The sequence below is a fragment of the Eubalaena glacialis genome, chromosome 13 (assembly GCF_028564815.1).
Source record: "Eubalaena glacialis isolate mEubGla1 chromosome 13, mEubGla1.1.hap2.+ XY, whole genome shotgun sequence".
NCBI classification, from domain to species: domain Eukaryota; kingdom Metazoa; phylum Chordata; class Mammalia; order Artiodactyla; family Balaenidae; genus Eubalaena; species Eubalaena glacialis.
In genome coordinates this window covers 90,191,352-90,313,247 of record NC_083728.1, presented here as the reverse complement: position 1 = coordinate 90,313,247, position 121,896 = coordinate 90,191,352, and the positions used below count along the sequence as shown (strand labels likewise).

General features: G+C 45.3%; 4 protein-coding genes and 1 pseudogene across 8 annotated transcripts; 4 read left to right on the top strand and 1 right to left on the bottom strand.

Moving 5' to 3' along the window:
• The first annotated feature begins 723 nt into the window (after positions 1-723).
• Positions 724-1,194, top strand: LOC133104025 (DNA-directed RNA polymerases I and III subunit RPAC2-like; annotated as a pseudogene).
• A 1,690-nt stretch (positions 1,195-2,884) lies between these two features.
• On the top strand, positions 2,885-35,401 carry DAGLB (diacylglycerol lipase beta). Of its 4 annotated transcripts, none has more exons than XM_061209004.1 (15): positions 2,885-3,057; positions 4,471-4,622; positions 11,606-11,777; positions 12,725-12,983; positions 14,446-14,568; positions 15,557-15,684; positions 16,676-16,802; positions 18,404-18,487; positions 20,340-20,417; positions 23,290-23,370; positions 23,460-23,551; positions 30,628-30,696; positions 30,780-30,852; positions 31,890-32,131; positions 32,213-35,401. In XM_061209004.1, exons 1-15 carry the CDS (start codon positions 2,963-2,965, stop codon positions 32,409-32,411), a joined length of 1,974 nt encoding a protein of 657 aa, XP_061064987.1. In that variant the 5' UTR covers positions 2,885-2,962; the 3' UTR covers positions 32,412-35,401. The 4 variants fall into 4 exon arrangements, with proteins under 4 accessions (XP_061064987.1, XP_061064986.1, XP_061064988.1 ...); XM_061209003.1 differs by having other exon boundaries at positions 23,460-23,587; XM_061209005.1 differs by lacking the exons at positions 31,890-32,131; positions 32,213-35,401 and adding an exon at positions 30,944-31,132 and having other exon boundaries at positions 23,460-23,587.
• Positions 35,402-35,828: 427 nt separating this feature from the next.
• RAC1 (Rac family small GTPase 1) lies at positions 35,829-56,063 on the bottom strand. Its single transcript, XM_061209888.1, has 7 exons — positions 55,985-56,063; positions 55,613-55,877; positions 46,728-46,799; positions 44,159-44,276; positions 38,564-38,626; positions 37,651-37,810; positions 35,829-37,454 (listed from the first exon to the last, which is right to left on the bottom strand). The coding sequence occupies exons 1-7, from the start codon at positions 56,061-56,063 to the stop codon at positions 37,324-37,326; spliced, it is 888 nt and encodes a 295-aa protein (XP_061065871.1). The 3' UTR covers positions 35,829-37,323.
• Positions 56,064-83,830: 27,767 nt separating this feature from the next.
• On the top strand, positions 83,831-99,980 carry LOC133103018 (small integral membrane protein 10-like protein 2A). Of its 2 annotated transcripts, none has more exons than XM_061208220.1 (2): positions 83,831-84,214; positions 91,640-91,935. In XM_061208220.1, exons 1-2 carry the CDS (start codon positions 84,029-84,031, stop codon positions 91,676-91,678), a joined length of 225 nt encoding a protein of 74 aa, XP_061064203.1. In that variant the 5' UTR covers positions 83,831-84,028; the 3' UTR covers positions 91,679-91,935. The 2 variants fall into 2 exon arrangements, with proteins under 2 accessions (XP_061064203.1, XP_061064202.1); XM_061208219.1 differs by lacking the exon at positions 91,640-91,935 and adding an exon at positions 99,896-99,980 and having other exon boundaries at positions 83,951-84,214.
• FAM220A (family with sequence similarity 220 member A) lies at positions 99,976-101,732 on the top strand. Its single transcript, XM_061208218.1, has one exon. The coding sequence runs from the start codon at positions 99,976-99,978 to the stop codon at positions 100,774-100,776; it is 801 nt and encodes a 266-aa protein (XP_061064201.1). The 3' UTR covers positions 100,777-101,732.
• The last annotated feature ends 20,164 nt before the right edge of the window (positions 101,733-121,896 follow it).

Genomic DNA, 121,896 nt, shown 5'->3' with positions numbered 1-121,896 from the left:
GGGGACACAGGTTCAAGCCCTGGTCTGGGAAAATAATTAATTTAAAAAAGAGTAAACAAATTTTTCTAAGGTAAATGTATTTTTTGTTTTTTTAATTTATTTTTGGCTGCGTTGGGTCTTCGTTGCTGTGCGTGGGCTTTCTTCAGTTGCGGCAAGCGGGGGCTACTCTTCGTTGCGGTGCATGGGCTTCTCATTGCAGTGGCTTCTCTTGTGGCAGAGCACGGGCTCTAGGCTTGTGGGCTTCAGTAGTTGTGGCACACGGGCTCAGTAGTTGTGGCACATGGCCTCAGTAGTTGTGGCTCATGGGCTCTAGAGAGCAGGCTCAGTAGTTGTGGCACATGGGCTTAGTTGCTCTGCAGCATGTGGGATCTTCCCAGCCCAGGACTCGAACCCGTGTTCCCTACATTGGCGGGCGGATTCTTAACCACTGGGCCACCAGGGAAGCCTTGTTTACCATCTTTTTGAAGTTATATAGTTTCATGGTTTGTTAACATTTGTAACATTAAGTTCACAGTATCTTCTTTACCTTTACTAACAAAAGTTTATGTGGAAGCATCTTATTGCTAAACCTTACAAATCCTGTCTTCAAAAGGAAACTGTTACATTTAAGAAAATATGTGTCAGTCCTTCCTTCCTTCCTGCTGCGCCTGCACGCTTAAGAGGCATGTGGCAGAAACTCTGGCCCTCCAGCACCACCTGAGGATCCCAGAACCCGCCCCCGCCATGGAAGAGGACCAGGAGCTGTAGAGAAAAATATCTGGATTGAAGACCCCAATGGCTGAAGACGAGAGGAAGACAGCCCTGGAAATGGTCCAGGCACCTGGGACAGATAGACACTGTGTGACATCTGTATTGCACGAGGAGGACCATACCCTGGGAAATTCTCTTCGTTACCTGATCATGAAGAACCCGGAAGTGGAATTTTGTGGTTACACTACAACCCATCCTTCAGAGAGCAAAATTAGTTTGCACATACAGACTCGAGGTGCCCTTCCAGCTGCTGAGCCCTTTCGGAGAGGCCTGACTGAGCTCATGACAGACATCTGCCAACATGTGCTTGACACGTTTGAAGCCAGCATAAAGGAATATAAGGATCAAAAAGCCAGCAGAAATGAAGCCACATTCAAGTGCCTTATGCACTATACAGGGAGGACTGACCTCTAAGATATCCTATTCATGTTCTTGCAAAACCCAGAAGTAAACGTTTGTGGTTACAACATGACCTGTCCTGCAGAAAGGCTTCCTTCTAGCTCTTAACCCATTTCTGCTGTTGGAGTCCCTGCAAGAAACTGTATTCTTCTAATAAATTTCCTCTTTTATTTAAACTGGAAAAAAAAAAAAGAATGTATGTGATCACAGGCACAACGTTCTAACTTCTGAATCACCCTTTTTCACCTTAATTGCTACTCTTCCTCCAGATCTCATTTTAATATCTTCTTCAGGGAAGTCTTCCCTGACCTCTCTGATTAAGTCACTTCTGGCCACACCAAGTGCCCCATAAATATTTATTTTATGAATGATTGGATGATTCTCTTTTTCTATAAAAATCTCATGACTTCCTTGTTCACAATTCCCTGTATCATTTTCACAACCGTCAATACAGTTTCATTATTATTTTTAACTATGAAATTCTGCCCTTTAGAAGACCCCTGAAGGTTCTTCAGACTTGGAAAAATTTGACATTTAATGTTTGTTTGTTCATTAATGAAGTATTTAATAAGTGCATTTAATGTGCTCTATTATGTGCATTGCAGTGAACAAGATGGACAAGGTTTCCAAGCTCAGGCAACTTACACACTCAAGGTGGGAGGAGAGAGGTAACACATGTGATACAATGTCAGGGAGTGATTAAGTGCTGTGAAGGAAACTAAAGCTGGGCAAAGGAACGGGAACCGATGGGTGGGCTGTTTTAGATAAAGTGGCCAGGGAAGGCTCTTGAGGCAGTGACACTCGAGCTGAGGGCTGAATGAAGTGAGAGAGTGACAGGGAAATACCTGCAGGAGGAGCGTCCCTGGCAGAGGACACGGAGACTTTGAAAACCTTGGGGCAAGAAAAAGCTTGATGTATTTCAGGGGAAAAAAAGGTGGCAGGCAGTGGAGTGAAGGAGGGAGAAAGTAGTAACCCTAACCCGGGAAGGCAGATAATCACGCATTTACAGACTTGCGCTGTGTGACTACCAGGGAAAAGCTTCTCTAAGGGTTTGGAGTGCAGCCTTGCAAGATCCTAAGCTGATGGGCCTGGTTTGACGGTTCAACAAGGTCACCCCAGCTGCTGTAGGGAGAATGCACCGTAGGTGGGGTGGCAGAGTCGGGGAGAGCAGTGGGAAGACCGGGTTAGGTACATGATGAAGAGGGCTTGGGCGAGGGTGGAGGGGAGTGGTGGGCCTGAGAAGTGGTCAGAACCTATGACCTGCTCGGGAGGAAGGAGGGCAGATCAGGCTATTCCCCACTCCCCAGCACAAAGCTGCCGTGTGGCTTCAGGCCCTGAACCAGGGAATGGTCCTAAAGAAGCACTCCTGACCCCAGGATCGGGCGGGGCTGGTGGCAACTTCGTCACAGGCTTGTAGCCCCACAGACCTGGGTATGAACTCCAGATCCGCCACTGACTGCTGGGGGTCTCTGGGCTAGCTAACCCTTCGGGTCAGGAAGAGTCCTTATCTACAAAAAGAAAATAGCAGAACAGACTTCACACCTGCGAAGACCCTAGGAAGCCCACCTGTGTCTTCCGGGTCAGCGCATCTGCGCAGGCGCAGAGGCCCAGCGGCCGCTGCGTGGGGCCCAGTGCGCGTGCGCCGGTCTCGGCCTCTCGCTCTCTCTCCCCACCCCCGCCCCCCCACCACACCCGCCCCCGCGTGCGCCTGCGCGGAGTCGCGGTTCGGCGGTGGAGACCGGAGGGCGCTGGGCTCCGAGAGGCAGCTCGCTCGCGGCGAGCCGGCCCGAGCCCGGGCGGCGGGTTCTTCGCCATGCCGGGGATGGTGCTGTTCGGCCGGCGCTGGGCCATCGCCAGCGACGACTTGGTCTTCCCGGGGGTCTTCGAGCTGTTCGTGCGAGTGCTGTGGTGAGGGCGGGCTCTGCGGGCAGCGGGCGGCCGGGGCGGAGGAGGGAGCGGGGCCGAGGCGGCCGAGGGCAGGGACGGTGTCGCCTGCCCTGCGTTCTCGTACCTGGTCCTCTCCGCCGCCCGAGGAGGTGGGTGCCGCTGCTCTCCGCATTTACAGACGGCACACGGCGGTCCAGAGCGGGTGCGCCGTGCCCGGCGTCATGGGGTGGGCCCGCCGGCGGGACGTCGGCGCTGCAGGGCACGGGCACCCTTCCGGGGCGCCGAGACCCGGGCCTGGGAGCCGCCGGGACTGCGCTGCCGCCCAACGCCGTGGCCTCGGGACCTCCTGCCTCGAGCCGGGAACAGCCATCAGCATCACTCCAGCGTTCTGCATGGAAATGCACTGCATCTTGTCTGCCAAACGCAGGAATGGCAACAATACCGTTCGTGCCGTTCCTGAGCCGGTTGTGGCTGAATCCCCTGACTAGCACACACGACTGGCATTTTCTCTCTAGTCTTTCAAAATGTGGAATCCGTGGGAAGTGGAATTGGGTGCCTGAAAGTCAGTCCCAGAAGGTCTGAGCGAAGAGTAATATCATCGTTATTAAAAAGTAGATTCTTAAGAGGAGAGGAATTTAAGAACATGAAATTATGAGCTGCTTCTTAGTTGTTTCATAGTTTTTAGGGCCAGTCTTTCTGAGATCATTTCACGTTATTATTTCTAGACAAGAATTTAATATCACAAAACTGATAAAAGCATAAAAAGTTATCTAGTCCAGTTCCTCTTCTGGCCTTGTATCTCTAATACCGCGTTCTTGCCAAATGGTTCCCTGCCGGATTTTGAAATAACTCTAGTGAAGAATCACTATCACGTTGCATTGTTTGGTGCTGCCTTTCATTTTTGTGTCCTGAATTACAAAATATACTTATGAGTCCGCAAACCTTGTCCTTTCAAGTTGATCAGTGTTCACCACAGAACATCTTTCCATAGCTTGCTTTCCATCCCCTTGTTTTTGTACTACACCCAGCAGATTACGATGTGTGTTTGTCAGTTTCTTGTTAATCCACAGAAGCAAAAATTCTCTTGCTGATGAGTGAACAAGCATATACTTTGTTTACCAGGTGCATATCTTGGAGTCATGATGGGGCTGCTTTCCAGCAGTTCACATTATATTTGCTTGCTTATGGCTTTAAATGTATTACAACAGGCACAGAATAAAAACGATGTAAGCATAGAAAGTATAAAACTCATTAAAAATAAAAAAGAAAGCCATACTCTTTAGTTGACTTAGTAAATATTTTATTGAGGAAGATTCAGTTCCAAAGTGAACCTTGCCTTGTTTTGGAAAGTATTAACTCCATTTACTTCCTTCCATTGTGTTTTTCAAAGCGGCTCCTTGGATTCCATTTCTGACGCTACCTGTGTCTCGGCAGGTGGATCGGCATCCTGACGCTGTACCTCATGCACAGAGGGAAGCTGGACTGTCCTGGTGGCGTCCTGCTCAGCAGTTACCTGATCGTGCTCATCATTCTCCTGGCAGTTATCATAGGCACCGTGTCAGCCATCGTGTGTGTCAGCATGAAAGGTAAACACTAGTCTTTTCTGTTTGACACCTCTTCTTCTTCTTCTTCTTCTTTTTGGCTGCGCAGCCTGCAGGATCTTAGTTCCCAGACCAGGGATGGAACCCGGGCCCCCTGCAGTGGGGGAGTCCTAATCACTGGACCACCAGGGAATTCCCAACACCTCTTCTTTTTTAATAGCTTTTTTGAGATATAATTCACGTACCATACTATTCATCCATTTAAGTGTACAATTCAGTGATTTTTCGTATATTCAGAGAGTCGTGCAACCCTCCCCGCAATCAATTTCAGAACATTTCATCACCCCAAAAAGAATTCCTGTACCCACTAGCAATTACTCCTCATTTCTCCCCAACTCCCTCAGCCCTAGGTATCCACTACTCTACTTCCTGTCTGTAGATTTGCCTGTTCTGGACGTCATATAGGTGGACTCATCCACGATGTGGCCTTTCGGTCTGGCTTCTTAAACTTGGGGTAACGTTTTCAAGGTTCATCCGTGTTAGAGCATGTATCAGAACTTCATTCCTTTTTATGACTGAATAGTATTGCACTGAACGTATATACCACAGTTTACTTATCCATTCGTCAGTTGGTGGACATTTGGGTTGTTTCCACTTTTTGGCTGTTACAGATAATGCTGCTTTCAACATTTGCATACATGTTTTACATACCCTTATTATTATTTTTTTTTAATTAATAGCTACTTTATTTATTTATTTATTTTTAGCTGTGTTGGGTCTTCGTTTTGTGCGAGGGCTTTCTCCAATTGCGGCAAGCGGGGGCCACTCTTCATCGCGGTGTGCGGGCCTCTCACTATCGCGGCCCCTCCCGTTGCGGGGCACAGGCTCCAGACGCGCAGGCTCAGCAGTTGTGGCTCACGGGCCCAGTTGCTCCGCGGCATGTGGGATCCTCCCAGACCAGGGCTCGAACCCGTGTCTCCTGCATTAGCAGGCAGACTCTCAACCACTGCACCACCAGGGAAGCCCCTACCCTTATGTTTTTATTTCTCTTGGATATGTACCTAGGGGTGGTAGTGCTAGATCACCTGGTAAATCTGTTTAACTTCCTGAGGAACTGCCAGACTATTTTCCAAGCAGTTGCACCATTTTTCTTTCCCACCAGCACTTTATAAGGGTTCCAGTTTCTCCACATCCTCGCCAACATTTATTATCTGACTTTTTGATCATAGCCATCCTGGTAGATATGAAATGCTATCTCATTGTGGTTTTGATATGCATTTTCTTGATGACTAATGATATTGAGCATCTTTTCATATGCTCAGTGGCCATTTTTATATTATTTTTAAAGAAATGTCTATTCAGATTCTTTGCCCAATTTTAAATTGGGTTCTTTGTCGTTTATTAATGAGTTGTAAGAGTTATATCTCTTCTTGATAATTTTTTTCTATATGTTACCATTTTCTGCAGACAGTCGCTTAGCTGAGAATGTCTGAAAATGTTGGAAACCTTCCCTGTCGATTACTGTGGTTTGTAGGTTGAGCTGAGCACTCTTGTGGCTGATAAAGAAATGCATCAGTAAATGAAAACTCATCTGTCAAAGGCAGGGCTGCATGGCACGCTACCATCCAACGTGTTTTATCACTGCTTGAATCGGTGTAGGAGGGAGGCTTACAGATTGTAGATGATGATGATAAAACTGGGAGAGAGTAAGTAGCTGATACCCTGGGTGATGGAATCAAGATCTCGACAGGGTGGAACAATAGACTGAAACTTAATAGATGGTAGTTCGTGGGGAGAAATACAGAGAGAAATGTTAGTGGCAAAGTGTTTCATGAGAAAAAGACCTTAGGATTTGGATGACCAAGAAGCATGGCACATGCCCACGTACTGCAGTAACGTAGTACATAGAGCTCTGGATATTTTAGTTTACCTCTGAAAACATGAATGCATGGGGTCTGGATCAAAGACGGTCCCAATTCTGTGGTCTTTGTCGGACCCCAAGTCTGGATTGTCATTGGTGCTGATGCTGAAGGAAAGGAAGGAGCTGAAATGTGTACGATGAGCATTTAGCACTGTGAGATTCTTATTGAGCTCAGATTTTCTGAAAGATGGTGTCATTTCAGGTACAGGGTATCTAATTTAGTTTCCCTGTCTGTTCACATCACATTCTGTTTAGCACACCAGGTTTACAACTGTAATAGTGGGTTAAGTATAAGCCTTTTTTTCCTTAAATGTTTTTCTTCAGATATTTTTGGTGGTGTCAGGGCACAGTCACACCCCTGCGGTGGATGGATGGCCGCATGCCTCAGGCTTCTCCTCGCAGGCACCGTCACACGTCAGAGTTCGGCAAACATCTCTCGGTTTTGAGGGGTGTTCTGGGTGGGTTGCTTATGCAGCAGCCTCCTCCAGACAGGACTTCCCCCGACCCCTCACATAGCAAGTGGATGTGTCAGAAACCGGCCCTCTGCCCGGCGCAGGATGGGTGGTTGGTTCAGGCCTGGACATGTGCCCTGATTCGGGCCAGTGAAATTCAGGGAGTTTCCTGGGAAGTTCCAGGGAAGTCCTTCCCTGCTCCTCTGGGAAAGATCCAGAAGCAGCATATGGTTTTCCTTCTGGATGGCACTGTGCATGAGTGAGCTGCTGAATTCCTGCTGAGTCTCCTCCACTCACAGCCCAGGAGGAGCTGAATACAGAGGAGGGCAGGGCTGAGAAGCAGAGGACACCCTGGTGCCAGTCCTGGCCCTGCATTTCCAGTCCCTTGAGTCAAGACAGATCCTGCTTGTTTTTATTTTTTTTAATTTATTTATTTTATTTACTTATTTTTGGCTGTGTTGGGTCTTCGTTGCTGCGTGCGGGCTTTCTCTAGTTGTGGCGAGCGGGGGCTACTCTTGGCTTCTCATTGTTGTGGCTTCTCTTGTTGCAGAGCACAGGCTCTAGGCACATGGGCTTCAGTAGTTGTGGCACATGGGCTCAGTAGTTGTGGCTGGCAGGCTCTGGAGCGCAGGCTCAGTAGTTGTGGCGCACGGGCTTAGTTGCTCCGCGGCATGTGGGATCTTCCTGGACCAGGGCTCGAACCCGTGTCCCCTGCATTGGCAGGCGGATTCTTAACCACTGCACCACCAGGGAAGCACCCTGTTTGTTTTTAAACCAGTTTGAGTTTGAGAAAGATACCACAACTGAAGACAGTATTTTATAAAAACATGTTAGTTTAATTGCCAATTTGTTACAAATCAATAACATCATATGCTTTATTTTAAATATTATGTAAATTTCAGTGAAGAATACCATAAAGTTAAAAAAAAAAGACAGATGATGGTTAGGGTCAAATAAGAAGAGGAATAACCATCAAGCCAACAGTAGATGATGACTGAAGATTATCAGTTAAGTAATACCTTTGGATGAAGTCAGAATTTCTCTTTTAACAACCTAGGGGTATAATTTCAAAGCAGTACTGGGGATACAGCTCATTACCTTAGTAGAAGCCATAAGGTTGTTTTCATTTTCTTCTGATGAAAATTAACCTCTACTACTAAAATAAATAATAGAATCTATAATAAATGTCGGAATTGGCATATTGGTGGATTTAATCCACATTTTAGCAGTAATTGATCCTTGCTTAACAGTGTCGCATTTGTGCATCAATTCAGGTTTGAAATGAAACTGCTGTTACAACCAGCCTTTGCTGTAGCATGCATACCACTGAACCTGTTTGAAATAAAGTTTTTCTCTTATTTTTTCAAAGAAAAAAAAGGCAAATGGGAAAAAATATTGTAACAGATGAGACTTAGAGCCAATCTCCTTAATATAGAAGGGCTCTACGATAAATAAGAAAAAGACCAATAGGCAGCGCAAAAATGGGCAAATATGGTGAACAATAAAATAAGTAAAAGAGATTTTTACGTATATAAAAAAAATTCAGCCTCAATCACAATAAGGAAAATTCATCAAGATGATACATTGGGTTGGTGAATCTGTGCAGTTGTGAGACGGTTGCTTCTGGGTCTTTCCTGGAGCAGGGAACGCCTTCCCCAGAACCTCCCTTCTGCTCAGGCAGCTCATTTTGTTGGTGGGCATGTAGATTTGTTGAATCTCTTGGAAGCCTAATTTGGCTGTGTGTGTTGTGTACATATGGGTATCAGTCGGTTTTTTCTCTATATATTTGCATGTGTGCAAAATACTTGAAGTTTGCCACAGTGTTGCTTGTAGGCATGAAAGATTGGAACAAACTCGGTGCCTGTCAATAGGCCGCCAGTTTAAGTGTCGCTCGTTCATATGATGGTCTCCTGTGCACCTGTTAAAAAGAATGTGAAATGCTTTGTGAATGGACAAGGAGTGATTTCCAATATGCTAAGGTACAGGACACTGTATCTAGTTTGTTACTTTTTTGTGAAGGGATAAACCTACCTGTTTGGTTTATGTGTGGAGTCTCTGGGGGGGTACACGAGTGACTAGTTTACTTTGAGGGAAGGTGGCCGAGGGCTGGGATTCAGCGGTGGGAGGGAGGCTTAATATTTACTTTACACCTACTTGAGTGCTTTGAACTTTTCACCCTTTACCTGCATTGCCTGCACAGAATCAGAGTTTTTTACAAGTTATAAACTTTAGGTACATCTTTTAATAACCATGAACCCCTTGGTAAACTTTATTACTGATACATGGATAACTCCCATCACCCCTTCTGTTTCGTAAGTCATCTCGATAATTAATCTGTCATTTGAACGGAAAGGCCCTGTTTATGGAGCTTTTGGCTGATACACCTCTAAACAAAACAGCACACATTGTAAGGGTGCATTTGGAACAAAGAGAATTCAGTCATCTTTATCCAGAAAACTGATGCTTGTGTATTTACCTCTTTTTTGGTCTTCACTGTAGAATCTTGATACCGTGGTAGTTTCTAGTTTTGATTTGAGAACCTCCCTGATGAAATCCTACTGTTTTGACCATGTGGGAGGTTTAATTAGGGAAGATCCACCCTCGTGACTATTGTGTTTTGAGAGAACGCCTTCAACTTCCAGGGTCTGCCCTTCGCTGTGTTTGGTTGGATTCTGGGACATCTTGCATCGCCTCGGCGTTTGTGTCTCAAGAGCTCCTCTCGTGCCGGAGAAAGTCACTGCAGTGGCTAGAGGTGTCAAGTCCCAAGATTCTGTGACACAGGCCTTCCTTGTGTGGCTCTCCTGTCAGTGGCTCAGCCAAGTGAAGGGCAACAGGGTTACTTCCTGAGACAGCGTCAGGGATATTACGGTCGGGGACGTAGCCATGCTCATTCATTCTGGGGCGTCAGCTTTGTGATGCTCGCTGCACCTCTTTACCTCGAGGAGAAAATAAAGGTCTGAGTAAAATAAAAACGCTTTTCTAGGCAAGCATAAGCATAAAAAGGAGACTTTTTCAGTATCTCATGTCTTTTCTGGACCCTTCACCAGAACTCCGTCTCCTGCTTCCTTGCTTCTGAATTTGTTTCATCCGGGCAGTGTCCCGGGCTGGAGCCTCCCTGCTGCAGCAGCATCTTGTTTGGAATCCTAGCCCTCCAGGAGGTAGGGGTGAGCAGGTGCTGTTTCCTGTTTCTCTCTGCTGGTTGCCTGTTGTTATATAATAATACACTCCAGATACAGGACTGATTTTTACATACCTGCACTCGTCCCTCGGAGAGAGAGAGAGTGCTGTTTCAGTTATCGTAGACCATTTTGTATTTGTGCCAAAAATAAGGCCTGATAGTGTCTAATATTTTAAAATGTGACTCTAAGTAATTCATTCTAATGGAAGGTAGCTTTTGGAATTTAAAAGCTATTTCCTTATCAAATTATTTTTTAGATCTTAGATTTTTTTTCAGTCACTGTTTTTGTTTTAATCATGTGGCATTTTTATGTTGCTTAAATTGGTGTTTATCACAACTTTTTCCCAAAGGGAGAGAGTTGATTTACATCCAGAATTAAAGTACACAGGCCTCTAATGATACTTGGATTTGTTTTACAGTTTTATTTATTTATTTATTTTTATAAATTTATTTGTTTGTTTTTATTTTTGGCTGCGTTGTGTCTTCGTTGCTGCGCGCGGGCTTTCTCTAGTTGCGGCGAGCGGGGGCTACTCTTCGTTGCGGTGCTTAGGCTTCTCATTGCGGTGGCTTCTCTTGTTGCAGAGCACGGGCTCTAGGTGCGTGGGCTTCAGTAGGTGTGGCATGCGGGCTTCAGTAGTTGTGGCACGTGGGCTCAGTAGTTGTGGTTCTCAGGCTCTAGAGCGCAGGCTCAGTAGTTGTACTGCACGGGCTTAGTTGCTCCGCGGCATGTGGGATCTTCCCGGGCCAGGGCTCGAACCCGTGTCCCCTGTATTGGCAGGCGGATTCTTAACCACTGCGTCACTAGGGAAGCCCCAAACTCAGTTTTAAATGTTGTGTCTAAATGGTGGGCTTCCGCAAGTGGTCTCACACATCAGAATTGTTCGCTTCCCAAAAGTGAGGACCACGGAGCATTGGTGAGGCAGAGAGCCTGCAGCATGCGAATCTGGATTATGGTTTGGAAAGTGGTTACTAAGCTCTCTGAGCCTCAGCTGCCTCATTTGTAAAATGGGGTGATGACTGTGTCACAGTCACTGGGAGGATTGAAGAAGAATGGGCCCGTGCTGCTTCAGGTGGTGCCTGGATTTTCCTGGCTGTGAGAACCCGGGTGACTGTTTGCTTGTGACAGTTCTGTTTTATGTTGGTTGTCCCAGCATTATTAATAGAGCCTCCCTTTGCTCTCAGAAGTATCCCAATTTGGACAATGATTTTATTGTCACTCTAGTTAGAACCCAGAAGTGTTTTTAAACGCTGGTAAGTCTAAGAAATGAATCTGAGGCTTTTTGTCATGTTTCCCATCCCTTGCTTTGTCTGTTGCTCTCAAACTTAGGCATTGATGCCCAATTACAGGCAGAAAAGTCAGATGGCGGCTGTGCCTATGGGACACGTACGTGTGCTGTGACAGCTGTTTTTTTGTGGAAGGGCAACTACTCATCTCTGAGGGGGCAAGTGACCAGTTTGAACATTTTCTGTGTTTCAGGGACCATTTGTAATCCTGGACCACGGAAATCCATGTCTAAGCTGCTCTACGTGCGCCTGGCACTCTTTCTGCCAGAGATGGTCTGGGCGTCCCTGGGGGCCGCCTGGATAGAGGACGGTGTTCAGTGTGACAGGACGGTGGGGAATGGCATCATTGCGACTGTCGCGGTCAGGTGAGGTCTCCAGTCTTCTGCAATTTCTTGTCCAAAATGCACTCGAGATGGAGGTAAACAAATACCTTCTGAGTAACTGAGGTGGCCCAGTGTCATGCAGGCTTCCTAATATAGTTAGAAAGGGATCTTTTTGAGTAAACCATAAAAATGCAGAGGGACTTGTTCATACATGAGGAATAGTTCATCTCCCATTATGCATTTATTGATGTAGTTTCCTTTCTTACCGGTTCTCATTTTTCTGCATTCCCTCCCTTCCCTTACAAGAAGGAAGAGACCTGAAGACCAAAATAGGGCAAAAACTAAAAGTAGGACGTGAAGAAATATAGTGTCTGGAATGGCTGCAGGAAATAATCTGCTGGAATAAGGTTTATGCCCTTTCCAGACTAAAAATCTTACAGATGATCTAGTCACATCCCCTCATGCTGTAAATAAGGGGATGGAGACTCCCGCCGCCCTGCTGAGCCTCTCGGTAGAGGCCGTGGCGGCCCTTCCTGGGCCACCTTCCAGGAGCACACGTGCTCACGGACCCAGGGCGCCTTGAGCATGGTGGACAACCTAGCAATATTGAAACGTGTGAATGAAAGACCTGTGAGGGTCTCCCGTGGCACAGGAAGCCTCCTTTGGTTTTACTGAGGGGAACCCCGAGACCCTGGGGAGTAGGCCTGGGTCAAGGTCAGGGACTTCCGTGCCCAGGCCGAGGCTCTGCCCACCAGACAGTTCCCTTTTCCTTTTGTGGCTTTTGGGGCTCTGATCTTTGCCGGGCCTGGGTTGGCCATGGGCTCATAAGGAACTTTCTAGAAGAAACAAGTTGCCCGCCTCTGCCAGGTTCTGGGAGATCCCCATCTTCCCTAGTAACAAGGGGCACAAGTTGTACAGATGCAGAGAGTGACCCCATGGGTCACTTCAGGACTGCAGCCCCCAAGCCTTTTCCTCTCTCTGTGTCGCAGCTGGATCATCATCGCCTCCACCGTGGTCATCATTGTCATCGTCTTTGACCCGCTGGGGGGGAAGATGGCTCCGTATCCCCCTGCAGGCCCCCATCACCTGGATAGTCATGAGTCCAGCCAGTTACTTAATGGCCTCAAGACGGCAGCTACAAGCGTGTGGGAAACGAGAATCAAGTTCCTGTGTTGCTGCATCGGCAAAGACGACCATACTCGAGTTGCTTTTTCGAGTACGGCAGAGCTTTTCTCAACCTACTTTTCAGTAAGCCGACGGGGTCTGCTCTGGTCTCTTTCTTCTGTTTAAGTAAACACTTCTTTTGGGAAGATGAGTTCTCTGCATTTTGAACCTGTCTCCCTGTTGACATAAAACACCTCCTGAGAGTGAGTCCTCTGTGGGTGCGGCGGGTGGAGGTGTGCCCTGGGGTGAGCGCCCGAGAGCTCCAGGGAGCAGGGACCCGGGGCCCTGTGCTCACATCGTGCTCACAGACCCCACGCCCTGGTCGGCACATCCTTGTGTTGACACCCATCTGTTACACAGTTAAGATTTTGAAATAGTTCTTAAGGAACTAAGTAGTGGAACCTGTACATTTTGAGAATCATTTACCAGTCTTTTCCTCCATTCTTTGTCCAGCTGGTTCTCAGCAGATGGCAGGTCCCGGCAGTGTCATGCCTCCGAGGTAGTATCAGACCCTGGTTTCTTACAACTTTATGGCATGATAGAAATGATAGATGATTCTCTTTTTAAAGACAGTTGCAATGCAGAAGGGTGTCACAGTTCTAGAGCAGTTTCTTCAGTGATTTGGAAACATTTGTTTTTCTTTCACATCCAATTTCTCTTATAATCTCTGATAAACTGGCATTATGTTCAGTACTGCAACCAAGTAAGAGAGAGGAGTTCTCTTGACGTCGTGCACGCCTGCCAGTCTTTTTCTCACCTCTCTGTGGTGTCCAGGCCTGCCCTGTTCAAGGCTGGCTCCGTAACCAGCAGCCTCCACATAGGGATGAGAGAAGTGTGTCCCCCTAAATAATTTCAAAGGAGCACTTCAGCCTGGTCTTAAGATTGTTGAAAGAAGGAGGAAGAGAATCTGGCTATTCTTAGAGGACGTCTTAACTGCATCGTGGGCAGAACCGATGGCTCAAGTGGCCGAGTGGCCAGTACCTGGTTTCTTGTGGACTCCCATCTGCTCCGTGTCCCTCGTGAAGGAGAGGGTCAGGTCAGGCTCTGGACACTCACTCTGTTGCTTTCCTAGTTTGAGGGTCTTTCTGAGGCTCGTTCAGCCCAGTGAGTGTAAGTCCAGTCTCATACATCTCTGCCATGGACTCTTTCAACAAAACCTTCTCAGCATCTCGAGCAGTGAGAGTGTAAACCTGGGCCAAAATCAGACGTTACTCCAAAGAGGGCGAATTTACCCATTTACTCACCCACTTTACAGGCGACGTGAAGTAGATGAAAAATAGCTGACTCACTTGACGTGAAATCTGAGAACAGAGATCAGTAAAATATTTATGTTCTCGAGCAGGTTTGTGTGAGGGCAGGATAGTAAGAGACACGAAGCTCACATGCAGGAGTCCTGAAAGGAAAATATTTTTAAAAACACCTTTTCACACGTAACTGTATGTGTATGTGCATGTGTGTGCATGTGAACTGCGTAGAACTGGACCCTCGGGAGCTCGTGGGCTGTTCCCGCTAGGTTTATGATAAGCTGCTGTGGTTTCCCACCCAGGACACGGACCTGGTGCCCAGCGACATTGCAGCAGGGCTCGCTCTTCTCCGTCAGCAACAGGACAACATCAGGAACAACCAGGAGCCTGACCAGGTGGTCAGCCATTCCCCAGGGCCCTCCCAGGTAAGCCCACGTCTGTGTTGGGTTGTACAGTTTTGACATTCACACCTACTTGTAAATTAAAAAAAAAAAAAAAAGCAACAGTTTCAGGAGCAGTTGATTGGAATCTGATTTGTGGCTTTTGCTAGTTGTGGTTTGTCACCTGTCAGGTGAGGCATCTCCTCATCACCTGGAGTCCAGGTAGAGGGAGCCCATTCCTGGCCCGTTCACCAGCCATTGTATTTTTTTTTTTTTTTTTTTCCCTGAGATTCTCTTTTAGAAAGTTGGCTGTTGTCTGCATATCGAAAATTCCCTCTGGGGTGGGACCTGGCTCTCCCAGAGTGTGTTTGCTCTCTTCTCTGGGTCTGGGGAACAGATACAGTTCAACTTTGCTTGATGATTGCTTTCCTGCCACAACTTCTGTGCTTTTGAAAGAGAAAATTGCATGTAGATTGTGTGTCTATCTCTGCACCTAGTTCCCAGCAGCCCATTTGTTGCAGTGGCGTCTGCACCTGCATCCAGCAGGAAGTCACGGGCTTATTTCACCAGGAGTCAGAAAAGTCATTAGGGATTTTTGCTGCTAACTTCTGCATTCTCCTAAAATGAGGGGTTCATCTGTCTGTATTTAAGGACCAGTTTTCCCAGTGGAAGTCCTCCGAGAGGTCTATTCCCTGAAGAAAGAAAGGGAAGAATCAGGAATTTGAGTTCAGGTTTAAGATCATAGTGTGTTCTACTATTTATCAAATAGATAATCCACAAGGACCTACTTTGTAGCACAGGGAACTCAATGTCTTGTAATAACCTATATGGGAAAAGAATCTGAAAAGGAATAGATACAGGTATATGTATAACTGAATCACTTTGCTGTACACCTGAAACTAACACAACATTGTAAACCAACTATACGCCAACATAAAATGAAAATTAAGTTAAAAAAAAAAAAGATCATAGTGTGTTGATCCTCTCCTTAATGGGTTCCCCTAAACAAAAAGCTTTTTTTCTTCTCTTACAGGAAGCTGATTTGGATGCAGAATTAGAAAACTGCCATCACTACATGCAGTTTGCAGCAGCTGCCTATGGGTGGCCTCTCTATATTTACAGAAACCCTTTTACGGGGCTGTGCAGGATTGGTGGCGACTGGTAGGTCGGCATCGTCTGAGGCCTCCATCCTCATTCCACTCCAGATGTTGCTTGCTATGGTGTCCGTACTTTATTTTTTAAAAATAATCACATTTCCCTGCTTAAAAAAACCTCCTATTTTGAAATAGTTCAAAAACCGCAAGAGCAGCGCTAAGAACGCCCATGTCCTTTATCTAGAATGACCAGTTGTGACTCAAGTTTTGTCACATGTGCTGTATCGCTCTCTCCGTAAATACGTGTTTTTCCCCCCAGAGCCATTGGAGATACAGTTGCAGGCATCATGCCCCTTTACCTCTAAGTACTTCAGCTTGTATTTCTTAAGAACAAGGGCTTTCTTTGCCATAAATTACAGTACAGTTATAAAATTCAGGAAGTTTCTCATTAATCATTAGCTATTCAGATTTTTCCAGTTGTTCCAGTAATACCCCTTGTAGCACATTTTCTTCCAGTCAGGAGCGTGGATTGCATTTAGCTGTCAGGTCTCCTTAGTCTCCTCCAGTTTGGAACAGTTCCTCAGTCATTTTTTTTTTTTTTTTTTTTTTTAAATCTTTCACGATATTGACATTTTGAAAAGGACAGTCTGGGTATTTTGTAGGCTGGCCCTCACTTTGCATTTGTCTGGTGACTTCTTCACGATTAGGTTCAAGTACACATCTTTGGCAGGAATGCTCCATGCGGAGCGTGCATCCTTCTTAGTACGTCGTATCAGGAGATACCTGATGCCGGCTTGTCCCATTCCTGGTGATTTTAGGGTCTCTCCCATCCTTGTTGGTTTATTTTTTGAATATGTAGAGCATTAATAAAGAAGTCAGACTGTAGTAAGGCGTGTACACAGAAGTGTCATTTAAAGGCCACTGTAGGTTCGCCAGACCGAGCTGGGCAGACTGTCAGTGGGCGCCCTCAGGTTTGCTGGGAAACGGGACGGCAGGGTGGGGTCTTCCTCGGTACGTGGCTCTGGTTGGCGCGGATAACGCCTCTGCCCCCGTTTTAGTTGCAGAAGCCGGACAACCGATTATGACTTGGTTGGAGGTGACCAGCTCACCTGTCACTTCGGCTCCATCCTGCAGACGACGGGGCTGCAGTACCGGGACTTCATTCACGTCAGCTTTCACGACAAGGTAGAGTGAGCAGCGCGTCCTGACTGCTTCTGGGCCTTGGAGTCCTTCGAGATTCTGGTGGAAGTTATAAACTACTCCCCCGGGAGAATGTGCGGAGACACGTACACAGACACATACTCACCCCAAGTTTAGCGCACTATCTCGGGGTTCACAAACGCCCTTGAAGCCCCCCCCCCGGTTTAATATAAGATGGGGCAGAAAGTCTTCGTCAGAGAGACTATGCTGTGTTTCACCTGAGCCCGTTTTTAGTGAAGAACAATGAGGTGCACTTGCCGTTAATCCCACACCGGCGTCCGGGGTTGATCAATCCTAGTCTCTGGGTCTGAGCTCTGTCCTGTTAGTGCAGTGCAGTGGGTCTCACACTTGGGAGGGTCCCAGAATCGCAGGGCTGGTCAGTGAACCTGCAGAAGCCAGTCTGTCTGGCGTCAGGGACCCGTCCTGCATTGCTTCGTGGCTCCCCACATGGTCCTCATCAGGCACCGGAAGCCCAGAACCTGCAGCCAAGCACAGCGGCTCTCACATCTGCTGTCTACTGGGATCTCCTGGGGAGCTTTTACAACTCAGAAGCCCAGGCCAGACCCCAGATGAATGAAGTCAGAATCTGTGGCGATGGGACCCCAGCTCAGGAGCCCCCCACGATTCCAGCACACAGACGATTCAGGGAACCACTGGTGTCCTGTTCTTGAGCCCCCTGGCTCCCAAACTCCTGCATTTTAGACTCACCTGGGAGGTGTAAAAGTCACACCCCATCCCACTGAGATCAGAACGTCCAGGATCTTGTTTTCATGTCTGCAGTGAATCTGGTGCCCAGCAAAGCGCAGGAGCCCGTGAGCCCTGTGCTGCCCTGTCACTGAGTGGTGGTGACGGAAAGAGCGGATGGGGTTTAAAGGAGGTGATTTTCCACAGAAGGCTCGTGACTGCTCTGTGGGCTCTTTCAAGGAGCCCCCCACAAGGTCATCAGTAGAAGTCCCTCTCCTGCGGAAACCAGGGTGGTGAAGTCGGCAGTCTGTCCTCTCCTGCTGGCTCCAAATGCACGACCGTTCACCACGCACAGGTGGCCGTCCCCGTGGTGTCACACCAGCCGGAGGACAGCACGCCATGCTGTCCTCCTTAAAGATGAGGAGATGGGGTCGAAGAGAACTTCAGACATTGGCTTGGGGTCCCACGGCAGGAATGGGGCGGAGCAGAGTTCCTGAGGCAGGTCTGCCTAAGCCAGACCCCCTTGCTGCTCCTTCAGGGGCTTCTGCAGGTGCGAAGGCAGGAGCCTAGGGTTACTGCTGGACCTGCGGTCGGTTCTGAGGCAAGTGGGTGCTTACAGGGCCCAGAGCCTGTCACCCGCTGCTTGCACTGGCCCAGAGTGGAGGCTCTGGTCTTGCCCACTGAGATGGCTCTATCCCCTGCCCCCGAGGGTAAAAGGGTCTTGGGTTTAGAGAGCCTTTCATCACTGAGAATCAGAAGTCACACTGTCTACTGAGGACGAGCAGAGGTGGGGATCAGCGCACCGCTCCGCGCTGGGCTCGGAAGCGCCGTTTGTCAGCCGCTCTGGGCTGGCCCAGCCGTGTCCGCAGGCACCTGTGCTAATGCTCGTTCCTCTCTCCCAGGTGTACGAGCTCCCCTTCTTAGTGGCTCTGGACCACAGAAAGGAGTCGGTGGTGGTGGCTGTGAGGGGAACCATGTCTCTCCAGGTACGGAGCCTGGCGCGCTGGCCCAGGGGACCAGGGGTGGGCGGTCAGCAGCTCAGACGCCAGGAGACCCAGCTTTCCTGGAACTGAGGGGAAACCTTCGTAAGTGACAGCATCAGACACAGGGAAACACCGGGCGTGGAAAACAGGGAGGCGAGTCCAGGGCTGTCAAATATTCCCTTTGAAAAAGCAGATAAAGCCATTTCCTTTTAACCAAGAAATGTTGGAAACTTAGACGCTGGCAGGGCTGGGCTCCCCTACTCCCGGGTGGGTGCCCGCTTGATTCCCTGGGCCCCCAACCCGGGTGACCCTCCCCTTGAAGTTTCTGCACCCAAAGCCAGAAAGAACAGTAGGTTAAGTCATGCAGTCCAAAGTCAGCCCACTCTTAGGTACGCCCCCACCCCCCTCCCCAGTTCCCGTTCGGGGTCTCAGCCGGCCCCACGTGCCTGCCCCCCGCTCCCCCAGTGCCGTGGGAGCCAGCACTGTCCAGCCCCACCCAGCGGTCCCCTCCCATCCTGCTCGGTCTCTGCCCCACGAAGACACCTGGCGACTTTCTTCTCTCCTGTGTTGTGCTTTTTGGTCTCTTCTTGGCTGTTCCTCAGTCTCATTTCCTAGTTCTCTCTTTTCTCCTGACCCAGGAAATGAAACGAGACTCCACCCTCTTCTGCTTCCCCCCCCCCCCCCGCCCCGACCTTGCACGGGCAGCCTTGCCCCTGCCTCGCCAGGAGCCATCTGGGTCTGCCCAGGCCCGCGCTCCCGGGTCTGCTCTCCCGTCAGGGCACTGCCCACCCCAGTAACCATGCGGCGCCCCCTTGCCCACCAAGAAGCCGCAGAGCTGAAGTTGTCTCCGGCTCTCTCCTCGCTTCCTGCCCAGTCTGTTGCGCGTGGTGTCGCGCGTGGTCCTGCCCGGCCCCTCTCTGGCCCGTCTCCTCCAGTCCCAGCACCGCAGCCCTGGTTCTGGTCCCAGGCCTCTCTTTCCTGGACCAGCGACAGGTTCCCTTGGTCCCTGTCTCTTGTGTCACATCTTCCCAGTCTGTCCTTTGTACCATCCAGAGGACTCTTTCTAGAACACGGTCAGACCTGCCACTGCTCGCAAACCTCCGGCAGTTCCCGCTGCGTTTTATACACGGTTCCTGGTTCTTGTTGAGGCTCTGTCGGCACTGGGGGGCACAGTTCCCAGCCCTGGCAGCGCCAGAGCCACTTCGGGGCCCCTCCCCCCCGCAGGTGGGCCTCCCCGGGTCCCGGGGACACACCAGCCTCCCAGGCTCTGCCCGCAGCCCCTCGATGCATCCAGAGTTGAGTGCCCGTGAGCCCAGCCCACCGCCCGCTTCCCGTGCTCAGATGCCTCTGCCCTGGGTCCTGCTGCTCCCCTGGGTGGGGATGCCAGCCTCTGTTCTCTCCTCTGCTTCCTGAAAACCAGCTTTTCCATGAGGCTCTGGCTCAGGCCACCTCCTCCAGGAAGCCCCCCGTGCCCTGCAGCACTCACCCCTCCTCTGCTCTGTGTGATGTGTCTCTTACCCTCCCTTAGGTTTCAACCAGCCGTTGACTGGGCCCCTGGAGGACGGGAACCATGCTTTGCTCAACACCCTGGCCCAGGGCTCTGTGCTTCGTGGGTGCTTAGATGCTGTGTGCAGGGAGTGGGGGCAGAGGGTGCGTCTTAGACGTGTCCCCTCCCCAGTCTTCATGTCTGATTGCGCCGTGGGTCCCTCAGGAGCTTCCTGGCCACCTGGCATCTCTCCCGAGTTCAGGCACCTGGGGTCCAATTCTCAACAGCCTGACCCGGGGGACTGTCCCACGCAGCCACCCTCAGCTAGCCCAGCCCAGCTGACGGCCTCTTCCCACGCACTGTTTCCAGGACATCCTTACGGACCTGTCAGCAGAGAGCGAGCCGCTCGACCTCGAGTGTGAGGTGCAGGACTGCTGGGCACACAAGGTAGGAGCCGAGGCTGTGTGGTCTGGAATGTTCTGTCAAGGGGAACCTCGAAGGCGCTGGAGTATTTTCAGCTCGGGGTCTCCCGCGTTAACGCTGCTGTGCGCCAGGTGCTGTCCAGCACGACTTCTCACCACAGCCCTGAGAGGTTACTTCTGTTTTTAAGAGAAAGAAGCAGGTTCATAGCGATTGCGCCACTTGCCAGTAGCTACACGGTTACTGGAACAAGTGTCAGAGTCGGCACTTGAACGCTTTTCTTCCCGTGTAATTAAAGTAGTGCTTTCCCATGGTGCAAAAAAGCTTCAGTGCAACACAGTGCAGGCAGACCCTCCCTGAGATGCAGACGCTCAGCACTTTGCTGCATGTCGTTGCATTCTCTGCATATGTCACAACACCGAGTTCCTGTTTCACTGTTACTGTGCTGGGAGGGGGCACGGGGTGCATAAGCTCCTCCCGAAGGGATGATGGGAGGAGCACGGCCTGCTCAGAGCAGAGTTATTTCCCTCGGCCAGCCTCCGGGAACCACCGTTTTACTGTCTGTGAATTTGCTTATTTTACGTTCCTCATATAAGTGGAATTATACAGTATTTGTCCTTTCATTACTGGCTGATTTCACTGAGCATATGTCCTCAGGCTTCATCCATGTTGCAGCGTGTGTCAGAACTTCCTTTGGCTGCTGTAAAATTGCCATGAGCATGGGTGTGCAGGTAACTGCTGGAGTCCCTGCTTTCAGTTCTGGGGGGAATATACCCAGACATGGGATTGCTGGGTCTTCTGTTATTTCTCTGTTTAACTTTTTGAGGAACCAGCAAACTGTTTTCCAACACAGCTGCACCATTTTACGTTCCCACCAGCAAAGAACGCGGGTTTCCATTCCTCCGCATCCTCATCACTTTTCTTTCTTTTTTTTTTTTTTTTTTGAATATAGCCATTCTAGTGGCTGTGAAGTGGGAATCTCACTGTGGTTTTGATTTGCAATTTCCTGATGACTAACGAGGTTGTAGAGCTGAGCGTTTTAACACTTGAGGGAAAGTCTGGAATGATTCCTTCCCTAAAGGTTACAGCGGCTGCTTCTGGGGAGAAGGATGTCGGGGGTGGAGGGCAGTGGCCTTCCACTGTTTTTATACACTTCGTGTGGTTTTTAACCAAAACATGTATTACTTCTGTAGTAATAGTTTTTTAAATAGAATGCTTAATTTTTATAAAAGCACGTGTTATTGCCAGAGTGCGGTGCTGGTAATTGAACCCCAGTGTCCTGTCTGGACAACTTTTTTTCCTTCCAGGTTTTTTTGTTACTGTTGTTTTTTGGGTTTTTGTTTTTTTCTGTGCCTGGACACTTCAGGGAAGAGCCAGAGTGGAAGCTTTTGGCTTTTGTTCTGCCACCAGTTAAGAGCTTGACAGTCCTGGGCATGTGAACTTTTTTCCTTTATCCCTTAGCTGTCTTTTCATACCTCAATTCACTGACAAGTCCAGTTTAACTATTACTGGGTGTGCATGAAGAAAAACAAATAAGAAATTTAAAACTTATTATAGAGACGCATCAACTAGCCAAGCACAGAATACCCTCAGAGCCCTGTGGGCTCAGCTGTGGCTCTGGTCTTAGAAGAATTTGGGCCGCAGACCGAGGCTTTGTGCCTCCACAAGCTGCGACCCTGCAGGCCTGGCCGGCTCTCAGCGGAGGCCTCCTCCAGCACCGTTTCGTTCAGTGACAGCTCTTGCCCTCCCGCCGGGAAGACAGCTGCTCAGGGCCTAAGGGCACGAACTGTTCTCTGCTCTTGGCCTTGGTACCGAGTTTTGGCTCTGATGCTGTCCACGATGGTTGGAGTTCAAAGCTGTGCAGCTGAAAACGGTCTTGGCATTTCACCTGTAACACTTGTGCCAGGGAGACTCACAACCGGCCGAGTTGTGGTCCAAATGCCGAGTGGCTCTGGCTGTCCAGAACCAGACACGCGGTAGGCGCCTAATAAATGTTGGCGGAAGTCGACAGCATCGCGTGGTAGGAGGGGGAGGAAAGGGAGATCTGGTGGTTTGTCCAGAAGTGCCGTCAGACTGTGCACAGCATGTTAACCCTTCAGACCTCGTGGTTTCTCATATACGAGGCCAGGTTCCGCAGTCTGCTCCCTGGGTTATAGAGCTATTGAATCAGGAATTTGCAGCAGCTTTAGAGAGGAGCAAAACAGTCTCCCATCTTATGTGGAATTTCTCCCACTTCATCCTGTTGGAGGTTAGGCTGCAGGGGCCGGTGGCCAGGCCTGTCCTGTGTTGTCCTGCAGGAAGCACTCCGAAAATGTTTTTGGTTGACAGGGTTGTCTCTCCTTGATGGGAACTACTTAATTTTCAAGAAGTCTGTCTCGTGAGATAGCTGTATTTGTTAGGAAGTTTTACATTCTGTTTTTTGAAATTAAACCAAAGCCTGGCCTCCCTAGAACTCACTTCCGATGGTTTTAGTTCTGCTTTTGCAGGAACAGTGGCTACTTAGTCACTGTCACTGATTCAGAACTTTACATTTTAACATACTTGTAAAAGGTCAGCCATTTATAATCTAAATGTGACGGACCATGGGGACTTGGCTAAAGTAAATTGTGGGACGTCCATGCAGCAAAATACTCTGTAGCTACAGAAGAAGCCTTAGAAATATCCATTGACGTGGAAGGATGTTCCTGACGTCACCTATTCGCTCATGGAAATATTTTTTGAGCCCCTGCTTCGTGCCAAGCTCTGTGCCAGGTGCCAGGAACACAGCAGTGAGCGGTAGATGTGCTCGCTGATCCCAGGATGCCTTCCCTGTCTGGGGGGACAGAGTCACCACTAGGAGACCCCGTGTAGGCCTGGCCTGTCTGACAGTCACCAGCCACCTCTGTGTCTGCACTTTCAGGGGATTTCTCAAGCTGCCAGATACGTTTACCAACGACTCATCAACGACGGGATTTTGAGCCAGGCGTTCAGCATTGCACCTGTGAGATTTTAATTCTTCTTTTCTTTCGTTTTCTCTGCCATTAGCTATTTGTTTTCTTAACCTTTACTCATTCTGCATTTGCCCCCTAGGAATACCGGCTGGTCATCGTGGGGCACAGCCTGGGGGCAGGCGCCGCGGCCCTGTTGACCATCATGCTCAGAAACCCATACCCACGAGTCAGGTGTTACGCCTTTTCCCCGCCCAGGGGGCTGCTGAGGTACTTCTTTGTTTTCTTTCCTGTAAGGAGGTGCTACTCACAAGTCATATGGTCAAAACTGGTCTCTTACCTGCAAGTTAGTTAACAATTTCTCATCCTCAGGAGAAGTTTGTTTCAAGGCCCTGTTTGGTTGAAAAAAGACTGGATAGCTTTTCATAGGTCTCTCTAACCATAGCTTTGATTTGATTTGATTTTTTTAAACTGAGGTATAATTATATTAGTTTCAGATGTACAGCATAACGATTCGATATTTGTATATGCTGTGAAATGATCACAATAAGTCTAGTTAACAGATAGTTACAGAATCATTTTTCCTTGTGAGGAGAACTTTTTTTTTTTTAAATGAAAGCTTCTTCATTTATTTATTTATTTATTTATTTTTGGCTGTGTTGGGTCTTCGTTTCTGTGCGAGGGCTTTCTCTAGTTGCGGCGAGTGGGGGCCACTCTTCATTGCGGTGCGCGGGCCTCTCACTGTCGCGGCCTCTCTTGTTGCGGAGCACAGGCTCCAGACGCGCAGGCTCAGTAGCTGTGGCTCACGGGCCTAGTTGCTCCACGGCATTTGGGATCTTCCCAGACCAGGGCTCGAACCCGTGTCCCCTGCATTGGCAGGCAGACTCTCAACCGCTGCGCCACCAGGGAAGCCCAGGAGAACTTTTAAGATTTACTTTCTTAGCAGCTTTCACATACGCAGCACAGCATTATTAACTGCAGTCGCCATGCTGTACATTACATCCCAATAACTTATTTATTTTATAACTGGAAGCTTGTACCTTTCGACTCCTTTCACCCATTTCACTGCCTCCCCTCCCACCCCCCGCCTCTGGCAGCCCCCAGTCTGTTCTCTGTATCTGTGAGCTTGGTTTGTTTTTTCAGTTTCCACATGTAAGTGAGATCACGTGGTATTTGCCTTTCTCTCTGTTCTCTCACTTAGCGTCATGCGCTTAAGGTGCGTCCAGGCTGTTGTCCATCCACAAACGGCAAGATTTCGTTACCTCTTATGGCTGAATAATATTCCATTACACACACACACACACACACACACACACACACACACACGTCTTTATCCATTCATCCGTTAGTGGACACTTAGGTTTTTTCCATGTCTTGGCTATTGTAAATAATGCTGCAGTGAACATGGGGGTGCAGGTATCTTTCAAGTCAGTGTCTTCGTTTTCTTTGGATAAATACCTAGAAGTGGAATTGCTGGATCATATGGTAGTTCTATTTTTAATTTTTTGAGGAACCTCCATACTGTTTTTTTGTACTGGCTGCACCAGTTTACATCCCCACCAACAATGCACAAGCATTCCCTTTCCTCCACATCTGGCCAGTGCTTGTTATTTCATGTTTATCTTTTTTGGATAATAGCCATTCTGACAGGTGCGAGGTGCCATCTCGAGCTTTGCATTTTCATTTGATTTGCATTTCCCTGATGATTAGTGATGTCGAGCATCTTTTCACGTACCTGTTGGCCATCTGTATGTCTTCTTTGGAAAAATGTCTATTTAGATCGTCTGCCTTTTTCTTTTGGACACGCGGCATGTGGGATCCTAGTTCCCGGACCAGGGATTGAACCCTGCAGGGGTGACGACCCCTGCAGTGGAAGCTCGGCGTTTCAACCACTGGACCGCCAGGGAAGTCCCCGTCTGCCCATTTTTTAATCAGATTGTCTTACTGCTATTGAGTTGTATGAATTCTTTATGTATTTTGGTTCTAACCTCTTATCAGGTATATGATTTGCAAATACCTTCTTCCATTCAGTAAGTTGCCTTTTCATTTTGTCAGTGGTTTCCTTTGCTGTGCAAAAAGCTTTTTAGTTGGATGTAGTCCCATTTGATTAGGCTTTTGTTGCCTTTGTTCTTGGTGTCAAATCCAAAAAATCATCACCAAGACCAATGTCAAGGAGCTTACTGCCTATGTCTTCTTCTAGGGGTATTCTGATTTCAGGTCTTATATTCAAGTCTTTAACCCATTTTGAATTAACTTTTGTGTATGATGAGATAGTGGTCCAGTTTTCCCAACATCATTTATTGAAGCGACTGTCTTCTCCCCACTGTGTATTCTCAGCTCCCTTCTTAATTAATTCACTGTAAGTGCATGGGCTTATTTCTGGGCTCTCTGTTCTGTTCCATTGATCTATGTGTCTGTATTTATACTAATCATCATACTGTTCTGATTACTCTAGCTTTGCATTATATTATGAAATCAAGGATCACGATATCTCCAGCTTTGTTTTTCTTTCTCAAGATTGCTTAGGGCTATTTGGGGTCTTTTGTGCTTCCATATGAATTTTAGTGTTGTTTGTTCTATTTCTGTGAAAAATGCCATTGGAATTTTGATTAGGATTACATTGAATCTGTAGATTTCTTTGGGTAATATGGACATTTTAGTAATAATTCTTTTAATTCATGAGCACAGAATACCTTTCCGTTTATTTGTGTCTTCTTCAGTTTCTTTCTTCAGTGGCTTCTAGTTTTCACTGTGCAGGTCTTTCACCTCCTTGGTTAAATTTATTCCTAGGTACTTTATTCTTTTTTTTTTTTCAATATTTATTTGTTTGCATCGGGTCTGAGTTGTGGCACACGGCATCTTCGTTGTGACGCGTGGGCTTCTCTCTAGTTGTGGTGCATGGGCTCTAGAGCGCATGGGCTCAGTAGTTGCAGCGCAGGCTTAGTCGCCCCGCGGCATGTGGGATCTTAGTTCCCTGACCAGGGATCGACTCGCGTCCCCTGCATTGGAAAGCGGATTCTTAACCACTGGACCACCAAGGAAGTCCTATTCTTTTTGATGTAATTATAAATGGGATTGTTTTCTTAATTTCTTTTTCTGATAGTTCATTATTAGTATATAGAAATGCAAGTTTCTGTATATTAATTTTGTATCCTGCAACTTTACTGAATTTGGTTACTAATTCATTTTTTGAGTTTGAAAATTACATTTTTCTTTTCTGATTCAACATACTTAATCCTGTATAATCTTTGGCCTGATGATAGAAGAAATCTGTACGACCATTAAAAAAAAAGAAATAAAAAATGAAAGGGGTAAAAATTAAATTTGTATCCATCATAGAATTTTTGAAAAATATAAATAAGTGAAGAGATCAAGATCTACCCAGAAATCATCATTGTAACTATTTAGGTTTGCTTTCTTCCAGCTTTTTGTGTGTGTGTATGTGTGGATATGTGTTTTTCTAATACTCTATATACATTATATCCTTAACTATTGAGAACATGTTTTTTTTTTTTTTTTTTTTTTAAACATCTTTATTGAAGTATAATTGCTTTACAATGGTGTGCTAGCTTCTGCTTTACAACAAAGTGAATCAGTTACACATATACATATGTTGCCATATCTCTTCCCTCTTGCATCTCCCTCCCTCCCACCCTCCCTATCCCACCCCTCTAGGTGGTCACAAAGCACCGAGCTGATCTCCCTGTGCTATGCGGCTGCTTCCCACTAGTTATCTATTTTACATTTGGTAGTGTATATATGTCCATGACACTCTCTCACCCTGTCACATCTCACTCCTCCCCCTCCCCATATCCTCAAGTCCATTCTCTAGTAGGTCTGTGTCTTTATTCCCGTCTTGCCACTAGGTTCTTCATGACCTCTTTTTTTTTTTTTTTTTTTTTTTCCCTTAGATTCCATATATATGTGTTAGCATACTGTATTTTTCTCTTTCTGACTTACTTCACTCTGTATGACAGACTCTAACTCCATCCACCTCATTACAAACACCTCCATTTCATTTCTTTTTATGGCTGAGTAATATTCCATTGTATATATGTGCCACATCTTCTTTATCCATTCATCCGATGATGGACACCTAGGTTGCTTCCATGTCCTGGCTATTGTAAACAGAGCTGCAATGAATATTTTGGTACATGACTCTTTCTGAATTATGGTTTTCTCAGGGTATATGCCCAGTAGTGGGATTGCTGGGTCATATGGTAGTTCTATTTTTAGTTTTTTAAGGAACCTCCATACTGTTCTCCATAGTGGCTGTATCAATTTACATTCCCACCAACAGTGCAAGAGTGTTCCCTTTTCTCCACACCCTCTCCAGCATTTATTGTTTCTAGATTTTTTGATGATGGCCATTCTGACCGGTGTGAGATGATACCTCATTGTAGTTTTGATTTGCATTTCTCTAATGATTAATGATGTTGAGCATTCTTTCACGTGTCTGTTGGCAATCTGTATCTCTTCTTTGGAGAAATGTCTATTTAGGTCTTCTGCCCATTTTTGGATTGGGTTGTTTGTTTTTTTGTTATTGAGCTGCATGAGCTGCTTGTAAATCTTTGAGAACATGTTTTTAAATTAACTACTTAGTTTTCTATCTTCTGGTTACACCACTTTTATTTATTTCCATACTGATATTTACATTCTTTTCATTTTTTCATTATTATAAATCTATCAATATCTTTATACATAAATGTTTGTGTACCTTTAAAATTTTTAAAAGCTTTTAATATTAAAACATATTTATACATATAAGACACGAAAGTGACTTTTTAAAATAACTGATTGTTTTTATTCAGTGAAACAAAGATAAAACATGTTTTTGAGAGTAATAAGCAAACATCCATACAACTTGGATGCGTTTTGCTGTGTGAAAGAAACCTGACACAAGAGACCTTACTGTGTGATTTCACTTATATGACATTTAAAAAAAAAAATTTTTTTTAATGAATTTATTTATTTTTGGCTGCATTGGGTCTTCGTTGCTGTGTGCGGGCTTTCTCTAGTTGCGGTGTACGGGCTTCTCATTGCGGTGGCTTCTCTTGTTGCGGAGCGTGGCCTCTAGGTGCGTGGACTCAGTAGTTGTGGCTCGCGGGCTCTAGAGCGCAGGCTCAGTAGTTGTGGCGCACGGGCTTAGTTGCTCTGTGGCATGTGGGATCTTCCCGGACCAGGGCTTGAACCTGTGTCCTCTGCATTGGCAGGCGGATTCTTAACCACTGCACCACCAGGGAAGTCCCTATATGACATTTTAGAAAAAACAAAACTATAACAACAGAAAGCAGATCAGTGGTTGCCTGGGGTTGGGGGTGGGATATTGCAGAAGGACACAGGGAGCCCGGGGGGTGATGGAAATGCTCTACGTCTTGATTGAGGTGGTTGCTAAACAATTACATACATTTGTCAAGAGTCGTCAAATTGTACACTTACAATGGGTGTGATTTTACTGTTGTAAATTACACCTCAATAAAGCTGATTTAAAAATAGTCACATACCTCTGCACCCACCCAAGTGGAGAAATGAATGTTGCCAGTGCCTTAGAGAGTCCCTGTGTGTCCTCTCCTTTCCTGTTCACAGGGAATCACTGTCCTGATCTTTGTGAAAATTCTTCCCTTGCTTTTTTTTTTTTTTTAATTAAAAAAAAAAATTGTTTTTTAACTTTTGGCCACACCACGCGGCCTGCAGGATCTTAGTTCCCCAACCAGGGATCGAGCCCATGCCCCCTGCAGTGGAAGCTTGGAGTGTTAACCACTGGACCGCCAGGGAAGTCCCTTCCCTTGCTTTAAAAACGAGTTTTACCACCTGTTTACATGTCTCTACATAGTTTGGATTTGCATGATTTTGAAATTTAGAGGAAGGGAATTATACTTTTTTTGTTATTTTTTTTTTTCCCCACATCGTTTGAGGTCTGAAATGTTATTGTGTAAATTCTCATTATGTTTCGTCACGTATCACAAATTACCTGTTCTGCTGGTGACGGACATCGGGCTGTCACAGACGTGCTGGGTCGTGGAGTGTGCACGTGCTCGCGCGTCGCGTGTTGTGGCTGCACCCACTCACACCTCACCGGCAGCGTGCACACCTCTCCACATTCTAACACTTAATAGCGTCCAATTTGAACATTTTTGCCAATCTGATGGGTGCGCAGTGATGTTTCATTGTTTAATTTGCATTTCCATGATGAAGTTGAGTCTCTTCATATTTTTATTGAGTTTCCACTCATGAAGTTCCTTTTGCCCATTTTTGTATTGTCTTGTCTATTTTTTTTCTCACTGGTTTGTACATATATTCAGTACATCAGTTCTTTGTTGGTTCTAAGTATGTGTTGTAAATATACTCACTCCTTGATGTGTCTTTTTACTTTCTTCGAGTCAAGTCTTTATCAGTTCTTAATTTTAACATTGACTAATTTGTCATTATCTTTGGCTGCGTTGGGTCTTCGTTGCCGCGTGCAGGCTTTCTCTAGTTGCAGTGAGCGGGGGCTACTCTTCATTGCGGTGCGTGGGCTTCTCACTGCAGTGGCTTCTCTTGTTGTGGAGCACAGGCTTCAGTAGTTGTGGCACGCGGGCTCAGCAGTTGTGGCTCGCGAGCCCTAGAGCACAGGCTCAGTAGTTGTGGCACACAGGCTTAGTTGCTCCGTGGCATGTGGGATCTTCCCAGACCAGGATCGAACCCGTGTCCCCTGCATTGGCAGGTGGATTCTTAACCACTGCACTACCAGGGAAGTCCCAGGTCTTCGTTTTAAGAAATCTTTCTCTGTCCCAAGGACGTGGAGCTAGTCTCCTATTTTATCTTTTAAAAGCCTTTTCGTCTGACCTGTCACCTTTACCTAGGTCTTTAATCTATGTTTAATTCGGGGTTTTTTTTGTGTACAGCATGAGGTAGAGATTCAGTTTCATCTTCCCGCTCACACCTTGAGTGCTTTATCTTAGCACTGTTTATTAAAAGCCCATCCTTCCCCTACTGCTGACCTGCAGTACCACTCCTGCCCTGTGGGAGGCATCCATGCTCACTCTTCCCCTGGCTTTGTCCGACTCTGCTGATGCCACACTGGGTTAAGTACCTTAGTGGCCTACCCAGTGCTGACATCTAGTAATGTAAATCCCCCTGCCTTTTACTTTTTCAGGAGAATCTGGCCAGTGAGTTGCTCCACCTGGAATCTCTTATTTCTCTTCCCCTTTAGAGGGTGGAGAATAGAGTGGAGTTCTGTGAACACTGACCTCTTCCTAACTTGGTACAGTTACTTGCTTTCTCTTGGAAGCCTTCTGTGGGCAATGTAATCACCTTTTTTTTTATTTCAGCAAATCCCTTTGTGAATACTCTAAGACCTTCATCGTGTCACTTGTTCTGGGCAAGGATGTGATTCCCAGGTGAGTCTGCTGGCTGCCCCGTCTGGGCTTGGGCTGGCGGGAAAGGCGAGTGCTGAGCCTCAGTCTGGTCTTTTGCTCCACAGGTTAAGTGTGACCAACTTGGAGGATTTGAAGAGGAGAATCTTGCGAGTGATTGCTCACTGCAACAAGCCCAAGGTAACTCGGGGGGCCCCGGAAGAGGACCTGCAGGGGTTAGGGCCTCCCCACCAGGCTGTTTGTGGCCTCAAGAGGACGTTTCTAAATTCAGAGCCTCATAGCGCAGGGCACTGATGCTGCTAGAAGCTCTTCCACCCCCGGCACAGACTGCTGGCGGCTGTTCTGCAGAGGACGCCTGAGAAGCAAACGGCTAAACCAAGCGCGGGGAAGCTGCAACTAGAACATGCTATACTGGAGCCATCCCTGTTTGGTTAGGCGATTTGTTTTTTGTCATACTTCTTAGTCCTGTCGTGACTCACAGCGTTCTGATGGTTTTGGTCACAAGGCTGCCAGACACAGAGTTTAGGAGGCGCTGGTATTGCTGGGCTGTGGAACATTACAGTCGTTACAAATATAAATGCATTTGTATTTACCGGTAGAGAAAAATATCCATGATGTTTTGAAGAGTTTTTTTAAAAACGGCAGGATTAAAAATGCTTCTTAGAATATAATCCAAGGCAGGGGTAGGTGACGAGGTATATATAGCTTTCACCAAAAAAATACACCAAAATGTGGTTTTATTTAGATAATGGGATTAGAGATGATTTTTCACTTAACATCTTTGTTTTGTGACATTTTTTGTGTTTTTGTTGCTAATTAGAAAACAATTTTTAATTTAAAAATAGACTTCCTCCTTATCAGCTCCACTCCCCCCAAATTAAAAAAAAAATAAAATTTCGTATCTAATGTCTTTAAGGGTAAAGGGTAAAACTGGTTTACAGAATTGCCTAAAAAGAATTAAGGGTAATTTTTCCTCAAAATCTGCCTGAATTTGGTTTTTAAATATTGCTTCAAGTACAATGGCGTCACTGCCCCCAGAGAAACCTGAGTTTGGGCCCCTGACCTCCACACTCCTAAGATCCACGTTGAAAAACAAAGTAGCCAGGCTTCTGTGCTGTGGGGTTGCCGCCGCCAGCTCACGGGTCCCAGGAGGTCTCCGGGGACCGTGAAAGCCTCCCGGAGTCACACGCGCGCCGCCTTCTCGGTCTCGCCCTCAGTACAAGATCCTGCTGCGCGGGTGCTGGTACGAGCTCTTCGGAGGGCACCCCGAGGAGCTGCCGACGGAGCTGGATGGGGGCGACCTGACGCAGCCTCTCCTCGGGGAGCGGAGCCTGCTGGCGCACGGGTCCCCGGCCTACAGCTTCTCCAGCGACTCCCCGCTCGAGTCCCCCAGCAAGTACCCCCCTCTCTACCCCCCCGGCAGGATCATCCACCTGGAGGAAGTGGGCACTTCAGGGAGGTGAGTGGTCAGTCACCCGCCAGCGGCGAAGGGAGACTCACGGGGGTGAGGCTTGGAGATGCTCGGCTTTTCCTCTTTCAGGTGTTCCTGCTGTCCTGCTGCTCGGTATAGCGTGAAATGGTCACACGAGTCGGAGTTCAGCAAAATACTCATTGGCCCAAAGATGCTAACAGACCACATGCCAGACATCCTGATGAGAGCCCTGGACAGCGTGGTGTCCGACAGGGCCGCCTGTGTTTCCTGTCCGACCCAGGGAGGCTCCAGTGTGGACGTGGCGTAACCAGGGCAACTGGGAGCTGCTCGGGCCGTGGACACCGCTCTTGTTCCGACAGTGACTTAACATCGGAGTGAGTCCCACGATGCCCATACCTGGATGTCCATCGATCGGATTTCAGTGGTCTCCTAAATGACTGATTTGAGAAATACCTCTGACCACGATATTCACACAATCAGGAGCCAGGAGAGCACTGAGGTGACGGCCCCCCCGAGACTGAGCGGGCGTGACGCCCTTTCCTGTAGGCCTGCTGATTCCCGGGAGTCCCACAGCCAGGTTTAAGGCCCTAACGGATCTGTAGGCACCCGCCCCTCAGGCCACCTTTCCAGTGACAGGGTCCTGCCTTCCGAGTTGGCACACAGGTGTGCACTGTATTCTGCAAACTGGACTTTCCTGCCTGCACAAACTCCGTGTCAGTTGCGAGGGTGCAGGCTGGGGTTCTGTCCCGGGTGGCGCCAAGCGAGGGTCAGCCCTGGGCTCCGACTGGGGGTCAGACGAAACCAGGTCGGGGAAGCAAGCAGACTGCTGCGCCTGCCCTCCGAGTGCCCCGCTGCCTGTTCACACTGCTTGTTTCACCAGCCTCAGGGTGCTGGCCCGGTTCTCGTGGGAGATTCGCGGAGGTCGGCCAGTGGATGCAGAGCGAGTTAAAAAAAAAAAAAAAAAGCACTTACATATCGTGAGTGCCTGCACAGCCATGAACTCTTCCAGTGGGTGTTTCTGGGCAGGTCTATTTTACTGGGTAGTTTTACAACAGTCCTGTTTTAAACATCTTTTTTCTGTCCACTGTAAACAACAAAATGGAATCTTAAGTTTTCCTGGCGCTCTGGCTAAAGACTGAAGGTTGCCCAGGCGTCTGACTGCACTCCACCCCCGATCCAAACCCTGTAAAATGACAGTGATGGGATTCCTTTAGAAAGCATAAACCCACAAGGACGGGGGGAAGAAGAGACAGGAACAGGGAGATGGCCAGAGGTAAGCGGACTCCTGGGTGAAGTGGGGAAGGAAAGACAAGAATAAATCCGGTCTACAAACCAGATGGCCAGAGGTAAGCGGACTCCTGGGTGAAGTGGGGAAGGAAAGACAAGAATAAATCCGGTCTACAAACCAGATGCCCAGGCACCTCGGACCTGGGCGTGAAGCAGACAGCGGGGGACCGGCCAGAGTGACGGCTGGAAGAAATCTGGCTCCTCGCTTGCTTCAGGGTAGAGGGGGCGCTGGGCACCAGCGCAGTAGAACAACTCCTCCCACTTGGCTCCCAGAACCTTCAAGAAGATGCTCCAAGGAAATCAGACCTCTAGGGATACCTGCCCCCTCAGGGCCTAGTAGCTGTCACAGCCATACCACCTCAGCTTTTGAAAACCTGCAAAGCTCTCTGACTGAAATGCCGCGGTAACATCCAACTGCTACAAGTTTCGTTTCTAAACATAATTCCTGTACGTTCCTAGCAGCAGAAAGGAAAGCGATCTCCAGCACGTTGAACCACACTGCCCTGGCGTGACCCACCTACGTGCTCAGTGTCCGGTCTGCTTTTTAGTTTTCGGTGTTCAAGCACGAGCCAGGGATCGCCAGACACTTGGGGAACAAAGGACCAAAAGAAACAGACACGGGAGAAGCTTCAAACCCTCCCAGCTACATACAGCTTGGGAACAGAAAGAGTGCTGCAACCACAAAACTGATCCACAAGGCTGAAAAATAGTATTTAGGGAATAAAGAACTCCTGGACATGAAAAGTATAAAAAACGAAATCAAAAGCAGCTGGGAAAGGGATACCTGAATAATGGGAGACAAGCTTCCAGACAGAACAAGCCCACCAAGCACAGGGTATGGGAGACAAAGATCCACCCAGGACATGAAGACACAGGGCAGACCCCACAAGACGTGGAGATAAACGTACCGCCCCCTGCAGTGCAAACGGCCAAGACGACGGGAGAGCTGCCTTCAAGAAGCCGAACAGAAGTTATTTCCAGCCTGGAATTTCAGACCCAGCCAAAAAGCGTCAGGTTAGAATGAAGTTATTTTCAAAGATACAAGTGCTCAAAAACATAGCTCACCCACATACTCCTCAGGAAGCTCTTGGAGAATCTGTCCATCAAGGTGAGAAAGTAAATTAGAAAACAAGGAGTTAAGATGTAGAAAATAAAAGATCAACACGTAAGAGAAGTGGTGGTCAGAGGGCTCTGTGCCTTTAGGGAAATGAAAACTGATGAAACACATGATACGTCCGAATGTCCTGAGAGATTTAGACAACAGATGGAAAAGTCACAGTTAAGTTAATCAAGTACACAGAGAACAAATAAACTAGTACTCCAAAAGAAACCAAAGTTGTGCAGGAAAGGCAGATTCTGTTACTACATGGCTCAGCCCTGAGCGTTTACGTGGCAGTGGTAATGCAGACACTGAATATCAGCGCCAACCCAAACGACTGTACTGAAGGGGTGGGAAAGGTGTGTTGAGGCTGGGGTTACGGCTGGTTAAGAGCTACTGCATCCCCACCGGGGAGGGGACGTCGTCGGTGGTGGCTGGAACTGAAAATCCAACGGAGCACACAGCTTAGCCTGAGCCCCGGGGAGGGGAGGGGCTGACAGCTCAATCAGTCACCAATGGCCAGTGACTGAACTGAAGCCTCCAGAAAATTCGAAGGGACCTGGTTTGGAGAGCTTCCGGGTTGGTGAACATGTGGAGATGTGGGGAGAGCCGTGCACCCAGGGAAGCGCCCAGCCCTTCCTCCATACCTTGCCCTCTACATCTCTTCCGTCTGGCTGTTCCTGAGTTACATCCTTTTATGATAAACCAGTGATCTGGTAAGTAAAAGAGAAAAAAGCAAGCATATGCTTTAGACATGTGAAGACAAGTATGAAGAATTACCTAAGAGAACTCAAAATAGGTGCCTCTAGGGAGGGTGCGAAGGGGGAAGACTGCTGTTTTTGTAGCAAACCTTTAGATTTGGTCTTTAAACTGCATTATTTATCTTTGGTTAAAAAAAAAAAAAACTCTTCCAAGCAATAAAAAAGAAAATTTTTAAAACTGCTTCTAACATGAACTGTTGATAGTATAAGTTTAGGCTCCAGAAAGGATCTTAAAGTCATATCGTCAGTCTCCACCTTACCAGGCTGCCAGCTCGGGTTCCAACATCTGCATCTTCAGCCCAGAGCTCTGGCCCGAGATGCTGACACACGTCCCTGCGTGGACATCACGTGAGTCTCGCCAACATTCGCCAGGTCTCAAACCGAACGTCACTCAATGCCCCCTCTGTTTGCTGGCTCCTCCATCTTCTCCCCGTAGAGGGACCGCTCCCTGTCCCCCCCACCACGAAAACATGCGTTGGAAATGAACATCCAACGACCCAGGGTTTTACAGGGAGGCAAACAAACGCATACCCCAGCAGGTGGTTCCCCAAGCTCTCAAGAAGTCCAGTATTACCAATCATGATTCAAGGATTTATTAAGTCATACATGCAAAACATACTGCTAATCGCATTAGCAAAAGATCAATGTAAAAACACTCCACAATTCTGCAACTGTCAATTTAAAAAATTTTGTTCTAGTGGTTGAAAGGTCCAAGCTCGTATTCTTGCCAGTGGGTAAGTTGTACAGAACTTCGTTAGCACGAGCACGGGATTGACAGAACCTCACAGACCCCAAGGGACATCGTTAGGGCAAGGACAGGAAGCGTGTGCACGCTGTGAGGCAAGAGGGGGCAGTGTTGTTAGTCCAGGTGCAGTGTCGGTGATCCGCCAGGGTTTACAGTTTAAGAATATCTAAGTATTTTAGAAACTGTAAAGCTGCAACATAGGATTTTTACACCTAGTTACTAGAAAACCAAGGAAAGCACTTACTAGCTTTGGATAAGGTAACATGAAAACAGGAATGCACTTTTACTAATCTACAAAAAAATTTTTCTAATGCATATTCAGAACAATTTTATAATACAAGGAGGCATATTGCTCATTAAGAAGGGGTTCTATAAGAAAAGCACTTACTAAGTTAGCAACTATGAGAATGATGAGGTCAAAGATGGATTAAATGCCCACTTTCAGGAGGGATGGGCACGTGTAAGGAAAAGGAAAAGCTTAAGAAAACACTTACTGATAATACCGACCTTTCTTCATCATCTACTGCATTTGACAGAAATTAACCTTTTAAAACATTTACCCGTGACACTTTTAATAGTTTAATTATTACGTATACAATGTAGTGTAAATTAATCTCCATATTTTGTTAAAATACTGTCTTCATCCTCTGATCACAAGTGTTCCACACACGCCACCCAGCGCACCTGCGGCCAGAGCAGAACGCTTCATGGGAGGGAGCACGGGAGGAAGAGCTCTGTTCCAAATCTCACAAAAGCTAATACACTAATTTGTTTTAAAAATCTCACTACGAAATCAAAAAGACTGATCCAAAGAGCTGAGCTGTTACACTCGTTCGTTATGATGTACAGTGTTAGGTAGTGAACGTGGGCTGGCCAATCAGGATGCATTAAATGGCAGCGTTTCAGGAAGGAGGCTGTACTGCTCGTCGTCTGAACCTCATTAGCGAGCGTCTGCATCTCCTGCCTCAGAAGCTACAGTCTCTTCCAAAGGTCTTTGAACAGTTTAGTGCTTAGTGTTCTTAGCCCAACAATGCAACTTAGTTCACACGGTATTTTGGCAACTCTTAATCTGAGCAAGAATAGGGGCTTTGAAAAATAAGGCTTTAAGGAAGCTTGTCATTTTAGGGCTAAACTTTAATAGAATGTGAAAGTTTGAACTCTTACACTTTAAACAAACAAAACCTAGAAATTACTGATTGGTTCAAAACGGTTTTATGGAAAAACTAATCTGTAACAAAAACTTGGCATTGAGTGCGAAGGCTCCACCGTTTGAGCAAAGCGTACAAAGGGTCCTGGGGGACGGGACAGGCGGGAGGGGCCCGGACGTTCACAACAGCAGGCATTTTCTCTTCCTCTTCTTGACGGGGGGTGGGCAGAGAACCGCCCGGATAGCTTCATCAAACACCGTCTTGAGACCTCGCTGCGTGAGCGCCGAGCACTCCAGGTATTTGACGGCACCTGTGGGAAACACAGCCTCACCCTCAGATCAGCACGGGGGCGCCCCCCCCCACCCTGACATGGCACCGAGGGCCCTGCTCTGCAGGGTCCCAAAAGGCAAGCCAGACCCCGAGTCCACTTCCCCAGGCGGGACTGCAGCCTCCATCATGAAAATAAAAACGTGGGCAAAGCAGACATGACAATGGGGGTTCCATACCGATCTCCTTGGCCATGGCCAAGCCCTGCGGGTAGGTGATGGGTGTCAGCTTCTTCTCCTTCAGTTTCTCAATCGTGTCTTTATCATCCCTCAGATCAAGTTTCGTCCCCACCAGGATGATAGGAGTGTTGGGACAGTGGTGTCGCACTTCAGGGTACCACTAGGCACCAGCAGAGGAGGCAGTCAGCCTCTCCTTGGGAACCGCCCTCGCCTGAACTGTATCCACACAGGTGCCCAACTGCGTCAACCACCCACTTGGTCTCCGCGTCCCCTCGCCTAGCTCACACCCTCCAGAACCACCGACCGGCTGCGGGGTGTGCCCAGCCCGCCTGGAGCCCAGGACTCACGCCCCTACTGACAGCTCCACTTGTCCGGGAGAGAGGAGAGAGGAGAGAGGAGGGACGACCCCCACCCTCCCGCCCCCCGCAAACTACTTTGTTTTTGGCAAAACAGGCCAGGTTCTTAGGTCATCTCAAAATCCCTTACGTATTCAAGGATGAGAATAAAACTATCTGGACCCAGGTCTCAGCTCTACCGCCATTACCCCCACCAGACACGTCCCCGATCCCAACTGAAGGGCCTCTCACCCGTCATTTTCACTACGTTCATGAAAGATGCCAGAGTAGAAAGTATGGTCATTATTTTTATTAGACCGACTCCGAAGTGCTTCATTATTTTAACCAGGAACACGGCACTTCTGAATCAGACCTTGAGACTTTAGAACTCTGCATACTCAAGTCATGTACCTAAAAAAACTGATTACTTATGTAAAAAAATTACCTAAGTAGTAGAATTACTAAAATCAACTTAAATAACTGAAAGTTTCTATCAGTAAATGGTATTTTATTTTTTAATGCTTCTTCCTGAGAGTGATATTATATAACAAAATATTTTCCTAAAAAATCCCACTTACCTTTGCACGAACATTTTCAAATGATGCAGGACTCACAAGAGAAAAGCAAATCAAGAATACATCCTATAAAAAGAAAACACAGGGAGGTGTTCAGAAAATGGTCTTACAGTGAGGAATGCACTTTGCTTCCTGAGTGCTGCTGGGAGGGAAGCATGGGACCAGGGCATACGCTGCGCACCAGCAACCGTGGCGCAAGCCTTCTCCCCGACACCCCTGCAGTGTGGTCAGACGCTCCCAGACCAGAACCAGCACGTGAAGCACCAGTTACCAGTGAGAAGGGGAGTGGAGGACAAAATATGCTAGAAGTTACTCGAGGCTACAGAGAGACATCAAATTTAGACCCCTGGGAGGCCTCTTTTCCATCCTTCCCAACTCCCACTGGGAACTAACTTAATGCTCTGTTACTACACGGGGACGAGAACGAGTGTCAGGTCCTACGGCAATATTTCTATAAAACTTGGTTTCCGTCCATCAAAAGCAGATTCAAATTAAAAACTGTTATCCTCAAATGGTATGCTTTTCATTACGCTCCCATCAGAATCTTAAGTACAAACATTTTTAGATGGTCACTGGGTTCCAATTAAACTGCTTCTTAAAGAACTGCCGTCAGAGTCCCAGGCACAAAGCCAGGTCTCAAGAATTCACTAAACAGGCACGTCCCTCTGGGAGGGAGGACGATCTGGTATGTAAGTGGCGTCTTGCCAGCTGTCAGAGCTTCTCAGACCCAAGCAGGGCCTCCGGAAAACTTGCACCATATTGTGTAAAAAGTGAAATTTGGGACTTCCCTGGCAGTCCAATGGTTAGGACTCCACGCTTCCACTGCAGGGTGGGAAAAGTCTGATCCCTGGTCCAGGGAACGAAGATCCCGCATGCCACGAGGCGTGGCCAAAAAAGAAAAAGGGAAACTTAAATATTTACCCATATTAAAAAATGCCTAAGAGTTTCTAAAATGCTAGATTTATGAAACACTTTCCTGGAAAAAGGCAATTAGGCTACTCTGAAATGCACACAATTCCCAAGTTAACACTTTCGATCATCCAGCTGATATCTTGTACCTGAAAGGGAAGAAACATCCCACACAATAGCTTTTCGTAAATGACACTGAAAATGCTAGCACATGCACAAGCTTGTCCAAGAATCACCACAGCATCTCGGCACCTGGGCTGATCACAACATCTCAAAGCAGGGGTGGGTCAGCTCACCAGCGCCGTGCAGCCTCGCCCGACAGGCCCTGCACCGGACACCAAAGCGGGAGGAAGGAGGGCCCGCAGCGTGGTTAGTCCCGCTCCCGCCAAGCACTCGGGCCACGTGAGCTGCAAGGTAGAGCCTCCGCACTCCTTCCCCAACCAGCCTGGACAGGGGCCCTTTCACGACAGCCGCTCCTGTCCCCTGGGAGGGGGAGGAAAGCAGTTCACACACTGCTCCGATTCAGGCCAGTAGGCAAACTGTCAGGCAAAACCCCAACCTTGAGTGCGTTGAATATAAAAACACTCAAGGAACGTGAGGCTCAACAGGAAATCCTAGGAAAACTAAGTGAAATGAGAGAACAGATAAAGCTTGAAACTGAAGTCGACTGAAAGTTTTACATACGGCAATCGGCTTGTCTTTGCCCCTGGAGGGTATATCCTTACCATACGTTTCTCCAACCTAGTAATGCATGAGAACTTTGTTTGAGTTTAGTAAAAGGCGAGAAGAAAAATCAATATAACCAGTTACCTATTCTTCATCTGAATTTTGTCTCAACCCTCCCAAGGGATCTAAAAGCAGATGATGATCTAGCGGGTCTATAACGCCAGGCGCTGCTGAATCACTCCGTCACCCTGTGAAGGTCAGAGACGGTGGAGACCGAGGCGCGCCTTCAACCTGTGGTGGCACAGGAAGGTTCCTTCCCCAGCATGAAGCCCGTGGCTTCCGCTCAGCAAGGACGTGCCAGAGGCGTGTCCCACCCTCAGCGAGGGCGTCCATCAGCAACGACACACCTCTCAAAGCTCTCCGGCCAAGTTCTCAGACAGTAGCCCAGCTGGAGCCAACAGGAGACGCGGCCATCTGCACAGCAGGCCTCTCGGCCGAGACGCTGTCCAGGAAGGCGGCCGGGTGTGAGGGCTGTGACCTCACGGAAGCGCGGCTCAAATTCAGGGACCCGCTCTACTGAAAGGACAGCGCTGCTCCCGCCCCCCGTGTGCATGCAGGGGCCGCCCAGAAGTGACCACACTTCCAGCGTGTATCACTGTGCTTTCAATTCACTCCTCTGTTCCAATAAGAACTGAAGACTTGCTCTTCAGCAATAGAGAACCTGGAATTCTAGAATCAAGAGAAAGACAGGCGAGACAACTATTTTAATTTCATCTCACTCAAGCTTCTCCGATTTACAATTTAAAGCGAATGTTGAAGTTTCTCTAACTATCCTGATTTAATCTATGGGCTATTTTTGAAGCCTGGTCCTCCCAAGACCTTGAAGTGATGCCAAAGCTTCGTTGTGATACAGGGACTCATGGGGATCGGCCACAAAAACTCAGCTTCAAAATAGCCTTTAACCACATCTGTTCTACCCTTTTCCATCTTTCAGAACATCTTTCTGATGGAGAAGAAACATGCTTTCCGTCCTACGTTAACGTGACACCGTCCGCCTGTTCCTTCCTCTTCCTTCTGCCCCAGCCCAAACGCGGCTTGAAGAAAACGCCTCTAGCGCTTCTGACGACTAACGTCAAGCGTCCAGTCCCTCCCACCTCTGCTCTCCGACCTGACGCCCCACACGGCGTTCGCGCTGTCCTTCCGCCCTCAGCCCTCCTCACAGGGTCACTCCCGTGTCCTGGAGCGGCGTCATTCCTCCTGAGCTGCTGTCTTGGGTCTCAGGCCCATCTCCCCTTGGGTTTGAAGGCTACTCTCCCTCCGTGGCGGCCTGTCCTCCCCACACCAGACGCCCCTGGGTCTCCACCGACCTCGACTCCCGTGCCGCAGCCCGATCTCCCTCACAGGCCCCAAAATGACAGCAGCCCTTGGCGCTCCGGCCGGCCCGCCCGCCCGCCTGCCAGTGGAGCCATCTGCAAACGGACCAGCCTCTCCCAGGAGAATGAGGGGGCTGGACCTCACCGCTCCGAATGATGACCCCGTGCCCACCACCTTTTGGAGAACCAAGTGGAAACTACTGGTTTAAACAGTTTTAACTCAGCTACACAGAGGATGCCAGGATTAAATGACCACAGGAAACACATGTCTCTTTGTAGGTCACGAAGACCTGGAGAGTGGGGAGATCTTGGTATGAAATCATCCAGCTGGCCCTTCAGGAGTGGGTCAGGGCAGAGTCATGGATGAGCCACAGAAACAGGCCTGCGAACCAGAGACCGGGTTTCATTTAGTACAAAGTTCAGAGGTTTCTCTTTGCCAAGAAGAAATCCAGGTGCCAGCCTGTCACTTCCAGGGTCTGCTCCTCCTGGCAGGACAGCATGGCCCAAGGAAGGAGACCCTCCAGGCCCCAGCATCTCAGCACTTGGGGCGGCCCTCAGTAGCCAAGATAACCCTCTCGTCTCCAAAGGAGTCCAAGCAGGCACAGCTTTAACTGCTAGTTGGGTGCCCGCCCCTCTCTGCTCCTAAGCTGGCGAGGGGTGGGTTACACACTGCGGTGCAGGTCCACTGCCTTCCCCAGATGGGATGTGAAAAGTTCAAGTCCTGGCCCCGAAAGGACAACACCCACTTGAATTTCAGGCCTCACACACTACAGCCTGATTCAGTGTGTCACTTATCTAGGTGTTCTTCAGCATGCAAAGTGCAGATCCTGCCAAGTCACCTTGGACTTACTGCGACTGGCCGCCTCAGAGGAAGAAGCCGCACCCTGCCCTGGACCCCGCCCCCCCCGAGTCACAGCAGATGGTTCTCATTTCTCAGTAGTGACACACCGCCCTCCCAGATGTATCCAGTTGACTGGGGACTCCTACTCTACCACTCAATGCAGATGCCTTTGAAACCTGGACTCAGCAAGCACCCACTGGGGATAGAACAGTTTCCTAAACTATTCTACTGAAAAATACTGAAGAATTCAAACCATTTGGTGACTATGGGCTGATTTTTAATACGTAATCACAGTTAACTTTTACCTGGAGATTAACTGAGAAGCCAGCCAATTCAAGCCTCCCATTTTATGGTTTTGGTCTTTGTTTAGCACTCTTCCCAGAATTCAGCTAAAGGACAATCAGCAAAAATCCACAGCTCAAAGAAACTGTGCTTGGACTTCCCTGGTAGTCCAGTGGTTAAGACTCCACACGTGCAATGCAGGGGGTGCGGGTTCAACCCCTGGTCGGGGAACTAAGATCCCGCATGCCGCAGACCAAAAAAAGAAAGAAAGAAAGAAACTTGGCAATTCCTCTAGCAGAAAGCAAATGGAAAAGACAGTAAGTTTTGCCTGGAAAAAGCCGTATTTCAAAAACAAAAAACAAGATTTGGGTAGACTAGGACTAATTAACTCTTCACTCACACTCCCCCCCAGACCAAAGTGATAATTAAATCAGTGCAAGGGCAGAGGCCTGCCTTCTCTGGGATGTTTCCCTGACCCCAACCCCTCTGGCTGTCCGGCTTGCTGAGAGCAGGTCCGGCATCTTCCTCTCCTCTGGATGCAGCTCGGAACCGAGGGCCTCCCCACATCTACCAGCACAGCTACACAAACACGAGGAGGAGTCCCAACAGCAGCGACACGCCCAGGGCTGTTCTGCGTGCTCTACGCTCTACATCCATCCTCATCCAGCCCTGCGAGGAAACGGGGCAGGACTAGAGGTGAAGAAACCTGCCCGGTCACACGGTGAGGAAGGGGAGGGCGGAATTTGAACCCAAGGAATTCGCTCAACTGCCTCTGTGCAAACTGCCCTGGCCACTTAGTCACTAACTCTCCAGAGCTGTTTTAAAAAGCACTTTTAAAACAAAGAACAGACATGTTACAAGAAGCAAATGATACAAGTAAGACAACTGCTTATTGAGAGAAAAGTGGCTTCTGACCATGTCTCCACCAGCTACAGCTCCACATAATGAGCTCTGGTAACGAGACGAGCTACTAGCAGATACGCAAGCAAACCCAATCTAACAGTTTTCTGACTGGACACAGTGGACACGTGTTTATAAAGCTAAAACCTCAATCTACATTGAGAAGATTTAGGTACTAAAGCTGCAAAAAACGAACATGTATTTTATAGAAAAACAGTATTAAACCTGTAAGATTAGTTACTAACTTGATCTGAAGAAACCTTAATCTTCACTGCTTAATTTGATTCTGTGGTACAAAACTGTCACAAAGCAAACTAATCTGGAAACTAATTGCTCTTAAAACTATTTAGCCAAAACAAAACAGTACCTATTTCACACGGCTGTCCTAAAACTACACAGAACAATGTAAAACGCACAGCGCCATAGTTAATAACTGGTAATGCTCAAAAAATAAAAACAAACAAAACCCTGGTTTGCATCTAGGCAGATATTCACTATTGAACTAATTTAACATTATTACTCGATATACCCAGAAGACGGCAATATAAGCAAATCCAGAGGTGATATGAATTAATTAAATAATCAGGAATTGCGAAGGACAAACTACACATCAGTCGTGCTCCTTACCGTCTGCGGATAGGAGAGGGGGCGCAATCGGTCATAGTCTTCTTGTCCAGCCGTATCCCACAAGCCCAGATTCACCGGTTTTCCATCCACCATAACATTGGCAGAATAGTTGTCAAAGCTGTGGAACAGAGTGAAAATGGTTAGCCTCCAGCCGTGCAGCACAAGGCACAGACCTGGGAGCTGAGTGGCGCCCAGGCTGGGGTCGCAGGGGCAGAGAGCCGAGGAGGCCGAGGCAGGCCCAGAGGCGGCCAGGCCAGCAGATGCCCAGCCCCGCCTGCAGGTGCGCGGCGAGGCCTCCCGAGAGCTGAGAAGCAGAGGGAAAACGGGAACTGGAGTGTAAGGGAAACAAAGGCAGCACTTGAGAAAAACACCCGAGAAACAGGAACAAGCTACTAAATTTAACCAAAACAAGTCGCTGTCAGCAATTAAAACCTGCTTTCCTTTAATGAAGAAAACATTAAGGTTTTTCTCCCCAGGAAGAAATAAAGTATAAAAATAATCCCTCTTTCAAACCCCACGTGTTGACTTTTCCATGTACACGTGTGAGTCATTCTCAGGGGGCACGCCAGGACGGCTGCACTGGCACTGTTTCCAGAACACCCCCCCACACAAGCTGAGCCTTGGTCATCCACCCTGCGACCAAAGTGCAGGGTAACACAAAGCAAACTGGATCTGAGAAGCTATTGTGTAATAACGTTTTCAAAGTGAGTTCACACAGGTATTTAAATTAATTTGAGGCTGCTACACACAAATTAGTTTAACTATAAGAGGAGGAAGCCTAGAAGGCCTACAGGCTGACAGGGGGAAAATAAGGTTGACATTAAAAAATTACGGCGAGTACCATGGAGTAGCTCATTAAAATCTGGCATCACAAGGTAAACCAGGGCAAGTGCCAAGCAGAATACAACATATCAGCCTTTAAAATAGAATTCCAGAATTAATTTTTGCATACTTAAGACTAAAACTTAGGATCTTACTACACTGTGACAGCTAAGTCATGGTCTGAGTAAGTTCCACTGTGATTTATAAAAGTTAATGACCAAACCAGCTTTCATAAAGAAAAGGTCTCATATGCTGTATTTCTGCTTCAGCGGGAAGATGATAGATTATTCAATAAACGGTACTGGGACTTTTTTTTTTTCAACCTGTGAAGAAGAATCAGGCTCCTGCCTCATACCATACCAAAAAATAAACTCTAAATGAATGAAAAATAAAAACTTCAGCTACAAAAATCCTACAGAACATTTTTAATAAGACATTAAACTCAGGGAAAAGGCAGAATGGCATGTTTACATAAAAAAGCAGAGGACACCATAACAAAGTTCAAAGACAAGTGAGAGACAGAGGGATAAATATTTCTCATACACACAAGTTCCATCAGTAAGAATTTTCAGTGGAAAAACAAGCAAGGGATTTCAAAAGGCAATTCACAGAAGACTATTATACACGGACAGTAAACATTCAAAAGATTTTAACCTCACCGGTGACCAGAAATGCAAATGATGAGGTCACTTTTTTCAACTCATGTTAACCACAGTATGTGTGAAGGGGGTGTTTCCGTCACAGCTGCTCAAAGTGACAGCCTTTGGAACAGCAACTGTGTAGCATCTATCACAGTGTCAAGTGTCCGTTCCTTCGCTTTGCCACAGTTCCTCTAATTATCTATCACATGTGCACAAAGACACGTGCAATGACGTTGAGCCAGCCCTGTTTGCAATGCCAAGTGACCAGTGGTTAAGTCCGCTACAGCACTTCAGTCAGTAACAGCTGTTAATGATTTAGCTCTAGCTACATGTGGAGATTAAGAAAGTCCCCACCATAAATTCAGGACAGTGTGATCCCACTTATATCAAAACACACACAGGACACCGAGATGTGCCTGTTGTGTCTGAGGGGGTGAGCACAGTGGGAAGTGAGGCGTTTCCTCTCCACCAGCACCGCAGCCATGAGGACAGAGCTCCCGGCCACAGGGCGGTGCGTGATGAGGCTCCCTGGTAACCCCATCATCAGAAAAGCACTTTTCCACCCCCGCCCAATTCTGCTGCCAACAGGGAATTAGCAGCTCAGTAGCTGATTCCGTCCTCCCATCCGTCCCCCCACTCTACACCCCACCATGCACATACACCCTGGTTTCAATTCCAAAGCCCAATAACTCAACAGTGACATGTAACCGTCGGATTACTCGCCAGAAAAGGCCAATTAAAACATAATGGAGTATTTTGTTCCAGTTCCTTGACCCTTCACACAAAGAGCCCAGAAAGCCAAACTTATCCGAAACTCTTATATTATCCAGTCTCTGTACTTCACAGTTGGTTTAACCTTCACTTCCTGAATATCTAAAAACCAATTAGGAAAGCTGTGTGCTTCATCACTGTGCAGAAACTTTACGTGAGATTAAGTATTTTTTAAAAGTCCAAATACCTTATAATGAGACCTCAGTGATTGAGAGGAAAATTAATCACATCTGTTTGCATAAGGATTAAGAAAGGCAGAGCAGAACAAAGGTCAATAGAATCCAAAGCAACATATCACAGACAAGTTGATTTCCAGTTTAACTCAGGATACTTACACAGTGGGGATATACTCTCCAGGAAAGGCATTGGTCGTATAACTGATCAGGAGGCAAGTTTTACCTACAGCTCTAAAGAGAGAAAAAAATGGTGTAAGTTGCTTAGTCAACATGAATGCAGTCTTAGATTTCATTATTTGGTGAAAATAACTTACAGAAAAATCAAGAAGTATACATTGAGTACTTAGCCCTAAACAGTGTCTATAACCTTTTATTTAACACTACACATAGTTTTATCCTGAAATTTAAAGTAAACAAACTAGAACTACTCAGAAAGGCAGAGTCCAGAGGCTTCACGCACTGTTTTGGCTTTAGGTATTAGCCCTAGTCAAGAAATACTTGTTAATAAGCACAAGGTGGAACAGGAACAGTATTTTAAATTGATTGACTGATGGCTGTGTTGGGTCTTCGTTGCTGCGCACAGGCTTTCTCTAGTTGCGGCGAGTGGGGGCTACTCTTCGTTGCAGTGCACGAGCATTTTGGTGACTTCTCTTGTTGCGGAGCACGGGCTCCAGGCGTGTGGGCTTCAGTAGTTGTGGCATACAGGCTCAGTAGCTGTGGCGCACGGGCTTAGTTGCTCCGCAGCATGTGGGATCTTCCCGGACCAGGGATCGAACCCGTGTCCCCTGCATTGGCAGGCGGATTCTTAACCACTGCACCACGAGGGATGTCCCCGGGAAAAGTATTTTTAAACTGAAAGTCTCTTCTGTGAAGATCCCTAGAAGGCTTTCATCCAAGAATCTGCAAATCTATCCTCAAATTATTTTGATGAATACTAATATGCAAACATAGCTTTCCTCTCCAGCTTCCATTTTGTTGCTAAGTAATATATTTTGCTTCCTCCGAGTGGCAGCTCAAATCCCACCACCTTCCTAAAGCCTTCCCTCTGGCCATCAGTGACAACTGTTCTCTAAAGAGAGTGCTTAGTCACCAACCACCACACACAACTGCTCTCACTTTAATTCATCTGCATTCACGTGCCACCTTGCCACATCCTCACATCCCCCATAAACTTTTAGAGCAGCTAACACATTACGTTCCAGACATATTAATTAATGGCTCAGGGACGCTGGAGTAAACTTCCCAAACAACTGCAAAGAGGAGAAGTAACAGAGAAGAGTGTAGAAATACTCCCGAGACAGGAGGGCCTCCCGCACAACTGGAAGCAGATACAGTGTGCCAGGGTGGTGATGAAAGTCTCCCAACCACCTGAAAATTTTTTCAAGGGGATATCACCTAAAAATTAAGACGATCACTGCACCAGTAGCCAACACACGTTCTCCAAATTTTACAACATTAACAGGGTGGCTTCAGGGCCTTCTCAGAGTCCCTGGCCTCCCAAGGGCTCACCAAATAAATGCTCCTTACACGGGCCCATCTCCCTGCTGTCCCCTGTTGGCTCACCAAGGTCACGAGACACACTGGAGTTCTGAGTCGAAAGATTTTGTTGTTCAATCTCAACTACTACTATAAATTAGGACTCACCATAAAGAAGTTAAGTGCTTTTCTATTTTCCTTGCACTCTTAGCAAAAACCTCTCAACAAGAGCAGATTACAGGCCCAGGCGGTCTTGCCAATACTTGCTGCACTCAAAACATTATCAAGGCTTAACAAAAGCTGGAACTCCCTCACCCCAAAGACCTCATAGTCAAACATGACATCATCAGGAGCTAGCGTCCAACTACTAAAGGCTTTCTAAACAGAAATGACTCAATAGCCATACATTTTGTTAAAAGCTTAGAATGTTAAAAAAAAAACAAACCTGAATGAGTAGGAGTCTGAGATATCTGAAGTCATTGTCCCGGATGTGCGACCCATAGCCAACTCTACCACTTACTGGCTGGAACTGTTTAAGTTTCAACTTCCTTATGCCTCAGTTTTCTCAATTGTAAGATGGATGCAAAACTACCAACTCCATCACCAAACTATTGTGAGCATTAATGCAATTTCAATCTATACCAACAAATTGGGTGCTATGCCAGAAGTACACTAGGTGCTAAAGATACTGCAATGAACAAGATCTCATGGAACTTATGCAGTTATTAAACTAAAAAATGAAAAATACAGTCATTACATAAAATTATAGGTGTGATAAGTGTTACTAAAGATGCTCTGGAAATTTACAGCAAAGGGATCTAACCTAGTCTTGGGGGCAGAAGAGGCAGCAATGTCATTGAGACTGATGAGTGGGGACACAGCAAGGAGGAACATTCTAGGCAAACGCAACAGCACATGGGGAGGCCCAGACTACAAGAAGCCCAGTAAAACTGAAGGACGAAGAAAGAAGGGGGAAGTGGCAGAGGGAAATCTGAAGAAGTTGTCCTCTCTTCTCGTTAAGGGCCTGGAACTTGATCCTACTTGGGAAGTAACAGAGGATTTTAGTTGCCGAGAAACCATTAGATTTGCATTTTTATAAGAAGCCTCTGATGACAGTGTGGAAAGAGGACCAAAGAAGCTGAAACTGGAGGCTGAAAACAAGGAAGCAGCTGCCACTGTGTTCCAGGAACCAGCCCTGGTGGCCTGGACCGTGGAGGGGGTTTCAGGGTGCAGAGAAGTGGGCCACTCCAAGAGCTACCGAGACGTGGGGAAGAACAAGCGTGGCTTGGCAAGGGGCTGGATGTGGTAGCTGAGGAAGAGAGTGGACTCTAAGGTCATGATAAGTGAATCTCTTTGCAAAATTACAAATGTTGCGGTGTAAAAATGTTAATAGTTATTGCCTCTTAATGTCAAAGATAAGAAGCTCTAAAAGTTTTAACTGTTATGTTAAAATATCAGTTTCACTTCAAGACCCCGTCCTAAGTCTCTCCTGTATGTATGAGGAACAAAGCCATCACTATAAATACCAGCAACTGTGTTTTAAATGCTCCAAAATTTCTTTTCCTGAAACTCCACCTTCAGCTGAGGCTTCATCTTTTGAAAGGTTTAACTGTAAAGAATTCTACTGGCATCACCTAATAATAAATGAAATTTTATTACCAATCATCATTTGCTAAAAAGCTGTATTCTATAAGAAAATTAGTAAAGTATAAAATTCTGACTTTTTAAATAAGTACATGTCCAACTTTTGATTTAAATGTTTACTTAATTTTAAAAAACAGATAAAAAGCAAAGGTTATTCACCTCCCATTAGTGTATTTACTCACCGCTTTTAAACACATTCCATAAATAAATGCTAGAGGCCAAAGTTAACATCGGCTCAGACAAAGTCACAGCTTTTCCCCACAGAAAGAATGGAAGCAGTTATTTGGTCAGTCTTGACTGATGCTGCTGCATAATTTCTGGAAGTTACTATTTGCTTTGGAATTTCCAATTTTATATATTTAACTACTCGGTTCGGTCTCTTTTTAATCTTTGAAAGATGCTGTAACTCTAGAAAGTGAACATGAGTCTACTAGAAGAACATTCACATAAACACATTTTTTTTTTACTTAAGAAGTATCTTACTTGTGATAAATAATCGCAACTGTTACTAGTTCTTTTACGGGTTACAAAGTTGACAATGTAGATAGAAAATATTTATTTAAGTTTTAAGTGACAGTGAGTCATCACACAACATTTTAATCTAACGGCAACTGAGCACATTTTTTTAACCTATCTGTGCTTCTGCTCTATCTTGTAGAAATAATCAAGACCAAAGCCGGTAAATTATGTTCCTACTATGTCCTTTATTTTTCCATTAGGAGAACCTCAAGGAAAACCTTTGCTTAAAAAATTTTCGTTAAACTTCAGTGTTACTTCCTGAAACCTATAAACCAAAACTTAAAAGCACATAAAAATCGATAAATCTAGAAACACTGGCAATTTCCTCACGTTAAAAAAGTAAGGGATGGGGCTTCCCTGGTGGTGCAGTGGTTAAGAATGTGCCTGACAACGCTGGGGACACGGGTTCGAGCCCCAGTGCAGGAAGATCTCACATGCCGCGGAGCAATAAAGCCTGTGAGCCACAACTACTGAGCCCACGTACCACAGCTACTGAAGCCCATGCGCCAGAGCCCTTGCTCTGCAACAACAAGCCACTGCAATGAGAAGCCCTCGCACGGCAACGAAGAGTAGCCCCCGCTCGCCGCAACCAGAGAAAAGACCGCGTGCACAGCAACGAAGACCCAATGCAGCCAAAAATAAAATAAATTTTTAAAAAAAGGTAAGGGATGGACTTCCCTGGCGGTCCAGGGGTTAAGACTCTGTGCTTCCACTGCAGGGAGCATGGGTTCGAGCCCTGATGGGGGAACTAATAAGATGCCACACACACCACCCGGAGCAGACAAAAAAAAAAAAAAAAAAAAGAAAGAAAAGAAAAAAGTAAGGGATCCAGGAAACTCAAAAATAAGATTCTGCATTGCCTTAAAAAAATAAAAAAGATAAATTGATCTTAGTAGGACAGAAAAACCAGATTTCTCCAATGACTACTGTAAACCAAAATAAGGAGCCTGTATTGCTGTCTAAAAGTACCTAGATCTTTTTTTCCCCAGTTTTATTGCAGTATATTTTACATACAGCACTATATAAGTTTAAGGCGTTTAACAATGATTCAACTTATATACATCATGAAATGATTACCACAATAGGTTTAGTGAACATCTATCATCTCTTAAAGGTACAACATTAAAGAAATAGAAAAAAAATTTTTTTCCTTGTGATGAGAACTCTTAGGATTTATCCTCTTAACAACTTTCATCTATAACATACAGCAGTGTTAATTACCTTTATCATGTTGTACGTTACATCCCTAGTACTTATTTATAACTGGAATTTTGTTCCTTCTGACTCCCTTCTAATTCCCCCTCCCCTAACCCCTAAAAGTACCTAGGATCTTAAGAACAAATTAATAGAATGTAGTGGAATGTGAATTATAAGTATCAAATATATATTTATACTTATTGCATTAATGAAAGACCCTGAATGAAAGTCCTCAATTTATGCCAAGAAATGGGTTTTGGGGACTTCAGTTATACATTTACTGAAGACACCAGGCCTTCAGTAAATGTATAACTACACAGAGAGTAAGTTCAGAAAATTTATGGATTAATAGAGCAATTCAGTGCTACAAAAACACAAAACCCTAACTGAAATTCTGATGTTCTGCCACCAACAGGGGACATTCCAACCAACTTACAGAAAGCCAGTCATAATCAGCATTGCAGGCTTCAAAAAGTTCAGATTCTCAACACTGAAGTTACTAGAACACTCAAGGCTGAAGATGCCACCTACGATAGAGTTCAAATCTGAAGCAGCCGTTACTCCAGACTGTCCTTCTAGAACCACCAAGCCTAACCCTGGGATAGCTGATTATATGGGTCAGCTAAAGATGCAGAGTTCAAAACCAAGAATTTATATCTGTGTGTCACCCCCATTCTCCTTCCAAAATCAACTTCTGTATCATATCCTCTTAAACTACTGCCCCCAAATGGGAACATGTTCCCATGTGATAAAGCAAATAGAGCAAACTGTTGATTACAGAATCTAACTTTTCCATGTTTGACATTTTTCACATTAAGATGCTGCAAGAAAAAATTCCGTCTGGTGACATGTGGTAACTGCCCTGGTAGCAGGATCCCTGGTAAAACATCTCCTTTCTAGGAAGACTACAATTCTAAGTTAGAGCTACCTGATGATACAGAGGTGAAAAAGTAGGAAGTACAAAGACATTAACTGATTAATGCAAAAGACAGATTATAAAGGGTGGCTTTAAGGTTTCTAAAAATGGACTCCTGATACTCCTTCACTGAACCCAACCCCAAACTTTTAGCTGGAATTATCACCTGAAATTAAAACAACAACATCAACAAAAAACACATTACACAGAATTTTACCAACCAAGATCAGATTCAAATACTAAACATAAATTTGGAAGGCAATGCAGAAACTTGAACTCATGGATCACGCCATTACTGCTTGTTCAGTGGAAGTAGGCAGGAGCTGGTGTACATTCCTATCAAGATGACATCATGGAAGGCATTTATCATGCTCAACTAAAAAAATTCCTGGACAGCAATGTCTAAATCGGACACTGGGCTGGAGAGACCACTAGCGCCACCTGGAGTGAAATGGGGGGCGGGGGCTCAAGTCACTCACCCCCAGCCTCCCAGTCAAGCAAAGCCGAAACAACGCACAATTAAAAGTGGCTGTTCAGGACCTCCCTGGCGGTCCAGTGGTTAGGACTCTGCGCTTCCACTGCAGAGGGCACGGGTTCGAGCCCTGGTCCGGGAAGATCCCGCATGCCTCGGAGCAGCTAAGCCCGTGTGCCACAACTACTGAGCCCGCGTGCTGCAACTACTGAAGGTCGCGCGCCTAGAGCCCGTGCTCCGCAACAAGAGAAGCCACCGCAATGAGAAGCCCGTGCACCGCAACGAAGAGTAGCCCCCGCTCACCGCAACTAGAGAAAGCCCGTGCATGGCAACGAAGACCCAATGCAGCCAAAAATTAATTAATTAATTTTAAAAAAACCAATGTCAGAGGCAGAAGCTAATTTCTAAAAAAAGAAGAATATAGGCTAATTGGTGCTAATTATAATACAGTTACGACAGAGCCTTTAACCAGAATTCCCAAAAATATTTTTAAAATAAGGAAGCCTCCAATTTGTGGACTCTCAACCAGTTTGCCTTCCCTGCTTAAACTGCCCCTAATTGCCTGAAATTCCACATTAAGCAACTTTCACGCCACAAAATTTAGACCCGCACTTACAGCTTTACCGATTTTTTAATAAAACATTCCCACCAGGAATATAGCTTATTCAGATAAAAGCAGGAAAATATTTTTGATGGAAAAAGTATATATCTAGATTTTTCACTTAAGCCTTGTCTGCTACATGTTAGCCCTGATTTAAAGTAATACAGCTCAATTTTTTCCGTAAAGGTACATTTCACTTCTAATGTCAACATCAATGTCAAATACAGTACTAAAAAACTGACAGAAAACTCCAGGTCACCGTGTTTTACGCCTAACACTCCTTCCACAGAACCTAGCAGTGCCTCAGAGTAATAGAAACAGCAATAATAATAAAAATACTGGCAGCTGGCACTCACTAAGCACTCAGTAGGGGCCAGGCACCTGTGAGGCACTTAATATCCAGCATCTTGTTTAATCCTCACAATTTCCCCTTGAGGCACCTCTCTTGGGGGATGAGTGATATGCTCAGGGTTTCCCCATAAGTGGTGAGGTGGGGATATGAAGGAAGGATCCAGATCCCACAGTAGGCATTCAACAAGTATTTGACTAGATAAACAAGCCAAGGCAAACAGTAGAGGTCCATAGTCTCTAAGTATAATTAAGTAAACTGAATATATCTGCTGTGCTTATGTTTTTAAATTTTTCAAATAAGAATATTACATTCTAGGATTAGATAATGGATTATCAGCAATATGACTTAAAAAAAACTAGTATGTATTACTGATTCCGCATTCTTAATTTTTAAAGGAAATTCAGATAATTTAAAATGTTCCTAAGACAGTGACATATGCTCAGTTAATTCAGCAGCAAAAGGATCAAAACTTCATTTAAATGAATTTAGTGATTTCACTGTTAAACCAATTAACTGAACATTTTCCCCCAAATTAAAGCTTTCTTTTAAAGGGTTAAAAAAAAACCACAAAACATACTATACATATTCCTAAATAGAAACTTACAATTTTTAACTATATAGACAGAACTATGAAGTGTCAATAATCCTTCACATTTGTGAGCCTGACAAATCATACAGAGGGCATCTTTTTAAAAAAATCAGTTGTCTGATTGTCCTTCATGGATCTGAATTAGTTACAGAAACAAGTCAAATGTCTAATTTACAATGATCTAAAGAAACCGAGAACTCATAAATTCATCGAGAGGCATAAAAGCAAACCAGCCCTTATAACAAGTTTAGGGTACAGGGATGCCAGAACTCTACGACTTTACAAGACTCCAAATAGGTACCAGTTGCATTCTGACTTTGCTTGCAACTGGTAGTAATTCTTGGAGCTTCCTTGTTAACGCTCCTGTACTCGAGCCACGCTGAGACGCACGATTTCGCTCGGATTACACTGAGATTCTTGTTTCCAGGGGAGGAAAAAACTGCCTAAGACAAGTCTTCCTTTAGGGCCGGGAACCACCACAGACAGTAGTGAAAAGAACGGCCTTGAGTCACAGGGCGGCCCGGCTCAGGGAGGCTAGGCTGTTCTGCTACATCCCAAACCTTAACGCAGGAAGCGAAGGCCAGCTTTTTCTTCTTTTCTTTCTTTCCTTTTTTTTTTTAAATGTATGACCACACCACGTTCCGAGAAAGGAACCGTCTTAAGCACACCCAGCTCCTCGCAGCTAGAAATCCTAAAAGTTTCCCCACCTTAATAGCAAACAGAGAGTCCCTTAAAAAATCAGAAAAGTGGCTTAAGTACAAGCGGAAGGCACCCCCTGGCGAATCAGTTTAGGATCCACCCCCAACCAGCCCGTGCACATATTCCTCCCCTACGACCGAGCTGGGACCGCCGGGACCCACGAAAGGTCTCAATGAAACTCGAGAGGTTAATGGGAAAATCAAGAGGGGGTCCTTTTTTAAGAAAGGCAACTCCCTAAACCCACCTAAACTACAGGCAAACGAGGGAGGGTGGCGGCCCGGGGCGAGTTCTGCCGGGCGGTCAGCGGGCCGGAGAGAAAGCGGGAGGGTGGAGTTCACTTTCCCTCCGGCCGCCGATCGCCGACCCCTCCCTCCTCCCCCCCCCCACCAAAAAAAAAAGCCGGAACCAGGCCCGCGCCGCCCGGTCCCGGGGAGGGTGGCGGCCCACGCCCCCCGCCCCGCGCCCCCCGCCCGGGAGAGGCCCGGCCAGGCCCCACGCCAGCCCGCGGCGCCCGCCCGCCCGCCAGGTCCCTAACCTCGGCCCCCGGCCCCTGACCCCCGGGCCGGCCCGCGCACTCACCCGTCTCCCACCACCACACACTTGATGGCCTGCATCTGGGCCGCTCTCTGGGCCGCGGCGGCGGCGGCGGCCGGGCGCTGAGGCGAGGAGCGGAGAGCTCGGGGCGCGGCGGGCGGGCGGGCGCGCGGCTGCGGGCGGCGGGGCGCGGGGTGCCGGGGCCGCTGTCCACGCCGCCTTGCCCTCCGCCGATGGGAAGCCGGAGCCCAGCAGCAGCCACCACCCAAAGCTGGGGAAAACTGCAGAGAAACAGGAAATGGCCGCTCCACTCACATCCGGCCTCCCCTCCCCCGCCCCGGCGCCGCCGCTCCCAGGCTCCGGGGCGGGGCCACTCCCGCCCGCGCGGCTCCCGGGGTTCCTCTAGGCTTCGGGGACGCTCGGGAGCGCTCGGGAACGCTCGGGAGCGCTCGGCTCCGGCCTCCGGGAGCCGGGCGCGGGGCGGGCCGCCAGCCATCGTTGTGCGCTCCGGCCGCGGTCCTGGCCCCGCCCCGCCCGCCCAGGTCGGCCTCGAGGGGGGCCCTGGCTTCCAGGTGCCGGCTCCGCGCGCCCGCGACCAACTCCTGTCGGAGGCCGCCCAAGGGGTGGACTTCTGTTCTTTGTGATCCCCATAACTTAGGTTATGACAAGGCCTTCTAGAAAATTCGCAACCTAGAACTATAAAGAAAAGACCATACACGGTACCATTAATCAGAGATAACTAATGTTCATTCAGACAAAAATAGGTTGAACTTTCCTCCTTTGCATATGCATTTTCTAGTTATTCTTAATTATTTTTATTTTTTAAATTAATTTATTTTTGGCTGCGTTGGGTCTTCGTTGCTGCACACGGGCTTTCTCTAGTTGCGGTGAGCAGGGGCTACTCTTCGTTGCGGTGCGCTGGCTTCTCATTGCGGTGGCTTCTCTTGTTGCGGAGCACAGGCTCTAGGCACGCAGGCTTCAGTAGTTGTGGCTCGCGGGCTCTAGAGCACAGCCTCAGTAGTTGTGGCTCGCGGGCTCAGTAGTTGTGGCTTGCCGGCTCTAGAGTGCAGGCTCAGTAGTTGTGGCGCACGGGCTTAGTTGCTCCATGGCATGTGGGATCTTCCCGGACCAGGGCTCGAACCCGTGTCCCCTGCACTGGCAGGCGGATTCTTAACCACTGCGCCACCAGGGAAGTCCCCTTAATTATTTTTAATGCGTTGAGCGTTTACTATGTCCTACTGATTTGCACCAAGTTCTGGAGATAATGTCCTCTTAGCAGACCATTAACGTGAGAATATTTTGGTATATCTCCTCCTAGTTACATCTGTATATATATAATGAACATGTTTTTAAACAAAATCGGGAAATCATGCTGAATCATTGTTAGAACATTTTTCATGACTGCTTACTTTTCATTCCATTATGCGCATGTGCCTTAATTTAACCTATTTCTCTATTATCAGACAGCCGATATTTCCCTATTTGAGAAAGAATGCTGGGATGAACATGTATGTACAAGAATCTTTGTAGCTTTATTTCTTTAGACTGCATTCCGCCAAAATGGAGTTACTGGGTTAAAAGAGGTGAATGTTTTTTAAAGCTTTGATACATGTTGCTGCCATGCCCGTCTGCAAGGTGATAACCAGCTCACACTCCCCTTACCCTGTTTAAGAGTGGATCGTCCAGAGGAGTTATTTCCAATAATATTTTCATCTCGTAGGTCTTCTCTTCCTGTAACTCATTCAGTTGTTCAGTATTATAGCAATTTTTCTGAAATCAGACCTTTTCTATACAATTTTTTTTTAAGCATTTTTGTCTTGCAATTATTTCAAAACAAACGTTTCCAGAGCAAAGGGCATCTCTTCTTTGTTCATTCAGATCCCCCTTGAAGGCCTCTCTCACCTTCCGAGATGGCCCACACACTGTGTGTGGAGTGTGTATCTCCCTGAATAAACCTTCCTTCACTTTACTGTGGCTCGCTCTTGAATTCTTTCCTGCACAAAGCCAAGAACCCACACTTGGCGGCCGCCCCAGGGACTCGCCTGAGACCTGGGACGTGACCATCCTCTCGCGCCGCACTCTCTTTCCTGCAACATCTTTTCTTGTGCCCAACGTGGGAACTCAAAGGGCATAATCTCGATCCGCCTATTGGGCTACGGCTTCCCCTCTGAAGGGTGGCTGGGACTTCTCCTGAGCTGTGTAGATTCAAGGAGGCCCTTAGGTGGTGACTGACACTGCCTGCAAGATCTGACAGAGACAAGTGCTCTGGCCGTGAAGGAGGCCGCCGAGGCCAAGGCTTTTCTCCTCTCGATCTTTCTCATTATCCTATCGCTCTATCTCTTTGGACTCGAGAAGATCCACCCAGACGACCACCGGACATCCAAATTAAGACTGCGTGCGGCAAGTCATTGACAACTTGGCTGGGAACTAAGGCCCCCAGCCAGGTGGAGGATGGCAACTTCAGGCTGAGCACAAGATTCCTGGAGCCCCGCCCTGTTACCTCACAGCCAACCAATCAGAGGAAGGCCACGCACCCTGCAGCCCTCACCCCAAATTTTACCTATAAAAACTTTTCCCCCAAAACCATCAGGGAGTTCGGGGTTTGCGAGCACGAGCCACTGCCCGTTCTCTTTGCTTGACCCTGCAATAAACCTTTCTCTGCTCAAAAAAAAAAAAAGCTCCCCCTAGAAGGTATTGGAAGTGTGGAGACGCTGGTTAGGAGGAGATAATATTAGTCCAAGGAAGAGGGGTGTTACAGGCTGAACTGTGTCTCTCCCGGATTCATATGTTGAATTTCTAACCCTCAATGCCTCAGCATGTGAGTATTTCAAGATAGGATTTTTAAAGATGTAATTAAGGTTAAATGAGGTCGTGTGGGTGGGCCCTAATCTAACATGACTGGTGTCCTTTTAAGAAGAGGAGATTAGGACACAGACAACACATAGACTGAGGGGAGACCACGTGAGGTCACAGTGAGGTGGTAGCCATCTGCAACCCAAGGAGAGAGGCCTCAGAAGCCAAACTTGTTGACATCTTGATCTTGGACTTCTAGTCATAGTTCCTCTAGACTTTTGAGAAAATAAATTTCTGTTGTTCAAAAAAAAAAAAAAAGATCCCCCTTAAGGAGGAGTTGAGATTTCAAGGACTGTAGAGCAACTGTGGTCCCTTTGCTGATAGAAATGTCTAGTGAATCTACGAAAAACCTCAACTACTAAGTGTAATTACCTTCCTATCTTTAGACCAGGAGCAAGTAAAAGGGTGGGGCCTCAAGTCAACAATTTAACTGAACAAATATTTCAGTGCTGTTGTTGCATAATGGACTGATAGGAAATGAACCAGACAAGGACACAGTTGCCAGGATTTCAGGCCTTCTGTGCTCAGTGCTGGAAGTGTTGCCGAAACTCAGCCTAATAGAAACATGGAGACACAGTCTTAGGTGAAGTGGAAAAGGGTAGCTCTTATTGCTTTGCCAGGCACAAGGGCCCACAGCAGGATAATGCCCTCAAGACTGTGTGTCCTTCCCTGGAGGGAGTACTGAGGAGTCTTACAGTGTTCAAGGAGCAGGGCGTGGTCAGCTCACGGACATTCTTCTGATTGGTTGGTGGTGAGGTAACGGGGACTCAACATCATCAGCCTTCTGGTTCCAGCTGGTCTGGGGTCTACGTGCTTGTGGGCAGCATGCAGTTAACTTCTTCCACCTGGTGGGAGTTTCAGTCTCTGCAAAACAGCTCAAAGGACATGGCTCAGAACAGTATCTACAGCCCTTGAGGAGGAACTAAAGGTCCTTGACTTTGTTTAATGGCTAAAGTATTATTATTTTGTGTTGTTTGACTGTTTTCCTTTCTTTCTGCATTTTCTCTCTTCTCTGATTAAATTTATTCTTTGACTAAAGTTTTTCTACAGACAAAAGGCGGCAGAGGACATGGGTGGGGGGTCTATTCTGGGAAAGCCTCATAGGGTCCTGCTCGGTTACAGAAGTGGGGTACAATATGGTGCTTATCAGGAGGCAAAAAACTATAGTTATGCTAATAAAAAGGCTTTCCTCAAAGAGATGAGAGTTGAAAGATGGTCTGGGTAGAATGGGTCTTGATGGAATAAGAAGAAAAGAGTTGGACTTCCCTGGTGGCTCAGTGGTTAAGAATCCGCCTGCCAATGCAGGGGACACGGATTCGAGCCCTGGTCCGGGAAGATCCCACATGCCGCGGAGCAACTAAGCCCGTGAGCCGCAACTACCGAGACTGCACTCTAGAGCCCACGAGCCACAACAGCTGAGCCCACGTGCTGCAACTACTGAAGCCCGCGCGCCTAGAGCTCATGCTCTGCAACAAGAGAAGCCACCACAGCGAGAAGCCCGCGCAACGCAACGAAGAGTAGCCCCCGCTCGCCGCAGCTAGAGAAAGCCCGCGTGCAGCAACGAAGACCCAAAGCAGCCAAAAGTAAATAAATAAATAAATAAATAATTTTTAAAAATTAAAAACAAAAAAGAAGAAGAAAAGAGTTTTCCACGGAAAGAACAAAGTCCAGGAATTTAGAGGCCCACGGCCGTCTTCAGTCCTGACAAAGAGGCACCTGTGCTGTTCCAGGTCTAGAATCCTGGAGGTAACAGCAGGCTGAGTTACAGACTGGGTGTGGACTTTATTCTGATAAGACAGGAGTTTTTGAGCAAACATGTGACTTGACCACATTGAGATCATTATTCCTCTAGATTGATAAAGTGAAATTCCATTGTATGAGAAGTTTGACCAGGAATATAAAAGAATAATATATATAAAATAATAAAGTTAATGTACACGCCACATATGAAAATCAGCTTTAAATGAAAACTGAGTTAGTTTAAAACTTAATTTAAAACTTCTCCAAGTTTGGCCTTGAGTGGCCATTTGCAATGTTCCGCATGGCAACCAATGGTCCAAAAAAGTTAAAAATTAAAACGAAATAAAAAGTATCTGAAAAAGAATGTGTGTGTGTGTGTGTGTGTGTATCTGAATCACTTTGCTGTACACCTGAAACTAACACAACACTGTGAATCAACTATACTTCAATTAAAAAAAAATTCAGTAAGCAAATATTAGACCATGTGTGTTTCTGAATGTGCTACATAGTTATTTCTCAAGTGCCTGTTATGTATGCAATCATATATCCTACTTAGGTCCTTCATTCAAGCTCAGTCATTTATTCTGCTCCAGTCACTATCCAGATGTTGAAAGTGTGAAATGAACAAAACGAATCCCTGCCATCAGGGAACCTACAGTCTGTTGGGGAAGATGCTTAACAGGCAAATGAACAGACAGTATTCATGTCCAGGTTGACGTGATTAGTTGCAAGTACTGTATCTAATGTCCCTTCTATCCAAAATTCCACTAGAATTTCAGAAGAGGAATTTCAAAAAAAAAGACATGTCATTCTAGAACAGAAAGTATGGAGAAGACAAGAGATAGTGGAAGGTGGAATGAGGGGGCAGACTGGTTTAACCACCTAGACCAGCAGTGGGAAAAGCTGATCAACAGCAGATCGAGAGCAGAGACTCATCAAAGGGTTGGGAACTGGCGGCCCCAGGCACCTCTGGGACTGGGGGTGTTGGGCGCGTACAATAAATAAGGAAGTTGGGATGAGAGCTGAAAAGCAGGAGCGGGCAGCCTGGGTGGCTTCCTGTCATGCATCAGGCAGGGTGACTGCCTTCCCCTACAACGGACTGGAGGTCCCTCTCTAGAGAGGGTAAACCAGAGGGTATGGGGGGCAGGGGTGGGTGACTCCAGGCATAGGGCCTGGAAAACAAAACAAAGACCAGAGGATTGAGTAGCCTAGGCTGAATCTTGGGCCTCCCTAACCCCCTCCTTCTCGCCTCCTGCTGGAAGGTTACTTCAGAGTAGGAGGGTGGAGGGTGGGAGCTCTTCTCTGGGGAAACTGTCCAGTCTAGGAGGAAAGACCAAACAGGGGAGGGTCTCTAGGAAGCCTCCCACTCCTTTAGACCTTCCCATTACCCCCTAGTTTCCCACCTCTGATCAGCAACGGAACCATGGGTTAAAAGACATGAGGAAAACCTCCAGAATGGCAGGTAGAAATCAAAATAATCAAAATAAGTAAATTTGGAGAAAACAAAAACAGAGCAGTGAGAAGGAAACTTAAAAAAAAAAAACAACTGTCAATAACTCAAGATAATATAATTCATCCATGAATAAGAAGAGAGTGCTTTTATTTATTTTTAGAAAAAGGAACGTTCGGATGATTAAAACAAACAACGACAAAAAACCCTCAGAAATTAAAAACAAGACAGCTGGAAAAACTCAGCAGAAAGGCTGCAACAGCAAGTTGAGGAAATCTCTCAGAAGGCCCAAAAAAATGGAGTGAGAGAAAATAGGAAATGGTGAGAACATCAGGGAACCAGCCCAGGAGGTCCAACCATCCTAATAATATCCTGTAATAGAAAAAAAAAAAGAACAAAGAAAAAGCAAAGAAGGAAAACATCCATGAAAAAATTGAAGGAAATTTCCCAGATCTGAAGGACAGGCGTTTACAGAGGGAAAGCACCGGCCAAGCAAACAAAAATACCCCACCCCAGAGCACATCGTTGAGAAACTTCAGAACAATGGGAACAGATAAGATCCCACAAGCTTCCAAAGAGAAAACACAAGTCATAAGGAAACAGGAAATAAAACGGCTTCAGGTTTCCCAACAGTTACACTGGTGGAGCCACACCTTCAAGATTCTGAAGGAAAATGATCTTCCACCAAGAATTCTACTCACTGCTAAACTATGGGTCCAGTGGGCGGGTAAAATAGGAACATTCCCACACATCATGTCCCAGGAAGCTACTGGCACATGTGTTCCTCCAGTAGAAGGAAATAAACCACAAGAGGCAGAAATGGGAGATCCAACACAGCAGAGCGGAGGGCAATCCCCCCAACCCCCCAACCCCGGGCATAGTGACTGTTGTATGATCAGCCCACTTCGGAGCAGGGAAACTTCGTGGCCAGAAACCGCACACAGTCCTATTCTTGGCCACTTCCCACAGGGTGAACAGCTGGAGATAGTGAAAGACAAACAGTACTGCAGTTGTGTTGACCAGCTCAGCTCTGATGACAGGGCAAGGATGTGATACCAGTGAGTCGGTAACAATGAAACAAAAGAAAAGTACTTACTTCTGGCTATGAAGTATACTCCCACCCATACTTCTCTTTTTTTCTTTTTCCCCCACCCATATTTTACTGTAAAAATTTTCAAACGCACAGAAAAGTTGAAAGGCATATACAGTGAACACCCATATATCCGTCAAAATTCTAGTTAACATTTTTCTATACTTGCTTTCTTGCTATCTGACCATTTATCCATTCAACAATTCATCTAATGTTATGCATTTCAAAACAAGTTACAGAAATCAGGACATTCCACCCTTAAACAATTCAGCATGCATATCATTAATTACAGTTGCTTATAGTTTGCTTTTTTTAAAGTAAAAATTACATACAATGAAATACACAAATCTTAAGTTTGCCATTTACCAAGTTTGGACAGGTATATACACCTGTGTAATGCAAAAACCCTCTGTATGTAAAACATTTCCATCACCCCAGGCAATTTCTTCATGCCCTTGCCCAGTTGATCTCTGCCGCAACACTCAAAGGCAACTTCTGTTGAGATCTTTTTCACAGGTGAAATGAGATCGTTTGGCCTGTTCTAGAAAGTCATCTAAAAGGAATCATACAGTATATACTCTTTTGCATCTGAATTCTTCCCCTCAGTATCATGCTTTTGAGATTCATTCGTGTTATATATCATGGTTTATGGATTTCCTGTTGATGGACACCTAGGGTGTTTCCAATGTGGGCCGTTATGAATAAAGCTGCTAAGAATATTCTTGTACAAATCTTTTTAGACATGTATTTTCATGTATCATGGGTAAGTACCTAGGAGTGGAATTGCCGGGTCATAGGATAGGTGTGTTTTGTTTTATAAGAAACTGTGAGAGGTTGGTAAACACGTGGAGGTGCTGGGAGGGTGATGCACCCAGAATCCGTGCCCCTTCCCACGTACCTTGCCCTACACATCTCTTCCATCTGGATGTTCACCTCTATCCTTTATCATACCCTTTTTTTAAAAAAAATAGATTTTATTTTTAGTGCAGTTTTTTTTTTTTAATATTTATTTATTTGGCTGCGCCGGGTCTTAGCTGCGGCACACAGGATCTTCGTTGCAGCATGTGGGATCTTTAGTTGTGGCATGCATGTGGGATCTAGTTCCCTGACCAGGGATCGAACCCGGACCCCCTGCATAGGGAGCACAGAGTCTTAGCCACTGGACCACCAGGGAAGTCCCTATCATATCCTTTTACAATAAACTGGTAAACAAAAAGAACACGTCTTCCCTCCCATTTCATTCCAAAAGAACCCTAATCAGTGCGTTCAAATCTTCTCCAACAACAGCGGGGGATTTCAGATATTGGGCACAGTCTGACCCTATTGCAGGATTGGGAGAGAGAAAACTCCGTCCTCTTGTTTCAGCAGCAAAGGAGAAGTGAGTTGGTTGAGGATGGCCTGGTTCAGAAGCTCCAGAACCAAAACAAAATCAAACTGGAAAGGATCCTTGAGATGCAGCTGAGACCGAATCTGGCCCAAGTGGAGAAGGCGATGGATGTCAGAAGAACTGGATCTCACTGTGCATCCCCCTGATGGAGGCGCCAGAAGCTTCACTTGGCATCTGCGAGTCAGTTCCGATGGAAATACTTGGTCCGGGACTTCCCTGGTGGTCCAAGTGGCTAAGAATCCACCTTCCAATGCAGGGGACTCAGGTTCAATCCCTGGTCAGGGAACTAAAATCCCACATGCCACGGGGCAACTAAGCCCATGCGCCGCAACTACTGAGCATGTGTGCCGCAACTACAGAACCCATGCGATGCCCTCGAGCCGCAACAAAAGATTCTGTGTGCCGGAATTAAGACCCGACACAGCCAGAAATAAATAAATAAATAAATAAATATTTTTTTAAAAAAAAGATATACTTGATCCCTACAAATTATCACAGCAGACTGGACTTCACCCTAACGAGGTTGACTAGACATGAACATTAGATGAGTCATAAGAATAATAGTAACGAAAATAATAAACCCCAAGTGGGAAAGTCCATAAAAGGATGCTCAGTTCTGCATTATGAGTGGCCCAAACCCTAGAAAGAGGGCTTTACGTGCTTTCCCTAGGCCATCTCCAGGACGGTGGTCTCTAGCCACTCACATCGGGGCCAGCTTCTGGACTTGAAACAAGCTTTACAGAAACACGCTTTACACTCTGTTCAGCTTGGGAAGGTGAGAGAGAGAAGAGGACAACTTGCATCATCTCAAGCTGGAAGTAAGGCACTGCCCCCACTGCTCCTCACCGCCGTGGGCAGTTGCTGAATCAAACCCAGCTTGCACTAACAGGGGTGGCTGAAGGGAAATAAATTAGTTTTGTGTTCAAAATAAAAAGAAACTGTGACATTTTTTTCCAAAGCAATTGTTCCATTTCACATTCCCATCAACAACATATCCCCACCAACACTTGGTGTTATTGACTTTTTTTTTTAATCAGTCTTTTTCATTTTAGTCATTCTGGTGGGTTTCTAGCAGCATCTCATTAATTTGCCTTTTCCTAGTGGAAATGCAAATGATGTTGAACACTTTGGTGTGTTTGATTATCACCATGCCTCTCTTTTAACTAATAACTCAGCAAGAGTCTTCAAATTTTTGTGGACAGCAATGCAGAAAAAAAATTCACAAATCTGCCTCAATAAGAAAAATTCTATTATATAGACATGGTTATTGACGTGTAGACTCTCTCTGGAAGGAGACGCAAGAAGCTGGTGACAGTGCTGGCTTTGCGGAGGGGTCTCGGTACCTGGGGAAAGGGTTGTGAAGGAGACTTTTCACTGTTTACCCTTTTGTTCCTTTCAGATTTTATCCTATGTGCATGGAATACCAGCTCAAAATCAGAATAAAAATTAAACTTGCTGTAAGAGATTGCAAGAAGGAAATCAAAAAGATCTCAAGGGTGTGAATGTACTTTGCTATCTTGATGGAAAGAAGCAAAACCCCAGGATATGATCCAGATTCCTTCAATAAGGGGCACCCATGGCCCAAAGAAATGGCTGCCTTGTCTTAATCATGTCAGACTTGCTGACATTTGCTGCTGAAAGCCTGGCACAGTGGAAGGAAGGCTGGAGTAGGAGCCCGAGAATGCCCAGCTTCGCCACTAATGGGCTCTGTGGCTTTGCTGAGTCACCAAACCTTTTTGCTTGTCCACACAATGACAATGAACCTTGCGCTCTCAATTCTACGGGTCCACAATTCCAACAAGGGCTGTAATCATGAGGAGGAGGAACAAGCTGTACCAATCACTCATTACGTTACGGGAATTTTTTGGTAAGTAAAGACACATGCACTTCGTTAAAACAGCAACTAGTACAGCAAAGCTTATACTAAAGACCATGGTGCTCAGCCCAACTTCTCTTTGGATCTCCTACCCCCAAGTCTGCCCCCAAGGGGCCAACCACTTTTTTTTTTTAATTGTGAAATATAACAAATGAAAGAAAAAGGCATTAAACCTAAATGTACATTTTTAGTTTTATCAGTTTTCCTGCAGTGATTTCCCCAATCTCTAAATAACAAGCCAATACCACGATTTCTTGCTTGATCAACTGTCAACCTTATATCTTGGCTTTGTGCTGTGATAAATAGAGATTAAGCTCACTGCTATCACCATTCCCCCCTTTGTTGTATATATCACTATTTCAGTTCTTCTCTTGGTTACCAGTAAAACTTTAAGTAATATACTGTCCCTCTCTTTTTTGCTTTACTCACTATCATCTCTGGATTCTCCTGGGTAAGATGAGGATAACTCCTCAGGCCAGCAGGTGCTGAGTCTGGACAGAGGGTGACCAAGGCAGCATCAGCCAACCTGCTTGGGCCTCTGACCCAAGGGCAGGCCGTTTGCTTGGGCCCCAGCTTCCTTGGAGGGTTCACTGATTTTGTCCCTGACATCTGGACAGGTAGAGGCCTGAAGGTGAAAGTCCTGCCCAGAATTCAGGTGGGAGAGATGTTAGGATCGTCCCCCACCCCTCCAGACCCCCAGCCAGCTGCCGCTTGCTCCTTTGTTTCCTAAGGTTTCTAGGTGTGGTGTGTCATGCTGGCTTATCTCCCTGGAAATGTTTTTAAAATGCATTAAGGGACTTCCTGGTGGCACAGTGGTTAAGAATCCGCCTGCCAATGCAGGGGACATGGGTTAGATCCCTGGTCTAGGAAGATCCCACATGCTGCGGAGCAACTAAGTCCGTGCACCACAGCTACTGAGCCTGCTCTCTAGAGCCTGCGAACCACAACTACTGAGCCCACACGCCACAACTACTGAAGCCCGCATGCCTATAGTCCGTGAGCCACAACTACTGAAGCCTATGTGCCTAGAGCCCATGCTCCCCAACAAGAGAAGCCACCAGAATGAAGCCTGCGCGCTGCAACGAAGAGTAGCCCCAGCTCGCGGCAACTAGAGAAAGCCCACATGCAGCAACGAAGACCCAACACAGCCAAAATAAATAAATAAATAAAAAATAAAAATGCATTAAAAAGAGCAAAAGGAAACAAATGCAACTAATTTTTTTAAACCACTTTATGGAGGTATGATTTACATACAAAAGCTGTATACATTTAATATATACCACTTAATGAGTTTAGAATAATGCAATTCATTTAAACATGTTTTATTTAACTCAATAGAGTGAAAATATTATCATTTCCACAGGTAATCAATACAAAAAATTATCGAGATATTTTATACTCTTTGGTACTAAGTCTTTGAAATCTGGTGTATATTTTACACTTGTGTCACATTTCAAATCAGATGCTAAATGTTCATCAGAAATATTTGATCTGTATTTAGATTTTTTAAATTTATTGTTGAAGTGGATTCCTATACCCAAAGGGTTCTAAACATACTTAAAGGGAAGTCCCTGGCGGTCCAGTGGTTAGGATTCAGCATTTTCACTGGCAAGGGCCGGGTTCAAGCCCTGGTCAGGGAACTAAGATCCCGCAAGCCATGCAGCACGGCCAAAAAATAAAATAAAATAAACATACTTAAAAGTTTTTCAATGACTGAATTGAATATCAGCTTTTAAATTTAAACTGAAATAAATTTCAAAAGCTCAGCAGCCCATGTGGCTGGTGTACTGGGCAGCATGGGTTAGAGGATGAGGCTGGTGCTGCAGACAGGCCCCTGCTTGGTGGAACCATCACAAATGCCCCTAGGAAAGTTCCTTCTTTTTTTTTTTGAAAGTTCCTTCTGTTTGGTTGTCTCGATCATGAGGATGTTATTGACCATTTGCCCTCTACATCACCATCATGAGGGTCACCTGGTCTTGGTAAAAGTGAAAGCTGTGCTTCTCCTGAAATATATATTATATATTGTATTTGTTTTTATATATAATTTCAGATACACTGATAAGTGCTTTGAATTAAAATGCAGTACTGGGACTTCCCTGGTGGCCCAGTGATTAAGAACCCGCCTGCCAATGCAGGGGACACAGGTTTGAGCCCTGGTCTGGGAAGATCCCACATGGCGCGGAGCAACTAAGCCCATGTGCCACAACTACTGAGGAGGGGGAACAAGCTGTACCTGCACTCTAGAGCCCATGCGCCACAACTACTGAAACCCTCAAGCCACAACTACTGAAGCCCGTGTGCCTACAGCCCGTGCTCTGCAACGAGAGAAGCCACCGCAACGAGAAGCCCGTGCACCGCAACGAAGTGTAGCCCTGCTCGCCGCAACTAGAGAAAGCCAGCGCACAGCAACAAAGACCCAACGCAGCCAAAAATAAATAAATAAATAAATTTATTTTTAAAAATGCAGTACTGTTTATTGTCTTAGGGTTCTTGAAAGAGAACCAATAGGAAAAATACGGAGAGACAGAGAGAGAAAGAAAGAGGCTGAGATTTATGATGAGGAATTGGCTCATACTATCATGGAGGCTGAGAAGTGCCCGGGTCTGCCATCTGCTGTGAGCTGGAAACTCAGGAGAGCTGGTAGTTCTAGTCTAAGTCCAAAGGCCAAAGGACCAGGAGAGTTGATGGCGTAAGTTGCAGTCTAAGTGCAGGAAACCATGTCTCAGCTTGAAAACAGTCAGCAGATTCTCCCTTACCCCACCTTTTCTACTCAAGCCTACAGTGGATTCTGCTTTATTCAATCTACTCATTCAAATGTTAATCTCATCCAGAAACACTCTCACAGACACACCCAGAATAATGTTTAACCAAATATCTGGGCACCCTATGGCCTAGTGAAGTTGACACATAAAATTAACCTTCACATTTACTATTATGGGTACTGAGGCGGATGCGTTATTATCATCATTAATAATAATAATTGCTCATTAGTAACAAGAACAAAACCCAACTAATCATTGAACACATACTATTTACCAAGCACTGTGTATACTATACTTTTTTTTTTTTTGCATATACTTTTATTGTGTTCTTTCTAAGTCTCAAAACAGCTTGTGGATGAGACAGTACTATTATACCCATTTCACAGATGAGGAAATTGAGGCATATTGACAGTAACTTGTACAAGATTAGGTCTCTTGCAAATGGCACTTTGAACCAAAGTAGTTTGATGTCAGTGCCTTCTGTCTTAGTCACTACACTAAGCTACTTCATTTATTCATTCTTTCATTATAAATTCTTAAAGGTCTGGTCCCTGCCCTCAAGAAGCTTCCAGGATAGCAAGGCCATGAATATTCTCACAAAAAGAAACCATTTGTGGTTTGGAAGATAGACGTGATGCCAGGGAGATGCATCAGACGTGTCCACAGGAAGACGTGGCCTGGATCTAAAAGGACAGGTGTCCATAGGGTCTCCATACTTGTGGCAGGTTATATTTTCCAAGTTGGCCACGGAAGATCTCCTATCCTACAGGCCCCGCCTACAAAGTGATATTGACACATCTCCCACTGAGAGATGAGATCTACAGTCCCCACCCCTGAGGCTGGGCAGGATTATGTCTCTGGCAGAAGTGGCTCCGCTGGTCTGCCTGGGATCTCTTGCTCTTGGAACCCAGTTGCCACAGTGTGAGGAAGCCTAGGACACGGGAAAAGGCCACAGACAGGTGCTCAGAATGACAGCTTCAACTTGTCCAGCCAATAGCTGGCATGAGCTGCCGGATTCGTGAGCAGGAAGTGTGGTATAACAAAAAATATACCTGGTCTTTGTCCCCAGTTCCTGGCCCGGAGTTCCTAACACCTTTGGAATTTCCTGAGCGATAGGAGTGTCTTTTGTTACTCATAAGGAGACCTTTTCCACCATACTGGAGTTTATGCTAATGAGGTGACTCAGACCTGGGCCCCTAGATGTGTTCAGGGTGGGGTGAGCACCAGAAAAACCTCCCACGTGAGTAGAGGGTTGGAACCTTCAGCACCATCCCCAACCTCCAGAGGTAGGACAGGGACAAGAGATTGGGTTCAAGAGTGTGATTTAATCAGTTGTGCCTGTGTGATACAAACCTGAGGCTGGAGGAGATTTGGGCTGGTGAACACACCTTCATGCCGGGAGGGCGGCGTGTCTAGATTCTATGAGGAGAGGGCATGGAAGCTCTGTGCCTCCCCCAACCTTGGAGCTCGTCCTATTCAACTTTTTAAATTTTATTTATTATTATTATTATTATTATTGGCCACGCAGCGCAGCATGCAGGATCTTAGTTCCCTGACCAGGGATGGAACCCATGCCCCCTGCGGTGGAAACAGGGAGTCTTACCACTGGACCATGAGGGAAGTCCCTCTTTCTTTTTTCTTTTTTTTTTTAAAGTGAGTTTTTTTTTTTTTAATTAATTTATTTATCTTATTTATGGCTGTGTTGGGTCTTCATTTCTCTGCGAGGGTTTTCTCTAGTTGTGGCAAGCGGGGGCCACTCTTCATCACGGTGCGCGGGCCTCTCACTATTGCGGCCTCTCTTGTTGCGGAGCACAGGCTCCAGACACGCAGGCTCAGTAATTGTGGCTCACGGGCCCAGTTGCTCCGCAGCATGTGGGATCTTCCCAGACCAGGGCTCGAACCTGTGTCCCCTGCATTGGCAGGCAGATTCTCAACCACTGTGCCACCAGGGAAGCCCCCCTCTTTCTTTTTCGTAACCATTTCATTGAAGTATGATTGATGTACAAAAAGCTAGACATATTTAGTGTATGTAACTTGATGAGCTTGGAGATAAATATACACCTGTGAAATTATCACCACCATCTATGCCCTAACCATATGCATCAGCCCCAAAGTTTTTCTTGCCTTCTTTACTTACTATTATATTTGTTATAAGAACACTTAAGACCTGCACTCTTAGCAAGTTTTTACACGTATAATACAGTGTTGTTAATTCCAGGCACTATGCTATGTACTTAGCTCTCTAGGACTTGTTCATCTTGTATAACTGAAACTTTGCACCCTTTGACTAACACCTCCCCGTTTCCCTCTTCCCCCATCCCCTGGCAACGACCATTCTATTCTCTGCTTTTATGAGTTTGACTGTTTTATTATTTTTATTTATTTATTTATTTATTTATTTATTTACTTATTTATGGCTGCATTGGGTCTTCCTTGGTGCGCGCAGGCTTCTCTAGTTGCAGTGAGCGGGGGCTACTCTTCATTGCAGTGTGCGTGCTTCTCATTGCAGTGGCTTCTCTTGTTGCAGAGCATGGGCTCTAGGGGCGCGGGCTTCAGTAGTTGTGGCACACGGGCTCAGTAGTTGTGGCTCACAGGCTCTAGAGTGCAGGCTCAGCAGTTGTGTGTGTGTGTGTGTGTCTCACATCTTCTTTATCTACTCATCTGGAGTTTGACTATTTTAGGTTCCTCCATATAAGTGGTATCATGTAGTAATTGTCCTTCTGCGTCTGACTTATCTCACTCAGCACAATGTCCTCCAGGTTCATCCATGTTGTCACAAATGGCACGATTTCCTTCCTTTTTAAGGCTGAATAATATTCCATTGTATCCTATTGGACTCGTCATCTGGCTATTCATTTGTATCCTTTATAATAAACCAATAATCATAAGTAATAGTGGTATCTTGAGTTCTATGAATCATTTCAATGAGTTATCAAACCTGAACAGGAGTGGTGGAAACCCCCAAATTTACAGCCGACCTGTCAGAATTACGAGCGGCCCCCAGGACTTGTGGCTGGAGTCCAAAGTGAAGGCTGTCTTGTGGGACTGAGCCTTTACACCTGTGGAGTCTAGTGTCAGAATGGAGTTGAATTATTGGACACCCAGTTGGCCTCAAAGAATTGCTCAGTTGGAAAATACAGGAAGCTTTCAAGACAACTGCAGTTCTTGCTACCATCTGACTGCAAAAACATAAGAGACCCCAAGTGAGAACCACTCAGCAGAGCCCACTCAACCCTAGAACTGTGAGAGATGATAACAGAATGGTTGTGGTTGTTTTAAGCCGCTTAGGGGGCTATTTGTTACGGAACAACAGTGACTGTGGAGTATCAGGTATTCCAGGGAGAGACCTTGGCACCATCAGAGGTGGAAGAAAGAGAAGCAAAGGGCATGTGGGAGAACATCAGCAGCTGTGGCTCTTGGGTTCCAAGTAACCGAAAGCTACTCTGTTTTTGTTTTTTTTTAAAATATTTATTTATTTGGTTGCACTGGGTCTTAGTTGTGGCTTGCTGGCTCCTTAGTTACAGCATGGGAACTCTTAGTTGCGGCATGCGTGTGGGATCTAGTTCCCTGACCAGGAATCGAACCTGGGCCCCCTGCATTGGGAGCGCAGAGTCTTAACCACTGTGCCACCAGGGAAGTCCCCCGAAACCTACTCTGAATTAAGAAAAAGAGAAAAGATTAATAGGAAAAATACTCGGGGAGCTCAGAGAATCAAAGGAAATGATAAGTAACCAGGACTCAGAAAGGACATGATTCAGGACCACTCTGGGGCCCTCAAGGATCTTCTTTTGGGGGCAGACATCACAATAACTTAGACCCACCTGCCTGAGGACCCTGTGCTACTCCACCCAGGTTGCCCTTCCTGGTGGAGGGGAGGGGGGATTCTGGTGGCTGGTCTGGTTACCTGACTGCCTGTTGGGGAAAAGGGAGGGACCCAGTGACTCACAGCCCACCAGAACCACAAGGAATGAGGTAGAGGAAGTCCTCCCCCCCCCACCAAAACAACGGGCAGTCGTGGCTATGCGGGCAAAGCCAAAAAACATTTGTAGGAGTAGGTTCCGTGCCAGTGACAGAGACCTAAAGTGACAATGGCTTAAATAAGATCAAAGTTGACGCCTCCTGTGTGTGTCAAAACCCAGAGGTAAGTAGTTCAGGCTGGTATATCCTTCTTATCTGTGAAGCCTCAGGGCCCAGCTCCTTCCTCACATACCAAGACGGAGCTCTAGCCAGCATGTCTAAGTTCTGAGTACAGCATGGAGAAACAGAGCGGAAAGGGAGCAGAGTGTGTGTCCACACGATCCTGGGAAAACGTCACGGTTCTCCTTGCATCCCATTGGCCAGAATTTTGTCACACGACCACACCAAACTGCAGTGCAGGCTGGGAAATAGCGTCCCTGCTAAAAATTCTTTTGCCCCTAAGGAAGAAAAGCCTGGATCCAGGACTGTGACCAGGTCCTACCGTAGCCACCATCTGGCTGCCCAGTACTCACACGCATACATCGTTCCCCACATTTAATATTTTTAAATGTTCCCACCTGTCACAATGGAACCACCATCATCTCACGCTCAGCCAAGAGCACACTTCCCGTCCTCAGGTCCAGGTGCTGCAAGAGCACCAAGTCCAGCACCTCTGGGGAGTGCCCTTTTTCTTCCATCCCTTCTCAGTGTTTTGAAACTTGTGGACCAAACAGAAGTTTAGCTGGCGCCAACTCACCTTATATATAATAATGAGGAAAAGGAGGAGGAAAGAGATGTAAACTTTTAAAACTAACAATAATATGACACAGAATGCAAGGAAATGCAGGTAGGCACTATCCACAGTCCCCGTTCTACAGTCATAATCCTGTAGCTGACATTTATCACTTCCCTTTTCACTACCCTTTCTGAGATCCCCTTGCCTTTGGCCAGAATCAAAGTTCGTTAGTTAGTTAGTTAGTTAATTTGCTCAAAACTTCATTCCTAAGAGATCTAAGCCCTTGGTGGTCCAGCCCATGTAGGGATTCTGGCATCTTTTAAAACCTTTACCCTTGATGTATCAGTCATCTATTGCTGGGTAATTAACGACTCCCAAACTTAAAGGCTTAAAAGAACAATAAACAGCAAGCAGGGTTTTGTAGAATGACTGTGACCACTTCTACATCATCCTGTGGAGCTGGGGACGCCCCGGGAGTACACACTCACAATCCTAGAGTGGGAGAGTCCTAAATTATCAAGCAGAGAGAAACACTAACAGGCTATTCAGTTTCTCCTTTTTTTTTTTTTGTCTTCAAGCAGCACTCCTTAAAAAAGGCATCACAGGGGCTTCCCTGGTCGCGCAGTGGTTAAAAATCTGCCTGCCAATGCAGGGGACACGGGTTCGAGACCTGGGCTGGGAAGATCCTACATGCCGCGGAGTAACTAAGCCCATGTGCCACAACTACTGAGCCTGTGCTCTAGAGCCCGCAAGCCACAACTACTGAGCCCGTGCGCCACAACTACTGAAGCTGGGGCGCCTAGATCCCGTGCTCCGCAACAAGAGAAGCAACCGCAACGAGAAGCCTGTGCACCGCAACGAAGTGTAGGCCCCGCTCGCCGCAACTAGAGAAAGCCCGCGCACAGCAACGAGGACCCAATGCAGCCCCCCACGCAAAAAAAAAAAGGCATCACAGGTGCCAACTATTATATATAGAATGGATAAAAAACAAGATCCTACTGTATAGCACAGGGAACTATATTCAATATCTTGTGATAAACCAAAATGGAAAAGAATATGAAAAAGAATGTATACATATGTATAGCTGACTCACTTTGCTGTGCAGCAGAAATTAACACAACATTGTAAATCAACTATACTTCAATAAAACAAAATTTTTAAAAAGACATCACAGGGACACTTATTTTGGTCAAAAATTTTTTTTGAAATGAGACAATAGAGGATCACCATATCAATTCCTAAAAATTCATCTATAATTTGCATTACTCTTAGCTTTTTGTCAAGCTGTATAAAACTTTTAAGCATTTCATGGATTACTCATGGATAATTGGATTTTTTTTTTTTTTTTAATAAATTTATTTATTTATTTATTTTTGGCTGCATTGGGTCTTCGTTGCTGCGCGCGAGCTCTCTCCAGCCTCGGCAAACGGGGGCCGCTACTCGTTGCGGTGCGCAGGTTCCTCATTGCGGTGGCCTCTCTTGTTGTGGAGCACGGGCTCTTAGGCACGCGGGCTTCAGTAGTTGTGGCACACGGGTTCCAGAGCGCAGGCTCAGTAGCTGTGGCGCACGGGCTTAGTTGCTCTGCGGCATGTGGGATCTTCCCGGACCAGGGCTTGAACCCGTGTTCCCTGCATTGGCAGGCGGATTCTTAACCACCGCGCCACCAGGGAAGTCCCGGATAATTGGATTTTGCCATTTATTTCATGACAGTTAACATCAAAGAGAATAATCTGAGTTTACCTAGATGACCCTGACTTTCGGAATGTCATGCATTTTATTCTGACACATTCTTGGAGTGATTATTCAGTCAAAAAATATCTGTTTTCCATCTGCTACATCATGAACATTATTGTTAATTGATATTGGTAACAACAAAAAACAATTTACAGCTAAGGAAAACTTTTGATACTTTGTGGCCTAACAGAAACATTTTATTTATTGTCTTTGGGTTTTATTTTATTTTGTTTTTTGGCTACTCCACGCGGCATGTGTGATCTTAGTTTCGAACCCGCGCCCCTTGCATTGGAAGCGCAGCGTCTTAACCACTGGACCACCAGGGAAGTCCCTGGGTTTTATTTTTATTTAAACTCTTAACTAAAGATATTTTCAAATATACAGAAAAATAGAAGAGTGTAACAAACTCTTACATACCTATTACCCAACTTCAATCATTATCAATATAAGCCCAGTCTTGTTTCATCTATCTCCCCACTGTCAACACCGGAGTACTTTAAAGCAAACTCCCTTCATCATACAATTTTGTTCATAATTACTTCAGTATGAATCTCTAAGATAAAAACTCAATAAAAAAGCTATAATTACATTAGCACACCTAACACAATAGTTCTTTAATATCAGAAATATTATACCTAATTCATGGCCAAATTTCTCTATCTCAAAAATAACTTTTTTAAACCTTTTTTTTAATTATGGAAAATTTCAAATGTATGCAAAAGCAGCAGAATAGTAGAGGGAATCTCCATCTATATGCATCACCCGATTTTTTTTTTAAGTCTTTTACTGAATTTGTTACAATATTGCTTCTGCTTTATGCCTTGGTTTTTCGGCCAAGAGGCATGTGGAATCCTAGCTCCCTGACTAGGGATCGAATCCACACCCCCTGCCTTGGAAGGTGAAGTCTCAACCACTGGACCGCCAGGGAAGTCCCCACATCACCCGATTTAAGAGTTACCAATTTATGGGTCTTTTTGGGTCATCTCTATCCACTCTCCTCCACACTCATTATTTGGAAGCAAATTCCTTGTATCATACATTACATCTGTAAATATTTCAACAAGTATTTCTAAAGGATAAACTCCTTAAAAATAATAATAATTCCTAAGATCATCAAAATTTCCCTATTGCCCCCTCCCTTTCTTACAGTTGATTTTTTTTGAAATAAAGTCCATACATCAGATTTGGTAGCTAAATCTCTCAAGCATCTTTTAATCTATCACCTCCCCACCACTCTTTCTCTTTCCTTTTTAAAGTATCTTTTAAAAAATGTCACAGTCTTGGGGCTTCCCTGGTGGCACAGTGGTTGAGAATCTGCCTGCTAATGCAGGGAACACGGGTTTGAGCCCTGGTCTGGGAAGATCCCACATGCCACGGAGCAACTAGGTCCGTGAGCCACAACTACTGAGCCTGCGCGTCTGGAGCCTGTGCTCCGCAACAAGAGAGGCCGCAATAGTGAGAGGCCCGTGCACCGCGATGAAGAGTGGCCCCTGCTTGCCGCAACTAGAGAAAGCCCTCGCACAGAAACGAAGACCCAACACAACCAAAAATAAAAAGTAAATAAATAAATAATGCGACCAACCATTAAAAAAAAAAAAGTAAATCCTCAATTTAAAAAGAAATATATATATATTAAAAAAAAGGAAAAAAACTGTCACAGTCTTGATTTTGCTGACCACATCATTGTAGACATTTAATATGTTCCTCTGGTAATTAGATCTAGATCTAGATTTAGGGTCACATATTTTCCCAATAATATTTCATCAGGAGTCATATGTAGTTTTATCTTTTTGTGTTTTTTTTTAAATTTTTGTTTTGTTTTTGCTTTTTGGCTGTACCGAGCGGCACGCAGGATCTTAGTTCCCTGACTAGGGATTGAACCCATTCACCCTGCAGTGGAAGCGTGGAGTCCTAACCACTGGACCGCCAGGGAATTCCCAGTTTTTCCTTTTTGTGATGTTAGCAGTCATCAGCGATCACTGCTTAGATTCATTCATTCATTAAATTCTGCAAAATGGTGATGTTCTAATTCTAGCATTCCTGTTTTACTTATTAGCTGGACCCATATATATATAGAAAGTGACCTTATCAACTACTTGCTTATCCTGAAGTACAGTATATACAGGTAAAGTAAGATAAATGCTTCATTTCTTCCCTTTACCTACTAGTTTATAAAAAAAAGTTTGTCTCCAAGCATATTCCTAAGGTGACCAGTGAGGTTGTTTCTTTTTCCTTTTGTTTTGTTACTGAGTACTGTATTGGGTTAAATAATGTCCCCCAAACTTCATATCCACCCAGAACCTAAGACTGTGACCTTGTTTGGAAATGCGGTCTTTGTAGACATAGTTGAGATGAGGTCTTACTGGAGTAGGGAGGGCCCTAAATCCAATGACTGGTGGTGTCCTTCTAAGAAGAGGAGAGACACACACAGGCAAGTTGGCCGTGTGAAGACAGAGGCAGAGATTGGAGCGACATAGCTACAAACCAAGGGAGACAAGGATTCCTGACAACTTCTAGAAGCTGCAAAAGGCAAGGAATGATTCTTCCCTAGAGCCTTCGAGGGAATGTGGCTCTGACAACACCTTGATTTTAGACTCACAGCCTCCAGAACTGAGAATAAACTTCTGTTGTTTTAAGCTGGCTTGTTAATGTATTACAGCAGCCTTAGGAGACTTATGCAAATACCATAATGAACTCAGGGATTTGCCCATAATTGGTGTGTTTCATTTCATCATAGTTCTTATCCTTATTGGTGCTCAAACTGTCCTATTTTGGCCAGTGAGATCCTCTTTAAGTTGGCTCCTGAGTCTTTTTGACACAACCCTAGCATCTATGAGAACTTCCCTGCTGTCTGGTGTGACAGGAAGTTCTAGGCTCATCTTGTACATTGTCTGCCCCAGATCAGGCATCTGCCTTTGAGTAGGAAGTAGTATTTAGAGACTCTAACCTGGGCACTAGGGGGTGCTCCTTGCTACTAGACTGGTCACTACTCTTAGGCTTTTTCGGTGAATAGAGCTAGGAAACATACGTACATTACTGAACCAAACTTGGGTCAGTTTGCCCTTGCGCGGTAAACCCAATCTCCTGACACGAGGTTGTGGTGAAGGAAAGTGCAGCATGTATTGCAAGGCCAAGCCAGGATACAGGCAGCTAATGCTCAAAGGACCTGAACTCCCCAGTGGATTTCAGGGAAGGGTTTTTAGAGACAGGGCGGGGGAGAGGGTAGAGGGGTGTGTGATCAGCTCGTGGACATTCTTCTGATTGGTTGGTGGTGAGGTAATCAGGAGTTGGCATCATCAGGTGGGTTTCAGTCTCTGCAAAACAGCTCAAAGATAGGGCTCAAGATATTATCTACAGCCCTTGAAGAGGAACCAAAGGTCCTTGACTTTGTTCTATGGCTAAACTATTATTTTGTCTTGCTTGACTGTTTTCCTTTGCTTCTGCATTTTCTTACTTCTCGGATTAAATTTGCTCTTTGGAACTCAGGGAAGGCCTAGGAGGCTAAAGTTTTTCTACAGAGGAGGCAGGCAGAGGACATGGTCAGAGGTCTGTCCTGGGAAGGCCCCATAGGGTCCTACTCAGATAAACACACACTCATCTTTTTAAGATAAATACATATGAATTCACAGCATACCTGCAATTCAAATTCAGAATTACAGTATTTTGTTTAAACTCATCAAGTTTATATGGGCAACTCTTTTCTCCCATGCCAAAATTCCTTGTTCTCAGAAACACCAACATAATTACTCATTACAATACATACATACGGGGACTCCCCTGGTGGTGCAGTGGTTAGGAATCTGCCTGCCAATGCAGGGGACACAGGTTCGAGCCCTGGTCCGGGAAGATCCCACATGCTGCGGAGCAGATAAACCCATGCGCCACAGCTACTGAGCCTGCGCTCTAGACCCCGTGAGCCACAACTACTGAAGCCCGTGCGCCTAGAGCCCGTGCTCCACAACAAGAGAAGCCACCGCAATGAGAAGCCCTTGCACCGCAACGAAGAGTAGCCCCTGTTTGCCACAACTAGAGAAAGCCCGCATGCAGCAACGAAGACCCAACGCAACCAATAAATAAATAAATAAATAAAAATTAAAAAAAAAAAAGCATACATACGAGTTTCAGAGCAACAATACCGAAGGCTCTACCCACAATACAATTAGTGAAAACAGTTTAGGAGTTTATCTTGGTTTTTTATTTTTTTTATACAGTGAAATTACAGTTGTGATGTTTCTGGGAACAGCTGCTTGCTCTGTATTATGCCACCAATTGGATACACAGGTTCATTTGTTTCATTTTGCTTTCTGTTTTAAGGGTTTTAAATTAAAAAAAAATTTTTTTTTATAATTGTGTAAAATATTTACATGGTTCCAAACTCAAATTCTAGAAAAGAAAGTATATTCAGAGAAGAATAGCTTTTATCTCTGTAGCCTTGACTCTATTCCCTCCCTCTCACTATAGGTAAACATTTTATTTTTTTATTTAAAATTAATTTTAAAAATTGAAGTCTGGTTGATTTACAATGTTTCAGGTATACAGCAAAGTGATTCAGTTATATATATATATATATTCTTTTCAGTTATATACAAGATATTGAATATAGTTCCCTGTGCTATACAGTAGGTCCTTGTTGTTTATCTATTTTATATATAGCAGTGTGTATCTGTTAAACCCAAGTTACTAATTTATTGTTCTTCTGCCCTTTCCCCTTTGGTAACCATAAGTTTTTTTTCTGTGTCTGTGAGACTATTTCTGATACTTAACCATTTTAAAAGAAGTTTATGATTTATCGTTTTACTTAAAGAATAAACAAACAAATAAACAAATAAACAAATAAAAAAAAGACCCCTCTCAAACCCTATAAATATGTATTTTAAAATATGTGTATATTTAGATGTATATATATATGTGTGTGTATATGTGTATGCATTCCTCTCCTTTTCTTAGCTAAACAGTGGCATTCTATGAATACTTTTTCACTTAAGAATGCTCCATACTAGTACTGACTCAGCAACTCATGTTGACTTTGATCTGTTGAAGTAATAAGTCAGGTGCCTGAAAAGAACCCCTTAGCAGGAGACTGGAAACTTGCATTTTTTCAAAATGACAGTTAAGGTAGTGTGCTGAAATCTGCCCCACCTTTCCAAGTCTCCATGGGAATGAGCACAAGAATTTTAATTACTTCTGACCCACATTTTGGATCGTTTGTGTCCATCTTCTCTTCGGGGTGTTTGTGATCCATAGTTAAGCATTATTAATTATAATGATTATAATCCACTGAACTTGCATTCTAAGGACCCAAGGGCTCTGAATATGAAAATAGCTACTACTTTTTGGGTGCCCTCTATCTGCCTAGGATGTGCCAAGTGCTGTGCATCCCTGATCTCACTTATTTCTCACAAATATGCTGTAGGATGTGTTTCCTATTCCTCATTTTACAGAACCAGCTCACAGGGCATCGAGCAGTTGCTGAACCTGGAACCCGGCTTCTCTGTGCTTTTCTCACCGGGTCATGCTGAAAAGAAAAAAAGGTTTTACTATTTACCTCACCTGAGATGCTGCTCTGATGGCAGGAGGGAAGATTACAGGCAAATCACCTGGATCTTGTTGATCAACAATCCAGATTGTTAATAAAATTATTTTCCTCTTTGCCTCTGCCTCTTTTCTCCTCTTTCCTCTCATAATCCATTGTACGTCTATGAAAATACTTTTCACACTGACATAATTAGTTCTGTTTGTTTCTCAAATTATAATTAGCAGACTGTCTTTCCCAGAGATGTCAGAAGATTGGGGCTGAGTTAAATGTTAAGTCAAGAGGCTAAACTGATTTACCCGCCTGCTTTGTAGCAAGGAACTAGTTAACCTTGATATATAGTAAACTTCAAATCTTGTTAGTGTTCCCATGTCTTCTCTTTGACTTCTCATTACATCTAATTACAACACGCTTCTTACCTTGCTCAGTTAAGCTTTATGGTAATTTTGTTTGCCATTGTTTATGGCAAAAGAAGAGCTTGTTAAAAATGCCTCATTGCCTCAATGGCATTTGGAGACAAAGAATGAGTAACCAGGGAGGAGATATATATATATCTCTCACATCTCTGAAGCCCATCTGGTTCTTCAACATAGTTCTAATAAACAGGACTGCCAATTCTCCACCCATGAAAATCTTTATAGGCCCAAGAATAAATTTAGCTGATCTCCAAACCTGTTTGCACATTGTCAGACTGGTTTTGTGTCTTTTGGCAAATTTTCCATGGAAGACCCTAGCCTTTAACATTTAGTCTCCTAAAAACTGTATAAAGAATAGTTCATTTTGCTTTTGGGAGGGGATGGTTTGAAAAACAATGATAATTCAGCAGCATGTGTTCTGTCGTCCTCAAAGATAGCATCCACTATGCACCGAAAGGAAAACATGGCTCACAAAAAAAGCTAAGTGAGCTTTTTAAAGTCAGCGATAAATGTGGCAAAATGCAATGCTGCAAAAATTAGGGAAATTAAAGGTTTGCACAAATCCTTTGAAAAAATATTATTTTCATAATAACAAAACTAGCCAAAAGCGGGCTTCCCTGGTGGCGCAGTGGTTAAGAGTTCGCCTGCCAATGCAGGGGACACAGGTTCAAGCCCTGGTCCCGGAAGATCCCACATGCCGCAGAGCAACTAAGCCTGTGACTACTGAGCCTGCGCTCTAGAGCCCGTGAGCCACACTACTGAGCCTGTGCGCCACAACTACTGAAGCCCGCAAGCCACAACTACTGAGCCCACGTGCCACAACTACTGAAGCCCGTGCACCTAGAGCCTGTGCTCCACAACAAGAAAAGCCACCGCAATGAGAAGCACGCGCACTGCAACGAAGAGTAGCCCCCGCTCGCCACAACTAGAGAAAGCCCACGCACAGTAACGAAGACCCAACGCAGCCAAAAATAAATAAATAAAATAAATAAATTTATATATATAAAAAAACTAGCCAAAAGCTAAAAACCCTCAAATATCTATTTCTTGGCCCAAAACACTGAACATCAAAAAGTACAATTCTTTTTAAACAGTAGACATATAAAGAAAAATGATAATCTAAATAATAGTTATAATGACAATACTAGGAATGCCCTATGTAGTTTATAATCTTTCCCTTTGCATTACAGAGGGGGAAAAAAGCATGTTTAAAAAAGATTCTGAATATGAATTCATTTTGTGGTAGAGAAATTTTAAATGATTTTTTTTTTTTTTTTTTTTTTTTTGGCAGCACCGAGAGGCTTGTGGGATCTTAATTCCCCTACCACGGATCGAACCCGCTCCCCTTGCAGTGGAAGCATGGAGTCCTAACCACTGGACCGCAAGGGAATTCTCTTAAATGAGTTTTAAATTTTTTATTTTACTTTTTATTTATTTATTTTTTGGCTGCGTTTGGTCTTCGTTGCTGCATGCGGGCTTTCTCTAGTTGCATTTAAGAAGCTCCTTAAATGATTTTTTTAAAATAATTTTTTAAAAACTTATTTATTTATTTTTATTTTTGGCTGCCTTGGGTCTTTGTTGCTGCGCATGGACTCTTCTCTAGTTGCAGCGAGCGGGGGCTACTCTTCGTTGCGGTTCGCCGGCTTCTTATTGCCGTGGCTTCTCTTGTTGCAGAGCACAGGCTCTAGGTGCGCGGGCTTCAGTAGTTGTGGCATGTGGGCTCAGTAGTTGTGGCTCGTGGGCTCTAGAGCTTAGGCTCAGTAGTTGTGGCGCACTGGCTTAATTACTCTGCAGCACGTGGGATCTTCCCGGACCAGGGCTCGAACCCGTGTCCCCTGCACTGGCAGGCGGATTCTTAACCACTGCGCCACCAGGGAAGTCCCTTAAATGATTTTTTAAAACAATTATTATCACAAATCCATTTGGGGCCAAAGGATTTTTAAATTTAAATACATTTAAATCCATCTTACACTGTTGCTTTCTATTGTCTCTTTCTTAAAAGACTTGACTTGTTTTTCATTTAACCAATGAAACTTTTTTCCCACCTGAACTAAATTCCCAGACTTTCTCTTGGGTGGGCAAAGTAATGACATGAAATACTGTGTCTGAAACGAGAAACACAAACACGGCCCACAAATCTTTAATAGAAACCTATATGCTTAAGCAGGAATGTAAAAACTCACTGTAAAAAAAATCCCCTTAAAACCACAGAACACTAGAAGTTTTGAAAGTCTCAATATTTTTACTTTTTACATCAGAGGCTTTATAATTAATATAATTATTAAAAGATTAAACTATATGTAAGTTGACACTGTAATCTACACGAGGAGTAAGTTCTGCCTGTTGGCCCCAAGCTTTCCTTTTTTTCTTTTTTTAATTGTGGTAAGACACATAACACAAATTATATTCTAATAATTTTAAAGTTCAGCAGCATCAAGTACATTCACGTCGTTGTGCCACCCTAAACCCACTGTTCAGCTCCTCAGCTCCTCCACTAGGGGGCGGACGAACACAGCGCATCAGCCGGCCTCTTCGCGCCACCTAGTCCACGCATGCGCTTCTCACCTGGGGCAGGTAAGCGGGGGCGGGGCCTGGGCGGAGCCTCGGGGCGGGGCCGGGGCACGCAGGCGCGGCGCGCGCATTGTGACGTCAGGTTGCGCGGCCGGGCTGGGACCTGGCCCCGGCTCGCTGAGGAGCTTCCCCGAGCGTGACGCGCTGACTCCCCTCCCCGCGGACTCCCTTCCCCGCGGCCCGCCCGCCCGCCTCACCGCCGCCTCCTTCGCTCCCTCAGAGCGGGCCAGCGGCCGGGACGGAGGCCCGGAGGCGTCGCGGCGCCGAGAGGGCGGGCGGGCGGGCTTCGGAGCGCCGGGAGGGCCGGGTCCGCGGCCGGTCGGTGCGCGGCGGGCGGGCGGCGGGCGCCGGTCTATATGGCGGCGGCTCTGTCGGGCCTGGCTGTCCGGCTGTCGCGCTCGGCCGCCGCCCGCTCCTATGGGGTCTTCTGCAAGGGGCTGACCCGCACGCTGCTCATCTTTTTCGACCTGGCCTGGCGCTTGCGCATCAACTTCCCCTACCTCTACATCGTGGCTTCCATGATGCTCAACGTCCGCCTGCAGGTGGGTGAGCCGCGCCCGCCCGGCCCCTGTCCCCCAACCCTCCCCGAGCGCCGGTCCGCCCAGCGCGGCCCGGCCCACCTCGCCCAGGACGATGAAGATGCCATCGGGAGCTGCCAAGCTGGATGCTGAATGTATGCCAAACGCCGTGCATTTCTCCCGCAACCCCACGGGGGAAAAACCCGCTGAGGTTATTGTTATCCCTGTTCCGCAAACGAGGCGGGGTGGGGACGTGGAGCGGCCTGCCTCGGGTAAGGGCCTGCGGCTGGGGCGTGGGGTCCGCGGCCAGGCAGGTGGATGCTGCCACGGGCGCCAAAGACCCTGGCCCTGAAGAGGAAATTTTGCCCAGAAAATTACAAATTCTGGGGCTCGGGGGTGGGGGGTGCGTTTATGGTTGACTTTTCTAGCTCCCAAACTTTACGAAGCTTTGAAAAGAATTAAAACTTAAGAGAGCTTAATTAATGTTAATCCGTGTTCTGCTGGAGGTATCTCATTTATCCTGGCGGGGGTGGGTGGTGGTGAAAGGAGTGGGGGTGATGAGAGAAAACGAGGTGGAAGGAGGTAGAGAGGCAAAGGTTCAGAGGCTCGAAACAGTTCAGGTGTGAAATAGTACACACACACACACCGCACACACTACACACACACACCCAGCATCTTGGAGATCATCTTTGCTATAAATGATTGACATTTCTACAGCCCTCAAATTCCAGATGCCTTTTTCTAGTGGAATGGAAAGTCATCAAATTGAGAATTATTCCTTTCCGAGTGTGTCATAGATGGCCGAGTGCTGAGCGTGTCTTGGATTCCGTTTTCACGTGGTGGAGTGTCTGCTGTGTGCCGGGCACGGGCTCTGCGATGGAGGGATGGGTCCCTGGCCATCGAGAGCTTCCAGTCTGGCAGTACTTGGGTTACTCCCTGGTGTGCAAACTGAGGAAGCCTGAGCCGTAGGACTGCGCGGGTATCGACATGGGCGGGGCAGGTGTTTTCCTTTTTCCCTTTGGTTTAGTTGTATCAGAATACAATTGTCTCTAAGCTTGAACTGTCAGGTTTTGGGTGCCTCTCCCTGTGCTGACAGGCCACATAAAACTTAAAACCCACTGTTGATCAAAATTGTGTTCAGGTGAGTTGGGATGAACCTGCCTTTCTATTTCAGGGTCCAAACTGAGATACTTTTATGTGAGCGGGGACTTGTGGCATCCTTAAGTGGTGCCTGACAAAAGGAGTAGAAAACTCGGATACCTTTGCAGCAGGTGGTATCAATGTGTAAAGAAGGGTGCTGGGAGTGGGGACTGGGATAAACCAGAAAGCCTGTGCTCTAGCCAGTTGTCACTAGCCAACTGTTGTTTGTCAGATATAGCGATTTACAAGAGAAATTGGAAAGCCTGATTTTTAAATATCAACTTAACAAAAAATAAACTGTGGGCAAAACAAAATATTTGACCCCAAGCTCCAATTTGGAAACTATTGTTCTAGTGTTACATTTATAATTTGCAGTCGTCTGTAAAAATCACAAGAATGACTGTAAGAGAAAACCTATGTAATGTTGAAAATACCCAGTTTTGTACCATTAAAAAAAAAAAAAAATCAGCTTTCTCATATGCTCACTTAGCTATTTATGACCACTCCCCTAGTCCAAGCTACTATAATCACTCACCCGGAATATTGGAGGTGCTTCCATCTATTCTCCACAGGGCCCTTAGAGAAGTCTTTTAAAAATATAAATCAGATCGTGTCATTCCTCACAAAAAAAGGGAAAACAAAAACTGCTTCCCATTGCATGTGGAATGCAGTTCACATGTTTCTATCCTGCAGATCCTGATTTCTGTCCACCTTTCTAACCTCTCCCCTGGCCTGTTCCTTGCTTCCTATTGTTTCCCTTATTTTCCTATCTACTCTTTGCATGCACCAAGCCCCTTCCGGCCCCTGGGCACTTGCACTTGCTGTTCTTTCCACCTCGGTGCTCTTCCCTGGCTCTTTGAATGCGGGTACATTCTCACACCCGGGTTCTCCTTTCAGAGGGGTCTTTTGGGGTCACCAAGGAGGGTCTTTTGGGGTCACCAAATCGGTATGATCTTGCAGCTGCTCTCTTCACTGCAAGAATGCTGAAGGCTTGTTTGTTTCATATCAATAAGGAGCGGAGGAGTCCATTCCTATTATGATGATGAGGGTTTCCAAATCTCTCAGTTGCTTGTAAGGCAGTAGGATAATCTCTGGAAAGGTTGTTCAAATACAGATTTCATAACAAGGAGTTTGCACTGTCTTGATTGAGGGTAAGTGCATTTTGGAGGCGGGAAGTTGGCTCTGTGAGGAGTGGCGTGGGCAGTAGGGAGAGCTGGGTACACCAGGCTAATGGATGACTTGGTGGGCCTGATGTCAAGTCATCGTCCAGGTACAGCACAGCTTTAGAGAATTGGGGAATCTGGGCGCTCTGGCTGTAGAGTGTGGGCTTTGTTGGTCAGTTCAGGGGTGAGTGGGAGGTGGGGAGGCCCAGACAAGGTGGTCGCCGGGTACCTTGGGGGAGGGCTGTCTGAGAACTACGTGAGGATTTTAGGTGTGATCTTGGGCTTGGATCAAGTGCAGCAGCAGCCTGTCGCATGCTGAGGGGGGCAGGGTGGGAGTCGGGGTGTCTCTTTACTGTAATATTTCCATCTGCTGCTTCAAACTCCCCTGCAGGTTTAGAGTTTCTGTTCATTGGTGGAAGATCATTAACTTACCAGACTTGAGGGTTTAATGATTCTGGCCTCTGGTAAAGAGAAGTGCAACAGGAAATAGGGCACAGGAGTAAGGGGAAAGGCCAACTCACCGCCACATGCTTACTCAGGACCCTCTGTCCATCCTCTTCCTTGCAGGGGCGCTGGAGGCTGTTTTGTGAGTAATAAGGAATAAAGGACTCTGTGTCCCACATGTTTACTCAGGACCCCCAAACCGTCTGTCAGTAGGGTAGCCAGGCATTTTAAGGAGATTGATACCGTTTCTTCAATTTGAGAGTGGTTAAATGAGAAAATAGATGCAAAGGGGCTTTGTAAACTGAGAAGGGCTATGATTTAAAAATACTGTTTGCAAGCAAGGCTTAATCTCCTAGAGTCATTAGCATCCTACTTATTTATATATAATCTGAAATACAAGGCAGTGAAAAAAATGAGAATCCATACCAAATACTAAATGTAGTAAAAGGAAGATGAAAAAAAGTGCACTGAGAACCTGCTATAATTGAACAAGTTATGCCTACAATGTTTCAGTTACTTTGCCTGTGGAAAAAATCACGTATCTTAGCCCCAGGTCACCTAGATTCGCGTAACCATTAAAAGAGGAGGCCTGAAAGAGAACAGCTGGAGAAGATGACATCATGAAGGTGAGGGATAGTTGTCAGACCAAGCTGTGGCCTTGGCTTTCTGAGCAGTCAGCCCCACGGCCCAGTGCCGAGCCGGCCAGGCCGAGAACCTCTCTTGGCCCGTCCTCTGCGGCCCGTCTCCCTGTTTTGTTTCTAACTGCTCTTCTTCAGTCTCCTCTCTCCGAAGGACTTTTAGATCCATAGCTCCATAGGTTTCAGTGTTCACCTATCACTTGAAATCTATATTCATTCCTTCCAACCAGGTAAAAAGAGTTGAGGAATGCACGCAGGGCTGGGAAAGCTGGGTGCTGTTCTAAATAGAGCATTCAGAGTGGGCCTCAGTTTTGAGCAGAACTTGAAGGGGATGAGGGCTTTAGCCACAGAGATGCCTGGCTTAGCAGAGTGTTTGGTTTCATGCAGAGAAGCCTTGCAGCCCGTGCGAGAGCTCTGCATGTCCCAGGGCAGTGGGAGGTTGCCGGAGGCTGGGACTGAGAGGCTCGTGTGCCTTGGACTGCCAGGACGTTGGCCTTGACTGATTGAAATCATCTTATGGCCGGACAATTTCAAAAAGTAGTAAAGATTCCAAGGCCCTCTTCCAAGGGTCGACTTGAAATGAGTTTTATTTTGTTGCTTGATCTACATCAAGCTCCTGGAAGAAAGTTGGAGGAAATTATAGACTATTAAGGAACATCATAAAAGCTTAAGAGGCAAAGTCAAAAGCATGAGCTCAGTTAAACGTAGGAGTTTGTTCTGGCTTCTGGGATATTGAACAGCTATATACTTTGAGATGGAAAATTCCAAACATAGGACACATAAAAATACCGTGGAATCTTTCCTATCTTTCAAGGGAATTCATAATCATGGTTTTTCATAAACTTCTGAAAAAAGTTCCACCTATAAAGATAGGTTGAAGTAGATTTTGAAAAATTTTTAACCTGCATAAAATTTGAAAGAATAGCACAGTGAACACCTGTATCCTTGACTCAAGTTTTTAAAAAGTCTTAGAAATAAATTCTCACATAATGGTTCAAGCAGATGTTAAAGTATATGAATTAGGTCTGTACGTACTAATGTTAAAAGGTATCCACCAAATAAATATACAGTGAAGAAAAACAAGTTTAAAAACCATCTAAGTAGTATCACATTTAAAAAATTTTTCATAAATACACTTGTCAATACCTAGAGCAGGGAGAAGCATTCCAGGACCAGGAGGCAGCCCTAACTCAGGAGAGAGCCTGGGCATTCCTCCTCACATGATCTGTGCAGAAGGGCCGGTGTTTCTTCACCTCCACAGACTGGATGGCTTGTAAACAACAAACATTAATTTCTCGCAGTTCTGGAGGCCGAGAAGTCCAAGATCAAGGCACCAGTATGGTCAAGCTCTCTTGAGGGCCCTCCTGGTTCGTAGCCAGTGCCTTCTTGCTGTGTCCTCACATGGTAGAAGGGGCTGGGGATCTCTGTGGCATCTTTTTATAAGAACATTAATTGGGGCTTCCCTGGTGGCACAGTAATTAAGAATCCGCCTGCCAATGCAGGGGACACGGGTTTGAGCCCTGGTCCGGGAAGATCCCACATGGCCGTGGAACAACTAAGCCCGTGTGCCACAACTGCTGAGCCCATGTGCCACAACTACTGAAGCCTGCGTGCCTATAGCCGGTGCTCTGCAACAAGAGAAGCCACTGCAATGAGAAGCCCGCACACTGCAACAAAGAGTAGCCCCCGCTCGCCGCAACTAGAGAAAGCTTGCGTGCAGTGACAAAGACCCAACGCAGCCAAAAATAAATTAAAAAAAAATTGATCTCACTCACCTCCTAATACCATCATCTTTGGAGGTTAGGGGTTCAGCATATGAATTTTGGGGGGTTACAAACATTCAGACCATAGCACCTCCTGATAGGTTTGTAAGATCCAATAGAAATGAATTGCTTTTAAACATAAGAACTAAAACTATAAAACTCTTAGAATGTAGGGGAAAATCTTCATGATACTGAATTTGGCAATGATTTCTTGACAAAAGCACAGGCAACAAAAGAAAAAGATAAATTGGACTTTGTGAATATTAGACATTGGTGCATCAAAGGATACTATCAAGAGAGTGAAAGAGGCAACTCACAGAATGGGAGAAAGTATAGTTGACCCTTGAAGAACACAGGTTTGAACCTGCAGGTCCACTAATAGGCAGAATTTTTTCAGTAGTATATACTAACACTACGTGATCTGAGGTTGGTTGAATCTTCAGATGTGGAACTGCAAAGACGGAGGAACCACGTATAGGAAGGGTTGCTGTAAAGTTGTACTCAGATTTTCGACTGTGTGGAGGGTCAATGTCCCTAGCCCCCAAGTTGTTCAAGGGTCACCTGTATTTGCAAACCATATATCTGATAAGGATTAATGTGCAAAATATGTAAAGAATTCTTACAACTCAACAACAACAAAAAACCCAATCCAAAAATTGGCAAAGGACTTGAATAGACATTTCTCCAAAGAAGATGTATCAATGGCAAGTAAACCCAGGAAAATATGGGCAATTGGAACATGTTTGTGGACAGCCAGTCCACCAACTATGGTGAGGCTCTGACACATCATTATGACGACCTCTGAGCCCCAGCTTGCCCACTTCAGCCTTGTAGTCCCATGGGATGTCCAGAGGAGGGGCCCTGGTGGCCAGGCTCCTCTCCCCATACCAGCCCTGCAGGATGTGGGCACAGTGTCCCCCTGCCTCTGGACTCTTACAGACCCACCCGGGTCAACTTCTCTCCCTGAGACTCGGCTCCTCCCATCTCTCCCCATCCCACTCCAGGGACACTCATGGACCTGTAGTGTGAGTGACCACTCGTTTCTCACTGACAGAATCTCCCCACCCAGACCTGGGGACCCCCACGCCAGGCTTAGTCTCCAAGAGCCCTCACTAACTGCTCCGGTTCCAAATCTGAGCCCAGCCACACAGGCTGAGAAACACTCCCCCTGCCCAGCCCTCGCCTGGCCTGGCACTGCCCCTAGGATGCCTCTCCTCTGCCAGGGCGGTAATAAAATCCAGTGCTAGGAGAGAAGAATTAAGGAACTGCAAATCAAAGCCACAACGAGATGCGACTTCACACCCGTTAGGTTGGCTATTATGGGGTGAGGGGGAGGGAAAGAACGGCGAGGATGTGGAGAGATTAAAACCCTTGTGCACTGTTGGTGGGAATGTAAAATGGTGCAGTTGCTATGGAAAACAGTTTGGCACGTCGTCAGAAAGTTACACATAGAATCACTGTATGATTCAGCAAGTTCGCTGGTAGGTGTATACCCCAAAGATTTGAAAACGGGGGCTCAGGCACTTGTGCTCCAGTGTTCATAGCAGCACTATGGACAACAGTCAAAAAGTAGATACAATCCAAGTGTCCATCAACACATGAGTGGATAAACAGAATGTTTTATACTTTCAATGCAAAATTATACATCTTTGAAAAGGAATAAAGGTCTTTTTTGGCTGCGCCGTGCGGCTTGCAGGATCTTATTTCCCTGACCAGTGGTCGAACCTGTGCCCCCTGCAGTGGAAGCGAGGAGTCCTAACCACTGGACCACCAAGGAAGTCCCAGGAATAAAGTTCTGATACCTGCTACAGCTTGATGAACCTTAGGGACACTATTCATAGAGACAGAATGTAGAAGGTGGTTGCCAGGGGCTGGAGGAGGGGGAATGGGAATTGTTTAATGGAAACAGTTCTAGTTTGGAATGATGAAAAAGTTCTGGAGATGTGTGGTGGTGATGGATGGTAGATTTTATGTATATTTTACTGCAGTTTTTAAAAAAGTACTAGAAAAGTGATTATGCTGTTGGTTGTTGTGGCAGTGTTAAGTTGCCATAGAAGTTTCTAAGAGCCTATTCTTAATTTTGTTCTTGTATGATCACAGTAACAAACTTGGGGGTGTGGCCAGGGTCCAGTGGCTTGTACATTTTTAAGGATTTTAGCTTACTCTGAGTGAAATGGGAAACATTTCACTGAGATGTGACCTAATCTGATTTGCTTTTATAAAGGATCATTTTTTTCTTCTTTTAAAAAAAAAAGGTTTATTTTTTCTTCTAAGGATCTTTTTTTTTTTTTCCCTGCGCAGCATGGCTTGTGGAATCTTAGTTTGCCAACCAGCGATTGAACCCAAGCGCCAGCAGTGAAAGCACCAAGTCCTAACCACTGGACCGCCAGGGAATTCTCTAAAGATCATATTTTTAAAAAACCTTTATTATGGGAATAGTCAAATATACACAGAAGTGGAGTACAGTTGTCCCTTGGTACCTGCAAGGGGTTGGTTTCAGGACCCCTGGGGATACCAAAATCCACGGATGCTCAAGTCCCTTGTATAAAATCGTGTAGTATTTGCATGTAACCTGTGTATATCCTCCCTTATACTTTAAATCATCTCTAGATTACTTTTAATACCTAATACAATGTAAATGCTATGTAAATAGTTGTAAACACAACATAAGTGCTATGTAAATAGTTGCTAGCACACAGCAAATTCAAGTTTTGCTTTTTGGAACTTCCTGGAAATTTCCCCCCCCCCCAAAATTCTGTTTTTTTCTATTTCCTCTTGGTTGAATCCTCAGATGCGGAACTTGCAGGTATGGAGGGCCACCTGTAGTATAATGAACCCCATGTATCCATCACTTCTTTTCAGTAAGGATCAACTCTTTGCTAATCCTGTTTTATCTCTTCTCCCCAGTCCTGCACTGTGTCCATCTAATCACCCCACACCGGAGTATTTTAAATAAATCCCAGACAGAACAGATCACTTTTTTGGTTTGTTGCTTAGTTTTTACTTTGAAGTAATTTGACTTACAGAGGTTGCAAATCAGTGCAGAGAGTTCCCATAGACCCTTCCCCCAGCTTCCTCTAATGTTGACATCTTACCTGGCCAGAGTACAGGCATCAGAACTAAGAAGTTAACGTTGGTGCAATACTATTTGGATTTCACCAGTTTTTTCCACCAGTGAATTTTTTTCTGTCCCTGGACCCCACAGTGCATTTAGTTGCCATGCCTTAGTCTCATCCAATCTGTAATTTCCTTAGTCTTGTCTTTAATGTCTGTCAGTTGTTTTTTCAACTTTTGGATGTTTTTCACTTTTCGGCTGTTATGAGTAATGCCATGCACATTCTACAGGCACACCTTAGGTATTGTGGGTTCGGTTCCAGACCACTGCAATAAAGCGGTTATCGTACTAAAGCGAGTCACGTGAACTTTTTGGTTTCCCAGTGCATATAAAAGTTATGTTTACACTATACGGTAGTCTATTAAATGTGCAATAGCATTATGTCTAAAAAATGGACATACCTTAATTAAAAAATACTTGATTGCCAAAAAATGCTAACCATCATCTGAGCCTCCAGTGAGTCGTCATCATTTTTGCCGTAGTAACATCAAAGGTCACTGATCACAGACAACCATTACAAATACAATAGTAATGAAAAAGTTTGAAGTATTGCAGGAATTACCAAAATGTGCAGATACGAAGTGAGCAAATGCTGTTGGAAAAATGGCGCCAATAGACTTGCTCAATGCAGGGTTGCCATAAACCTTCAGTTTGTAAAAAACACTGCAAAATGTAATAAAGCGAGTTGTGCTTGTATAGGTGTTGTGTGGGCATGTGTTTTCATTTCTCTTGTTTATGTACCTAGGGGTGGAATTGCTGGGTCATATAGTAACTCTGCATTCAGCCATTTCAAAGAGATCACTCTTACTTCACGGTAAGAGTGGAGGGTGGAAGCAGGGAGACCCTTAGATTAACAGGAGAGGATGCTGGTGGTTTCTCAGGGCGCAGCAGGGGAGGTGATGGGAGGAGGCTGCACTGTGGGTGTATCTTGGTGTTCGAGCCAACAGGCTTGCCTGCCTTAAAGGCAGAGGTGGTGTGAGAGAAAAGCTCATTAGCATCTCTTTTTGTGTGAACTATACATGTTCTTTACCCATTTTTCTGGTGGGTTGTTGGTGGGTTTCTTGGAGCCACCAAGAAACCCACCAACTTATCAGACACCTTATCAGTTGTCTGTGATAAGAGTTGAAATTTTTTTCCAGTTAGTATATTTTTGACTTTGCTTATAGTGTGTTTTGCCATACTGAAGTTTATGTAGTCAAATTTAACAATCTTTTCTGACTTTTGGGTTTTGTCATAGTTAGAAAGGCCTTCCCAATGCTAAAGATAAAAGGAATTCACCTGTTATTTATTCTGGTACTATTATACCATGTTTTACTTTTAAATGTAGAGTGTTGGAGTTTGTCCTGGTATATGGTGTGTGATGTTGACCCAAACTGGCCGTTCTCTGAACAGCACTGCCGAGAGAAACCGCGCGTGTGTGACATTCTTGTCCTTGTACGTACATTCACGAGAAAGCAAGTTTCGAGAAGACAGAGCCCTTTTTGTCTGCTTGGTGCACTGTCCTGATACCAGCGCCTAGAACAACGCCTGGCTTAGGGGCTCCGTGAACGCTCGCTGATTGAATCTGTAGCAAAAAATCATAGGTGTAGAATCCCAAAGGAAAGGTTATACTCATTTGTAAATAATTTTTAAAGTCATTGCCAACTTGCCCTCCACGGAGGTGCTGCACTGTGTGCTCCCTCTGGCCATGCGGGGTCCCTCTGGTTGCTCCCCGTCCCCTGTGGCCACTCCAGCCTGGGCCTCGACCTCTGTCCCCCACTGCGATGTGCTGGTCCGTGCTTAGGCCACTTCCGAGTTGCCATCCAGTGGTCACTTCTCTGTCCTCTGCTTTACAGACCCCCTCAGCAGCGTTTTGTCACTGGTTCCCTCTAATGCTCTTGCTGATAGTGGTACTAATAGCAGCTGTTTCTTGGATGCCACAGGCTGCTGGTCAGAGAACAGGCTGGGTGCTTTCACATGAAGAGTCCTCACACATCCTGAGGAAAGAGGACACAGCCTAGCTCAGCCATCCTTCTCGCCTCTCGGCCCTCGGACGTGTGAGCGCACCTTTGAGCCTCTGGGTGACCGAAGCAGGGGACAGAGTAGTGGCCCGCAGGAGCCGCACAGCCAGCTTAGAGCGCAGGTGTGATTTGGACGCGCTCAGTGGTTTGCAGCAGGAAGTCGGTCCCTGTGGTCTGCTTCCTGTGCTTACGGTTCAGTGTAACGCAGAGATGACCCAGCCCTTCCTATTTCTCATCCTCTAAACTGTGTAGCAACTTGAGCAATTTGTTGCTCAGCTTGTGTGTGTCAGCTGCCTCCTCAGGCTGATGTTTCAGTGCTGAGCTCGGCGATGGTCAGGTCTGCTAATGCGCACCTCTGAGAGCTGTGAGTGTGTGGTTATCACTCATATGTGGGACCTAAACATAACACAAATGAATGTACACGCGAAGCAGAGACAGACTCACAGATACAGAAAACAAACTGGTGGTTACCAAGGGGGGCGGGCAAATTAGGGGTATGGGATTGACAAATACAAACGATGTATCAGAAGATAAGCAACAAGGATATATTGTATAGCCATCATCTTGTAATAACTTTTAATGGAGTATCATCTGTAAAAATACTGAATCACTATGTTGTACACCTGAAATTAATATAATATTGTAAATCAACTATACTTCAATTTAAAAAAAAGACCGTGAAGCCAGGTGGCCTTGGAGCGCGTTTGTGAGCTGTCACCAGGCAGGACCCCCTTCAAGCCCATTGTTGTCTAACCTGGCCGGGCAGCCCCTGCTTTATTAGCTGTGTCCGCGCCCCCAGCCCCACGCCGGCCCGCTTTGGGAATAGCCTTGCCAGCTGGCTTTCGGGAGCACAGAGGCTGGGATATTTTTAGTTTCCAGAGCAATGGTATCCAGCCCATCACGTCCCTGAGGCCATTAATAGCTCAGGTTAGGGAAGGTAAGGTGTCGGCCGTCCAAGAGGGCGCAGCTGCCTAACTGGGTCAGGCCTATTGTCACGCAGCAGGTCAGCTGCCTCCACAGGTGGGGACTCTGGTGGGAGAGACTGCTCCTGTCCGCCCCGAGGATCGTGGACACACCAGAGAACCTCGTCTCCCTGCACACCTCACCCCCTCTGGCCTCTGTGGTTCCATTTTCGACCTGTGTCATTCTTTGAGGGGCAGAGGGAGGCACCTGTCGGGGAGGTACAGAGGTTAAGTTCAGGATTTACTCCCAGTCCTGCACTTTGTTTTTCCTGAATCGTACTGTCTTGAATTTCAGAATAGACTTCCCTCATTCTGGGGCAGGGAGGGGGTTTGTCAGTTTTTGTGGATAAGATAGATGGTTTGCCATAATTTATGCTGCTTATTATTTTGTAGACTTAAATGGGCGTTGAGGGGTGGGAAATGATGAGAGAGCTGGGGCCGAGGATGGTGAGTTATATAATTGTGCATATTTTATTTGGTATGATATAGTGTGCCAATATGTATGTATTCAAAAGTATAGTGAGAATAAACCACAAAAAATATTTCACAGATGACTGCATGTTTGGAAATTACTTGAAAATTATTTCTGGCTCTCAAAATATAAGTAATGTGTGTAACTGTCTAATATCAAAAGAGGTGGCTGGTTGAGGGCTCAGAGCCAAAATGTTTTACTGACCTACTGAAGTATTTTTGTTAAGATAATTGAATACATAGTTTATTACTGCATTTACTAAAGAGCTAGGAGATCTTCAGTAAGCAGTTTATTCTATCATTATTAAATACGTGATTATCATTATTGAATGTATGATTACATTAATAGTATCTTATTCAAAATATTTTAACACAATTCTGGCAACACTTCATCTTTCTGAATGGTACTAAGTCCTCATACAAGGACATAATAAAAGTAGTTAGAAACTAATTTTCTTGAGAGTTGGCCCACATTAAGTGACCTGTTTTTCTTAAGAATTTTTTTTTAAACCTATTCTAATATGTATTAAAAATATATTTAGGAATGCTTCCATTTCAGGAAAATGTTCATTCTTAGTACATTTCAGATCAGTAAAATAGATGTAAGGTTTAAAATAACATGCTTTGGAGAGTTAATTTGAGAGAACTGTCAAGAGAAGTTAATTAGATTTGACTTGGTGAACTTTGAAAGTGTTTTGATTCGTAGCGGGAATTGCACCTCTTAAAAGTACAAGGGTAACTGTGTGTGGTGATGGATGTTGACTTGTTGTGGTGATCATTTTGCAATATATACAAATATCGACTTACTGTGTTGAACACCTGAAATTAATACATTTTATGTCAGTTATATCTCAATTTAAAAAAAAGAATTGCACCTTATGTTTGCATATGGCTTCATACTGCTCAAATATATTTGTATCAGTTGTTATATGGAATAATGGTCACACTTGTACAGATAAAAAGTTTTGAGCATGCCCTGTGGAGATATGTATATCTCCACGGTATAAATAAGTATATATATACTATTTTTATAAACTATGTATTTTGCTCTACCAAAATATGGTATATATTATAAAACATAGAAAAAGTTACAAGGGGAACAAGGTAAAAATGAACTAGGCAAAGATGTTCTGATATTTTCTCCCATGCTCCTTGAGTTGGGGGCACCCCACTTTAACAGCCGCTGGCCAAGTGGAGTGAGTGAAGAGTTCTTCAGAGTTTACCTGACGCTAACTTAGTCGTTTGTGCAGGAAATGTGTGTAACCGCCCTCTTTTTGAAGCACTCAGTGCAATTGGTGTCCGCGACCCTGGGTTTTTCTGAGGTGCTTTGAGTCTCCCTCCTTAGTGGCTTTGGTGGGCCCCTCGCCCATCTGGTCTTTAGATCCTGGAGACCCCCTGCCTTCTGTACCTCTGTCTTCTCTCTTGACCTGTTATACCGGGCCGTCATTTCATCTGCCTCCCCAGAGCTGGCGACTTCTGAGTCCAGGTCCGCGGCTCTGACGTCTCTCTTGAGTTGAAGGGTTTACTCATCCACCTGCTCACCAGAGCCCCGCAGCGCAACTCTGCTGCCCCGTCTGAGCACCTTCCCTGCCTTCCAGACCTGCCCTCCTCCCCCTTTGCGGTTAGTAGCACCTTCGCTACCCAGAACTGAAAGTCAAGAAACCTGCGGGGCATCTCACCTTCTTCTACACCCAGTCAGTCACCAACTTAAAAAAGATTCTTCAGTTTCTCTCTCCTCTTGACTCTCACAGGCTTACTTCCTTTTTTCCCCTGCAGTATTAGAATAGCCTCCTAATTGGTCTGTTTAAGGTGATTCCTTTCCAGTCTAGCCACCACACTGCAGCCAGAGAAATTAATCTAAAAAGCAAATCTAGCCAGCGTTTCCTGGCTGAAAATTCCGCAGTGGCCCTCCATCACCTGTTGGATGAAGCCCAGCTCCTTAGGACGGTGGCCCGGGCCTCTCATTGTCGGCCCCTGCTCCTCGGTGGCTCTGCAGCCCCATGGCTTAGCCCTCTTTGCTTTCTCCCTCAGCCTCCAATAATACTTACCTGCTGTGTTTTCTTCCCAGTGTACTCTCTTTAAATTTTAAAAAACTTACACAGTCATAAAGCTTAATGAGTCTCCTGGTGCCACGAGATTAGTTAAGGGAAACAGCAGTTTCCTGTCTCCCATTTCTCCATCCAGCCGACCGCTTGCAGCTACAGCTGGTTCTCTTAGTGTTTACTTCTCTGTCTCTAAATTGCACACTCGTAGTGTTGCTTCTTGACTTTTCATTTTTTGAGTCAGTCTTTGTCTTACTGTGGGAGAAGAGTCAGACGCAGCTGTCTTCTACCTGAACCCACATTTCCATCCCTCCTCCTTCCAAAAAGAGTTACTACATTTTAGTTGGGTTGCTGTTCCTTAGGCTAGCCTCTTAGAAAAATTACTGAATGCAAAGTATGTATTTTTTAAGTTGAAACATTTATCGATGTTCTCTCGAGGTATGCTTCTTTTTAAAGGAACACGTGTCAGACACTTTTTAAAAGTCATCAATTAAGGAGGGAACTAGTAAGATGTTATAATCAGTGTAAAGCAGAATTTAGACAAAACACATACATATAGTCAGGCATGCTAAAGTGAATTTACGAATAGATGTAAAACTGGTCAATATGCATAGGGCAGTAATCCGTTGCATTCCTCTGGACAATATTAATTTCCATTTCTTTGGACAGGAAATCACTTGCCTTCCTCTTAAGTTTTCTACAACTTAGAGCTGTGAAGCATCAAAGAGAAAGTTGTGGAGCCCTGTTAAATTAGATAACGCAGAGGATGCACTAGACAGCACACCCAGTAATGTTGTTTTTTGGGTCCATTTCAAAGCCTTTCACAGTTTTTCCTACATCTTCCCCATTTGGAGCATAATGTCACAGAAAGATTATTCTTGGTCACAGAAAAAAGGCTGGTCTCAGTAGGTTTGCAGGTGCCTCAGGGTCAGTGACCACATGGGCCACCTCGAGTTTGCTCTTGAACAACTGGTGAAGTCACAGGATCAACTTCTGTCCAGAAGTTTTCATGTGGAATCTGAAGTGGGGAACTAAGCCCAAGAAGCTTTCTCCGCCATGTTTTTACCTGCAGTACATAAAAATCTGGGTGAATTCTTCTCTTATGGAGGCTCCAAAATTTGCTGAGATTCCTGACCAGCCGGCGAGTGATCTGAGGCTGGAATCTTGGATCCCAGGACCCCTCCAGGCTGGTTTTCCTGGGAGGGCTTTGTAGACATCGGATCCATAAGTAAAGTTGCCCTTGATTCCTTAAACGTGGCTTGTGCCTGAGTCACTGAGACTCATTCTCAAATAGGACGCTTTGGTAAGACCTTGGTTGCTTAATTGTGTCATCCAATTTATCCTGGTTAAAGGGAGGACAGATTTTTTTTTTAAATTTTATTTATTTTTGGCTGTGTTGAGTCTTCGTTGCTGCATGTGGGCTTTCTCTGGTTGTGGAGAGCGGGGCTACTCTTCGTTGCGGTGCATGGGCTCTAGGCATGTGGGCTTCAGTAGTTGTGACACATGGGCTCAGTAGTTGCGACCCGTGGGCTCAGTAGTTGTGGCTCTTGGGCTTAGTTGCTCCACGGTATGTGGGATCATCCCGGACCAGGGATCGAACCCGTGTCTCCTATTTGCAGGTGGATTCTTAACCACTGTGCCACCAGGGAAGCCCCTGGGAGTACAGATTTTTATCGAACCTACAGGAATAACTATATTGCCACGAAAAGCGCAGAGCCTCAGAATGTATACTTTTATTATTTTTAAGTATTTTTAGGAAACACTGCATTAATAAACTACTGTTCTTTTTGTTGTGGTTTCTAATTGGTAGGTTGGTACGTTGATATCCTGTTTTCTATCACAGTGTAGGTATCCTTGGTACCAGAGACTGTCAAAGAGCTCTTTGTATTTGTTGGGAAATAGCTGTGTGTGGACTCTGTTAAGACCCTGTCTTCATTATTACACTTTAATTTGTTGGTCTTTTCCAGGTTCATATTGAGATCCATTGAAGGCCTTCCGTGGACTGACAGGCGTGTCCCGGGGCTCAGGGTGTCAGAGAACACACAGCATGAGGGACGGAAAGGGGACTCTCAGCACCTGCCTCACAGAAGAGAAGGGAGCGGGCGATGACTCGGACAAACTACTGTACAGAGAACTGTTGTATAAGAGAATGCAGGAGGAGAGCGCTTGCCCATCAGATACAACTTCCAGGATGAATAAGCCTGCGGTTGATGGAAATGGAAATTCACAAAATGAGGAGTTATCACTGGAAATGAAAAATGATCTGAGTGAGGTCAGCCTCTTGCTTCACGATGGCAACAAAGTGCTTCCATATCTGCAAGAACCAATACGAAGAAATTCGGCTTCAGCAGCTGCTCAGAGCAAGGCTGTGGATCTGTTCTTTGCTCCCACAGAAGAGCGTTTTGCTGGGGCATCCTGTGGCGTCGGGGGAGCTCAGGGGAGGGACTGGCTGGGAGGAGGGCCCAGGGCCACTGACAGCCACGGAGGACGGAGCCACAGAGGAAAGCCTTGGGGGTCAGGACTACCGTGCCATCAAAAATGGTTAGAAATGGGGATTTCTGAGGATGAACCACCAAGTGCTTTTCTGGAGAAGCTGGACTCTGAGTCGGAACCCTCTTGCCTGCGTTCCGTCCTGTCTGCACTGCTGCACGCACATCCCCACATATTCTTGAATGAGGAGACAAAATGTGTTTTCCCTGGCCATTCAAAGCCCATGTTTTCAGAGCAAAGAGTAGAATACAAGAAAATGCTTTCACGTGTAAAAAGCACCTCAGATGATCTGCAGGAAACACTGGCGTTACTGGCTCTACAAGCTTCTGAATTAGCAAATCTCTTATGCCATAGTTAAGGTACAGGCAGAACAATAAACATAGATTAATTTAAAAAGTTGTCCTAGAATGATTTCTTTTGCATTAAGTCTGGATGCACAGGGTGCAGCCATGAAGCTCCTGCTTTGGTTTGTATGACCAGACTATACTTAAAGTCAGTGGAATTTAAACTCATGGAAAGCTGGTTGATACGGAAGGAAATTTTTGAGTTTTAAATTGTGCTTGAAAGACACTCAGAATTGGGAAGCCATGTCAAGGAGAATATTGATATATCCTATATAAATATCAGATTAGAATCAAAAGATTTAACAAAGTTTTTAATTTGCCTTCAGCACCCATCCTAAAGGGCTACTGTCCCAGATACTGTCTCCCTAGACTGTCTGTGACCATCTAATGGAAGTAGATATTTGTAAAGTTGACTCTGAGCCAGGCTGAGTTGATGGTAAGCTGTTACCATTTCTGCATTTTGCAGAATAATTTGAGCAAAATCGGATTTCTTTTCTCACATCCCTTTCCTTCCACTTGACATGCAATTTAAATGGAGGCCCTACGGTGAAAGTTGCAATATTAACCTTACCTTTAGATAACGCTTTCTCAAGCTAGGAACCCTAGCAGTGTTACTCAGAATAAAAAATGAGCTTGAGCCTGCCTGCCGGGGCTCAGTTATAGAGAAAAATCAAGCATTTCCTTTGGAGAAGGTTTCCAGTTTCTAGGAGTCGAGGTATCTCTTACACTAAGATTTTTTTCTGAGAGAACACCTTTTGTTGTGTGTTGATCACTTTGATAAAAGGCACTTAAGAGTGTAAGTTTTTAAAGAGTCCGAAAGAAAGGCTTAACCATTTTCGGAATTATTGATTGCATCTATCAGTTTATATTGTGTGCTAAATTACTATGCCGTGTGCTATTTCAGTGTTTTGGGGAAATGAAAAATAAAACCTGTTCTTTAGCATAATAAATGTCTTATTTTACGTGTGTAGTCTTGGTTCCCCTTGTCTTCATTATTAATGCTGCCCTCCTCATACGCAAGTCTTTTAGCACAAAGTCATTTGCTGATTTAGAAGATTGGAAGCAGAGAATGAAAAGCATTACGTCAAGTTACGTTGGAACTCAACTCTCACTTTCCTCCCCGGATGTAACGGAATGCTGTATTGTGCTCCTTGGTTACGGGGGGTGCGCTCAGAGAGCCCCAAAGTAAGAACCCTTGTGGAAAAAACGATCTCTAGCCGGTCTAAAAGGACACCGACTTGACTGAACGATTAAAGCCCTGGTTAGTGGACACTCCGCCTAGGGGTCACCCGTGGGTGGTGAAACGAGATGACACATTTCAGTGTTTCAGAATGAGAACTGTTTTCTTGTCAACACCTTCTCCCTGCCCCCCCCCCCCTTTTTGTTTTAAACTCAGTCTGCTACTTTGAGATGGAACTTTCTATGGCTCATCAACTTTTTTTTTATTTTGCTTTGTAAATTCCAAGTCTGTAAATTTTCAACCAGTTGCAAACAACAAATACAGAATTTCCTGCTTAGCATTAACTAAATTAACTTGAAGTGTTTTCATATGGTTATATCAGAATAAGGTGTGTTTTTTCTAAAAGCTTTGTGGAAAAGCTCACAATAACTTTTTTTTTTACGTTAATTTTTTAATACACTTGTACTAAGCTGAAATTTTTCCCTTTGGTGCTATATTGGTTCCAGTTGTGTCTGAAGGTGGCCTCTCCTGTGGAAAGTTCTGGGGTAGAGAGGTGGTGATAACTATCGTGTATGAAGTTTCATGACTGTGAAAGAAGGCCTTCTATAAACATTTTAATTTTTGAAGCAATTAGTAGAGAAATAAGATATTCTTTTGAATAAATTGTTTCCATGATTGAATTATAAAGGGGATCACTCATTTGAAATATTTTAAGTTGTATCATTTTGGCAATGAAAACTAAGGGAAGCCTGTTTTAAAAGTTCTGACATTTATATGCATTTTCTTCTTTTTTGCCTTTATGGATTCTGTTCTTAAAGATTGAACAGCACAATCACTTTAAATTTAGAAACAGTGTATAGCACAAAATCTTGGACTCGGTTATTCTTATTTGGAAATCATAAAATCTTTTTTTTTTAAACATTAGAATGAATGTTGAGATCTTGAAGTGATTATGAAGTTGCAAGCCTATAGAGAATAAAAAATTAAGAAACTCTTGCGTTTAAATCGATCATTCTTTATGTGACTTGATTTTATAGCTAGGAAGCAAGACGTATTTTGGAGCTTGGCATGTGTATTCTAAAATGCATATAGACCATTTACTATAATTTCACAGAGAGTAAGAAATGTGGGGACTTCCCTGGCAGTCCAGTGGATAAGACTCTGTGCTTTCACTGCTCAAGGCCCAGTTTCACTCTCTGGTCGGGGAACTAGGATCCCACAAGCCTCTCGGCACGCCAAAAAAAAAAAAAAAAAGAAATGTGCTATAAGATTCTTTTTGCACTTTACCATAGATAACTTTTAAATTCTTCTTAAACTTTCCAAGGAGAAGAAATAGAGTTAAGGGATCTCCTAAACCATATGAACTCAGAGCTGGAAATGGCCTTTAAACACCAGCCAGTGCTGGAAGCTTTGAAACACACCTCATCCAAGTGATAATCTGTACATTCAATGTAACCATTTGAAGTTAGAGGCCTAAATAAGATTTCACAGGATGGTTGCTTCTACTTGGCTCTCCTTTGCTTCCAAAATGTTACCTCTTTTTTCCAATTTTATGGAAACTTGGATGAATTGGATCAATTTAAAAAAAAGCATCTCTGGACTTGCCTGGTGGCACAGTAGTTAAGAATCCGCCTGCCAATGCGGGGGACACGGGTTTGAGTCCTGGTCCGGGAAGATCCCACATGCCGCGGAGCAACTAAGCCCATGCGCCACAACTACTGAGCCCGTGCTCTAGAGCCCGCGAGCCACAACTACTGAGCCCACGTGCTGCAACTACTGAAGCCCGCGCGCCTAGAGCCCGTGCTCCACAACAAAGGGAAGCCACCGCAATGAGAAGCCCGCACACCGCAACAAAGAGTAGCCCCCATTCACCGCAACTAGAGAAAAAGCCCGCGTGCAGCAACAAAGACCCAATGCAGCGGAAAATAAATTTATTTTAAAAAAACAGCATCTGTTCACTTTTATTTGCACTTCAAACTCTGCAAACTATCCCTTGAGCTGTATATATGCACAGCTGAAATTTGATTAGAGAATATTGTTTGCAAAGGGCCTGACTGCTTAGGAAAGGTCATCTTCGTAGGATAAAGTTTCCTTTATCCTGAAACAAATGATCTTCCTTTATAGAGGCGTACCAAGATGTTTTAACTGAAGTGTTGCGGGTTGAGTTGGGAGGGTGTGAGGCTGCCCCGCCGGATCAGACACACACCTCATCTTTCTAGCGTGTGCCATTGGGTGTGAGGCATCTTTGAGGGCTGGTTACTTCTGGTAAACAGCGGTTTGTTTAAGGAGTAGGATCAGGCATGGCTGTAGTTCTGCTCTGCCTGTAGTTTGAATAGATTCTTTACAGTTCATTTTTAAAATTGTTTAGGTACATGACACAAGGAATTTTTATAGGGGAGCTGTGCCTCACCACAGTATTAGAGTGGAATTCTCCAGTTAACTTTAATGCTTTTAGTTTTTTGTTTTTTTAATTAATTAATTAGTTTATTTTTGGCTGCATTGGGTCTTCATTGCTGCGCGCGGGCTTTCTCTAGTTGCGGTGAGCGGGGGCTACTCTTCGTTGCAGTGCGTGGGCTTCTCCTTGGGGTGGCTTCTCTTGCAGAGTACGGGCTTTAGGCGTGCGGGCTTCAGTAGTTGTGGCTCGCGGGCTCTAGGCGCAGGCTCAGCAGTTGTGGCGCACGGGCTTAGTTGCTCTGCAGCATGTGGGATCTTCCCAGACCAGGGCTCTAACCCGTGTCCCCTGCATTGGCAGGCGGATTCTTAACCACTGCGCCACCAGGGAAATCCCAATGCTTTTAGTTTTTTTAAGGAAGTGGGCTTAACCTGTTTTCCCTTCCCCATCTACCTACTAAGTGTTCTGTTTCTATCAGAAACAAGTAGTTTGCTTCAAGATTGGAAACAGGCTCAGTTTTCTAGCTCTTAAAGCTTGTCTTCTATTATTTTTAAGATTACAAGCACTCTGCCACTGCTGCTTATCTAAGATGACTTGGAGAAAGCAGCAAGTCTCTGTGGTCCTTTGATTTAAGTTGCTGTATTAGTCATTCTCCAGAGAAACAGACAATAGGATGGGAACTTCCCTGGTGGAGCAGTGGCTAAGACTCTGAGCTCCCGATGCAGGAGGCCCAGGTTCGATCCCTGGTTAGGGAACTAGATCCCACATGCATGCTGCAACTAAGGAGCCCGAGAGCTGCAACTAAAGAGCCTGCCTGCCGCAACTAAGACCCAGTGCAACCAACAAAATAAATAAATAAATATTTAAAAAACAAACAACAGGATATACAGATATAGATATGAGATTTTTTTTAACATCTTTATTGGAGTATAATTGCTTTACAATGATGTGTTAGTTTCTGCTTTATAACAAAGTGAACCAGTTATACATACACATATGTTCCCATATCTCTTCCCTCTTGCGTCTCCCTCCCTCCCACCGTCCCTATCCCACCCCTCTAGGTGGTCACAAAGCACCGAGCTGATCTCCCTGTGCTATGCGGCTGCTTCCCACTAGCTATCTATTTTACATTTGGTAGTGTATATATGTCCATGCCACTCTCTCACCCTGTCACATCTTACCCTTCCCCCTCCGCAAGATATGAGGAGATTTATGATAGGAATTGGCTTACGTGATTATGGAGGCTGAGAAGTCTCACCATTTGCCATCTGCAAACAAGAGACTCAGGAAAGCTGGTGGTGGCATTCAGTCCAAGTCCTAAGGCCTGAGAACCAGGGACACCAATGTCCAAGGGCAGAAGAAGGTGGATGTTTCAGCTCAAGCAAAGAGCAAAATTTCCCTTTCTCCTTTTTGTTTTATTCAGGCCCTCAACGTTTTAGATGCCCACCTGCAATGATGAGGGTGATCTTTACTCAATCCACCGATTCAAGTGCTAATAATCTCTTCCAGAAATACTCTCACACACCCAGAATTAATGTTTTACCAGCTATCAGGGCATCACTTAGCACGTCAAGGTGAGGTAAAATTAACCATCACAGTTGCGTTGCTGCCTCTTTTCAACCAAATTCTCAGATGCATCAAAAAGTCTAGTCTGGGACTTCCCTGGTGGTCCAGTCGTTAAGACTCCACGATCCCAATGCCGGGGGCCTGGGTTTGATCCCTTGTCAGGGAACTAGATCCCGCATACCGCAACTAAAAAAAAAAAAAAAAAAAAAAGTCCTGCATACCACAACGAAGATCTTGCAAGCTGCAACTAAGACCCAGCACAGCCAAATAAATAAATAAATATTAAAAAAAAAAAAAGTCTAGTTCTTTGTAGGACATGTAAGGGGATATCATAGCTAGGACATGGCACTGTTCCTTGTCACTCCCCTCCCCTCCCTCCCATGACTTGATAAGTACTCATTCCTGTTTAGAAACACCTACGACTATGTGACAGTGATCTGAGAAAAGAGGGGAGTTGGCTTATTTTCCATGCAGGTCCTTTGTTCTCTATGGGGCAAACATACACTTGTCTGAATTCACTTAGAAACTGAGATTGCAGCGGTAAGGGAAACAAACTCATTTTCCAGCCTTGTGATGCCTTTGGGAGAGGAGATTGAACCACATTCGGATGAGTGGTAGGCAGGGTTCATGGTTAATGTTCACATTTCCTATTCCACTGTGTAAAGTCAAAGTTTGGCAGATATGTGAATTTTAAAACATTTAAACATTTAGAGTTTCTGTTAAAATCAGCTTCTCCTTTTTTCCCTTGATTAGGGATTCCCAACAAGAATATCTTACCAGACACCTCCCGTTGGTTCTGCGTATATATTGATTTACGTTGGATGTGTTATATTCTCTGATCTGCCTCTTTATTGCCTGTATTTTCACACTGTCTCTACAAAGGGTCTTGGAAGGTTGGAATCAGCTGTTTTGTTTTTTAACATTTGTATCATTTAATATGGTGAGTATGACACCAAAAATGACTTAACTCTTCTGGCTCTGGATTTAGTTTGTTGGGAGGAGGAAGTGGGATCCAGAACAAGGGATGAAAATGCCTGGTTCGTTCTGGATGAGAAACGTTCGGGCCAAGGGACCTGCCAGGTGAGGAGGAGACTCCCAGAGAGCCCCCTTCTCTCAGTGGGAAAACCCGACTTTTTCATAGTTTAAACACTTTGATACGGCTCTTGGTGTGACTGAAGAAACCTGATTTTTCTTTTAAAAAATCTGCCTATCAGTATAGGATGTGTTTTGAAGGTAATGCTTATTTTTGACGCTAAGGGTACATATGCATGTTGCATTTTAAGTTGGCAGATGAGGTCAAATGTAGGATGGGAAGGTCAAGTAGCTACTAAGTGGCCTTTGTCACTCTGGGCAAATTTCAACAGAACATTCTCACCTCCCTCTGAACAACTGAAGCCAGCCCCAGTGGATGGGACGCTACTGCCCAGACTGTGTGTTTTTAGTAATCTTAGTAATTCAGGGTAATTTGAATGTAGCTGGCTAATTTGAGGGGAATGAATGGGGGGCGGTGTGAAGCAAGCCCAGCAGTGGGCATGTGAGGTCTGCTTTTGCCACAAGAGGGAGCCACATGTTCACTTAGGGTGTGTCTTGTTTCAGGGAAGGTCTTGGGGTTTTTTTCCCAGTTATTCTGTTTATCCAAATTCTTAAGCAAAAATGAACGTAAAAATGCTGGCACTGGTTCAGTTCATTGTGGTTTGTTAAGCTCAGCAAGAGTGATAAGATTGTAACTCTTTAAATCAATACCCTTAGCTGGTGCTTTGAAACAAGATGGTCCATGTGCTAGAAAAATGAATTTGGTGGTTTTGTGTTTATTCAGGAGAGTGACTTTCAATATGAAACCACATTTTCACACCGTATCAACAAGAGCAGTGGTGGGGCTTCCCTGGTGGTGCAGTGGTTAAGAATCCGCCTGCCAATGCAGGGGACACGGGTTCCAGCCCTGGTCCGGAAGATCCCACATGCCGCGGAGCAACTAAGCCTGTGCGCCACAACTACTGAGCCTGCGCTCTAGAGCCCACGAGCCACAACTACTGAGCCCACCTGTCACAGCTACTGAAGCCCGCATGCCTAGAGCCCGTGCTCAGCAACAAGAGAAGCCACCGCAACGAGAAGCCCGTGCACCACAACAAAGAGTAGCCCCCGCTCACGACAACTAGAGAAAGCCCGCATGCAGCAACAAAGACCCAACACAGCCAAAAATAAATAATAAGTTAATTAATTAAAAAGAACAAAACAAAAAACAAGAGCAGTGGTTTCGTCAGAGTATTCACTTCTGCCCAGAGAGGCTGAACCCTGGCAGGCCCCTTCAGAAGGGCCTGGGTCTGTGCTGATCCAGCTTGGGCCACAGTGAGCTTGTCCTGAGCCCGGTCCATGTGTGAGAGCCTCTTGGCGACCCTTAAAGGGAAATCTGCCACACCAACGAGTCGTGTTTTTCACTACAGAAATCACAGCTTTAGATTTCTTTGGTGGCTCGTAGTGAAATATTCTTAAAACGTCAGAATCCGTTAAAATATTGGGAACGGCTATTATTCTGTAATGTCAATGAATGATTGCTCTTTCTGGTGCATTTTGGTAAAAGATCTACTGGATTTTTAAAAAATGATAAATTGTGATAATAGAGTATATATAAATAGCTTACAAGCGATTTAATTTCTTGGAAATGTTCTCAGTACCACTTAGGACTTATTAAAATAAAAGCAGTTGGAATAAACTCCAGGCTTCCTCTTTGTGGGATGTTTCCGTTTGGGTCTCTTGGGGAAAAATTGCTCGGATATGGCTCCCTCTCTCCTGCTGGATTCACACACGCAATATGCAAAGCTCCTCAGAGAGATTTTGCAAGATCCCAAAATCTGGCCTGAGTTTCTCATGAAACTCTTGTCTTTATGTTATAAAACTGCTATCTTTATGAACATGGTTTATCCCCATATTTACTGTTCTCTTAAGTTGTGTTAGAATTGAGGATGTTTTATTAAAAGAGAAACTTACGATAATGTTCAAACTCCTAAGAATATTTCAACCACTATCAGGCAGCAGACCATTTGGATAGCTAATAACATCCATTCATTGACCTCCCACCCCTGCAGCGTGAAGAGGCAGCAGCTCTCCCAGTCAGAACGGTCTCTTACATTTGAGTACCCACGGAGGCCAGACGGCATAGCTGGTAACCGGCAGAGACGTGATTTCAACAGTTGAAGAACACAGTTCGTTGTTCATGCTGTTTTGTTTTGCTTTTTCCTTTGTCACTTCCTTCCAAGATAGTCATTCAACATTCCGCAAATGCTGATTGGGCACCTACTGTATACCAGGCATCCTAGTAGGTGCTGGAGACAACGAGTGAATGAAACCAAGCCCTTCAGATTGGAGAGCCCAGCCCTTGGTTCCTCGTTACGTAATGAAGTGAAAGGCTGGAGGTACGAGGGGCGTGAATGGGGAAATGGGAACTCTCAGCTCTTACGAAAGTACTGATATTTGATATTTGACTTTCTGCTTGGGAAAATGACAGGTGTTACATCAGAGAATCCAAGTTTTGTCTGGAGAGGACGGCGCTGTTCACTTTTTGGTGTTGATGGGGGTCTTCAAGGATGAACGTCAGACCTTCCACATCATACTTGAATCTTCACTGACCTCAGGCTGCACCGGCCACACCAGCCTCAGACTTTTCCACCCGTGGTCAAAGACTAAAAAAAAAAAAAAGATTTTGAATGGATCTAAAGTTATGGACATTATACCTGTCCTATCCAAATAGAGTAGATGCTACTACATGTGACTACTTAAATTTTAATTAAAATAAATAAAATCTAAAATTCACTTCTTACAATAGCTACCTTTCAAGGGCTCGACAACTGTGCGGGGCTAGTGGCCACTGCTTTGGGCAGTGCAGAAAAAGAACATTTCCACCATCACAGAAAGTTCTGTTGGATAACCCGTCACAGACAGACATGTGACAATTTTCCTTCTTCAAGATCTTTAATATAATATGGTGTGTGATTTTTTTTACTTTTAACACCCATTGATATAAGGCAAACACCCCATTCTCTTGAAGTGAGGGGGGAAAAAGATCACGAGTTTGCACATGGTTTTCTGTAAGTGTTTACAAAAAGGGATTGTCTTAATCTCTGCCTTTTAGTGTATCAGTCAGGGTTCTCCAGAGAAACAGAACTAGTAGGATATACATGGATACAGAAGAGGAGATTTATTATGGGAATCAGCTCATGTAATTATGGAGGCTGAGATATGCTATGATATGTGCCGTCTGTGAGCTAGAGAACTGGGAAAGTGGGTGGCTTAACACTCCTGGACCAGAAACCAGAGCTCGGATGTCTGAGGGTAGGACATGATGGATGTCCCACCTCAGGAAGGGGTCGAAAATATCCTTCCTCTGCCCTTTTTGTCCTATCCAGACCCTCAGTGGATTGGATGATGCCAGCCCAGTTTCAGCCCATCTTTTTTCAGTCTACTGATACAGATGCTAATCCCTTCCAGAAACGCCCTCACAGATACAACCAGAAATAATGTCTCACCAGCTATCTGGGCATCCCTGGGCCCAGTAAAGCGGACACATAAAATTCACCTTCACAACGAGGGCAGTCGTCGTTCTCTCTGAATGAAAGACGTGAAAGTTGAACAAGGGCCACGTGCAGGCAAGGCCTTCTGTGACAGAGACTGGCATCCTCTCTTTGTCTTTATTTCACATGATTTTGAAAATTTAAAACTATTTTAATTTAATTTTTATTTTTTTTATTTATTTTTTCTTTTTTTTTCTAATTTTTATTTTTTAATTAGAAATTTTTTAATTGAAGTATAGTTGATTTACAATGTTGTGTTAGCTTCAGGTGTACAGCTAAGTAATTCAGTTATACATACATACATATGTATTCTTTTTCATATTACTTTCCATTATGGTTTATTAGTTTATTACAGGATAATGACTATAGTTCCCTGTGATGTACAGTAAATCCTTTTTGTTTTTCAATTTTATGTATAGTAGTTTGTATCTGTTAATCCCAAGCTCCTAATATATCCCTCCCCACCTTTCCCCTTTGGTAACCATAAGTTTGTTTTCTATGTCTGTGGGTCTATTTCTCTTTTGTGAATAAGTTCATTTGTATCATTTTTTAATATTCCACATATTAGTGATAGCATATGATATTTGTCTTTCTCTGTCTGACTTACTTCACTTAGTATGATAATCTCTAGGTCCATCCATGTTGCTACAAGTGGCATTATTTCATTCTTTTTTACGGCTGAGTAATATTCCATTGTATGTATATATATATATATATATATATACCACATCTACTTTTTTTTTTTTTTAAACATCTTTATTGAAGTATAATTGCTCTACAATGGTGTGTTAGCTTCTGCTTTATAACAAAGTGAATCAGTTATACATATACATATGTTCCCATATCTCTTCCCTCTTGCATCTCCCTCCCTCCCACCCTCCCTATCCCACCCCTCTAGGTGGTCACAAAGCACCAAGCTGATCTCCCTGTGCTATGCGGCTGCTTCCCACTAGCTATCTATTTTACATTTGGTAGTGTATATATGTCCATGCCACTCTCTCACCCTGTCACATCTCACCCCTTCCCCTCCCCATATCCTCAAGTCCATTCTCTAGTAGGTCTGTGTCTTTATTCCCATCTTGCCACTAGGTTCTTCATGACCTTTTTTTTTTTTTTCCTTAGATTCCATATATATGTGTTAGCATACTGTATTTCTTTTTCTCTTTCTGACTTACTTCACTCTGTATGACAGACTCTAACTCCATCCACCTCATTACAAACACCTCCATTTCATTTCTTTTTATGGCTGAGTAATATTCCATTGTATATATGTGCCACATCTTCTTTATCCATTCATCCGATGATGGACACCTAGGTTGCTTCCATGTCCTGGCTATTGTAAACAGAGCTGCAATGAATATTTTGGTACATGACTCTTTCTGAATTATGGTTTTCTCAGGGTATATGCCCAGTAGTGGGATTGCTGGGTCGTATGGTAGTTCTATTTTTAGTTTTTTAAGGAACCTCCATACTGTTCTCCATAGTGGCTGTATCAATTTACATTCCCACCAACAGTGCAAGAGTGTTCCCTTTTCTCCACACCCTCTCCAGCATTTACTGTTTCTAGATTTTTTGATGATGGCCATTCTGACCGGTGTGAGATGATACCTCATTGTAGTGTTGATTTGCATTTCTCTAATGATTAATGATGTTGAGCATTCTTTCATGTGTCTGTTGGCAATCTGTATATCTTCTTTGGAGAAATGTCTATTTAGGTCTTCTGCCCATTTTTGGATTGGGTTGTTTGTTTTTTTGTTATTGAGCTGCATGAGCTGCTTGTAAATCTTGGAGATTAATCCTTTGTCAGTTGCTTCATTTGCAAATATTTTCTCCCATTCTGAGGGTTGTCTTTTGGTCTTGTTTATGGTTTCCTTTGCTGTGCAAAAGCTTTTAAGTTTCATTAGGTCCCATTTGTTTATTTGTGTTTTTATTTCCATTTCTCTAGGACCTGGGTCAAAAAGGATCTTGCTGTGATTTATGTCATAGAGTGTTCTGCCTATGTTTTCCTCTAAGAGTTTGATAGTGTCTGGCCTTACACTTAGGTCTTTAATCCATTTTGAGTTTATTTTTGTGTATGGTGTCAGGGAGTGTTCTAATTTCATACTTTTACATGTACCTGTCCAATTTTCCCAGCACCACTTATTGAAGAGGCTGTCTTTTCTCCACTGTATATGCTTGCCTCCTTTATCAAAGATAAGGTGACCATATGTGCGTGGGCTTATCTCTGGGCTTTCTATCCTGTTCCATTGATCTATATTTCTGTTTTTGTGCCAGTACCAAACTGTCTTGATTACTGTAGCTTTGTAATATAGTCTGAAGTTAGGGAGCCTGATTCCTCCAGCTCCATTTTTCGTTCTCAAGATTGCTTTGGCTATTCGGGGTCTTTTGTGTTTCCATACAAATTGTGAAATTTTTTGTTCTAGTTCTGTGAAAAATGCCAGTGGTAGTTTGATAGGGATTGCACTGAATCTGTAGATTGCTTTGGGTAGCAGAGTCATTTTCACAATGTTGATTCTTCCAATCCAAGAACATGGTATATCTCTCCATCTATTTGTATCATCTTTAATTTCTTTCATCAGTGTCCTATAATTTTCTGCATACAGGTCTTTTGTCTCCTTAGGTAGGTTTATTCCTAGATATTTTATTCTTTTTGTTGCAGTGGTAAACGGGAGTGTTTTCTTAATTTCACTTTCAGATTTTTCATCATTAGTATACAGGAATGCAAGAGATTTCTGTGCATTAATTTTGTATCCTGCTACTTTACCAAATTCATTGATTAGCTCTAGTAGTTTTCTGGTAGCATCTTTTGGATTCTCTATGTATAGTATCATGTCATCTGCATATACCACATCTTCTTTATCCATTCCTCTGTTGATGGACATTTAGGTTGCTTCCGTGTCTTGGCTATTGTGAATAGTGCTGCCATGAACGTTGGGGTGCATGTATCTTTTTGAATCAGAGTAAAACTATATTTTAAAACGAAGATCCCTTGGCCTTTCTTTGCTGAATTCTAAGCATTTTATTGTCCAATAGCAATGAGTTTCAAAGTCTCTTTCAATCTTGCACCTTTGGAAACATGTCATCTTGTACTAGGCTGTCACCCAGCCTGGGATTCTGGGAGAAGAGTGTTTGCTACAGTTCAGCACACTGTGAAGGAAATACAGACTCAGGTTTAAAGCTCGACCTTGGCACTGGTGCTGGGACTGTTCAATGGACTTGAGATGATTCATGAGAACATCCTGTACCACGCCCAGTAGAGTCACGTGGGGACTCAAAACGTGAGAGAGGACAGCGTGAGGGATTGGGGCGGGTCTTGGAGGCCGTTGCCCCCTAGACCTTCGGGCTCACGGAGGAACCCTTGGGTTCCTTCCAGCTCGAGGCTGGACTTGGCCTCCCCCTCATCACCTCTAAAAATAGGATTTGGAAGTTATCCCCGCTGTGACATAATGCATCTCACAGTCGTGGGCAGGAAGTGAATGCTTTCCTGCCAGGCCTGCAATGTCCCCGGGAGATGGGCTGGGAAGGACAGTCCTTCTCCTATTTCACAATAGAACATCAGAGCACTTATTCTAAGCCTACTTTCTTCAGTCTGAAAGCACGGCATCTCTTCGAAACTATGCAGCAAAATAGTCAGACTGGCTAGATCTGGGTGATCCTGGATGTTTATATGTCATGAACAAAAATATGATCAAGTATGAGTAATACTACCCTCTATCTGCTTGAACTCTGTCCTGGGCTCCGTGAGGCTCACAAAAGGGGTGAGGGCATCTCATTAGGGAAACACACTCATAGCCTTCAAACGATTAGAACAGACAACAGAATTTGGTTCACTGGCCCAACGGGTGATTAAGAATTTCGTACAGCAGACCGAAGCCGGCAGGCCAGGGCTCCAAGCGTTTGGCAACAGTAATTTTGGTTTTCCAGGATTTGCAATAAGAAGCGAATGTCTTCATTTCATTGCAACTGTGTCAGGGTCTAAGGATAAACAAGACAGGAGTCGACCTGGCACATCCATGGGTCGGGGAGAAAAGTGACACTCAAGCCAGACTGCCTGTGAGTGCTGAGAAATCTCCCGGGGGTGGGGGAGGGGGATGGAGGCATCCCAGAAAGTGCTGGAAGCGGCTCTCAGACTCTTGCTTACTCTACCGCCAGCTCCTTGGATGGATGCTTTTATCACAGGAGCCCCCTCTCAGTCCCAGCTAACTGGTTCACGAAGAGTTGCCGAGCCCCTGCGGTGAGTCGGCCAGGCCTGCCCTAGGAGCTGCAGTTTGCAACATGCACGCTTGAGATGCAGTACCTGGGCTGGAGGAGCAGGATTTCACCTCCCTGCCCTGGGAAGAGACCGGAGCACCCCTAAACCCCTTGTCCTTCCAACTCATAAGATCCAAAGCCCTCCAGTCTCAGATGAATCCAGCCATTAAACGCCTCTGCTCTATAAAAGCAGGCAGGCTGAAAGTCTGGTCCTGCCTGTACCCATCTCCTCGCCCAGTGGCTCCTGTGCCCTCACCACATCATCCAAGTCCAAGTCCTCCCCTTTGTGGCTGACGGCCAGCTCCCACCGCAGCCCTTAGCACCCGAGGCGGCCTTGCCATCCTCGATTCTTTGCCCAAGAAAGACCCTTATCACCACCACCCAATTGTTTAAAACAAACTGAGAATAAGAAATGAGAGTCAGATTTTTGCTTTGCTGCTTGAAGTAATTCATTATGAGTTCTAATGGAAGCAAGACCCCATTTAAGATGACAAATGGGGGAAAGCCACGTTAATTGGATTTGCTATTAAGTGGGTGTATTGCTACCAAGCTGGACAGAAAATTACTGGGAGCACTTAGAGTGAGAATGAAAGTGTCTCAGATGGTGGGGATGAGGCCCAGTCAGCTCTCCTGCTCCCTCCCGCTCCCTGGGTGGCTACAGCCCGACGTTTTCCCCGTGGTTCCGGGTCCCTGAACCCCATCTGGCCCCTAGGGGCTCCCAGACTTCCGGCCGGTCGCTGGCTGACCCCCTTTTTCCCACTTCCTTCCAGGCTTCTTGGGATCCAGCCTGCTGTCCTTCCCTTCTGAGCTGCCAGCACTGACTCTGATTTCTTGAGATTCCCATCTTCGGATCAGACACAGTTTCCCCACTTCCTGGTCATCCCCCCAAACATGAGTGCTTGTCATCTTGAAGATGTCACTGTAGTAACTGTGAAGAGAAAGGAGAATGCAAGGTAGCGAGAAAGAGAAAATGGGGGTGGGGGTGGGGGGATGGGGAGTTATTATTTAATGGGGGCGGGGTTTCAGTTTGGGAAGGTGAACAAGTCCTGGAGATGTTGGTGGTGATGGTTGCACACAGTGTGAATGTACTTAATGCCCCTGAACTATGTGCTTAAACATGGTAAATTTCGTGTTATGTATTTTACCACAATAAAAACTTAAAAAAATTTTTTTGAAAGGAGAAATAACAAAGTTTCTGGGATCTTGAGAGATAGAGCTCGATGAAGTGGCTGGTGGCCCCAGGTTTCCTTTCTTCCTTGGTTATGAGAAGACCTTTGAGCCCTCTCTGTCTCTGTCTCTGTCTCTGCTCTGCCTCTGCCTCTGTCTATGCCTCTTTCTCTTACTCTCTTATTTGTTTTTTTGTTTGTTTGTTTCTAATTTATTTATTTAATTTATTTATTTTTGGCTGCATTGGGTCTTCGTTGCTGGGCGCGGGCTTTCTCTAGTTGTGGTGAGTGGGGGCTACTCTCCGTTGCGGTGCGCGGGCTTCTCATTGCGGTGGCTTCTCTTGCTGCGGAGCACGGGCTCTAGGTGGGCGGGCTTCAGTAGTTGTGGCATGCGGGCTTCAGTAGTTGTGGCTCGCGGGCTCTAGAGCACAGGTTCAGTAGTTGTGGTGCACGGACTTAGTTGCTCCGCGGCATGTGGGATCTTCCCGGACCAGCGCTTGAACCTGTGTCCCCTGTATTGGCAGGCGGATTCTTAACCACTGTGCCACCAAGGAAGCCCTTATTCTCTTATTTGGATTGCCTCCAAACCCTGACCACCCTCTGATTCCCCAGCCACAGACCTTAACCCTCTGTCATGGACTGAATTGTGTGCCCCCCCAAATTCATATGTTGAAGCCCTGACCCCCATGTGATATTTGGAGGTGGGTCCTTTGGGAGACAATTAGGTTTAAATGAGGTCCTGAGGGTACAGCCCCCATGATAGGATTAATGTCTTTATAAAAAGAGGAAGAAACTGGAATTTTTTCTCTCTTTCTCTCTCTCTCAATCTCTGTCTCTCTCTTTCTCTGACATGGGAGGACACAGCAAGAGGGTGGCCGTCTGTAAGCCAGGAAGAGGGCCCTCACCAAGAACCGAATCTCCCGACACCTTGATCTTAGACTTCCAGCCTCCAGAACCATGAGAAATAAATGTCTGTTGTTTAAACCTCCCAGTCTATGGTCTTGTGTTCTAGCAGCCTGAGATGAGGTGGACACCCTTGGACCCAATGGGCATATCACCTGTAGGGTTGTCTGCAGACCTGGGACCCCCATTTCTGAGCCCTCTGCTTCTCGAGGAAAGGGTGCCTTGAAGGATTGTTTTGTGCTTCCTAGAGGGTGTGCCACAAAAGGGCCAAGACTGTCACCTCCCACCTTGTTGCTCCAGAGGCCCAAGGGGAGGATCCCTATTTTCCCCACCCCCAAGCCCCTGGCAACCACTTCTACTTTCTATTTCTATGAGTTTGACTTTTTTTTTTTAGATTTCACACATAAGTGATATCATGCCATATTTGTCTTTCTCTGGCTTATTTCACTTAACATAGTGCCCTCAAGGTCCATCTGTGTTGTCACAAATGACAGGATTTCCTTCTTTCTCATGGCTGAATAATATTCCATTGTATATACACCACATCTTCTTTATCCATTCATCTGTTGATGGACACTTAGGTTGTTTCCATGTCTTGGCTATTGTGAATAATGCTGCGATGAACATGGTAGTGAAGATATCTTTTTTAAAATATCCTGTTTAAACGTCCTTTGGATATATACCCAGAAATGAGATTGCTGGATTGTATGGTAGTTCTATTTTTAATTCTTTTGAGGAATCTCCAAACTGTTTTTCATAGTGGCTGCACCAATTTACATTTCTACCCACAGTGTCCAAAAGTTCCCTTTTCTCCATATCCTCGCCAGTGCTTGTTATCTCTTGCCTTTTTGATAATCGCTATCCTAACAGATGTGAGGTGATATCTGATTGTGGTTTTGATTTGCATTTCCCTGATGATGAGTGATGCTGAGCCCCTTTTATGTACTTGTGGGTCATTTGTATATCTTCCTTGGAAAAATGTATATGCAGTTTTTGTGCCCAGTTTTATTTTTTCATTTTTTTGAATTTTTAAAATATTTATTTTTTTATTTTTGGCTGCGTAGGGTCTTAGATGCGTGCGATCTTCGTTGCAGCACACAGCCTCTCTAGTTGTGGCTCGAGCGCTCAGAAGTTGTGGTGCGCGGGCTTAGTTGATCCGAGGCACATGGGATCTTAGTTCTCCGTCTGGGGATCAAACCCACATTCCCTGCATTGGAAGGTGGATTCTTAACCACTGGACCACCAGGGAAGCCCCTTGTGCCCAGTTTTAAATCAGATTTTTTTTTTTTTACTCTATTGAATTGTGTGAGTTCTTTACATCTTTTGGATATTAACCCCTTATCAGATGGCTGATTGCAAATATTTTCTCCCATTTTGGAGGTTGCCTTTTCATTTTGTGGATGCTTTCCCTTGCTGTGCAGAAGCTTTTGAGTTAGATGTGGCCCATTTGTTTGTTTTTGCTTTTGTTGCTGTTGTCTTTAGGGACCTGCACCAGCCTTTGATCTTTGCACCAGATCAAACTAAGCCAAGAGCTGGTCAGTCCTCCAGCCTCACTTCTGAAGAATCTGTTGGCTCTGGTTCTTCCACAGGTCCTCGTCCAGGTTTTGTTATTTGTTTAGAGGTTATTTTTAGCCAGTTGGACCAGTTTTTAAGGTAAATCGTTTGGGAACTTACACAGCATTATTTTTTTTTAACTGATCATGACTATTTTCAACCTGGTATAAGTTCTAAGGCAGAAATTTTTCCTTTTTAAGGCGCCGTTTCTCAGGCAATTAGAAAGAGTAATCCAAAAGATTAGCAAAAATAGCTGCTTGTTAAATAGCTTGAATCTAGGAAAGACAGGCACTGCTTCTGTTCAATGAAGCTCTCTGGGGTGAAAAGGAAAGAAGAAAAACTGAGAATTTCTATGGACATCTATGAACGGTGAATTCTTTTCTAGAACCAAGATTTCTTTTTTTTTTAAACTAGAAAGTTTACCTTCATCAATGATTAACAGCATATACCTGACCCAGAAAGGCATCCCCCAAAATGTAAGTTAAAGAAAGAGTCCACTAACCTCTTTTGGGTCAACCCTGTACATCTGCTGGCTTAGCTCACTGGGTCTGATCCATTTCTCTGTCTTTGGGAATCATTTGGTCTTGGCGCTCTCCGCATTGTTTTAGGGGTGCAGGTGTCAGCCTCCTTCAACTCTGGTGGCAACCCCCAGAGTCAGGCTTTGTCTTCAAAGGTTGCAGGTAAACAGACTATTTTCCTTTGGGAAGTGCCTGCGGTTGCTTTTTTAACTTTAAACACAAACACACCCTTGAAAAAAATTATGCTAAGTGAAATAAGGCAGACTCAAAAGGACACCTATTGTATGATTCCATTTAGATTGTGGTACCTACTGTAGTCAAATTCACAGAGACAGAAAGTAGAAGGGTGGGTGCCAGGGGCTGGGGAGGGGGGATGGACAGAGTTTCCATTTGGGAAGATGACAAAGTTCTGGAGATGGTTGGTGGTGATGGTTGCACGACGATGTGAATGTACTTAATGCCACTGAAGTGCGCACTTAAAAATGGTTAAAATGGTAAATTTTATGTTTTGGATATTTTGTCACAATAAAAGAAAAGTTCACACGCACACACACACAGTACGTTAGCCAGTATGAAGCTCTATGTTCAGGGGCCTCCGCAGGAAGACTGCAGGGGGGCTGCCATTCAGACCAGGATCTGGATCCTGCCTCCACCACTTACTTACTCCTGGGTGACCCTGGCAAGGCACATAACCTCTGTCCCTCAGCTGTCTTCATTACGGTGTCGGTAATGTTCCCGTCCTTAGGCCATTGTGGAGGACCTTGGGTGCTAAAGCATGCAAAGTACTTTGTCTGAACTTGGCACATGCTAGACACCCAACCAGCAGCAGAGACAATCGGGAGTAGAGTCACCGTCTACTTGAGAGCTTAAATTCCTTTAAATACTAGGAAATCAGAGTTTTACTAGCTAGCTCTAATAGTGTTAAGACTTCTTTTTTAAACTTTCTACTAGCAAACCGGTTAAAATTAGATCAAAAACTAATTTTCAGTCTCATAGTTGCTAATCCCACATGCAGATATGTCCTCAATACTATGTGTGTACATTGGGGTCACCAGGAAGCATTGTTCTACTGCCAAAGTTCAGATCCGGTTACTATTGGCATAATTGTTGGTGGTTAAAGATAAAATACCATGAGGGGAAGGTTCGTGATGAATAGTCGGGGATGAGAATCAGAAGTACGTGAAATAAGTAAATTCTGTTAGAAATATTTAAAAGGTAAAAATAAAAAGGTTATGTACTCAGTCAACCAACAATGTCTGGGTGCTTACCAGCCTAAGTGTGTGGGTTTTCACGGCGGGCTGCCTGGGCGGGTGGCCCAGCCTCACCCCTTCCCAGCCATGGCCAATTGCAGTGTTGGAGATCACAGACAACTCTTAAATGTTCTTTTTTTTTTTTTTTTTTCCGGCTGAGTTGGGTCTTCGTTGTGGTGAGCGGGCTTCTCATTGTGGTGGCTTCTCTTGTTGTGGAGCACGGGCTCTAGGCACGCAGGCTTCAGTAGTTGCGGCACGCGAGCTCAGTAGTTGTGGCTCATGGGCTCTAGAGCGCAGGCTCAGTAGCTGCGGCTCACGGGCTTAGTTGTTCCGCAGCATGTGGGATCTTCCCAGACCAGGGCTTGAACCCGTGTCCCCTACATTGGCAGGCGGATTCTTAACCACTGCGCCACCAGGGAAATCCCTCGTAAATGGTCTTGAAGAAAGTCCGCTGAATTTATTTGGACAGTAACTTTGAGGCCTGCTGGGAGACCCCAAAACTATTTTTTGGCCGCACCATGCAACATGCGGGATCTTGGTTCCCCACCCAGGGATCGAACCCGTGCCCCGTGCAGTGGAAGCGTGGAGTCTTAACCACTGGACCGCCAGGGAAGTCCCACATAAAAACTGCTTGAGGGACTTCCCTTGTGAGCCAGTGGTTAAGACTTCGCTTCCAATGCAGGGGACACGAGTTTGATCCCCGGCTGGGGAACTAAGATACCACATACCACATGGTGCGGCCAAAAACATTTTAAAAAACCCCAAAAAACTACTTTAAATGGCATTTGTGTTTTTGGCCAAGTTTTTAGTGTCCCTGCTTTCTGCTTGCTAGAGTTTGGACTCCTCAGCTGTCTTTTTTCTTTTTTTATAAACTTATTTATTTATTTATGTATTTATTTTCGGCTGTGTTGGGTCTTTGTTGCTGTGCGCAGGCTTTCTCTAGTTGCGGCGAGCGGGGGCTACTCTTCATTGCGGTGCGCGGGCTTCTCACTGTGGTGGCTTCTCTTGTTGCGGAGCACAGGCTCTAGGCGCACAGGCTCAGTAGTTGTGGCTCGCGGGCTCTAGAGCGCAGGCTCAGCAGTTGTGGTGCACGGGCTTAGTTGCTCCGCGGCATGTGGGATCTTCCTGGACCAGGGATCGAACCCGTGTACCCTGCATTGGCAGGCAGATTCTTTTAATCACTGCGCCACCAGGAAAGCCCTCCTCAGCTTTCTTGATTTGACCAGCCACCTTACCTAACAGAACTCAACTTTTAATAAACTATCAGTTTGGTCAGTCTGTCAATATTTCTGTTTTGCATTTCAAATAAAACTAGGAGAAGTTGGAAGAAATTAATTTAAACTGAGCTTTAATGTCTTATAGAATTATTTAGGGCTAAAGGCATGTGTTTAATTTTGGTTTGGGAGGATTGAGGCATAAGCATATGCCTTCCTTAAACAAAAGTTTTTTCCGTCTACAAAGCATCTTTTCAATTGATCGTGATACTCAGATTACTTTGCTTACCAAATTATTTTCCCTTACATTGTTGTTAAAACTTTTTTTTTAATCGAGGTAAAATTTACGTAACATAAATTAACTTGTTTAAGGTAAACAAGTCAGTGGCATTTAGAACATCCACAATGTTGTGAAAATGCCACCTCTATCTAGTTCCAAAACATTTTCATCATCCCAAAAGGAAATTTGTACCCATTAAACCGTTGCTCCCCATTCCCCCCACCCTACTGGCAGCCACCAATCTGCATTGTTTTTCTATGGATTTACTTATGCTGGATAGTTCACATAAATGGAA

Coding starts and splice junctions, on each gene's coding strand:
- RAC1 (XM_061209888.1), bottom strand. CDS start 56,063: ATGGCTGGCGGCCCGCCCCGCGCCCGGCTCCCGGAGGCCGGAGCCGAG. Junction 46,800..55,612: donor TGTGTGGTGGTGGGAGACGG/GTGAGTGCGCGG, acceptor TTCTCTCTTTAG/AGCTGTAGGTAAAACTTGCC. Junction 44,277..46,727: donor GGAGAGTATATCCCCACTGT/GTAAGTATCCTG, acceptor TCTGTTCCACAG/CTTTGACAACTATTCTGCCA.
- FAM220A (XM_061208218.1), top strand. CDS start 99,976: ATGAGGGACGGAAAGGGGACTCTCAGCACCTGCCTCACAGAAGAGAAG.
- LOC133103018 (XM_061208220.1), top strand. CDS start 84,029: ATGGCGGCGGCTCTGTCGGGCCTGGCTGTCCGGCTGTCGCGCTCGGCC. Junction 84,215..91,639: donor TGCTCAACGTCCGCCTGCAG/GTGGGTGAGCCG, acceptor TTCCCTGCGCAG/CATGGCTTGTGGAATCTTAG.
- DAGLB (XM_061209003.1), top strand. CDS start 2,963: ATGCCGGGGATGGTGCTGTTCGGCCGGCGCTGGGCCATCGCCAGCGAC. Junction 14,569..15,556: donor ATTCCCCAGGGCCCTCCCAG/GTAAGCCCACGT, acceptor CTTCTCTTACAG/GAAGCTGATTTGGATGCAGA. Junction 23,371..23,459: donor AGGCGTTCAGCATTGCACCT/GTGAGATTTTAA, acceptor TTTGCCCCCTAG/GAATACCGGCTGGTCATCGT.